General features: G+C 37.7%; 9 protein-coding genes, 2 long non-coding RNA genes and 1 pseudogene across 23 annotated transcripts; 4 read left to right on the forward strand and 8 right to left on the reverse strand.

Moving 5' to 3' along the window:
- Positions 1-4,440: 4,440 nt before the first annotated feature.
- LOC126629632 (probable carboxylesterase 15) lies at positions 4,441-5,649 on the reverse strand. Its single transcript, XM_050299717.1, has one exon. The coding sequence runs from the start codon at positions 5,567-5,569 to the stop codon at positions 4,568-4,570; it is 1,002 nt and encodes a 333-aa protein (XP_050155674.1). The 5' UTR covers positions 5,570-5,649; the 3' UTR covers positions 4,441-4,567.
- A 52,567-nt stretch (positions 5,650-58,216) lies between these two features.
- LOC126629633 (probable choline kinase 2) lies at positions 58,217-72,674 on the forward strand. The gene is made up of 9 exons (XM_050299718.1): positions 58,217-58,455; positions 59,166-59,582; positions 60,094-60,215; positions 60,359-60,554; positions 61,170-61,287; positions 61,375-61,422; positions 61,514-61,614; positions 61,976-62,099; positions 72,174-72,674. Exons 2-9 carry the CDS (start codon positions 59,229-59,231, stop codon positions 72,266-72,268), a joined length of 1,158 nt encoding a protein of 385 aa, XP_050155675.1. The 5' UTR covers positions 58,217-58,455; positions 59,166-59,228; the 3' UTR covers positions 72,269-72,674.
- Positions 67,845-70,038, reverse strand: LOC126629634 (uncharacterized). Its single transcript, XM_050299719.1, has 2 exons — positions 69,927-70,038; positions 67,845-69,012 (listed from the first exon to the last, which is right to left on the reverse strand). The coding sequence occupies exon 2, from the start codon at positions 68,610-68,612 to the stop codon at positions 67,938-67,940; it is 675 nt and encodes a 224-aa protein (XP_050155676.1). The 5' UTR covers positions 68,613-69,012; positions 69,927-70,038; the 3' UTR covers positions 67,845-67,937.
- A 931-nt stretch (positions 72,675-73,605) lies between the features above and the next one.
- LOC126629635 (protein MAINTENANCE OF PSII UNDER HIGH LIGHT 1-like) lies at positions 73,606-76,713 on the forward strand. Its single transcript, XM_050299720.1, has 3 exons — positions 73,606-73,864; positions 75,075-75,209; positions 76,172-76,713. The coding sequence occupies exons 1-3, from the start codon at positions 73,688-73,690 to the stop codon at positions 76,514-76,516; spliced, it is 657 nt and encodes a 218-aa protein (XP_050155677.1). The 5' UTR covers positions 73,606-73,687; the 3' UTR covers positions 76,517-76,713.
- Positions 76,714-79,921: 3,208 nt separating this feature from the next.
- LOC126629636 (monooxygenase 1-like) lies at positions 79,922-83,448 on the reverse strand. The gene is made up of 6 exons (XM_050299721.1): positions 83,280-83,448; positions 82,878-83,024; positions 82,687-82,737; positions 82,263-82,431; positions 80,784-81,012; positions 79,922-80,652 (listed from the first exon to the last, which is right to left on the reverse strand). Exons 1-6 carry the CDS (start codon positions 83,360-83,362, stop codon positions 80,132-80,134), a joined length of 1,200 nt encoding a protein of 399 aa, XP_050155678.1. The 5' UTR covers positions 83,363-83,448; the 3' UTR covers positions 79,922-80,131.
- Positions 83,449-84,380: 932 nt separating this feature from the next.
- On the forward strand, positions 84,381-85,617 carry LOC126629637 (uncharacterized). The gene is made up of 2 exons (XR_007625810.1): positions 84,381-85,314; positions 85,376-85,617. It is a non-coding gene; the product is annotated as an uncharacterized LOC126629637 (long non-coding RNA).
- Positions 85,618-87,862: 2,245 nt separating this feature from the next.
- Positions 87,863-89,019, reverse strand: LOC126629638 (protein MIZU-KUSSEI 1-like). Its single transcript, XM_050299722.1, has one exon. The coding sequence runs from the start codon at positions 88,959-88,961 to the stop codon at positions 88,215-88,217; it is 747 nt and encodes a 248-aa protein (XP_050155679.1). The 5' UTR covers positions 88,962-89,019; the 3' UTR covers positions 87,863-88,214.
- A 3,049-nt stretch (positions 89,020-92,068) lies between these two features.
- On the reverse strand, positions 92,069-96,971 carry LOC126629640 (protein LNK3-like). Its single transcript, XM_050299723.1, has 6 exons — positions 96,680-96,971; positions 95,275-95,650; positions 94,587-94,860; positions 93,219-93,308; positions 92,966-93,117; positions 92,069-92,772 (listed from the first exon to the last, which is right to left on the reverse strand). Exons 2-6 carry the CDS (start codon positions 95,637-95,639, stop codon positions 92,415-92,417), a joined length of 1,239 nt encoding a protein of 412 aa, XP_050155680.1. The 5' UTR covers positions 95,640-95,650; positions 96,680-96,971; the 3' UTR covers positions 92,069-92,414.
- Positions 96,972-97,787: 816 nt separating this feature from the next.
- Positions 97,788-99,781, forward strand: LOC126629652 (uncharacterized). The gene is made up of 3 exons (XM_050299754.1): positions 97,788-98,654; positions 99,117-99,353; positions 99,452-99,781. Exons 1-3 carry the CDS (start codon positions 98,559-98,561, stop codon positions 99,458-99,460), a joined length of 342 nt encoding a protein of 113 aa, XP_050155711.1. The 5' UTR covers positions 97,788-98,558; the 3' UTR covers positions 99,461-99,781.
- LOC126629641 (putative disease resistance RPP13-like protein 1) lies at positions 99,615-106,246 on the reverse strand. 13 transcript variants are annotated; one of them, XR_007625813.1, is made up of 8 exons: positions 102,231-102,247; positions 101,932-102,057; positions 101,683-101,825; positions 101,193-101,329; positions 100,918-101,055; positions 100,571-100,743; positions 100,356-100,490; positions 99,615-100,214 (listed from the first exon to the last, which is right to left on the reverse strand). XR_007625813.1 is itself a non-coding variant. In XM_050299728.1 (8 exons), exon 1 carries the CDS (start codon positions 106,161-106,163, stop codon positions 102,315-102,317), a length of 3,849 nt encoding a protein of 1,282 aa, XP_050155685.1. In that variant the 5' UTR covers positions 106,164-106,246; the 3' UTR covers positions 99,615-100,214; positions 100,356-100,490; positions 100,571-100,743; positions 100,918-101,055; positions 101,193-101,329; positions 101,683-101,801; positions 101,932-102,057; positions 102,296-102,314. The 13 variants fall into 13 exon arrangements, 9 of the variants coding, with proteins under 9 accessions (XP_050155685.1, XP_050155682.1, XP_050155686.1 ...); XR_007625812.1 differs by having other exon boundaries at positions 101,683-101,834; XR_007625814.1 differs by having other exon boundaries at positions 102,224-102,247.
- Positions 106,247-113,019: 6,773 nt separating this feature from the next.
- Positions 113,020-113,887, reverse strand: LOC126629655 (uncharacterized). The gene is made up of 2 exons (XR_007625819.1): positions 113,670-113,887; positions 113,020-113,299 (listed from the first exon to the last, which is right to left on the reverse strand). It is a non-coding gene; the product is annotated as an uncharacterized LOC126629655 (long non-coding RNA).
- Positions 113,888-114,280: 393 nt separating this feature from the next.
- On the reverse strand, positions 114,281-120,843 carry LOC126629019 (uncharacterized; annotated as a pseudogene).
- Between the last annotated feature and the right edge of the window lie 1,053 nt (positions 120,844-121,896).

Raw genomic sequence — 121,896 nt, forward strand, 5'->3', positions numbered from 1 at the left:
GACCTGTCTACGACCAATTAGATTCATATCATTAAAAAATGCACCTAGATATGTTGCTTTATACTTGAGCAGTTTATCTTCATCGAATTTTTCCAGTATCGGCCACATCTTTGACATTTGCTCCATATAGTATAGCACTGAGACACCACAATCAAGGCTGCATATCATCATTCTCATAAATTGTTAAGCTAATATATGAATATTTTTTTCCAAATACAAACTAATAGGAATGACAAAATAAGTTGTACTCACGAGCCTGGAGCTTGATGTGGCCAATTTTGGACAGGCACCATCGACCTATCAATGGCCAAGTCACATGCACTATCATTCTAGTCTTCTGTAATGGCCAAGTCTATGCGACTAAAAAAATTGGAATTCCAAAATGTTATTGTGAAGTCGGTTGTCGGTTACTTGATTTGGAGTAGCAACTAGTATTTTCTAAGGTCCCAATTCGCCTTAGCTTCCCAACAATACAACGAAGTTTATATGCCTCTGCGTGGCACCCACGTTTGGTTTCAAAATTCAACCTTTGTGATTTGACCAGAGTAAAACTTTATCACTCGTAGTTTCTATGAAAGTATGTTACTAATTTACAATAGTCAAACGAAACAAAAGTCTGGAGAAAAATGGCGTGGAGATCATGATTCACATCTTCATATAAAAACAAACAATCTTTCCTTTTGGTTTAGCATTCATTCCTTACCCATGATACATATATAGAAGGGCTGATTAGGTCCTCAATCTAACAAAAAATCTCTTAGTTTAGGTGCTACAAAATTAAGTAGGTATTCCAAGTTCACATGTTTAGGCTCCGTTTGATGATCATTCTTTATTAGTTTTGTTTTTCCTTACTAGAGAGGGAGAAATTAGATAGAATGATGCATGAATCAAGGATGTGGAGGGACCGTGGTAGAAGAGAGTGGAGGGAAATGGTCATGAAATAACATATACAAAAATAAAATGATGCATGAATCAGCTTTTAGTTTTTGATTTTCAAGTTGTGCATTTGTTCCATGTCCTTCCATATCCTTAATACTATCATTATTGATCTCTCATTATTCTTTATATTTCATCTTCGTTTAAAAATGTAAAACTAAAACTAAAAACGAAATGATTATCAATGAGCCCTTAAGTTTTTTATATGGAAGAGTTTGCCTATTGTCTTGTAATAAAACTTTCAAAGGAGTTACTTCATAGCCGTCAAAAGTCTTCAAGGGAGTGACTTGATAGCCATATATCAGTGAATGTTTCATTCTAGTAGTTTAAATAAAATTAGGAATCTCATTCTTTTAAAAAAGGGACCTACGTTGCATCAATCCAAACATTCGTTTAAGCAAATGATCTTAAAAAGGGTAATTAACTTGATAGTTCGACAGACGATAAACCACTAAAATTTGTAACTTAAAAGAGTTATGTGCACCCGACATTTTGTTTGTAGCATTACCCTTATATTTTTTATGGAAGACATCGGTCCACCATGCACGACCAGCACAAAGTAGCAGCAACCCACTACGGTGCTATGTTGAACGTCATACAACTCGTGCACCTGCAACCACTCGTCAACTCACTGAAAGGAAGTTTGAATGGTAAATTGGGCCATATATACAAAAATTCCCCACACACACACACACACACACACACACACACATAAATACCCTTCAACTTTTTTCTGGGTTATGAATCTCTTTGTCTGGTTGGTGATGAATTGTCAAATGCGTACTGAAAAAAGTTCAAGTAACCTATAGGTAAATTGGGCCATATATACAAAAATTCCATATATATATATATATATACACACACACATACACATATATACCGTTCAACTTTTTTCTGGGTCATGAATCTCTTTGTCTGGTTGGTGATGAATTGTCAAATGCGTACTGAAAAATGTTGAAGTAACCTATTCAGAAAGTTGAAATTAGCGCACGTTCCCCTCCTTTTCTTAAAGTGAGTTTGAAATCTACTCAATAAGAATGATATTTCGTCATTTGACTCATTATACAACGTGATAAATGGTTTACCCGAGCAATTGATGTACTTTTCAAGAAATGTAACATGATAATTGCAACACGCCTCGTATAATATGTTGACAAAAACATATTCATGTCACTTACGTACTATGATCTAGTTGAAATTTTCTTCACTTATAAGTTAAATGTCTTATATTCAAAATCTCGTGAATGATGAGTTAAGTACATATTTATTTTGCCACCTTTAAGTACAAATATATCGTTATGTTTTCATTAAAGGGGGTAAAGCCCATCTTCATAGCTTATATGCCATGAATCATATCCACAAGCTATCGAAAAAATGATGTGATATCCACACATCCTATTTTACTTCTCACACATCCTTCTAATTTTCAGCATTTGGATCAGATGAATTGAAGAAGATCAACGGACAGAAATTAACAAGGGGTGTGTGGGAAGTAATTTAGGGTGTGTGGATAGCACACCCCATCGAAAAATCCTCAGCCTTTAAGATACAGGAACAAAAGGCTGAGCACCAAGTCCAAAAGAAAATAAAGTACCAATCACAAATGCAAGGCAGAATTTGAGACAGATGACCAATTGAGGGAATTCTAAGAATTAGGTTAGTTTTTTATGGATTTGGAGCCCATCCGGATTCAAATTGTAGGTATCTTAGGAATCCTCACATTCTAACCGTTTATCGTATATTGTGCAACTAAAATCATTTAAAAATTTTATTTAAAATTAAACACAAATAGTACCTAACAAAAACTGACTTCACAATGTACGATGAAGGGCTAGGATTTGAGGATTCCTAGGATCCTCACAAAGAGGATTTGAAGAGAATCCTTATCCGTTTTTTAATAGAAAAAAAAAACGAAAAAGAATCCTCGCTATATACTTTTCCTAGGGATTCCATGATCTCACCTGTTCATCGTACATCGTGCGGTTAGAAATCATTTCAAAATTTAAAATTAAATATAAATATTACCTAACGAAAACTTACTGCATGATATACGATAAACGAGTGAGATCACGAAATTCTTAGGATCCATAGGAAAAGGATCCGGTGAGGATTCTTTTTCCAAAAAACCGGATCCTTTTCCCAAAAAAAACAGCTTGTTGTATCCATCTGTGTTAGGCATTTTGTCTAAAGGCGACATCCACACTTTCAAAGTTTCAACTTTCAAGGGGTCTGAGGTTTTAATTCATAGGGTCTTCACCAATTCCTATCAATAATAAAGAAAACGACGGTAAAGCCCTATTGTGCATAATAACACCAAATAAAGTAGGATGGAAGATTCAAGACGCCTACAATAATATCTTGTTGGGATTTTATGTTTATTTAAATTTATTAGAATTTTTGTTAAACAAAATATTTATTAGAATTAGTTTTATTAACTTTGGTTTCCTATTTTTATGGAGAAAATCTTTTCTTAAACTGCATTTACTATCAGTTCAAACGACGTTTTGAGATTTAGGCAATCGCCAATTATATAATTGAAGGAAGTTAAAATTTCACTATAAAAAAATTGTCAAATTTCACTATAAAAAAAATTGTCAATATGAAAAGTAGTCCAATTAACTTACTTATATAAGCTCATACAAGGTCTCACCATCCTACAATATAAGATTCATCTCAACACGCTCTATCACGTGTAGCGAATTTTCAACAAATCGAGTACATGGAGTGCGCGTAACCATTAGGCTCACACATAAGGCAAACTAGTCTAATACCATGAAGGAAGTCAAAGTTCCACTATAAAGTCAGTTGACAATATATATGAGGAAAAACTTACTTGTACTAAAGCCGCATGAGGATTTTTGGACCTCGGGAATTTTTTGACATTTGGGATTGGTTCAATAGAATAGCAGATTTAATGGTAGAACGAAGCACACACGACATGCCCTACCAGAAAATAGGGGTTACTCTACAAAACTTTGCCCGACGAACCGCATTTCGTCTAGAAAAGGTATTTTACTCGACGAATTATTTAGTTGGGACAAAGCTGGTCAACCATTTAAGTTTTACTCAAAACCTTTACAAGACCGAATAGCTAGAGTTGTAAGGCAAGGTTATATTCGTCCGGCAAGTTTTTGACGCCAAGAGAAATAAAATGGTGCTTAATACCTTAAAGTTTGCCCGACGAAATTTGTGTTCATCGGCTAGGTCTACACCCGATGTGCCTCTTCATCAGCCAAAACTTTCTTTGTAGGTGTCATTAAAGATATTTTTTATGACATTGAACATGCATGTCACCGCCTATGAGACTGAGGTTAGAGGAAGAAGATAAAGACCAACAATTGAAGATCCCCCATTCAAAAAACCAAGTTATATATATATATATATATATATATATATATAAATGATGAAATGAACCACCATATGGATGTGAATCATAACTTCAAGATATTAATAAAAATTTGCATAAATCATGTTAAATAAGGGTTGGTAACTGGGAAAAAAAAGTTAAAGATAAGAAGTTGCAATTTTTATTTTCATTACGAAAGTATATATATATAGTGGGTATGAAACAAACGGACCCATAAATGGCCACACATAGTAACGTTATTAGCAACTACAAAGTCGATATCTTTTAGTGCTTGTTGACAAAGTCTTTGATCCCAGAAATTAGAGCCTCAGTTTGCGCAGCCGTTTGAGGATCCATATCCACCGCAATCTTGTTAAGATAAAAGCTATGACTCATCCCTGGACTAATCAGAAGCTCCACATCCTTCTTAGCCTTCTTCATAGCGTCATAGTATTCCATCTCAGTGTCTATTATCATGTCCATCTCACCAATACATAGAAGAAACGGCGGCAGCTTCAGAGTATCCAAAGGCGGTGCTTCGGGGCCCATCGGACAAGTTATTGGATGGTCCTTGGTCGACCCCACTGGCAGTGCCAAGCTCAAAAACTTGTCCACCATGTCTAGGGTTAGCAAAGGTGACTCTGGCTGCTCCAACTCCGACCTACTCCTCACCGCTCGAACGAAGCCTGGGTGGATAGGAATCCCACCCGCTAGCCTTAACGGACTCAAATCCACCTTCCCTGCTCGAGCGGCAATTTCATGCACGAGATTTCCACCCGAGCTATCCCCTATGAGAAAGACACGGTTGAAGTCTGCGTGGCTGACTAGCCATTGCTCGTATGACTCGCCTTGTGCAACGGAACGAAGCCACAGCAACGCAGAGAAGCCGTCGATGATTGGAGCGGGGAGACGGTGCTCAGGCGCGAGACTTAAGTAGACTGAGATGCAAATGGCTTTGGCTGAGCGTGCAAGCTTGGTGTACATTTGGTAGTACATGTACCAATCCGCTTGGCTAATACAAAAGCCACCTCCATGGAGGTGAAGGATTATGGGGAGCTTCGAAGAATCCTCCGGGTTTGTCTCCGGTAGATAAATTCGTAGCCGGAGGTTTTCGTTAACGTAAACATCTCGGGTGGCAACTCCATCGATGAATTCATCATGAGGTGCGACCGGCTCAGTCATGAACTGGACCTGAGGCGGTCCAGTCCACGTCCGGTCAACTGAGCCATCAGCGAACAATCTCAGCCAACCGGACACCTCATCGACAAGAACCTTCTGGCAGACCATGGTTGATAGTGTGGCTTACGTAATAACCCTTAGTAGTACTATTAGGTAGTGTCTGAGTATGTGAATGTGTGGATAGGATACGAGACCTTGACACGACCCTTCATATATAGGAGTTGGAACTTGGAAGTGCGTGGAAACTGAGAAGGTTGTGAGAAACTGGGAGGAAGGTTCAACGCGGTTATGTTTTTCAAAGATGGAAAATTACGCAAATAAAAAATAGTACGTCATCACCAACTAGATTAGAATATAAATTGACATGATTGACACTACCTGTTCCTGAATATTGCATTTGTGTCATTAAATCGGATATATAGAGTTAGGGTTAATGGTAGGGATGACTTTTGGATTGTAGATTTACGAAACTTTGACTGAGTTTTAATCGTGTGATCTTCATGTTATACATAGCCATACTTGTGGTTAGTAATAAGGTTTAGCTAGTATAATAAATTAGGGTTTAGGCTTTAATTGTTACGACTCGCTCTTAGTTTTATTGTATTTTAATGTCTGAAATTGTAAAATGACAAAAATTCCAGGGCTGAGTGGAAATCTGATGTGGACATTTGAGCTCACTTTAGATTTTGTCCCCTTACTTGCCATATTCTTGTAATACTCGTCCATATTGTTAGGGGGTTACGGGAGTTACCATAGTTAAGGGTCTTCAATGACAATACATTAGTGTTTTCGCTGTTATGTTGTTATTAGCCTTTATAAGGATATAATGGGTTTTCCGTTTTATTGTAACCACTAGGAAGATATCTTATAGTTTGTGTATAAATATAGGTTGTAATATCTCAAATGATTATCATTGAATATACAGTTTTTACATGGTATCAAAGCCTGAAGCTTTTTTTCTGCAATGGCTTCAGGTAGTACGTCCTCTTCGACCATTTCCCCTATCTCTATTCCCAATATCTCTCATCTTATCTCTGTCAAACTTTCTGAAACCAACTTTCTTGTATGGGAAAGCCAAGTCAAACCTTTCTTGTTAGGCCAAAATCTTTGGCTTTTTGTTGATGGATCTTATGCATGTCCTCCCTCCCTCTACTTTGTCCTCTTCTTCAAGTGATGACAAATCTCCTACTCCTCCTCCACCTACACCCAATCCTGAATACACATCTTGGTTCCAAACTGATCAAAGCCTTATTAGTATTCTTCGTGCCATACTGTCTGAAGTCGTTCTTCCTCAAGTCATTGGGTTCTCCACCTCGAAAGATATATGGGATTGTCTCTAGCAAAATTTATCGCAGTAATCACTAGCCAATGTTGCCCAACTGAAATTTCGTTTCTTCTCTCTCACCAAAGGCTCCAAAACTATTTATGACTACGTTGCTCAGGCCAAAAGTTTGGCTGATGAACTCACTGATATCCAAGAACCTATGTCCAATTCTGACTTGGTTACTTATATACTTCGTGGTTTGGGACCTGATTACCAGATGCTTGTAACGGCTCTTCTGAATTTTCCACCACTTCTACCCTTTTCTGACCTCTGCACTAAACTGCTTGCTTTTGAGGGGCAACAAGCCTTTGCAGCCCAACTCAATTCTACAAACTCATATTCTGCCATGATCGCAACACGTCCACCGCGTAGCCAGCGCCCCTTTCATGCTCGTGATCCCTCTGGCCCAAGGCTACCCATCTGTCTCTTTAATAGGCCTCCATAGAACTTTTACCGTTAACAACAACTTGCCTTCAATGCTCAAGGTATTCTAGGTCCTCATCCACCTCATCAGCTGGTCCAATGTTGGCATTGCCACCAATTTGGACATGTTCAAGCTAAGTGTCCTCAATCTCGTCCCTTTGCTGGCATGCATATTGCTTCCTCTTCCGATCTTAACTGGTATTAGGACTCCAGTGCTACAAATCACATGACATGTGATGCTAAGTTGTTTCCCCCCGGTGCTTCGTCTGCACCAAGTGATAATGTTGTTATTGGTAATGGTGACACCCTCCCCATCACTCAATTTGGTAATGTTTTGTTTTCTTTTGGCACTTATGTTTTTCGTCTCTCTGATGTTCTTCGTGTTCCTTCTCTTCATAAAAATCTTTTATCAGTCGCTCAGTTTACACATGATATGCATGTCAATATTACTTTCTGTTTATACCATATTTAGGGCCTTGTATTTAGACCTCATATAAATACTCGAGGGACTTAAATGTAATTATGTAATAAAGGAAGGGGCAAATATGTAACTAGGGGAGGAGCCCTTATTCTATAAAAGGGCCTCTTCACCCTCACAAACCCTAAGCCTCTCCTATCTAGGGCAAAGCTTTCACACTCTCTCCCTCACTTCTCAGAGAAATACAATACAATCAGTGTGGACGTAGCTCAAACCTTGGGGTGAACCACGATAACTCTTGTGTTAATTACATTTCATGCAGATTCACTGTCAGATTTACGTTGTACCAAGACCTCCGGTTTTGTGCATCAACATTTGGCGCCGTCTGTGGGAATCGACACGAAAAGCTATGTCGGTTCTCTCTCATTTTTTCACCTCCGCCGTGGATCTGCAAAATTTGCAAAATCAACAGTGCAAAATCTGAAAAAACCCACAAACCTCTTTGCCGTTTTTCCAGAAAAAGCATTCACTAAGCTCCAAAACTCATCCCTTAAACACCATCACTCCTCTCTCTCTCTCTGCCTCTGAACTCACGCCTTTCCCCACAACCCACACATTTTCCACTTTTCAAAAAAACCTGCTCCGATTGACGAGGGTTTGACTGTGGCGGTTGACGAAAAGGAAAGCCAGAAGCGGATCAAGTAGGTTAAAGAATAAGATAGGTCTGGGTCAGATCGTAAAATTGGAGAAAGGATGAGGCTTTTTAGAAAACTGAAACTCGGAGCTCAGGTAGTGTTACTCTAAAAACCCACGCTAGCTATCGTTTCAGTGTTGCAACAACTCACTCTTGAGCTTGGTGTCGGGGAGATGCAGGCCATGGTGAAGAAGTATCAGCAGAGGTTCAGGAAGGTGAGGGATGAGATGGACAGCTAGGCCGTGCTTTAGTCTCGCTTGCTTTCATAGGTCGGGAACGCCTCCTCCATCATCCAGAGGTTGTAGTTTTCCAAGTTTTGATGGTTTTGAATCTTTTGGCCATATCATGCATGGCCCAGGCCCGAGGAGCTACACCCACAACCTCGCCGCCAACCGCCACTGTCATCCACCACGAAGCTGCTCTAGTCCACCTCAATACAAAAGGTTCGGCTTTACGGTTTCGACCCAGCCATAATCAAAGCCCTGGCGAACACCGACGTCGGAATCATCATCAAAACCCAAACTAAGATCGACACCGTCAAACTCTTCGACGCCAACCCAGACATCATCAAGGCCTTCGCCAACATCAACATCTCATTGACGATTACCGTCCCCAACGGAGAAATTCCGAGCCTAAAAAACCTACAAACCGGTCACCGTTGGATCACTGATCATGTCAAGCCGTTTTACCAGGCAAGCAAAATCAAATACATTACCTTGGGCAACGAGGTCTTCCACTAGGGGGACGACGCTCCCAAGTCGAGCCTAGTTCCTGCCATAGAGACTTTCCACAGCGCTTTGGTCCAAGAGGGGATCAAAGACGTCAAGGTCTCGACCCTTCACTCGCTGGGAATCATGTTGTCTTCTGACCCGCCCAGCACGGGCCGATTCAGACTGGAGAAACCCGGCCCGTCTGCTGAGAAGAACTGGGGGCTATTCAAACCGGACATGACTCCGGTGTACAATGCTGGAGTTATACGCGATCAACAGGTTCTTTCAAGGGATCAGATAGAGGAACCAAACGAGCAGCACCAGCAACGCGTGCACAAGAATCGTTGCCATCGATTTTTTCTAAGAACGCGTGTCGTTTATCCACGCTACGACATCCACAACCCCTGCTACGACATTGATGATCTGGAAATAATTGGCGCGCACTTTCCGCATGTTGAATCCCTGCGAGTTCGTGTCCAGCATGTAAATCACAACCTCGCATCCAAGAGGCGGTTCGGAGCGAGACATGTGTTCGGCGATGATCTTAACCGCCACCCTCCGCAGCAGGTCCTGTTGCATCACACTTAGTTGCTTCATGTAGTGCATCAATGGCAGTAAAGGCTGCGAGTACGTGTGGATCGAATCCAATGTGTTAGGGAGAGAAATGGCAGGTTAACTGCCGCCCCCCTTCAACAAGGCAATGAAAAAGCTCGGCGTGTTAGGGATTCAGACCTAAACATTGCTTTTGTGCCATCCAATGCGCAGAGAATAAAAAAAAATATATATATATATATATATAAAAAGAAAAGGCAGTGTGTCGATATCGAGATACAAAGACATATGCTCCACTCAATAGCTGCATTTCTCGATTCTGTGTGTGGGGTTACGCGGCACCACCCACTTGTGAAAGTTTAAAGCGGTTTCAATCAGGACCAGAATCACCTTCTTCAGCTGTCTCTGACGCACATCGTTATTACTTTATCAGTTTGGTGCACGATAAGATTCTCTCTTTTTCTTTATTATTTTTGCCTCACCATTATTACTTCCCTAGCCACCTTAGAAAATAAAAGCCATCTGCAATCTGAAGACTCCACTGATTTTATTAGCAAAAGCAGAAAGAGAAGAGACATTCCACGTGATTTCCTTGTCTGCCATCTGCAAAAGGGAAAAGAGAAAGTAAAAGCAGAAATCAAAAGAGAAAGCAAAAAGCAAGAAATAAACACCCCACCAGAATAATGTGATTTATTTTTTTCAACAGATGTATGATGTAATTTATTTTTCTTATCTCTCAGAGACATATGTATAAACCCCATCAGAGGGTAAAAAAAAAAAAATACGCAAAGCCCAAAATAAATGGGCTGGAATGTTATGTAGAGGGCGAAGGCCCATAAGCCCAAAATAGCACCAACCAGGTCATCAAAAGTACGCCCAGTACTCCACAATTATTCGGCAACTCGTCGCTATTACCACCAACCAGGTGACTAAAAGTACGCCCAGTACTCCAAAATTATTCGGCAACCCACCGTTATTACCACCAACCAAGTGATGAGATGTACAACCCGTACTCTAATTTGGCAACTAGCCATTCATGCCACCAACCAGGTGATCAAAAGTACGCCCAGTACTTCATATTATACATGAGCATTACTCATATCAATCATACATAAACATTCATGAACATGAGCATCACTCATGTCAACATTCATGAGCATCACTCATGTTAACATCCATGAGCATCACTCATGTTAACATCCATGAGCATCACTCATGTCAATCAAACATTCATGAGTATCACTCATGTCAATCAAACGTTCATGAGCATCACTCATGTCAATCAGCTTCAAAAGCTTCATTTACAAAAGCTCTAGCTTCAAAAGCTTCATTTACAAAGCTACAGCTTCAAAAGCTTCATTTACAAAAGCTCTAGCTTCAAAAGCTTCATTTACAGAGCTCCAACTTCAAAGTTTCACTTACAAAGCTTCAGTGCAAGGTATACAAATATCGCCTCCGAACAACCGTCACCTCGACCCATACATGAATTCAATTTGAAGTCTCCAGCCAACAGACTCTATTGACCAAAGACTTGGGGGACTACATTATGTACCATATATTGGGCCTCAACTGGGCCTCATGAAAAATACTTGGGGGACTTAGCCCATTATTTATGTATTAAGGAGCGAGCCCTTATTCTATAAAAGGGACTCCCTCACTTTCATTAGAGAGCACCCATTATTCATGTACTGAGGAGCGAGCCCTTATTTTATAAAAGGGACTCACCATCATTAGAGAGCAACGCCGCCAGCTGAGCAACCGCCTCGCTGCGAGCATCACTCCTAACCCATCACTTATGTATTGAGAAGCGAGCCTTTATTCTATAAAAGGGACTCCCTCACCACCATTAGAGAGCATCGCCGCCTACTAAGCAACCGCCTCGTCGCGAGCATCAACTCTAGCCCATCATTTATGTATTGAGGAACGAGCCCTTATTCTATAAAAGGGACTCCCTCACCATCATTAGAGAGCATCAACTCTAGCCCATCATTCATGTATTGAGGAGCGAGCCCTTATTCTATAAAAGGGACTCCCTCACCTTCAAATGCTGCAAGCCGAGCCAACCAAGGCAACATAAGCCACGAACCGAGCAGCCTCGCAGCGTGTGCTACTTCTAGTTGAGTGTCATTTCAGATTAAGCACTGCCTCATATCGAGCATCAGTTCAAGATAACATCTAGTTACTTCGGCCCACACATGAACTGAATTTCAAGTCTCCAGCCAAAAGACTCTCTTAACTGAAGACTTGGGGGACTACTATTTATACCATATTTAGGGCCTTGTATTTAGACCTCGTATAAATACTCGAGGGACTTAAATGTAATTATGTAATAAAGGAAGGGGCAAATATGTAATTAGGGGATGAGCCCTTATTTTATAAAAGGGCCTCCTCACCCTCACAAACCCTAAGCCTCTCCTATCTAGGGCAAAGCTTTCATACTCTCTCCCTCACTTCTCAGAGAAATACAATACAATTAGTGTGGACGTAGCTCAAACCTTGGGGTGAACCACGATAACTCTTGTGTTAATTACATTTCATGCAGATTCACTGTCGGATTTACGTTGTACCAAGACCTCCGGTTTTGTGCATCAACACTTTCTTTCCTTAGGGTTATCACATTCGTGACTTACAAATTGGCGTTCTTCTTTTTCAGGGACTATGTAAAGATGGCCTTTATCCCATTTTTCCTACACTCCTGACTGGGCCTAAGACAACTTTTTCTTCCGTTGCCGTGTCTTCGTCTCTTTGGCTTCATCGTCTTAGTCATCCTTCCAACAGAGTGCTTGATTTACTAGTTTCTAAGTCATTGTTAGGTTCTACTTCTCGTTTATTGCATTCAAATTGAAGCCATTGTGCCTTATCTAAATCAATAAAACTTTCATTTTCGCCTCATGAACACCGTTCCCTTGCACCATTTGATTTAATTCATTCAGATGTGTGGATGTCTCATGTTCTTTCCGTCTCTGGTTATCGCTATTATGTCTCAGATGTGTGGATGTCTCATGAATTTTTCTGCACGGCAATATATTTAATTAATAGACTTCCTACACTTGTTCTTTATGGGATCTCACCATACCAATCCTTATTTGGTCATTCCCCAGACTATAAAATGCTTCGAATTTTTGGATGCTTGTGTTATCCATATCTTGGAGATTATGTGTCTAATAAATTACAGCCTCATTCTCTCCAGTGTGTTTTTGTTGGTTACAGTGATAAACATCATGGGTGTCAGTGCTTACATCCACCTACTGGACGACTCTACATTTCATGGCATGTCATTTTTCATGAAGATCACTTTTATTATGTTGCTGCCCCTCAATCAATTTCCTCTCCACCGCTTGCCGTTGTTCCCGTAGGCTTCTTGCCTAATCCATCTTCTCAGTCACCTGCCCAGCAACATGTCACTCAGCCCATGCACTTGCAGCAAGACCCACCGACTCAATCAGCCATATGCATTGCATCATCCAGCTGTTCCTCTCATGTGGAGCCACCTGCATCAAGCTGTCCTCTTGCCAAGCCTTTTACAATAGACCCGACAACACCTGCAGTTAACCTGATAGCGCCCGCAGCTGTTCCGTGTGTCCCACATGTCCCTAATCACATTGTGCCGTCTGAACAACCATTTTCTACATCCCAAAACTCCATACTGCCATCCAATACCGTAGATTACTCTATAGACCATGATCCTTCAGTAGTTGCTCCACCATCTCACTGTCTCGTTTTCACTCATTCGAAGACTAGCATTTTTAAGCCTAATCCTAAATACCAGGCCAACTTCACTACTCGTTATCCCGTTCCTCATGCTTTTGCTGCCTTAGTGAACATGAATGTTGAACCCACTTGCTACACACAAGCATCTTGATCTCCCGAATGGAAACAGGCCATGCTCGAAGAATATAATGCACTTATTCGTTAGGGTACTTGATCCTTGGTCCCTACGGTTGGTTGCAAATAGGTCTTCAAAATTAAGCAGTGATCTGATGACACAATTGAAAGGTATAAGGCACGTCTCGTTGCCAAAGGGTTCAATCAATAGTCTGGTGTTGATTATTGTTTGCTCCCTAAATTCGCCATGGCCCTCGCGGGCATGCCAAGAATTTACTCTAACAGGAAATTAGCGGGTGCGAATGTGTCACTACTAGATGTCGCTAGTAGATGGGTTTTGAATGATTAAGGTTGCACCTCAGTTCAACTTTTGACCAAAAGATTGTGCCATTGAGTGGGAGTGGCTCAAATCAAGGTTCTTTCTTTGCCTCAGAGACAAGGACTTTACTTATATGGAGAAATGGAACAATATGTAAATGGCATGTTTGCTAGAAGTGTGAATGATAGAGGAATGTAAATGACTGGAAATGAGTTGTACATAAATGTTATTTATTCAAAGTACAAAGCATTCTAAGTATAAAGGGATACCAAACTAGAAATGAGTTGTGCATAAACTACAAATGAGATCGATATTACTATTGAGGAGCAGAGCTAATAAACAAGAAAAGTAAGGGATGCTTGGCTAAAGCCAAATGTCTACAAGGAGATTGATGAGATAATTTGAGTAAGTTGATTTGATTGGTTGTTTGAGTGTCCTTAATCCTTGTGCCTCTACTCCTTTATATAGAGATCTGAAATAGCCTCCTTGCTGAAAACCCTGAACCTGCTCGAATGCATTCTATTGCCAGCTTACATGTGAAATTATATTATAATAGGCAAGTTTGCATCTCCACCACATGTTTTCACTACATGTCTCCACCACTTGCAATAAACTAATAATTAAAATAAGCAAGATGTCCCATTTCACCATGTATCTTCTGCCAGAATGTCTACATGGTGTCTCACATCCACTTGAAATGAAAAAGCATGCATTTCTTTGATTAAACAAAGCTCTTGGCACACCTTCACCACCCAAACAAAAAGGAAAAGTATTATTTTGATGTCAAACTATTCCATTTACAGCCAAATATCTTTTCAAGTTCAATGTTTTGCCCTATCATCCTCTAAACGCCATATTTGCCATATTTAGCCCAAATGGCACATTTTAGGTGCAAACAATTATTTTGATACTTTCAGCCCTGTCGTCAAGCCTACAACGATCCGCACAGTTCTTTGCCTGGTTGTTTCTTTTCAATGGTCCATTCATCAGCTCGATGTCAAAAATGCATTCTTGCATGGCTCTCTCTCTAAAGAAGTTTACATGCAATAACCCCCGGATTTGTTGATCCAGATCGTCCTCACCATGTGTGCAAACTTCATAAGGCCATTTACGATCTCAAGCAAGTTCCACGGGCATGATTTCAACGTTTTCGTTCTTTCCTTGTACGGTTTGGTTTCTGTCAAAGTCGAGCTGACACCTTCATGTTTGTTTATTAGGATAATTCTCGTGTTTTGATTTTATTATTGTATGTGGATGATATTATTCTCACTGGCAATGATTCTTCTCATATTCACACCTTTATATGCACATTGGGAGCAAAATTTGACATCAAAGATTTGGAGCGTTTGCATATTTTCTTGGCATGGAGGTTAATTATCACACATATTATCAGTTGATCTCCTCAAATGCATCAATCTCTTGGACTGTAAACTTGTTTCCACACCCATGGCTTCGAAAGGTACATTTTCTAGTACTTATGGTACAAAACTTGTCGATCCTATACTTTATCGACACATTGTTAGGGCCCTCTAATACCTTACCATGACCCATCCTGATATCTCATATATGGTTCAACATGTCGCTTAATTTATAGGATCTCCCAGTGATGTTCATTTTAAATCTATTAAGCGAATATTACGTTATCTCAAAGGCACTCTTGGTTTTGGTCTTCCTATTCGTCGATCTCCTGATTGTTCCTTCTTAATTGCCTATTCCAATGCCGATTGGGCTAGATGTCCTTATATACGGTGGTCCACATCCAGCTACTGCATATTTTTGGGACCCAATCTTATCTCTTGGAGTGCCAAGAAACAACCAATAGTTTCTCGTTCCAGTGCAGAGCCGAATATCGAGCCTTTGCCTATGCATGCGCTAATATTATATGGATTCAAAATCTTTTAACTGAACTTCATTGTCCGCTCACTCGTCCCATGTTACTCAACTGTGACAACTTGTCTACCACATACTTAGTTGCTAATCCCGTGTTTCATGCTCGCACAAAACACATTGGGATTGATTATCATTTTGTCCATGAACAAGTTGTTTCTGGCAATCACAAGGTTCAATTTATTTCGTCCACGTTTCAACTTGCCGATGTTTTCACCAATGGATTATCAGTTGACCGGTTTTCACATCTTATTTCCAAACTTTTCACCTCTCCGGAGTCAAGTTTGCGGGGGAATGTTAGGGGGTTACGGGAGTTACCATAGTTAAGGGTCTTCAATGACAATACATTAGTGTTTTCGCTGTTATGTTGTTATTAGCCTTTATTAGGATATAATGGGTTTTCCGTTTTATTGTAACCACTAGGAAAATATCTTATAGTTTGTGTATAAATATAGGTTGTAATATCTCAAATGATTATCATTGAATATACAGTTTCTACATATATGAACGTATGAGCAAGCGGAATAGAATTTGGAGTTAAAACGAAGATTTGATGAAGCTTTGACGTTAATGGCATTTTAGTAATTTTATCACATTCTCGATACTAATGTTATTGTTTATTTTGTTGGTTTGTGTGCCACTGAGACCCACTCTTTCACTTCTTCATGTGTTCTCTCCCTCTCTTCCTCACTGTGTCTTCATTATCTCTTTTCACTCAGCGCGAGTTTTCCTTTGCTTTTGGCAACGGTAAGAGATCTAACCAACACCATTCGATTTATCTCGTTGAGCAAGTCAAGTTTTATATATTGCTTATGGTAATTAGCGGCGTTTTAAAAGATTGAAGAGAAGAAAATGCTTCATAGCTTCCAGTGAAAAAATTGAAGGACTGCGAAGGGATTCTGGCCAAACAACAAGGAATCAACCCTTGATACCTCAACTATTAGAGCAACTCCAGCATTGCAAAGGCCCCCTAGGGCTATTCACTATTGAATCCATCCAGTGAACAGTAACTGCCTTTTGCATCTCCACTCCTAAAACTGAATAGCCCTGGCAATAGGCAATAAAATATTAGTATTTTTTATTTTATAAAATAATACAAAATAATTTTATTTGTAATTTCGGATAAAGCACCGAGAGCATCACAATAATTCCCTACCATTTCTTCACATCATGAACTTGGAACTTGTATATTTAAAGAAATTTTTCTTAGTGACGGGTACACTTGCTGATTTGGAGTTCCACTTATCAATATCTGACACCTAGTTGACAACTTGACATCATTTTTATAATGACAAGAAATATTTATTTTAAGAATATAATTTAAATTAATTAAATAAAGAACACAGATTCCTCTCCATTCCATCGTGTCTTCTATTACTCCTCACCCGCACCCATTCCACCATTTTCCATCATTTGTTCATGGTTTTTTTTTTCTATCTCAGATAAAACTTGTGAATTTGATTTTTTTTTGTTGGGCTTTGATTTGGTTTTTTTGATTAATTGGTGGTGAATTTTGATAGGTTTTGATCAAATTTTGACTCCGTAACCTAAATTGGCACCAACCCATCACCGAAAATGGTCACCATCCCATCCCCATCACCAAAAATGGCATCAACCTAGCTATGAGTCTGGGGGCTGCCAAGCCTACCATCATCTCCTGAAAGCGTCCTCGTTGACATCAGATAATTTCTCGAGATTGTCATAATTGTAGTTTCAGGTGAGATTTCCTTGTTCCTTTGAATATTTGGGATTTTCTTTTTGGTGTTGTGATTCTGAGTGAAGATTTTGTGGTTAAATTTTGTTCTTTACGCTGTGCATGCTTTTTGTTTCGTTTTTCCAGAATCCGACGAGAAAATCCTACGAGCTCCGTGACCAAACCCACCAATCTCGACCACGGTTGTTACTCACAGTGGTAGAATCTTGTTTCTTTTCATTTTAGCATCATTTTGGTGCTTAAATTACAATTTTTAATGGAGTTTTAAGTTGAGATCGGAATCGGGATGAATCCCTACCAAATATTCTAATGTTCTCCCTCGAGGGGTTCGATGACCCATGTTTTAAATCGTGGCTGACGTCAGCCTTGCATCATCTCCACCTTGAGCTTTTGGGCCAACGATTCGTGTCAGGCCTGTCGCTCGGGCACCCTCCGGCGCTGAAGCCCACATAGGCTAGACTTGATCGCCCCAATGATTTGGTCATGTTCTGTCCACGGTCCATCAGGCTAAAAGCTCCGCTGGACTTGCTCTTAGGTTCGTCTCACTCTTAGGAATTTAGATCTAGTCTCAAATCAGACGTCAGACCAACGATGATGGCGCGGTGACCACTGGAAGAATCCCAACCAAAATTTTCACAATTCAACAAGGTGAACCAGCAATGAGACTAGTCTAAACCATGGTCAGATTCAGTTCAAACAATTGAAATAAAATATTCTAAAGATACATTCCTTCACTGAATATTCTTTGATGCAAATGGAATATTTCGTCTAGTGACCGTAATCTCAATGACAAAGGAATAGCTTAGCATCAACAACCACCATTGGTACCGACTTGTGTAGGCTCTCTAAGGAATGTAGCGGTGCATGATGGTGCATGGCGGCTTGTGAGCCTAGTTTTAAGTATTTTCAATCCTCCTTTTGAGCAAATAAAGCAATTTCAAGTGTCACATCCAGGCCTCGCCTCCGCCGTAGAACGATATCGTCTGTTTTGGGCCTCAACCACGCCCTCACGATTTTGTTTCTGGGAACTCACGTGAGCAAAACTTCCTAGTGGGTCACCTATCCTGAAAATGCTTTGGCCCAATCTAGCTTAACTTCGGAGTTCCTACGGAACCCAAAGCTAGTGAACTCCCAAAAGGCCTCGTGCTATATGGAGGTAGGCATGTACATATAAGGCACAGAGGATCCACTCCCTTGGGCAATGTGGGATCTAACAATCCACCCCCTTAAGGGCTCGATGTCCTCGTCGGCACATTTTCGTCCAGGGATTGGCTTTGATACCAAATTATCACATCTCGGGCCCACCTCCGCTGTAGCACGATATTGTCCACTTTGGGCCCCAACCACACCCTCACGATTTTGTTTATGGGAACTCACGCGGGCAGAACTTCCCAGTAGGTCACCCATCTTGGTAAAGCTCTGGCCCAATCTCGCTTAACTTCGAAGTTCCTAGGGAACCCAAATCCAATGAGCTCCCAAAGGGCCTCATGCTATATGGAGGTGAGCATGTATATATAAGGCACAGATGATCCACTCCCTTGGGCGATGTGGGATCTAACATCAAGTTTTTTCCATTGTATTTTCGCAAGCTTCCATATAAGAGTGACTTATCCAGAGTATTTCAGAGGCCAAGCAAGTTAAGGCAGCTACGATCCGATGACGTATCGGTGAGTGGACTTTGTTTTCACGCGTGTATATATATATATGTATGTATGTATGTATATATATGTGTGTATATATACATGTATATATGTTTTTATTACTTATAAATACAAGTATATTTGATGATGTTGAGATTTATGAAATTATGATAGCACAAGCATACATATTTTATCTGCTCATCATCCATACTTACACCAGTGTTTATAGTACTTGTTTGAACCAAGACTAGCTTCACGTGTATTTTCACATCGCACTATTACGCTTACATTGGATCTTTTTTGTAGGTGCTAGTATGCACTAGTTACTTTTGCATTTATGACTCGTATCTGACACATTTAGCACCAACTTTATGTGTATGTAGTACTAGAGCGTACATTATTACACCCATCATGTTCATGTAGCTACTTTCTACATGGACTTGTGTGTCTGCATGTTTTATGAGCATGTTGTGTTACATTTGTTGAGATATTTGTGATTTACTCCTATCCTTAGCGTAACTAGTTTTATACCCCTCACACTTTCTATTATGCGCCCCCCTAAGACTTAGTAGCTGAATTCTATAGTGAGCGAGGGATCATTGGTGGATTTGACGTCCACTTAATGTAGGAAATTTATTTCATGTTAGTTGTGTAATATCCATTCATATTCATACATTTACTACACTTTTGTCTATGTTCTAAAATTGCATGCATTTATAATAAGGGTTCTTCCTGCACTAGGCATTCTCACTCTTAGTTTAGTTTAGTTTTAATTTAATTGTACTTTTTACACGTCATTTGCATAATATGGCTTTGTCACCATCTAGATGTCGATAAACATGCCTCGATTTTGATGTCCATTTAAATATCTGAGTCGAATTGTGTCGTTAATGTGGAGACAAAAATAATCACAAAGCGACACATGGATTTTTGGGTAAAAAGGGACAAAATTACCCTCGAGGCACACCAGGATTCCTATGCTCGAGCAACGGGCAAGCATCCCTCAACCAAGTAAAAATTGCCTAAAATAGGTAACAATTTAAAACCTATTTCATCCATCCTCATCAAATCCTCTCCACAAGGTAACTCTCAAATCTTTCTCCTTTTATTATATTAATTAGCTAATCAATTAGGCAATTATTCTATTAATTGGCTAATTAATTAGTTAATTATTCAATTATTCCCAATTGAACACAAATCAAGAACCTAGCCCACAAAAAGAGCCAAGTGGCCCGTCCTTTCTCACCCAAGGAGGTTGGCCACACCCCTATAAATATTACCTCATTCTCTCCAAAACTCAATGCCAATTCTCTTGCTAAACTCTCTAAATTCTCCAAACACTTTTCCCTCAAAATTCTAACTTTGGCATCAGAGGTTCTTTGGCCAAACCCCCCCCATTTATCATGGGCGCGTGAGGCTCTTGGCCTTGAGCTAAGGTATTATTTGTTTTGTAGGTGCAATTTTGTCCAAGAGTAAGGAGGAAGAAATTTGCATCCACAGTTAATAAACACTAGATAAAAAGTAAAGGTTTGGCCTGAACACTTGAAAAAACTTGTTGAGTGGATTAAGGATTAAGCGTGTTTTTATTTGTATTGTACTTGTGTCTAAAACAATGCCATTTTGTGCTTCGGATTAATAAGGGTTAATAAAACTTTGTGAGTTTATACTATAGCCCTCCTCACACCCGGGTGCAAAAAGTCTTTCAATTGAAAGACTCGACTTCTTTACTAACATGTTTGAACTTGTGAGTTTATTCTTAGCCCTCCTCATGCGCCGGTGCAAAGAAGTCTTTCATTTGAAAAACTTGACTTCTTTACTAGCATGTTTCGGGAAAGCTATGAATTGGGAAGGGAAAGAAGGAAAGAGAACGATCAACTAGTTCTCCTGTTTGATTTGGTTCTTGATATTTTCAAATATTCGATTATAGATTTTAAGGAAAACTAATTGTTTGCACTCAAAATATACCCATTTTTACTTATTTGGGCAATTTGGGTAAAATATGGCATTTTGAGGATTAATGAGTAAGAAGACTAACTTGGAAGATATTTATCTATCAAGTGGATGGGTTTGACACTATAATATTGTTTTTCCCATTTGTTTTGGTGGTGGAGGTTTGCCAAGAGAGTTGTTTAATCAAAGATAAAGTGCATGCTTTTTCATGCAAGTGGATGGAAAGTCACCATGCATGCTTTCGGGTAAGAATATGTGAAAGAAGCCAACTTGCTTCTTTTAATTGTTAGTTTATTATAAGTGGGAAAACATGTGATGAAAGCATGTGGTGGAAATACAAGTTCCCCTTTCAATATTATTTCTCCATGCAAGTTGGCAAGTGAAATACAAGCTGCCCAAGCAATGGAATACAGACTGCCCAAGTTTCTTTCGGGCAGGTGCAATGTCTTCAGCAGGGGGTTTCCTCCAGACCTCTATATAAAGGAGCACAAGCACAAGGATTAGGGACACTCAAAACAAACACTCAAAACAACCAATCAAAACTCTACTCAAATTAGCTCATCAGCTTCCTTGTAGACATTTATTTTTAGCCAATCCTTTGGTTTTCTTGTTTATTAGCTCTACTACTCACTTGTAGTATCGATCTGATTTGTAGCTTTTATGTACTCATTTCCAGTCATATAAATTACAAGCAATCTGCAATATTAGTCACTTTCCTCTGTTATTTATATTTCCAAGCAACCTTGTCATTTACATATTGTTCTATCTCTCCATATAAGTAAAGGCATTATTTTTAAGGCAAACAAAGAACCTTAATTTGAGCAACTCCCACTCAAATGGCACAATCTCTTGATTTGAAGTCAAAAGGCGCAACCTCAATCATTCAAATCCCGTCTACTAGCGGCATCTAGTAGTGGCACGCCCGCACCCACCAATCTCGTATGTGAAGTAAATCCCCGCTTGCCCGCAAGGCCCCATGGCGGATTTAGGGAGCAAACACTAATGAAAATAGCTTAAAACTTTAAGTTTTAACCAAAAGGACAAAAAGTTATTGTAAGTGAATCGTATCAGGAGTGACTTTTTAGAGTAAAAATGTCATTAATGTTAAATGTGAACAATAACAGAAGTGTTTCGTTAAGACTCCCTAGATTTTAAGGTGTAACCTACACTTTTTCTCATTCCATTATGTATGAAGTAAACACATTAGAAGATAAGAATTCAAACAATAAAAAACTATCCATGTTTTAGTAAACGTAGGAAAACCAAAGATCGGGACTATTCCAATTTTCTCCATATAAGTAAACATGTCCTAGACCTTATCCTCTCACCTCCAACCCAAACCCTAGCTTTCTTGCTACAGCCAATGGCTTCTTGCTATGGCTTGGGGTTAGCAGCAGCCCTCTCCACCCCTTTTATCTTCCCCTTTCCTCTTCCCTTCCTCTCCATCTTCAATTTTACCCCACACCCACACTATTTTGCTCCTTCTCCTCCCTTGACCAGAGACCCCCGTTTTTTCCCAATGCCCTGTTGGAAAATAAAAATGAAAGTACTTTAGGATTTGATATAATTAGTGATTTTATATGATTTAATTAGGTTTGATATGATTTGATTTGGTCTAGGTTTCCTTGCCTTGTTGACAAAGGATTATTTTGATTTATTTCCTAGTATTGCTCCTTTGTAATCTTATAAATACCTCCTTATGGAGAAGAATAAGGAATTGAAGTAATATTTGAGAATTGTGAGATTGTAGAGAATTCTTATATTTGTCATAAACCCTTTATTTTCAACGTGGTATCAGAGTAGAGTTCGATTATTGGCTGAACTTTGTTGTGGGTGCATGAAGCTAATTTTCTTCATTCACACACAAGTCATGAACCTAAGGGTGAAGACTGTCTACGACTGATAGAAGAAGATAAATTTCCGCTACCATGAAGAAGAATAAAGGAAGAAAAGTCCATGGTTTCAATGCCTTGGAGGAAAGAGATTAGAAGAAGACAAAAAACGTTTTGTCAAGGTAGGATTAGGGATGGACAACGGTTATGATAATCGGGTAACCGCGGTTATTTACCCACAACCGTTTATGCTCATACCCACATAACCGTTTACCCGTTAGGTAATTACCTAAACAGTTATACCCATACCCATAACCGTTTATAAACAGTTAACCATACCTATAACCAAGGTATAAAATATCGATGATATCGGAAATATCGGTAGTCTAAAAACACGGAAATTTCGATGGAAATATCGGGATATTATTGATATCGATAAAAATTAAATAAAAACCATAGAAATTGTAAGAAAAAATTGAAATTTTTTATTGAAACTGTGCAGGATGTTTATTTAGTCAATTATCTATTAGTTTATCACATAAAATTGGAAGGAAATGCATTGCATGATAGATATAACTGATTTAAGTTGATCATATAGCGAGCTGGCAAACATGGTGAGTGTAAAAAATATGTAGTAATTAATGAAAGAAGTTTAAACACACCATAATCATTTATATATAATGAATTAGTACAATATTTTACATTGCATAGTAAGATACATGAGTGACTTAGCAAGGTCTAAAATATCGATGATATCAAAAATATCAGTAGTCCAAAAAAATATCGGTAGTCCAAAAACACAGAAATTTCGATGGAAATATCAGGATATTATGGATATTTTAGACCATGCCTATAACCGCATACTCATTTAACCGTAACCGTTTAATACCCGTTTACCCATTTACCCTTTTTAACCCGCTTATCTTTTTTTTTTTTTACCATTACCCTTTTTTCACCCGTCTACATGTTTTTTTTAACAACTTGAAAATTTTAAAAAAAAATTGTCATATTATTTTTAAATAATTAAACACCGTTATAGGTATATTCATCATACATTTCCGTATTTTAATTTTTTAAGTCCTTATACCATTTCAATAATTGAAATAATAGTTTACGAACGATATTTTTAATTGAAATAGAATGAAAAAGCAAGAAATTTAGTTTTAAAGAACAAAATTGGAATATAGGATATATAAATTATAGTAACAATGCTAACAAAAGTGAGGGATTAGCTTAAATGGCAAGTCGCAACATGTTTGAGGAACATGTCGTGGATTGAATTAAGTGAGTGGGGCTGAGGGGAATTGTTATTTATTTTCCTAATCTTTTGGGAAAACTTTTACTACTAATCCATGTTACCAATGAAGGTAATATAATATTTGTTAAGTATTTTTTGTTACGAAAACTGTTTAGACGACAATATTCTTGAGTTATTTACCCTATAATGTAAAGTATTAACATAATATATATATATATAAACGGTTACCCGTTATAACCGTTTATAACCGTGGTTAATACTCATAACCACCCATTTAAATTTCACGAGTAAATGGTTATACCCATAACCGTTTATTTATATCTAAACAGTTACCTATAACCGTAATCGTGAAATTTAAATGGGTGGGTAACTGCCGTTACCCATATTTGCAGGTATTTTGCCCATCCCTAGGTAGGATACGTTTCCTATCATGAAGGCTTTTGGGTTTTGTTTTCTTTTATATTTTTTTAAATTTAGTTTGTTATTTAGTTTGAAGAAGAGAAAAAATGAGGATGAAAAACAAAGATGAGAAAAAATATATTAACAGAGGGAGAGAGAGAGATTTGGTGGTTAGGGCTTTTGAAAAGAGGCGTTAGTTTCAATTGGGCTTTCGAAAAGAGGTGTTAGTTCCAGAGATTTATTTATCGGGCATTTGAAAAAAGACGTTAGTTTCAATTAGGTTTACGAAAAGATTAGCGTTAGTTCCAGTTGGGCTTTCGGAAAGAGGCGTTAGTTCTGAGGATTATGATTTCTTCGCCGGACTTTCGAAAAGAGGCGTTTTTTCTAGTTGGGCTTTCAAAAAGATTGGCGCTAGTTCCAATTAGGTATTAGAAAAAAGGCATTAGTTCTGACGGATTGCGATTTGCTGAGCTTTCAAAAAGATTGGTGTTATCAATGAAGATTTCCTTTTTGGCAAACTCATGATTTCACACCATGAGTTTGAAAGGGGGGGGGAGGCGTTGGAAAATAAAAAGGGAAATATTTTAGGATTTGATTTTAAGGGATACTTTGGATGCGGTCCTTAGTCTCTAAAATTCTTTAATTAAAACCTTAATGGTATTCAAAGTTTGATCAAATTTCCTTGACTTTGTACACCTCATTATATTACTATTAATATTTATATTTTTATAGTTTTGACATTAATTGTTTGATATTTTATGAGATTTATAATCCTATAAATTTAAAATCCCTCATTATAAAACTATTAGAAATGGCTACAATAAAAAAATTCAAACATTTTAATTGAATAAATGGATAAAAACTATGTAACAATAAGAAATAATAAATGGCAAAAGAATGTATCCATAGTGTTAAAAAAATTGGTACATTTCACATATAACAAAGTGGTACATTAATAAAGAAGAATGGGTATATTATAAATAAATTAGGGTACAAATAAAAGATTAAAAAAATTATGAATACAAATGAAATTTTAAAAAATATGGGCACAAAAAGAAATTAATATATGGGTATAAATTAAAACTAAAAATAAAATACTAAAAATTAAAAAAAAAAAAAGGGTTGCAAATTAAAAGTGGGTACAAACTAAAAAGGGCAAAAGACTGTTTACTACCCTCATGTTTCGTGGTTTTCAACATTTAGTACATCAATTTTTTTTTGTCTCAGAGTCATACCTAAAGTGTAAATTTTGGGACAATTTCATACATCCGTTAGTCAAACTGTTAAGTCTCCCGTTAAATGATGACATGGCACACACATGGACAATGACTGGGCGCCACGTGTCATTACAAATATTTAAAAAATTAATTAAATAATTTAAAATTTAAAATTTAAAATTAAAAAAAAAAAAAACAAACCAGCCATTTTCCCCCTCTCCCCCCGCGCCCCCAACCCAGAGGAAGAAGAAAGAGAAAAAAAAAATTTGTCTGCCAACCCAGAAGAGGAAGAAGAAGGAAGAAGAAGAAGGAGAAGAAGAAGAAGAATAAGAAGGATAAGAAGAAGAAGAAGAAGAAGAAGAAGAAAGAAAAAAAAAAAGAATCTGCAACACCAGAAGAAGAAGAATGAGGAGAAAAAAAAAAAACCGTCTGCCAACCCAGAAGAAGAAGAAGAAAAGGAAGAAGAAGAAGGAGGAAGAAGAAGAAGAAGAAGAAAAAAAAAAAACCTGAATCGGCAAAGATTAATTCTTCCCCCCCCCCCCCGCGACCCACTTGTTCCAACGCCTCCACAACTGCTTGGGCTTTGTTCATGGGTTCTAAAGGAGTCTAATGGTGGTGGTGGTTGACGAGATTTACATAAAAAATGGCGGATCGCCGTCCCACCACCTTCGCCACACCCCTCACAGTTTCTTCCATTTTCACCACCAAATCTCTCCAAATTTGGGATGTAATAGGTAGAGGGAATGTCATGAAGTTGATTCTAGGTGGTTAAGTAGTGCAATTTGCCGGAAAAATGGGTGAAAATTTGTCGGAAAAAAAGAATGATGCGGGTCAGGTCGCGGGTCAAAGAGAGACCCGGCCGTTCCCCTCCTTCTCCCCTCCCTCCTTTCTCTCATTTCCTCCTCCCTCATTCGCCACCTCATTTCTCTCTCCTCCTCCCCTTGGCCGAAACTCTCCAATTTCTCTCCTGAAACTCTCTTCTTCCTTTCTTCCTTCTTCTTCCTCCTTCTTTTTCTGGGTTGCAAACGACTTTTCTTTTTTTTTCTTTTTTCTCTCCTTCTTCTTCCTCTGGGTTGGGGGCGCGAGGGAGAAGGGGAAAATGGATTGTTAATTTTTTTTTAATTTTAATTATTTATTTAATTTTTAAATATTTTTAATGACACATGGCGCCTAGTCATTGTCCACATGGACGCCACGTCATCACTTAACGGGAGAACTAACAGTTTGACTAACGGATGTATGAGACTGTCCCAAAATTAACACTTTAGGTATGACTCTGGGATGCAAAAAAAATTGATGTACTAAATGTTGAAAACCATGAAACTTGAAGGTAGTAAACAGTCTTTTGCCCAACTAAATATATAAATTTATGATACAAAGTTTATGACATACCCCGTCCCGAAGGAGGGCATGCTGGCCGTCACGTGAGAGTGACGTAACCATTTGCACAGTACGGAAGCTTTAAGATACAATTTATAAGTTAATACACCCGAAGGTGAGTCCTAATTTTGTCCAATCTGTCAGAACACCGTCAAATTCCTCGTAGTCACCACACCTTTGTGATTCCTGAACCTGGAGGGGCGCAAAACCAAAATTGAGTGGGTCAGTAAAACAATTCTTTTCCAAATCCAAACATTTCTCAAAACGTTGTAACCCCTCTCCGTAAAACCTGTATACTTTCCCAGAAATATAAAATATAAATATACATATATATATTCTCAATACTTCAATTCATTAACTCAACATTTTCATCATAATTATGCCATGCCACATCATCTCAACATTTCTCATATTAATTATGCCATGCCACATCATCTCAACAGTAATAAGGTATGAATGCATCAACATAAATCATATCAGGTGCAATAAAGTAATCAACCGGAGGCCCTCTATTAGCCCGGTTGAACCTAGAGCTCAAAATCTATCACTCTCACACTCTGCCGGAGTCACTCCGCGTGACCTATACGGCCTTCTGCACATAAGTTACGCTCTAGTGCTTCTCATAAATCATCTGTGCACATAATCTAAGGTCACCCACCAGTCGGAATCTCACTAACACTCTCGCGACTGGCCTGTCGTACCCACTCCGCGTGGACTGTACGACTAGCATCTACTTGGATCCAAGGCGAGCGTGCGATGCGGTGAATACTATAAGCACTAAACTATGGTGCAGGATTTGAGCTCAATATACATCAACATCATCATAACAGAAATAACTACTCACGTGTGCGTCCACCGCACCATTTCATACATATGCATCATAAATCAATTCTTACCTGTGCGTCCACCGCACCAATTCATACATATGCATCATAAATCAATTCTTACATGTGCGTCCACCGCACCAATTCATACATATGCATCATATATTAATTCATGCATGGCATTTCAACTCACATTTCTATATACTTTTCATATCAATTCTATGCATGGTATTTCACTTCCCGTTTTTCCACATAACTCATATGCATTTCATTTTAAACATATTTTCATTTCAATTCAATTTCTGGGAAACGTCAAGTTTATATATATACGGAAAACAAAATTGCCCACTCACCTGGAGTTCGTCCAACAACTCCCTAGCACCACACATCAAGGCGTCACGACGATCGCCGCCTAGAATAGTAATCAAATCCAACCTCAGAATTCATATCGATAGAATATATAACTTATATAAAATACGTCACTACGTAGTTCGATCCGGAAGATCTGCCACTCAGATTTTAAATCCATAACTTCCAGAGGTCCACAATATATCTCTAGGACAACATCCTAAAATTTCATCACCATCCAACGGTCAGATCTCCGTCAATTAACAAAACTAAGTGACTGTTTACATTCTATTTTATGAACTTACAACTCAAATTCCGGAAGATCCGTAAATCGGATTCCCAATCCGTAAGTTCCTATAATCCTCAAATATTACGTATTACAACGTATCAAAGTTTGGTGACGATCCAACGGTCGGATCATCAATTCACATTTTCACCTAATGCGAAAATTATAAAACGTTATTTGAACACCTAACCAACAATCCTTAATAACTTTCTCATACGGTGCTCAATTTGGGTATATGAATATACCAAATGATCTACTCGACGCCACGAACGTCGACATATTTTTAGATTATTTTTTTGATGTTCCACGCGCCCCCACGCGCCAGGACAAGCACGGGGACACGCGCCCCCACGCGCATCATCCCCAACCTTGGTTCGCCGGACTGGTTTTTCCGGCGACCGGAAAACTGGAGAATTTTCAAATGCTTCGTTCTCCTTCGTTTCTCAACCATTTTCTTTGTATAATATATCAAATTGAAGCCCTCAACATGTAGAATCATAATATACTACTTTAAAGCTCTAAAAACTACGAAATCTTACCGGAAAAATTCCACAAGAACCGGCCAACTTTGAACGTGGTGATCCCGACGTCCAAAACTTCCAAACAACATACTCTGAGCTTCCTTGGGACTTCCTAAAGCTCACTGTGAGCTTAGTTTGGCCTAAAACACAACCAATTCAAAGCTCATGAACAGTACACTTTCACGGGGAGTTTAGAATCTAGGTTTTCCGAAGTAAAACTTACCTGAAATTGGTGTCTACGTGATCGTGGAGGTTCCAGGAGTTCTATGGTGGTCTTAACTCCGTCGTTGGTAGAAGTTTAGGGTGGTTTTGGAGCTTGTCCGTGTGAGTTCGAAGGAGAGGGAGAGAGAACTGAGAGTTTCGTGAGGGAGGAGAGAGAGAGTGAGACAATGTTACGGGTTATGGGGAGGGTTTTGAGGTGTGGGGATCCCACGTGTCCAACCCAATCCCAATTTCATAAATTCCCACATAAAAATCCAAACTTAAGCCTAGTTTAAGTTCCTAAAACCAAATAACTTAGGAACTTTAAGTAAAACCAATTGTTAAATTTTCGCCCCTTAGTCCCATTTAAGGGCATTTTCGTCTTTTCACGTCCTCGAAATTAAAATTCCGGGACGGGCTGTGACAGTTTAGCCATAAAACATAAATATATCATATGTAATTTTTCTATCGTTAATTAATTATACAATATCAGATGATGGTAAACACATGGGCACAAATACAACTAAAACTTTAAAAAATATGGGCACAACAAGAAATTAATATATGGGTACAAATTAAAACTGAAAAGAAAATTGGTACAAATTAAAAATGGGTACAAATTAAAAATAAAAATATATGATAAAAAATTTAGCCATAAATATAAATATACTAATTGTAACATTTTTAACACTAAATGAATATTTTTAGGTAAAAATATTTTATTATTGAAATAATTAATGATGTTATTAATACCCGAAGACCTTGATCAAAAATTGAAAAAGAATAAGGTTTTAATCAATGGAGTAGCAAAAGGAGGGATGGGAACCTAATTTATCCTTGATTTAATTAGTGATTTTATATGATTTAATTAGGTTTGATATGATTTAATTTGGTCTTGGTTTCCTTGCCTTTGTGCCCACTCATCAATTTCTCATATTCCACGGGTCATTTTACCCATTCCAATATTCCTCCACATTCCAGGCCTTTTTTCGCCCGAATCATCATCCGCAGGCCTTGTCCGCCCAATTCAACATTTCTCAATAGCACAGGTATAATACGACTTTTCCATCTACTTTTTACAATTGCATGATCCTTTTAACGTTCAAAATTTTCATAACACATAACATTAATTTGAGACTTCAATTAAACGCTCATCTTTAAAGCTATAACATGAAATACAATATTTTAAAATTTTCCTTCTCCCATTCAATCATACGAACACAACCATTTCACAATCATCCATATCCATGATTTAAATGAAAGGCATTCTAACTACTATTTGAAGTAATAATGATGCATATGAATTTCACTTCACATTTTCTAAGATTAAATAAAAACTAACCGAACCACTTATTCAACATACAATCAACATTCATCGACAGAAACTCTGCTTCCAAATAAATTAACACAATACATGAGCTCAACACATCGATACCAACCAAAAGCAATGTCACATAAGTAACACAAGGCTTCAACCCAACAAGATCCAACGCTTAACTAGCATCCCGTCAGAGTTACAAATGACATTACCTAAAAAATCGTTCCTACACTACGGTAAAGGTACAAGGACCTAATACCTAAGCTCTGATACCATTAAAAGTTGTCACGCCCTGATCACGACATACTTCCAGGATCGACACATGACGTCACCAAATACCCGTAACTCAACATATCCCGCCTCCGGAATAAGTACAAAGTATAATTCAAGATCCAGATGCATAATAATTTTTCGTACACTTTATGGTTGCATCTAACCTCTTTGTTAGACGGCCTACGTACTCTCAATAAGGATGAAGTCATTCGTAGTTCAACTTCACTATAACTCGACATATAACACAGTCTGTTGAAACCCAAAATGCATAACATTTCTCAATCAAACATTTGGACTTGACAAGCATGAATTATTCAATTCAAACTACATAACAACCCACATGACAATCAAGGTTTCTATTTCATCCATCATATAAATCATTATGTTTCAACATAAAATCGCTATTCATATCATGTAATATATCAAAGAATCAACACAGCACAATAGTATCCTCTAATCGAATTGATCAATGACCTAATCATATTAATAACAATCATATTCAACATCCTTCCACAATCATCTTAAGTAACCCATTCCATGATATCAAGGAGGCACGATATTAACATTTAATTATGTTAATTAGTTAATCAGATCACACCTCAATGCACAAAATTAATAAAGGACTTCTACATAATTCCCTACTTGGATTTCAAGTAATAACTTGATAATTCTAATTTATATTCACAAGATCTATTGTGGGTAAATCTCATTCACTCGAATCCAGGGAACAAGTCTAACTTATGGAAATGAGCAAGAGTAGGGATTCCGGACCACTCAACGTAATCCAAATTAGGATACGATTCCAGACCATCACTCAACGGAATCCGAGTGGATACGATTTTGGACCATCACTCAACGGAATCACGGAGTACAATGCATAACAACCACTAAATGAAACCCAAGCTGGATACGATTTCGGACCATCACTCAACGGAATCGCAGAGTATAAGGGATTCCAGACCATCTCTCAATCAAATCCGAGTGGATACGATTCCGGACCATCACTCAAAGGAATCCAAACCAGGATACGATTCCGGACCATCACTCAACGGAATCGCGAAGTATAAGGGATTCCGAACCATCACCCAACGGAATCTAAACTAAATTATGATCGCCTATCAAAATGTGCCAAGTACAACTAATCATCATCATCTCTAAAATGCGTATGGTCCCCCATCACGGATATACCAAGCAGAACCATAAGCATAATTTCATCATGCAGGCAGTGATCACCTATCGCAGATATACCAAGCATGATCACCCCTAAATACATATGGTTCCCCATCACGGATATACCAAGCAGAACCATATGCATAATCTAATAACATAGGCAGTGATCACCCATCGTGGATATACCAAGCATGATCACCCCTAACAATCCCCCATTGCGGATATACCAAGCAAGACTGTATTTTGTAGCTCTAGGTAGTGATCACCCATCGCAGATATACCAAGCATGATCACTCCTAGAATGCGTATGGTCCCCCATTGCGGATATACCAAGCAGGACCATCCATGTACCAATGCTATATGGTGCAATCAAACCAACACACAACCAACCTCCTACCTCCACACTTATGATTTACAACATGAGCACATACACCATCCATTTCTGTATTTCCCATCTAGATTCCAAAGCATTGTTTCAAATTATTACTACAAGCATCCACCACCTCGATCAACTCTTATTCTCAAGTATATGCAATTACTAAATGCATCACTTTCGACTCTAGTCTTAATTAGATTACTTGGGACTACTAATAACACTATGAGATCCAAGTACTATTTTGGTTAACTTGCATTAGCATGATCAAAATAAATGTAACATTTGAATGAAACACTTATAGAAAATAAGTGAAGATGTTATTTACAAATATAGATGTGTCTGTATATATAAGCCTTGGCAATTGGTGCATATATATTTCCAGGGATATAAGCAAGTTCCTTTGAATATGCATACATAGACATATGTATACGGTAAAAAAGAAAATCATTTCATCCCTTCATTATTTTATACATACATATGAGGATTCGTTCTACTTCAGACATATGCAAAAAGGTCTGATAATGTTAAACCAATGAGATGGAATTAATATGTTCATCAATGGTTATTCACTGTCATTCATATAAAAGCCATGGCTATTCACTATCATCACAAAGACAAAATATGGACCACGTCTGACTAAATGTATACAAATAACTCTAGCAACATTGTACTAAATATAAAGAGAAACAATTTCACATTATGAGACAATATAAATGTCGATTCCCCATCATCAACATTACATTAATGCATTCACTAACTTTAAAGCAACAATTGCAACATGAAAAATGGGTAATTTTCAAATAAGACTATACATACATAGTGTCAACCATCATCATGGTTTTCTACTAGCCTGGGATGTTAGGTAACAGCTGAGAAAAGGCACACCAAAGCAGCAGAGTTATAGGTGTTCATCAAACAAAACCAAAGAGACTATCTCCCAATAGTAAGAGCCACATATAGTATAATGTAATGATCATCATATTTTCAACATTAACTAAATAAGCTCAAATTTACATGGTAGCTAAAGCTCAACAAGGGAAACACTTTTCACAACTAAGCCAACAAAAAATTCTAACCGGAAACCGTCCAAATTCACCGGAGAAAACCGGATTTCTAGAGTTCTACACACCCAACTCTAAAATGAATACGAAAGCATGAACCAAGCATACCAACTTGAAGATTATGAAAAGTAGATGAAGTTTCATACCTCATTCGAAGAAATGGTTGCCGGAATCACCGGAAAAATGATAAAACCACCGGAAAAGTCGTGGGTTTTGTGGCTTTGAACTGCAAATATGGAAAATAAAATGGGAAATCTATCACTACGGAGTTGTAGGGCTCGTCAAGAGCTTTCCATGGACACCAAAATCACCCAAAACGGAGCTCGGACGGAGTAGATACAAGCGGGTCAAGTTTGTGGGTTAACCGGTCCAATTCACCCCCAATATGGGTTAGAATCAGACCCTCTCCCTTTCTCCCATCTTTTTATTTTTATTTTTTTTTTCAGAAACCTTCCCCTTTTTAAACTAGCTTAACCTTTAACCCACATGTGGGAATTAAATAATTCCCACAATCTATAGTTCACAACTTCAAACATCCGTAACTATACCGTTATAACTCGAACTCGCAAACGGCTTTCACCTATGCGTTCGTGGGTTCGAACCCTAGTTAAAACTTCGAAAAGTCAACGAAAGATAAAGATTGATTACGAAAATTCAAACCCGATAACTATTCGATTTAATTCCCAAAATTTATGGAATTCAAATTAAGTAATAAAAATGACGTAAACGTGAAATACGAACTTAAATTACGAGATACATACTGAATAGTGAAATTCTGGGGACGGGATTTCACAATCCTCACCATGGAGACTTGCTGGTTGATGGTTCCATTCTCGAATTAGTTAATTTTTTTTATTTATTTTGTGTTGTTTTGTGTTGTTTTGTGTTGCATATCAGGCTGTGATATATCACTTTGGCGAGTCGTTTGTGGCCTTGTTCTTGCAATGGCTTTTGTGGCGCCGGTGCTAGATTTATTACGTATGCCGTAATTCTAGCGGATCTACACTAGTAGCTTATGGTTCTTATGTATTGTGGTAGCCATGTAGGGGTTTTCCTTATTAGCAAATTTATGGGGATTTATCTCCCGATCAAAATATTTGGTCACTACAGAATTATACCCATCTGACACCTCGATTTAACTTTGATCGTACGTGTTTGTTCTGATCAACAAAATTATATCCCTTCTGTCATAAAATAAAATAAAATAAGCAGGCCATCATGGCATTTTAACCACTAATTTACTTTTCTCTGTCCTCTAATTCTTCAGCAGCGTTTTGCGGCGCATTTGTGCATATGAATTTTTCTCGTCAGTTACCCAATCTTTAGAATTTTCGCGGGCCTTTTTAATGTTTCTGCCAATTGGAACGCATGCGGTAAGTTTATTTTTGAGGAGTGAACATTTCCTTGCTTTACATTGGATATGCATGTCTACTAATTCTAAGATCATGATGGGAAGTTTATTACTCCCTGGATGCTTTCAAGGTTTGAATCTATGTATCATTTCTTCTATGGGTATCTAACGTATATTATTCATCCTTTGCTTTAGTCTCTACCTCGATTTTCTTGGATTAAGCTTAACACACTAATGGTTTGTCTTAAACAATCATAGTTGTGATGCTTGTGAGGAAGTTTTCAAAATAAGCGTATATGTATGAGTGTTTTTTTTTTTATACCACAATATATTTACACTAAAGGCAGTGGCGGAGGCAGTTAAGGACTACAGTAGTCCTAGGCCTACTCTCACTTAAAAAATAAGATTAGTCTACTACACCTATTTCTATTGCTTTGCAGCCCTTCTCAACAACTAAAACAAATTCATTCATTATCTATTTTTCATCTCATAGATACCATCCCAAAAATAAGTATATATTTTAAATGGTCATTTATCACAAAGAGTAGTGCTATCTGCATACATTTTTTTACCTTTAACACATTTTTGTTAATTTATGTCATTCAATATTCAATTCATTCAATCAGACGATCGCAAATTGAGAGGGTGTATGGAAAGCAAAAAGAGGTGTGTGGATAGCACAACCCTCTCACAAATCAATAACATTAAATTAAAACCCATCATTCACTTTTAATTAAAATAAAATCGTCTTTCACTTATGCACGGGGAGAGTTTTTACCTTTTCTTATTGAATTTCATATATTTAGCCATTCTAAATCCCAAATTTATTGAATAAAGAACAAAAAGGTTTGTAATACTCTATTATTCACTATAAAACATTTGTTTCTATTCTATCCCACCTCTTACTTGAGTTTTAGGGTTTGCAAAGATTTTCGTACTTCTCTCTATTCAGTTTAATAATTATTTAAATACTATAGATGACATTATGCAACTGTTTAATTGCAATTCGTCAAGAATAATTTTGATTACTATGGATAGATAAAATTATCTATGCATATGTTAATTTTGACTACTTAATTATTTGGATAAATATTATGATGTTTTGCATTAATAATTTTATAACCACTATTTGTTTTTCTTCTTCTATACTTGTTTGAGGCCCCTCCTCACAAGAAATCTTGGCTCCGCCATTGACTAAAGGGATATGAGATAAATTGATTTTGAACTTGTTATCATCGAGAATCGAATCTAAGACTACTTACTAGTGAAAATGAATATCTCTAAACTATCGTGCTAAGTGATAATATAATTGACAATAAGCTTAAATTCATTGACTAAAAATCATGTCACCAATCCATGAAAAATCTATCTAACACAATGGATTTTTATTCCTACAATATATACAAGAGTGATCTTGAGTAGGATCAAAACGACAATAGGTAAATTACCATTGTTGTTTCTAGGGCTGGCAATTCCTGACACGACCCGATAATCCGACACGACATGACACGAAATTAACAGGTGTTTAGGTCGACACGATAATGAATCGAGTCGTTATCGGGTAACCCAATAAGCACCTGTTAAGATAGCAGGTTGATTCGGGTATACACGTGGGTAACACGATACATGATAAGTAAAATATTAATTTTATAATTTTATAACCCTAAAAAAAATACTATAATAATTATATATATTAATTTAACAATTTTATACCCCTAAAAACTATAATATATATATATATGTATATTAAATTAACTATAATAATTATAATAATTATATATACTATAATAATTATACCCCCAAAATATTAACTATAATAATTATATATATATATATATTAAATTTTATAAAAACTATAATAATTATTAATTAATATGCATCCATTGATTCCATAATTCCATTCCATTCCTGTTGCGCCCTTTGAAGAAAAAGGGAAGGAAAATGAAAATTATAAGAAAAGCTGAAAAGGAAACAAAAAAGAGAGGGAAAGATGGGTAGGCCGCCCTTTGAAGAAAAAGAAGGGAGGCAAAAATGAAAATTATAAGAAAAGCTAAAAAGGAAACAAAAAAGAGAGGGAAAAATGAAAATTAATAAAAGTGGTGAGAAATTTTATTTTTTTAAAGTTATTAACTTTTTATCATACATCCCACTATTTTTATAATGACACGTGATGTACTACTCCGTGTACTGGTCGATTATACGTGCAAAATAAATAGATTTAAATCTACTTAATAAATAAATATATATATACACACACCATTGAACTTGATGGGATACGAATTATATGAAACTAATTTCAACGATCGAACCGTCAAACTTGTTTGTATATGCTTCGAGATCATATCAGCAAAAAATCGTAAAAAACAAACATTTAGAGATCAAGTAACCGAACAAAACTTTTCGATGGTTATAAAACCAAAAATCACAATTTAACAGTTATTTTAACTCCGATTTTGATTATTTTTTTATAGCTACACTCCTTAATTTTATATGAATACAATGAATGAATTCGATCGTCAATTTAAAATATTTACACTAGTGAATACCACAAAATCTTATGTTATACTTTTTGAAAATATAAATAAACTCTAAGTGTTAGTGAATCTACCGTTTTGATGAGATATGCATCATACAAAACTAATTTCAATGATCTAACCGTCAAACTTGTTTGTATATACTTCGAGATCATATACGCCAAAAATTGCAAAAAACAAACATTCAGAGATCAAGTAACGAGACAAAACCTTTCAACGGTTATAAACGAAAAATCACGATTTAACGGTTATTTTAAGTCCGATTTTGATGATTTTTTACAGCTACACTCTTTGATTCTATATGAATACAATGAATGAATTCGATCTTCAATTTAAAATATTTACACTAGTGGATACCACAAAATCTTATGTTATACTTAAGAAAGTATGAATAAACTCTCAAGTATTAGTGAATCTATTGTTTTGATGGGATACTCATTCTACGAAACTAGTTTCAATGATCCAACCGTCAAACATGTTTGTATATACTTCGAGATCGCATACACCAAAAATTACAAAAAACAAACATTCAGAGTTCAAGTAACAGGACAAAACTTTTCGACAGTTATAACAAGAAAAATCACGATTTAACAGTTATTTTAACTCCAATTTTGATGATTTTTTGCAGCTACACTCCTTGACCCTATATGAATACAATGAATGAATTCGATCTTCAATTTAAAATAGTGTAACACTAGTGGATACCACGAAATCTTATGTTATACTTAATGAAAGTACGAATAAACTCTTAAGTGGTAGTGAATCTATTGTTTTGATGAGATACACACATTCTATGAAACTAGTTTCAACGATCCAACCGTCAAACATGTTTGTATATACTTCGAGATCGCATACACCAAAAATTACAAAAAACAAACATTCAGAAATCAAGTAACGGGACAAAACTTTTCGATGGTTATAAAACGAAAAATCACGATTTAACGGTTATTTTAACTCCGATTTTGATGATTTTTTACAGCTACACTCCTTGACCCTATATGAATACAAAGAATGAATTCGATCTTCAATTTAAAATATTTACACTAGTGGATATCACAAAATCTTATGTTATACTTAATAAAAGTATGAATAAACTACAATAATTATATATATTAATTGCATATCCTTGCACATTTAATATTTGTAATAGATTAGTAGTGTATGTATTATTTTTTTATTACGCTCTTATTTTCGAGTGTAGATGTAGTACTTAAACGACAAATGTGTTTTAATGTTTTGAAGTAATATTTATGTGGCAATGTGTGGTATGTGCAAATTTAAGAAAAAAAATATTTTTCTTAACGGGTCGGGTCACTGTGATACGACACGACCCATTAAGATAACAGGTGTTACACGAAAACAATACGAATATGACAGACACGACTCGTTTGCCAGGCCAAGTTGTTTCCATTTGACTACAGAATAATTTTATTCTCATAGACCCTACTCGTAACTTTCCTCTGGTGGAGACCTAAATTTTCTGAATGCAGCCAAGGTTGCCGCCCAACTTTTCTACATTCCAACTGCTTGGAAAATCATCCGAATTTGAAAAGAAGTTGAGAAGATTGACTAACATCTATGTTTCTTAATCAACTCCCAAAACCATAGCTTTTGTGAGGTGTGTATATATATATTTATAGAATGATTGTGTGTTGAAAATTTTGAGTAGAAATCTTCATTTTACATTGTTCCATATTAGTCACTACTAAAAGGTTTCCTCACTTTATAAGGTTTTGTCTCTATTAAAAAGTGATCGAAGTGTTGGACATTGGAGAGTAACATTGGGCTCAAACCTTGGGTTTTGGACTTTGGGATGTGCTAATTAATTGATAATTAATATATTAAAAGATGGGCTCGGGCTCTAATAATTAAATTCTTTAATTAATTAATTTTTAATTTCAGATTTAATTAATTAATTAATTTTTATATTAACACTCATATTTTCAGATGAAGTCTGAAGTGATGAAAAAATGCCAGAGAGCAAAGCACCCGTATGAGAAGATGTCTTCCAATAGACGCACCGTTCTCATACTTGTTGCGAACAAGCATAAACCTATTATATATACACTCATCTGCATGACATTTATAACACAGAAAAATCAAATTCATCTTCTACAATCTCAAACCTTCTTACTGAGAAAACCATAAAGAAATTCACCAGAAGTCTAGTTTTCCGGTGCTAGAATCTTGACTTTAATCGTTAAATCCTGGTGAAGTAGACGTCTGTAAAACTACAAGCACAAAGTATGGATGAAATTTCTATTTCAAGGACATTGTGGTACGCAAGCCTCGATCTTCAGTTTATCTGTTTAATATTATTTCGTTTTGTTTATACTCTGTTAAATTATTCATTCTTATTTATTATTTGTTAACATATAAAAATTTATCAATAATTGTTGATATTTATCCAACACCGTGGACCACGAGACCCACCAAAACGGAGACATGTTGTATATGCTGACAAAAGATATAAGAAAATGAAATCACTGTGATATCTAGTCCCACCCATTGACGAATGATAAGTGCAAAGACTTAAAGATGCCTTTCAACTTTAAAAAGAAAATATCTCTACGGGCCAATTTGAAGAAGGCAAGTGGTTAGCCGTGTAAAGCTTGGCTTAACGGCAGCAGACAAAGTTGACGTCCGCATGACATTAGTTACAGTCTCGTTTTTTTGTGCCTGTAGTACACGTGCATCTTGGGTGAGTGGGGCGACAATTTTACTGTCGTGGGCTTTACTGTTGCAACTCCAAAAGAAAGCCCAACAACTGGCCCACGTGGCACGATGAGAGCACGATGAGAGCTATTAGATTTCCAACTGCTTGATGATCAAGATCGTTACATTTTAAAAAAGTATTTGAAAATTTTATTGTTGTACCACATGGCAAGTGTTGGAGCATCGGATTCAATAACTAAAAAACATATGGTCATGATTAATTCAATCGTTAAAAATGAAAAAAAATTACAGGAAAAGAAAAAAAAAACCAAAAGTGAAAAATTAATTTTTTATTTCATAAATATCCAACCATCTTCTCGTTCACCTTTTATTTTTAATTAATTAGGTTTGTTGTAATGTATGCTTTGGTTGGTATTTGAAATTAAATTATCGAAGTTAAAAATAATAAAAAAATCAAAGTTCACAATTAAACACACTTACAAGTCATAAAAAATAAAAAAAAATATTTTTGTGAATAGTAATTGTCTTTGCCCTTGGCCAACTGTTGAAGTTGCACAAAGACAATCACTTTTCAAAGGGCAATTCCAAAGCCCTTGCCCTTGCATTGCCCTGGCCCTCCGCCAACAGGTGATATAGTTTGGCGTCTTACTTTCAAGTAGGGTTGTGTTGGTTTACTTTATATCTTAGCTCACCTACCTTATTTTCATTTTATTTTTTCATTTCTCTTAGAATCAATAAATAACAAACATAAAATTTTAGTGGTCGTCTTATAACTATTTCGTTTTTAATTTTTACTGTTTTTTTTGTCCAAAAACTATTTATATTTGGCTAAATAGCCAAAATGGTCCATGAGATTTGCATAACCCATCACTTTGGTCCCTAACATTTAAAATCAGTAAAAGTGGTCCATGAGATTGTCCACCATCCATCATTTTGGTTATTTCATTAAAAACTCCGTTAAGTATCCCGGAACTCTTGCCGGAAGTTTGGGCAATTTTCAAAGCTTCGTAACTCAATCGTTTCTTAACCAAATTTGACCCATAATATATCAAAATGAAGATAAGAAAGTGTAGAATAATATTATATCTATTTGGAAGCCCAATGGCTGTCGGAGATGGCTGAAAAATAGCCTCAAAGTTGACTGGTCCGAGGGAAAACTGGAAAATTCGCCGGAAATTGAGTAAACTTTAAACGTTCATAACTTCTTCAATACTCAACAAAATCAAGTGATTGAAAAAATGAAAATCATACTTCTCGACGAGACGAAGAGAATGGTACCTTTTTAGATGGCTAACTAGCCGTGATTTGGTCTGAAAACAGCTCGAAAGTGGCTGTCTTGGTCTCGAGTTAGCCACTTTCGAGCCGTTTTCTGGCCAAACCACAGTGATTTATCAGTCTAAAAATGTACCATTCTCTTCGTCTCGTCGAGAATTATGATTTTAGTTTTTCAATCACTTGATTTTGTTGAGTATTGAAGAAGTTATGAACGTTTAAAGTTTACCTAGTTTCCAGCGAGTTTTCTAGTTTTCCCTTGGACCAATCAACTTTGAGGCTATTTTCCGGCTATCTCCGGTAGCCATTGGGCTTTCAAATAGATATAATATTATTCTACACTTTCCTATCTTCATTTTGATATATTATGGATCGAATTTGGTTAAAAAACGATTAAGTTTCGAAGCTTTGAAAATTGCCCAAACTTCCACCCAAGAGCTTCGAGACACTTAACAAAGTTTTTGACGGAAGAACCAAAATGATGGATGGTGGATAATTTCAGGGACCACTTTTATCGATTTGAAATGTTAGGAACCAAAGTGATGAGTTATGCAAATCTCAGGGACCATTTTGGCTATTTAGCCTTTATATTTCAACCAAAAAGTGAGAACAATTGCAGTTTTAATTTAATTATGAATGTAATGGTAGAAATCCTAGTAGATTGCATTTAGGAGTATTTTCCAGACCTTTTGTATTACTTATAAGGTAAGCAAACCCATTATGTTTACTATAAATAAAGGCACAAGTTATGAAAAATATTATCACAAAATCTCCTCACTCACTCTTCTCTCTCTCCCCTACCTTACCCTCATCTCCCCTCACTAAAATAAGTATACAACAAGTTATCATTAACCTCATGACTTTGAGCTACACAGTTGGAGAAGGATCTTCTAAAATCAAGTTCAAAGACCTCCTAAATTTCACCAAAACCTTTTAAAACATGATTTTAATTTTTGTCAAATCCTACTCGTGTAAGTCGCGGCTTGAAGCCGTGTGAGCTGTGTTGCCAAAACCACTATCCCAAGATCAAAATGACAATGTTTCACTGTGTCGTCATTGTCTTTCAATCCCCGCATCCTCAACGACCTTCAGTGACCCCTGCACACTTCTCCAACGACTTGCAATCATCCTCCAACCTCGAGAAGGTATTTCCTGGTGGAAACAGGAGATTCCAGGAGAATTATTGTTTTACCCCTTAATAGCTAAACTATAAGAGAAAATTATAACAATGGTACCTTAACTTTAATCCAATTGGAGCAATAGCCCTTCAATTAAAAATTCATGTGTTTGTACCATACTTGACCAATCCCGAAACTACTGAGCACCGGTCAACGTTATACCGTCAAGGACCCAAAAGAGTTTCCCTCCAGCCCGGAGGCCAATCACAGTGCGACACGTGTTGACATCAGAAGCAAATCACAGTGCGACACATGTCAACATCAGAAGCTAATCACAACACGACACGTGTCAATGTCAGAACAAAGCTAGAAACTCTTCTATAAAAGGAGATCATTCTCCCACAATATTTCTAAATGTCATTTGTACTAAATCATTCACTTGTACTCACTAAAGGAGAACTTGAACCTAAGTACATGTGTAAACCCTTCACAATTAATGAGAACTTCTCTACTCCGTGGACGCAGCCAATCTGGTGAACCACGTACATCTTGTGTTTGCTTCCCTGTCTCTATCCATTTACATACTTATCCACACTAATGACCAGAGTAATCTAGCGAAGGTCACAAGCTTGACACTTTCTGTGTTACCAAAGTCCACACTGATTTTGTGCATCAACATTTGGCGCTATCTGTGGGAACGACACTTATTCCCACTCTCTTCAGCTTTGTTAAGCTGGTTTCCACCATTCATACACTCTCTTTTGACCAGGCATCCATTTCCAACATGGGGAGCAAAAGAAGCCACATCACACAGAATGACACCCCTCTTGCACCTGGTTTAAAGCAACGAAAGAAGGAACAAAAGACGTTTGCTCTTCAGGCTAAAATCGATGAGCAAAAGGCTCAGAACAACAAGATATCGATGAAGAATGAGATCCTCCAAGAGCAGTATGAGAAGGTCTTCGAAATGCTCCACGAGGCTAGATATACTAAAACACACGAGCTCATCACCCCTGTGGAAGTCAACCATTAACTGGGTGCCCCCCAACACGGAGGGTTATTCGCCTTCGACATAGGTATTCATGTTGATGAGCGAGCTACTCATCGAAATGGCGACCAACATGAGACTTCTTTTAACCCAGCTGCTTTGACCCGAAACAGGAGGAGTGGAGGAAGACACCTCCTTACAGAAGGAGTAGAGGGATCGAAAGTCATCTTTCATGACTGTTGAGACTTCTTAAAGCAACGTCGAGACAATCCCATCCAGGTAAGCTTGAAGATCAATGACCCAAGGGTCTCTGAAAGACTCGGTCCCCTCCCATGTCTCAGGCCGGTTACCAATTTAGGGAAGGGGCAATAAGTCCTAGAGAAACACGAAGGTATAAGGGACTCAGAGATGTTCCGATAGACATACCTTGGAAGTCAGTACGGCGAGTCCAGGGAAAAATCACATGCTCTTGATCAAACCTTCATACTTTCAAGAGGAGATGGAGATTTATGAAAGAAAGCTCCAGTGGTACATGACTCCACTCAGGACCCTCTTGTCTTACAACTCCTTAAGGGAGTAAACAAGTTGAAGGCCGAATGACAAGCTGAGATACCTGATTGGAACCAACCTAGGTTTGCCCCTCTTACAAGGAGGATCCTCGACACCACGCACCAAGCAAAGACAAAGCAGAAGCTTGGCTTGCAACTCTATACTGGAAAAGAGGACCCGATTAAGCACCTTAACTTCTTTAAGTCCACCATGGCATACCGAATGCACACCGATGAAGAGTGATGTCTTCTCTTCCCCTTCACCCTCTCTGGCGGAGCTCTAAACTGGTATTGCCATCTTCCACCTGAGACAGTAGACTCATTTGAGGAATTGAGGAAACTGTTTGTTTCTCAACACATTTTCCAGACTGATCGCTTGCACTCTGCGGATGACTTGTACATTATTCGCCATAAGCCAGACGAGTCATTACATATGTATGTTGGCCACTTTAGCTATGAGTATTCCCGTTGTGTCGAGACAGATGACAAGACTACCCTCAAAGCCTTCACAGCAGGCTTACGTGACTGTTTCTTTAAGTACATGATCGATGCCAACACTTGGAAGACTTACTCTGAGGTGATGGTGCATACTTATAACCATGCCTCCGCTGAGGCAAGGACATACTAAGAGAAACCGCCAACAACCATTCCCTATCAACAAGTGGGGAGTGGAAGCCAGACCCACCCAAATGAGAAGACCTCAACCTTCCAAACGGCAGCAGTGCCTTCCCCTGCCTTAATTAATACTTTGCCAAGTTAACAGACATATCAATCTCAGGGCAAAAAGAAAAAATTTCATCCTCACCAGTTTCATTTTAGTGAAATGAGTAAGGGACACTATCGCGATAACCAAGGGTATCGCCACGATAATGCCCATCCCCAGGCAGTCAACATAATGGGCCATGCTTGTGTCAGGACAGGCCCTACCCTGAGGTATGAGACATACACACCTTTGAACGCCACATGCGTGGCCATTTACCCCAGCATAGCACACCTGATACCGAAGTCAATGCCAAGGCAGTAGGGTTACAAGCCCACGAAGAACACGGGCACGTTTTTCTGCCACCACGAGCGGAACGGCCATGACGGCGATAAGTGTATCACCCTTCGTGATCATATTGAAGCTTTGGCATGTGAAGGAAAAAATGATCAATTCCTCATTCACCCTCTACGAGGTAACCGTAATCAACGCCAGGTAAATGTGATATATTCCATAAGTGGTGGCACACCCATATCTAAATCTTCCAACAGGGCCATGAAAAATAGTGAATAAGCTTTAAGGTCTGGCTACCAAATGTTTCACATGGAAGACATCAGGGGAGGCAAGTATCAAAAGCCTAACTGGGATCCAATATGTTTCTACCCTGAGGAAGAAAGAGGTATCATCTACCCACATAACGACCCACTGATCGTGAAAGCTCACATAGCCAACTTTGAAGTATGATGAATCCTGGTAGACACGGGGGCTTCAGTCAATATCATGTTTGCTGAAGCTTTCAGGGCACTTAATGTAGCTGAACACTTGCTCGAACCCTTGATTTCTCCTCTGATAAGTTTCTCCAGTGATATCGTGCAACCTTTGGGGAGCATACACTTACCTTTCACCATTGGTATAGGCCCTTACACAGCTACCATTACCACTAACTTCCTGGTGGTTGATTGCCCAACGGCATACAATGCCATCTTCGGACACACATGCATCAATAATCTCAAGGTCATGGTATCAACACATATGTTGTTGATGAAATTTCCAACCCCCTATGGCAATGGTTACATCAGAGGAGATCAACTTAGTGCACGATCATGTTACAACACTTCGGTCAAGCAACAGCACCTGCCTGTGCCTAAGGAAACCCTTTCTATACATGACTAAGTCATAAAGACCAGCCCAAATGAAGCCAACTTGGATCTTCACGGTGGCAATAGTCAACCCGACGATCGTCAAGATGACTCTTTCACCCAACAAGTACAACCCGCTGAAGAGTTGGAGAAGATCTCTATCTCAAAAGATTATCCGGATCGCATGGTGAAGATTGGCACCACCCATTCGGTTGGCATTGATCTCTTTTTTGCAAGAGAACACTAAGGTCTTTGCCTGGTCATACGAAGACATGCCAGACATTTCTCCCGATATCATCTGTCATCGCTTAAGTATTGACCCTAGGACCAAGCAAATGAGATAGAAGCGAAGATCTTATGACACTGAACAGTACAAGGCAATGAAGGCAGAAGTTGAAAAACTCAAAGGCATAGGCTTCATCCGCGAAGTCAATTATCCAAGGTGGGTAACTTTCCTCTTCCTCTCATAGACAGACTTATATATTTCTTCTTCCTTATTAAGAAAAATCCGACCAAGGAAAGTCTCCTGCTCCAAAAGGTCTTGTGGAGAATGTGTGTTGATTACACCGACCTAAACAAAGGATGCCTGAAGGATAGCTTTCCTTTTCCTCTCATAGACAGACTTATAGATTCTACGGTAGGGTGTGAACTCTTGAGCTTCATGGATGCTTACTCAAGATACAACCAAATCCTCATGAACCCTCAAGACCAAGAACACACAACCTTCACTATTGACAGGGGACTATATTGCTATAAGGTCATGCCCTTCGGCCTAAAGAATGCAGGAGCGACTTATCAGAGACTGGTCAATTCAATGTTCGCCAAACAGATTGGGAAGAGCATGAAAGTTTACGTTGATGATATGCTAGTCAAGAGCAAACATGTTGACCAACACATCACTAACCTATCTGAAACTTTCACCATTTTGAAGAGGTATCGAATGAGGTTGAACCCCAACAAATGTGCTTTCAGCGTAGGCTCTGGCAAATTCTTAGGCTTCATGATAAGCCAACAAGGCATTGAGGCTAATCCCGAGAAGATCAAAGCAATCCTTGACATGAAGGAACCAGTAACTTCAAAAGACATCCAAAACCTTACTGGCAAGGTGGCAGCCTTAACTAGGTTCATCTCTAAGGCCACAGATAGATGTGCTCATTTCTTCAAAGCACTTAAGGGAGGTAAGAAGTACATTATATGGACTAATGAATGTGACAAGACATTCAAGAACCTCAAAGACTACATGAGTAAAGCCCCTCTGCTCTCCAAACCTGAGGTTGGTGACACTCTCATTATCTATCTGTCGGTATCGGCTTCAGCAGTAAGTTTCGTTCTCATTCAAAATGATGGTAATGTCGAACGACCTATCTACTACGCTAGCAAGACCTTATAAGATGCGGAGACACGATACTCCAACATTGAGAAATTGGCTTTAGCATTGGTCATGTTTGCTCGAAAACTTCGCCCTTACTTCCAAGCACACTCTATCATTGTGCTTGCCAATCATCTTCTTTGACAAATACTCCAAAGTCCTGACATTTTCGGGTGAATGATCAAATGGGCGATATCATTGGGTGAGTTTGACATATCTTACCAACCAAAACCAGCTGAGAAGGGCCAAACAGTGGCATACTTTATCGCCGACTTCGCACATCCTGTTGACATTGTTTCTACTTCCTAAAGAAGTGGTTTCATTACCCTCAGAAGCTCAGAAAATATAACCAATAGCCCCAGCATGGAGTCTATATGTTGATGGCTCGTCCAACCAACAGGGTTGTGGAGCAGGACTAGTCCTTACGACCCTTGACAAAGTGGCAATGAAGTATGCTCTTTATTTCAAATTCAAAGCGTCGAACAATGAGGCTAAATATGAAGCCTTCCTAGTAGGCTTACGTTTGGCCAAACACCTTGGGGTTAAACAAATTAATATCTTCAGTGACTCCCAATTGGTGGTTAACCAGGTCACCAACAACTTTGACGTTAAGGATAACTCCATGGCAACATATCTGGCACAAACACAATTGTTGCTCAAGCACTTCCACTATCAGATCACCCAAATTCCTCGAGCGACAAATAGTCATGCAGATGCTTTGGCTCGACTTACCTTAGTGGTGGAAGACAAGATTGGGAGAAAAATTCAGGTCGAATTGTTGGCAGCACCAAGCACCATGGCTACGGAAGTGTGCAACTTACAACAGGAGAATAGTTGGATTACCCCAATTTATAGATTCTTTGCTCATGTCACCTTTCTAAATGACAAAGTCCAAGTTAAGCAGATTCGATACAAGACTACCCGTTACTTGATCATTAATGACAAACTCTACCCGTTACTTGGATTACCCCGATTTATGATGCCTTACGCCCGCAGAGGCAGAAACTGTCCTTCGGGAAATACATGAAGGAGTCTGCAGAGATCATGTTGGATCTCGATCCCTAGCACACAAGGTTTTTCACCAAGGATATTACTGGCCAACACTCCACCAAGATGCCATCATAATATCCCGCTCATGTGATAAGTGTTAACGCTGCGTAACTATTCCTCACTCCCCTACCGAGCCACTCACTCCTATGATCAGCCCTTGGCCCTTCGCCCAATGAGGACTTGATTTGAACGGCTCAATGCCTGCAGGGAAGGGCAAGGTTCGCTATGCAATTGTTGCAGTTGACTACTTCACAAAGTGGGCCGAAGTATAATCCTTTGCAACCATTACTGAGGCAAAAATAGAAGACTTCGTATGCAAGAACATCCTTTGCAGATTCGGCATTCCCAATGCGATAATCACTGACAACGGGTGACAGTTCGACAACAATAAGTTCATGATGTTCTACTTTAAGTTCAACATCAACTTATGTTTTGCCTCCTCAGCTCATCCCGAGTCTAATGGACAAGTTGAAGCCATCAACAAAATAATCAAGCGAACTTTGAAAACCAGCTTGGACAAGGCTAAAGGTTGTTGGCCAGAATTTGTACCCCATGTTCTTTGGTTATACCGCACTTCGTATCGGACATCAACAGGAGAAATCTCATTCTCACTTACCTTTGGTACAGAGGCAGTTGTCCTAGTTGAGCTTGAGCAAGCAACATTCCGAGTCCAGAACTACGTGCAAAGCAAAAATGACAAACAACTTACCCTCAACTTAGATCTAGTCGAGGAACACAGAAACCAGGCTCACTTGAGGAATGTCGCCTATAAGCAGCGCATCTCCAACTACTATGACTCAAGGGTCAAACCGCGTTCTTTCAAAGTGAGGGACTGGGTATTGAAGAAAAGATTACTCTGGGACAGAGTCCCAAGTGAAGGAATACTTAGTCTAAACTGGGATGGACCGTTTGAAGTTGTTGGCATCAATCATCCTAGCTCCTACAAGCTTATAAGCTTCGATGGCAAGACCTTTGGTCATCCATGGAACGCTGATCACTTGAAGTACTATTACAAGTAAACTCACATTGTATAAGTGTTAAGTTTCAGCCGTTCGGCATCCTATGTAACGAAGACTATTTGGCATGAATTCAATAAAGAGGTGATTTAGACAACTCAGTCCTAATCCCCTTACATTTCTAGCAATGAAACACTCAGGTTCAAAGCTTCAACATGAATGCTTCCAACATGAAACAAAGTCTAAGTATATGTCAACATGACTATATAAATAAACAAACAGCTTCACAGTATATTCATTCAATCATACATTCCAACACATTCATACATAAGCCAACTGTGCTTCGAAAGGGTTCAACATACTTTGTGTCATTCAACACTTGCTACAATGTGCCTCGACACCTTGCCCTTATTCTCACCAACCAGGTGATGAAATGTGAAGAAGGAACTCATCTTCATGCCACCAACCAGGTGATGAAATGTACAACCCGTACTCTCATTCATGCCACCAACCATGCCACCAACCAGGTGATAAAATGTACAACCCGTACTCTAATATCATTTGGCAACTTGCCACTCATGCCACGAACCAGGTGAAGAAGGAACTCATCTTCATGCCATCAACCAGGTGATGAAATGTACAACTCGTACTCTCTTTCATGCCACCAACCAAGTAATGAAATGTACAACCCGTACTTTAATATCATTTGGCAACTTTCCGTTCATGCCACCAACCAAGTGAAGAAGGAACTCATTCTCAAGCCACCAAGCGGGTGATGAAAGGTGATGAAGGAACTTACCTTCGTACCACCAACCAAGTGATGAAAGCAACTTACCATTCATTCCACCTACCAGAAGACGAGTGGTACAACTTGTACATGTGAACTCCTAGCATTCACAAATAATAAAAAACCCTCAAGCTTGACAACTCAACTAGGAGAGCACTTATGCCCAACAAGAGTTATAGTCACCAACAAAGTCTTATTGCAAGCCAACAACAACTTCAGTGCATGGCATACGAAGATCAAGCTATTCAGCCCTCTTGCATCTACTTCAGACATTTCTCCACTGTAACAATGCAAACACTACAACTCGTAGAAAGCTTCACATACTGTTTTGATTAAGACAGTGTAAAGCAAAACCAATTTATGGTGCCTACAAGAGCTTCATCAATGGAGGGCAACCACAATTCTCAAAAGCTTCACACACTCTTGATCAATACAATGTGAAACAAAACCAATTTATGGTGCCAACAAGAGCTTCATCAAAGGAGTTCAACCACAATTCTCAAAAGCTTCACACACTCTTGATCAAGACAGTGTGAATCAAAACCAATTTATGGTGCCAACAAGAGCTTCATCAATGGAGGGCAACCACAATTCTCAAAAGCTTCACACACTGTTAATCAAGACAGTGTGAAGCAAAACCAATTTATGGTGCCAACAAGAGCTTCATCGATGGAGGGCAACCACAATTCTCAAAAGCTTCATACACTCTTGATCAAGACAATGTGAAGCAAAACCAATTTATGATGCCAACAAGAGCTTCATCAAATGAGTTCAACCATAATTCTCAAAAGCTTCACACACTCTTGATTAAGACAATGTGAAGCAAAACCAATTTCTGGTGCTAACAAGAGCTTTATCAATGTAGGGCAACCACAATTCTCAAAAGCTTCACACACTCTTAATCAAGACAGTGTGAAGCAAAACCAATGTATGGTGCTAACAAGAGCTTCATCAATGTGGGGAACCACAATTCTCAAAAACTTCACACACTTTTGATCAAGACAGTGTGAAGCAAAACCAATTTATGGCGCCAACAAGAGCTTCATCAAAGGAGTTCAACCACAATTCTCAAAAGCTTCACACACTCTTGATCAAGATAGTGTGAAGCAAAACCAATTTATGGTGCCAACAAGAGCTTCATCAAAGGAGTTCAACCACAATTCTCAAAAGCTTCACACACTCTTAATCAAGCCAATGTGAAGCAAAACCAATTTATGGTGCCAACAAAAGCTTCATCAATGAAGGGCAACTACAACTCGTAGAAAGCTTCACACACTCTTGATCAAGACTGTTCGAAGCAAATTCAATTTATATGGTTCATCCAAACCTTCGACTATTATAAGGTGTGGCTTGCATCACAATCTCTTGCTCAACAGTGCGGAAGCAAAATTTGTATATGTTGTCTTTCCCACATTTTCAAAATTCTAATTTTCCAAAAAAAAAAAAGGAAATTGGGAAATTCAACAAATTTTTAGTTTTTCCAAGAAAAAAAAAGAAATTGGGAAATTCAACAAAAGCTTCACACTATCTTGATCAAGATAGTGTGAAGCAAAATCAATTCATGGTACCTAACAAAACTTCACCACAAAAGCTTCACCAACAAAAGCTTCATCAATGGAGGACAAATACAAATTCTCAAAAGCTTTACACTATCTTGATCAAGATAGTGTGAAGCAAAATCAATTCATGGTACCCAACAAAAGCTTCAACTCGAAAGCTTCACTTACAAAAACTTCAACACAAAAGCTTCACCTACAAAGCTTCAACTCCAAAGCTTCACCTACAAAGCTTCAACACAAAAGCTTTACCCACAAAAACTTCACCTACAAAAGCTTCACACACTCTTGATCAAGATAGTGTGAAGCAAAATCAATTCATGGTACCCAACAAAGCTTCAACCTCAAAGCTTCACCCACAAAGCTTCAACATCAAAGCTTCACCTACAAAGCTTAATATATATATATATATATTTTTTTTTTTCGGAAATTCGAAAATTCGAAAGAAAAAAAATCGAAAAAAAAAATTGCCTAGGCTTCCTCTTATTTGGGCCTAACAACTTTCATAACAAATATATATGAAAGAGGAGTTTTGGGCTACCACTTAGAAAGGAAATGCCTCATTCGTCAACTCCCTCGACCGAAGACTTGGGGGACTCTTACCATATGCTACTGCACCTTGATACTCGGAAGTCTCGCGACCACTCAGTGACTTGGATTTTTCAAGTCTCAAACCGAGAAGTTTTCCTCACTTGGAAAATTAAGGGAGCACTACCTCAACATACATGCTTCACTCACAAAGCTTCAACAAAAGAAAAATTCAAAGAACTTAGTGAAGAAGGCTTTGGTGTATTTAACACAATATGTTGAAATGAAGCAAAGCTTATTTATTGATATCTTCGATAAGTTACAAATATGTACATATACATGAATGAAAATAAACAAACAAGAAGGAGCCTTCACAAAGGTTGCTTAGGAGAAGTCTCAGCAGTCGGCAGAACCCCAGAAAGAGTAGGCACCAGAGGGTGATCATTCGGAGCCTCAGTATTGGGTAGAACCCCATAATGATGAGGCACTGAAGGATGATCATTTGGAGCTTCATTACGCGGTATAGCCCTGGAAGACGAAGGCAATAAATGCCTTTGGAACAAACCCACAAACCTCTGATGATCAAGCAAAATCTGACCATCAGATTCCTACAGCTGGTCAAGCTTCCTCTTCATGTTTGTAACATAGTCATGTGCGAGCCTGTGCAACTGTTTATTCTCATGCTTGAGCCCTCTAATCTCCTGTTTAAGACTTATCACTTCAGCCGCCAATGATTCAACTTGGCGGGTTCAAGCAAATAGGTGTTGGGCCATATTAGACACAGAACATGCACACTGAACATTGAAAGCTAAAGAATCCTTAACAGCCAACTCATCAGATCGTTTGGAAAGTAATCTGTTATCTTTGGGAGTGAGAAGGCTCTTAGCAACCACCGTAGCGGTCATATCATTCTTCATCACAGAGTCCCCAACGGTAAGAAGACCAGTAGGGGATAAGAAGGATGGGCGCCATATGTTGTCTTGAGGAGACATAGCTGCCTTTTCACCAAAGTTCAAGTCAAAACGACGGTCGGATGGGCCAGACATTTTCAGAAATGATAAAGGAGAAATGAGGTCCAATAAATTTCTGAAGTACAAAAATAAGGGGAAAATTCCTACAAGCAATAACTTTCTGAATGTACTTCTTGCACACAATTGGTGCCCTTATAAAAGAAAGGGCAACAAGGCCGTTTGTTCAAAAATCGAAAAGGCACCACTCTTCGGATTTCGAAGAGGCACCACTCTCCACACATAACATCAGCTCTTCGGGTACCATAGATAACTTTGCTAAAGATCTCTGACAAAGTTTAGACACATAAATTTTGAAGGTCTAGCTACCCTACTATTACCCACAAGGGAAAAAGAACAACATCATTGCTTGATAACTGAAAAGTCCCTATGTGTGTCAACCTCCGTGCTCCGTGACAAGATAGATTGGCAAAAATGCCCAACCTTTACTCACATTCGAGAAAACACTCCCAACAAGATTGCTTACTCAAAAATCGAAAAGGCACCGCTCTCCGAATCTCGAGAGCCAGACTCCTAACAGGATTACTTGCTCAAAAATTGAAGAGGCACCGCCTTCCGAATCTCGAGAGCTAGACTCCTAACAGGATTACTTGCTTAAAAATTGAAGAGGCACCGCCTTCCGAATCTCGAGAGCTAGACTCCTAACAGGATTACTTGCTTAAAAATTGAAGAGGCACCGCCCTCCGAATCTCGAGAGCCAGACTTCTAACAGGATCACTTTCTAAAAAATCGAAGAAACACCGTTCTCCGAATCTCAAGAGCCAGACTCCCAACAGGATTGTTTTCTCAAAAATTGAAGAGGCACCGTTCTCCGAATCTCAAGAGCCAGATCTCTAAAAGGATTGCTTGTTTGAAAACCGAAGAGGCACCGCTCTCCGAACTTTGAGAGCCATATTTCCTTAGATAAAGCTTGCCTGCAATCTGTCACCTCTTTCGGCAAATCTCCTAGCTCGGCGACTTGGGGGACTCCTACTACATGGTTTGTATAGCGCTTGACCAAGCCTGAAACTACAAGTAAGCTTCAAGTGAAATTGATACATTACCTTGTGCATCTCCACCGATTAAAGATACCATCCTTGGATGGAGGAAGAGTACTTCCAGAGACGATACCACATCTACTTATGAGACAGATAAAGCAAGTGAAGACGATACCACACTTCGGTACTTAGAAGTTTCATGATTACTCAGCGGCTTGGATCTTGCAAGTCCCTAACCGAGAAGCTTCCCTCACTCAGGAACTTAGGGGAGTACTGTTTGTACCATACTTGACCAATCCCGAAACTACTGAGCACCGGTCAACATTATACCGTCAAGGACACAGAAGAGTTTCCCTCCAACCAGGAGGCCAATCACAGTGCGACACATGTCAACATCAGAACCCAATCACAGCGCGACACGTGTCAACATCAGAAGCCAATCACAACACGACACGTGTCAATGTCAGAACAAAGCTAGAAACTCTTCTATAAAAGGAGATCATTCTCCCACAATATTTCTTAATGCCATTTGTACTCACTAAAGGAGAGCTTGAACCTATGTACTTGTGTAAACCCTTCACAATTAATGAGAACTCCTCTACTCTGTGGACGTAGCCAATCTGGGTGAACCACATACATCTTGTGCTTGCTTCCCTATCTCTATCCATTTACATACTTATCCACATTAGTGACCAGAGCAATCTAACGAAGGTCACAAACTTGACACTTTCTGTTGTACTAAAGTCTACACTGATTTTGTGCATCAACATCATGAATAGTGGTATTTACCTTCTTACAATGTGTAGCTATGGTTCAATAGGATTAAAGTTGAGAGATTATTGCTACAATTTTCTTAAACTATAATGTGTCTAATATCTAATTAGGAGGGCAAAAATTAGTCTTTTGAATGTTTCACATTTTTGTCATTTCTCTTTATAATAAAATATTTTTCTATTTTTTGATTTATTTTGTTGAATCTATTTTTTAATTAAAAATAACAAATGATGCGGGTTTGTTTTGAATTTAATAATTAGACCCTAACTCTATTAAAAAAAATAATTAGACCCTAACTAATCAGTTTTAAATTAATATTTGACTTGTAGTTAAAGAAAGGGCAAAATTTGGTATTACGAATCAGTTTTAAATTAATATTAGACCCTAACTAATCACTTATGCCCTCTCCTTTTCTATATGGAGTACAGAGATGAGATAACCTTTGACTAAAATGCTACATGGCACCGGGAAGATGCCTCAAATTTTGAAGCCCTGATTAGACATTGCATTGTAGTTTATGTTCTACAGTTACACGGATACAGACTTTGTATTGCGGTTTCTATTTTATTAGACTTGACTAATTTGACTATAATAAAAATAAAAAAAACCTATGATCGTAGTCTGAATTTACAAATACCAATAACTACAATCCAGCGTTTGAAACTTGTACTTACCTCGTAAAAAAATATAAAAAATGTGAGAAATGAAAGATGCCATTGTTGTAGAGCCAAAAAATACTCAAGAGACGACACGCGGATTTTTAGATGAAGATGAAAAAATTACCCTCGAGACACACCAGGTTTCTTACACGCGAACAACGGAGAATCATCAATCAACCGAGTCAAGAGTGTCCAAAATAGGTAACAAGTTCAAATTTATCTCATTCATCTTTACTCTATATCCTCTACAAGGAAATCATTCCATAACCTTCAAAACCTTCCATATAAATTAAATTAATTAGGCTAATTAATGGATTAATTCCTAATTAATCCATTAAACACCAAATTAATCACCATTAAACCCCAAAAAACATCCAAGGGCCGGCCACTCTCTCTTCCAAAGAGGGCCGACCATGCTCTATAAATAGGACTCCATTTTCTTCGAAGACTAGGTCCACACTCCTGTAAAACTCTAAAAACTCTCTAAACATTTTTTTTTCTCTAAATTCTAACTTTGGCATCAGAGATTCTTCGGTCATAGCCCCCATCAATTCATCGTGGGTCCGTGAGGCTTTTGGCCTTAACCAAATGTGTTAATTGTTTTGTAGGTGCACTTTTGTCCAAGATCAAGAATGAAGAAATTTTCACCCACAATTATGGTGACAGAGTTTGTAATTTTGTATGCTTTGAGTGATTAGTGTACACACTACTTGATTGACCTTTTATAATTAGCATAAATATTGTAACATTTTATTGATTAAAAGAGAGAGGAAACATGATTTAAATATAACTTTTTTTTAGTGCAACAATACATTTTACATTAAAGGAATGAGGAATTCGGTTAAGCCACACAATAGGCAATCTAATTTGGTATTGAATTCGTTATCCATAAGATTTGAACCTAAGACCTCTCAATTACAAGTGAAGAAGAATATCACCAGACCGTAGATTTTTTTTGAACAAACGATATTATCTATGCTAAGGGGGACTGGTGGGCTTACCCTCACAATGGGCTAGCAATAATGTAGTTCAAACTCACATTTGATGAAAATCGAACATAAGACCTCTCACTTACAAGTGAAAATGAATACCACTAAACTGTAGTTTTAAGAGCACTAATGTTGTAGTATTTTTATTTTTTTTTCGAAAACATTAATGTTGTAGTATTACTGTATTAGTATTGTTGGTATCTATCTATCTATATCTATATTATTAAGAGAACCTTCCTTGTCAACTTTTTCTCTTTTTTTTTTCTATTTTGCCCTCACTTTTGATACACACTATTGACAAAAATGAGGCAAAATAATAATTTTGTACCTTTTGACAAAATGACAACTATATCCTTTTTTTTCCTATTTTACCCTTTTTTTTAGAAAATGACAATCATATGCTTATTTTTTCCAATTTTACCCTCACTTTGGATACACAATATTTACATAAGGAGGAAAAAATAGGAAAAAAAGGGGGAAAAAGTTGACAAGGAGGCTTCTCTTAATAACATTTTTGATACACAATATTTACATAAGGAGGACAAAATAAGGAAAAAAAAGGAAAAAAGTTGACAAGGAGACTCCTCTTAATAATAGTATAGAAAAAAAAATTGCACTTATTAAGAGAAATTATTCACACACACAAAGTGTGTGCTCTCTGCTAATATTATTAATATGAGCCATGTTTAAAAATAATTCTATTTTTAAATATTCAAAATTTAAATACTACCAAACGTTAAGATGCACGAAAATAGGATATTTTAATTTGTAAATTGGTTGAAATTTTCATAGGTGAAGCCAATCAAACCTATTTTCAGACCGAAAATCTTTCGATCCCATGCAGTCAATGCTAATGGGTGTGCTTAAGAGTTGGTGGCAACCGAATACCTCTAATAAAAAAGAATAAAACGGGTGTTAATAACAATTTGGGAATCTTAATACAACACTTCGGGTACTGTTCATTTTTAACGAAAATGACATTTTTACCTTGAAAAGTCACTCATAGTACTATTCACTTACACCTTTATTTTGTCATTTTCATTAAAACTAAAGTTTTTGAGAACTTTTCTTTAGTTTTCCTTAAAAATTAAAGTAGAACTAGACTGAATCAAATAGCACATGAATTTTTGTACCCGAATCAAAATACTCCAAAGCAACACCAAGAGATGAGGGAATAAAAGTGTATCAAACTCGTCAACCAGATTTAAATATGAGACATCTCACTTATCAGTGAAAAATATGAGAACATAATATTAAGTGATAATTTCACATAAAACATAGGGCTAACTAAATTTCAAAAATGGGTCACAAGGTTTCAATTTTCTCACATTACCCCCCTAAAATTTTAATATTGTATTAATTTACTCATTTTGTCTAATAAATTATTTAAATATTCATTAAATTGATGACATAGTTAGCAAGAAACCCGTAATCACATTTCAGCGAGTAATACTATTTATACCATGTTTTTATACCAAATTTCTATATCATCTTAGGTGTCATCTGATGTGGACAGCACATCATTTGAAAAATTTGCAAAACCTAAAGAAATAAATGAGAAAGACTCCTCGTATACTATAAACATCATTGAATTGACTAGTTTTTCTTATTTATTAGTTTATTAAATAATGAACCAAATTTAAAAATCTCATTAATTTAAATGATATGACTGTTCACATCAAATACTACCTAAGATGGTATAAAAATATAGTACAAAAACAATAGCATTACTTCTATGTCGGCAGTTGGTCATCCACACGTGGGCACTCGGGTCGAACACGCATTTTCATCGATTATTCCCAAAGAAATGCTCTTTACCCAAAACCTTTCCTTGCTGACAGCCAACGGCCCAAATTCCTCTGCCAACTCACCCGTGCTCGAATCCCAAAATATTACCAACAAAACCACCACCCTCCACTCCCGCTTCAATTCCACCGCCATTGCCTTCCTCCCCGAAACCGCACGACGACGCGGCTCTCCTGCCCTTATCACCCACATTCCGAGCCCTCTTCTCGTGCTGTTCCTCTCCTCCGCCTTCCTTCCGGTCCGGCGGTCCGGTTCTCCTTCCTTTCCAGGTATTATTATCGTTCTATCGTCACCAATAGTTTGCATGCAACCAAAATAACAAATTGTCGTTTTATTTTATTTTGATTTTAATTTGGTTCTGGAGAATCGGGGTCGGATTCCCTTTCGCGCCAATTCCTGCGATTGTGCTGTGTTTGGCAACCGGGAATTGGTGACTGGATTGCTTAGAAATGAATGAGAAAGTTGCATCTTGCATGCTGCATGTGAATATGGGATTATTTTCTGTTTGTTTTGTTTGAGGAAATGGAATTTTCCCCTTCAACTATATTGGCAAGTTTCAGAATTGTGAGTATTATTGCATGTTACAGATCCTTAATCCTTAGCCAAGATAGAATTTTGGAAAACTTTCAATGTGGTAGATGGTTTCTTGCTTCTTGAAATATCTGGGGCGGCTTCCAAATTCCAAGCATTTTACTTTTTGTAATGTTTACTTATGGAATTGAATGTCTTAGAATCGTAAGTGATGGACACAAATTGTTGTGTAATTTGATGTCAAAATCGATTTTTGTCTGTTAGGTTTAGACCGCAATGGTGTGCTAATTATGCCCCTTTTTTACTTGCCTGCTTACCGTCTTGCTGATTACCGCAATGGGGTTCGGAATTTCGTGATCATTAGCAATCTTACAGTTATTGGTTAAATTTGTTGGCCTTAGTCATGTTAAATTCCTTGCTTATTCTTCTTGGAACATTTCCACACCAGGATATTAGGTTGCTTGGGTAATATTCATCGTTGTGGTGTGGAAGCGCAGCATAATCGTTTATTATGGGCGCCATGGAAAATGCCATAGTCAACAGAGAAGATCGTATTCCAGCAGAAGCTAGGGAGATTCTACAATCATTGGCTTCCCAGTGGGATGACGTGGTGGATTCAAAGGCACTGCAGGTGATCCCTCTCAAGGGTGCAATGACAAATGAGGTTTTTGAAATAAAGTGGCCATCAAGGACAGGGGAACTTTCACATAAAGTTGTGGTTAGGATTTATGGTGAGGGTGTCGAGGTGTTCTTTGACAGGGATAATGAGATCCGAACATTTGAACACATGTCAAAGAATGGTCAGGGACCTCGTTTGCTTGGGCGTTTTCCAAATGGCCGAATTGAAGCGTTCATCCACGCACGGGTACTTTCATTTTTACTTATCTTGCTGTCGTTCGCTAGCAATCTCATAATTCGCATTTAAAACAATATATAAAGGAAGTTGCTTTGGATGGTTCCTTACTGGTGCATTTCTTGAGAACACAAAATATTCTTCCACCATTTCTGCTTGGGGTTAGGAGTATATTATATGCACCATGTTCTTCTTTCTATTAATGCTCAGTTTATTTCTGGTGCATGAGAATGTCATGCTAAATTGTCATGTCGAGTGTTTTATGACTACCTTCTCTAGCTCAATATCAACTTTAGTAAATAATAATAATTTTCTTCAGCAAGCGATTAATTCCACTTTGCATTTTACAATTCCTTTTAGTGGTGGTTATGTATGAGAAAGATGAACGCATCTATTTCATATCTTGGGTTACATGGATAAATTGCATAAAGAAGTCAATTAAAGAGTTCTGTAGCTCCTTAAACTATGGAAGCACTTTTTTGTTCCTTTCCTGATTTTATCTCTTTCACTTGTAAATTTTCAGACACTCTCAGCATGTGATCTACGTGATCCAGATACATCTGCTCTTATAGCTTCGAAATTGAAGGAGTTCCATGAACTTGATATGCCTGGTCCAAAGGTTGTCACCCTCTGGGATAGATTGCGGTACATTTCTTTGTTTCTGCTGGACTATTCTCTGAAAGATTGAGATTATACCATGTGTCTAAATTAAGTGAGAATAAATTGTCGCATGAATTAATGTTCCGACTGTTGTTATAGCTTCAATCATTTCTTTGTAAATGTTCCAGAAATTGGCTCAGTACGGCCAAGAGATTGTGTACCCCAGAAGAAGCTAATTCCTTTCAGCTGGATTCTATTGAAAACGAAATCCCGTTACTGGAGAGGGAGCTCTCAGGGCCTCATCAACGTATGGGTTTTTGCCACAATGATTTACAGTATGGTAACATAATGCTTGAGGAAAAGAGTAAATCAATAACCATAATTGTAAGTTTCTCATTCTGCTTTTAATTTCAATTTTTTGATTTTCTCATCTGAATTTTGGAGTCAAAATCTTATTTTCATTTGATCTTTTAGTTTTTACTTTAGTAAATAGTTAAGATGTTTTCATTACTATGCAACAACGAAATACCTAGTTATAAGAGTGTATTTTGCTTAGATGATTTCTAATTGTAGTATGGCAGATGCCATTGGTAGAAAGGATGAAAAGTATTTCAAATAGCTTGTATCTGTGAATTTCACCATATAATTCCAACTGCTAACAATACCCAGAAAAAATTAAAAAAAGATTAGGATTGAGATTATCATTAATCATATGGAGATAGTATATCAGTTTTTATATGGATGTATATAGGTTTAAAGTTTAAACGTCATCCTATATGATGTTTCGTTGGAAGGATTATTGACTAGAAGAGTATGAATTTGATTGTGCGAAGAAAGTTCTGTTCTTTTCTTTCTTTTTTTCTTTTCATTTCTTGGGAAGCTAATTCAGCACCATGTTTATTGGTATATCCAATTATGGCATCGACAATGTGCGATGGGGGCATGAACAAGAGTGGGAAGATTCTTTTGTTCTGATATTATATTTAACTTTCCTGCCAGGATTATGAGTATGCAAGTTATAATGCTGTACAATTTGACATAGCAAATCATTTCTGTGAGATGGCAGCTGACTATCACACTGATACACCTCATATTTTGGACTACAGCAAATATCCTGGTTTGTCATCTGTTCTGGCACATGCTTTTGTGTTTATCTTGTATTATTTCCTTCTGTGCCATTCTATATCTTGACCTGTCACAACAGGTTTGGAGGAGTGTCGGCGGTTTGTTTGTTTGTACCTGAGTTCTTCAGGTAATATTATTTATTAGATTATGTTGTAACCTCTCTCAAGAAATTGGAAGGATTTATTTGATATTCTCTGAATTGTGGGATTTGTATGCAGGCAATCAACCTACTCACAGCGAAGTGGAGCAGCTGGTTCAAGATGTTGAGAACTATACTCTTGCAAGCCATCTTTTTTGGGGCTTATGGGGAATAATATCGGTACTCATCGTTTCAACATAGTTTCATGGATAGAACCTTATTATCATAGAAACCTATTGCCACTGTGACTTCCAGAATGACAGCTAACCCCTTAGGTTCTTAATATGTTTTTCTTTATTTTCTTTAAATGCCTTGTTTCTCTGATTTTTTAATTTTATTGGTAATCTAGTTTCTTTTTCATATCTTAGCATGCCGGCTCCTGTTGAGACTTGCCATATTGATGGTTTATCCTATAAGCTATCATGTCAATGTCAGGCCGTTGTTCTAATTTTTAACGGTGATCAAGGTTACATAATGGGTTGCAATGCCTTCATGTGGCTGCATTTAATTTTGTCTCTGCATTTGGTTTTTCATTTTTCAGGAACATGTGAATGAAATTGACTTTGACTACATGGAATACGCAAGGCAGAGGTTTCAACAGTACTGGACAAGCAGGCCTAAGCTGCTGGGTTCCGTTGGATCTCCTCCAGATATTGTAACTGATGGTAACTGTGCTGTTTAGCTCTCATGTTTAATTCACATTTCTATAGTCCTTTTGATTGCACTGCATTACAGTCCAGCAAGTGTATTTTGTTATCTGATAATGACTTTATAGGAAGAACAAAAAAACCCCAAGTTATTTTCTGTTTTTACTTGTCTCCTTGGATGCCTCATCTTTTGACTGATCCTATACCGTTTTAGTTATGTGATGAGCAGTCGGTGATGTATGCTTTTCAATGGAAATTTTGTGCCTTGACTTTCTCAGTTGATTCATCTAAAGGTGGCATAAGCCTGATATTGTGATCTTCAAAGCTCGGGTAGATGGGAGTAATCATGGTACTTTAGGCTGAGTTTGGGTTGGGTGAACCGTGAACATAAAAGGTAACTTGATACGGATGAAGTTTTAACGAGTGACCATTTTGGGAGTCCTAGTACTGAAGTCGTGATCACCAATCAGGTTCATTTTCCCATAGCTATGAGACATCACTTGTAGTTTGCTATTTATCCCAAGCTAAATTATAGCTACAGTTCTTGACCGTGAATGGGAGTAGAGGTATCTGTCTAATGGAGGAGCTCTTGCTTCTTTCTGTTTAATTTCCATACTGCGGGATCATAAAGATGAGTCTCCTACATCTAGAGAGACTGGAGCAGTCACTCTGAGTGGTAAATGTATAAAGGGGGCTGTAAGTTTTGGAGAACAGTGCCTGAAAACCTTAGGCAATGGTAGAAAACTGACCCGTTTGAACAGTTATACAAAACTTCTTGTGTCTATCCTGTGGAACGAGTCTCTTAACCGTGATCCTGCCTATGTTGAAGACTCATATTTCTTCTTTTTATTCTGGAATTTGTGAGTGGAGTACTGATTGATTGGTAATTGTGACAAAGGATAGTCATGAAAGTAATCTCTTGGAATGGTAGCATCGAGTTTCAAATTTCCATTTAGACCAAACCCAACTCCAGGCTAAAAGCCAAATTTTAGGTTTACTCAACCTAAGCCAAATTTGCAGGTTAAAAGCTAAAAGTCAAATTCCCTCTAAAAATTAGTCCAAATGCGAGTGGACTCTCCGGAAACAAGCCCAGCCGCAGCCCACCCACTCGCCCCCATTGCCCCACGTGGCATCAAGCCTTCAGCGCTTGACATAGGGGGGGTCCATTGTCACAACAGCTGTTGACCACTTGCAGGAGCCCAATAGCTTTAATTTGCACTGGACGACTGATATATTTGGACCGTTGGATAACCAACGGTCCAGATTTAAATTTTGTTTTATAAAAAAATGTAATTTTAAAATACGTTGAATCCAACGGTTGAGATCGGATATAATCAAATCTAACGGTAAAAAAAAGATCTGACGGTTGAAATTTAAATCCAACTGCTAAAATAATTAACAAAAATTATTTAACTCAAAATTCACCCAAAAACTCTATAAATACCTATGTATTTGTTCAAACATCCACACAAAACTCACTTTTCTCATGTGTGTCATGTGTTTTACATGTGTTCTATGTGTGCTTTATCTCTACCATGTGTTTTGTATGTCCTTCACATGTGTTTTGTATGTGCTTCACATGTGTTATGTGTTTCATGTATTTTATGTTTATACATCTCTATCATGATTTTCATATTCTTTTATAGTGTTTTATGAGTTTTATGTATCGATTTAGTGATTTTTCAATATTTATCGGAATTTAAATATTTTTATATTAAAATGTTCATAAAATTAATTTACGATAGTCTACATAATTTTTTTCTTAATTTAAGAAAAAAAATAGTCTAAGTTCATTATTTAATAATCTAGGGCTAAAATTTTAAACAAGAATGGTTAGAGTAGAAAATCTGTTTCTGAGCTAAAAAGTTTAGCTTTTATCCCAAGGGTTGGAGATGATCTTTAAGGAGCTAATAGTTTAAATCGTTGACTATATTCGGGGCATGTCTTTATTATGTAATCGGAGGTCAAGAGGTAGCTGATGAAAGTTGGTGGATATTTTGGTGTGGGTATCAATAGTTTTTTGTCTTCAGTCTCGTTGCTGTTTTAGCTCTTTTATTTTTCTTGTGCAATTTCATGTTGTATTTCTTGCTTCTGCGTCCCATTCTTTGGTTTATGCAACATCTTCAGGTCATGAAGTTGCTCCATACATATCCTTAATATTTCATATTTGACAGTTTTCCCACATTATGTAATGCATATACAAATAAGTAAATGAAAAAGTTTCAGTTAAATACGAGATGCATGGAGTGCTGCTTGACAGCACAAGTGACGCTGTGGAGACCCTCTTGTTCTTTGTTTTGTTTTTTTGTTTGGTTGGTGTGAATATGGTTAACTCCGCCTATGTATCTTACATTGCCGGTCCCAAGCCCGGATAAAGGAGGAGGGGGAGGGCGTCAAGTAGTCGACAGCCGGCACTCCATGATCACGTCGAATCCTTATGAAAATGAATCCAGAACAAAATCGCGCTAAAGCTAGGGCGTCACCCGTAAGTGGCGCGCTGTGTGGCCCGAGCACAGTGATAAATGAGCAAGGGTCGCTGTATCTCCATCGGCACCCGGATGCAGTGTTAAATGAGCAAGGGGGCCATAGAAACTTCTTTTCGAACGACTCCACTCAAAGTTGTTTGGGAGCATATGCTCCTATCAACTTTACACGGGACACACAAAAGAAGTACTTTGATCCTATTAGACGGGGGAGGGTGAAGAAGCTAGGACATAAGGGTAGAGTTCAAGAGAGCAAAATGCGTTTAGGAACGTGGAATATAGGAACCTTAACGGGAAAATCTATGGAAGTAGTGGAAGTTATGGTGAGGAGAAGGATAAATATTATGTGCCTACAAGAAACTAAGTGGGTTGGTAGTAAGGCAAAGGATCTAGAAAACTCAGGGTTTAAACTTTGGTATTCGGGCACAAATAGAACGAGAAACGGTGTTGGCATCATCGTGGACAAGACCTTGACACAAGATGTTGTAGATGTCAAGAGGGTAGGAGATAGAATCATGGCAATCAAGATTGTAATAGGACAAGAACTTATCAATGTGATTAGTGCGTACGCACCTCAAGTAGGGTTGGATACGAGTTCGAAGGAGAAATTTTGGGAAGACCTTGGAGACTTGGTGCAAGGAATTGCTCAGACGGAGAAGTTATTTATAGGAGGAGATTTAAATGGACACGTGGGCAGGGAGACAGGCAACTATGGAGGTTTCCATGGTGGCCATGGTTTTGGGGAGAGAAACGAGGATGGGGAAGCTATCTTGGATTTTGCAATGGCATATGATCTTTTCTTAGCCAATACCTTCTTTAAGAAGAGAGAAGAACATGTGATCACCTACAAGAGTGGGTCGTCAAAAACACAAATAGATTTTCTCCTAATGAGGAAAGGGGATCGTATAACTTGTAAGGATTGCAAAGTTATACCAGGAGAGAGCGTGGCTAATCAACATCGCTTGTTGGTGATGGATGTACATATCAAAAGAGTGAGACAAAAGAACAAGACTTGGAAGTGCCCAAGGACTAGATGGTGGAATCTAAAAGAAGAAAAACAAGCCATTTTCAAAGAGAAAGTAATCACCCAGTGTGTGTGGGATAGAGAGAGGGAAGCTAGCCAAATGTGGGATTCCATGGCTAGTTGTATTCGAAAAGTAGCAAAAGAGGTATTAGGAGAGTCCAAAGGCTTTGCCCCACACCAAAAGGAATCTTGGTGGTGGAATGAGGAGGTACAAACAAAGGTGAAGGCTAAGAAGGAATGTTGTAAAGCCTTATACAAGGATATGACCGATGAAAATGGTGAAAGGTATAGAAAAGCGAAGCAAGAAGCGAAGAGAGCTGTGAGAGAAGCTAAGTTAGCGGCTTATGACGATATGTATAAGCGACTAGATACCAAAGAAGGAGAGTTGGATATCTATAAATTAGCTAGAGCAAGGGAAAAGAAGACAAATGACCTAAACCAAGTGATGTGCATCAAAGATGAGGATGGAAAGGTTCTTGCTACAGAGAACGCGGTTAAAGACAGATGGAAAGGTTATTTTCATAATCTTTTCAATGAAGGGCATGAAAGGAGTGCTTCTTTAGGGGAGTTGAGTAACTCAGAAGAGTGTAGAAACTACTCTTTTTATCGTCGAATCCGGAAGGAAGAAGTGGTTGTAGCTTTGAAGAAGATGAAGCATAGAAAAGCAGTAGGCCCAGACGATATACCAATCAAAGTGTGGAAAGTTTTGGGAGAGACAGGTATAACATGGCTCACTGACCTTTTTAATAGGATTTTGAAAACGAAGAAGATGCCAAATGAGTGGCGAACGAGCACTTTGGTGCCTATCTACAAGAATAAGGGCGACGTACAAAATTGCATGAACTATAGGGGTATTAAGCTAATGAGTCATACAATGAAGCTCTGGGAGAGAGTCATTGAGCATAGATTGAGGCAAGAGACACGGGTTTCGGACAACCAATTCGGGTTCATGCCAGGGCGCTCAACCATGGAGGCAATCTATCTCTTACGAAGATTGATGGAAAGATATAGAGATGGGAAAAAGGATTTACACATGGTCTTTATAGATTTGGAAAAAGCGTATGATAGGGTCCCAAAAGACATTCTTTGGAGGATTTTAGAGAAGAAAGGAGTACGAGTAGCATATATCCAAGCTATAAAGGATATGTATGAAGGAGCAAAGACTGCCGTAAGAACTCATGAAGGACAAACCGAAAGCTTTCCCATAACTGTAGGATTACATCAAGGCTCATCTTTAAGTCCTTACCTTTTTGCGTTGGTAATGGATGAGTTAACAGGACATATTCAAGATGATATTCCTTGGTGTATGCTTTTCGCAGACGATATAGTGTTGATAGATGAAATTCAGGAAGGGGTAAATGCAAAGCTTAACCTTTGGAGAGAAGTGTTGGAATCTAAAGGTCTTCGCCTAAGCCGATCAAAGACAGAATATATGGAGTGCAAGTTCAGTGCAAATGGAGGCCAAAACGAGTTAGGGGTGAGGATCGGAGATCAAGAAATACCAAAGAGCGACTGTTTTCGTTACCTAGGATCTATCTTGCAAAAGAACGGAGAATTAGATGGAGATCTCAACCATAGAATACAAGCTGGATGGATGAAGTGGAAGAGTGCATCCGGCGTGTTGTGTGACCGCCGTATGCCACTGAAGCTCAAGGGAAAATTTTATAGGACGGCAATAAGGCCAGCGATGCTGTATGGCACAGAATGTTGGGCGGTGAAGCATCAACACATACACAAAATGGGTGTAGCGGAGATGAGGATGCTTCGTTGGATGTGTGGGCACACGAGAAAGGATAAGATTAAGAATGAGGATATCCGGGGTAAAGTAGGAGTAGCCGAAATTGAAGGCAAGATGAGAGAAAATCGGTTACGGTGGTTTGGACATGTGCAACGAAGGCCTACTGACGCTCCGATTAGAAGATGCGACTATGGGACAGAGGTTCAGGGCCGAAGGGGTAGATGAAGACCTAGGAAAACTTTGGAAGAGACTCTAAGAAAAGACTTAGAGTACTTGGATCTAACGAAGGACATGACACAGGACCGAGCACAATGGCGTTCTAAGATTCATATAGCCGATCCCACTCAGTAACTTGGATTTTCCAAGTCTCCAACCGAGAAGTTTTCCTCACTCGGGAAATTAAGGGAACACTACCCCAACCTACATGCTCCACTCAGAAAGCTTCAACATACAAGCTTCAACAAAAGAAAATTCAAAGAACTTAGCGAAGAAGGTTTTGGTGTATTTAACACAATACGTTGAAATGAAGGAAAACTTATTTATTGATATCTCCGATAAGCTACAAATATGTACATATACATGAGTCAAAATAAACAAACAAGAGGGAGCCTTCACAAGGGTTGCTTAGGAGAAGTCTCAGCAGTCGGTAGAGCCCCAGAAAGAGAAGGCACCGGAGGGGGATCATTCGGAGCCTCAGTACTGGACAGAACCCTAGAAGGAGGAGGCATCAGAGGTTGATCATTTGGAGCTTCATTACGCGGTACAGCCCCAGAAGACGAAGGCAATAAATGCCTTTGGAACAAACCCACAAATCTCTGATGATCAAGTAAAACCTGACCATCAGTTTCCTTCATCTGGTCAAGCTTCCTCTTCATGTTTATAGCATAGTCATGTGCGAGCCGGTGCAACTGTTTATTCTCATGCTTGAGCCCTCTAATCTCCTGTTTGAGACTCATCACCTCAGCCGCCAATGATTCAACTTGGCGGGTTCGAGCAAATAGGCGTTGGGCCATATTAGACACAGAACATGCACACTGAACACTGAGAGCCAGCGAATCCTTAACAGCTAACTCATCAGACCGTTTGGAAAGTAGTCTGTTATCTTTGGGAGTGAGAAGGTTCCTGGCCACCATCGCAGCAGTCATATCATTCTTCATCACGGAATCCCCAACGGTAAGAGGACCAGTAGGGGAGACGAAGGATGGGCGCCATATGTTGTCTGGAGAAGGCGGGGCTGCCTCTTCAACAAGGTTCAAGTCAAAACGACGGTCGGAGGGGCCAGACATTTTCAAAGGTGTTGAAGAGAGAAGAGGTTGGACAAATCAAGATCTTAGAAGTGCGAGAATGGAGCTTCTACTGGTGGAGATTCAAGTGTGCTTTGGAACTTAATGCCAGCCCCTATAAAAATCTGCACTCGACGGAGCTTCAGAAATCGAAGAGGCGCCTGCTCAGAAATCGAAGAGGCGTTTGCTTTCTCAAAAGTTGGGCTGCTTAGAGACCACGAGGGTTGATCTCAGAAATCGAAGAGGCGTTTGCTTTCTCAAAAGTTAGGCTGCTCAAAGACCACGAAGGCCGATCTCAGAAATCGAAGAGGCGCTCGCTTTCTCAAAAGCTGGGCTCCTCAGAGACCACGAGGGCCGATCTCAGAAATCGAAGAGGCACCTACTTTTCCAGCCTTGTCAGCACCTGTCACACGCACACTCAGCTTTGCGGAAATTATGGGCATTTTGTCGAAGACTTCTGAGGAAGTAGAAAACACATGAATCTTACTGTTCAATCACCCACTTCCCACACGCAACAATAGCTCATGGGTACCACAGATAACTTTGCCAAAGTTCTCTGCCAAAATTGAGCACGTAAAGCTTGCAGCTCCCACTACATCGCTCTGACCAAGAAAGGTAAAAGAATAGCAAAGAAACAGCACTAACAAAGTTTAGACCCATAAATTTTGAAGGTCTAGCTACCATATTATTACCCACAAGGGTAAAGGAACAGTACCACTGCTGGATAATTGGAAAGTCCCTGTGTGTCAACCTCTGTGCTTCGTGGCAAGGTAGACTAGCAAACATGCCCAACCTTTACTCACACTCGAGAAAACACTCCCAATAAGATTGCTTGCTCCAAAATCGAAGAGGCACCGTCCTCCGAATCTCGAGAGCCAGACTCCCAACATGACTACTTTCTCAAAAATCGAAGAGAGGGTAAAGGAACAGTACCATTACTGGATAATTGGAAAATCCCTGTGTGTCAACCTCTGTGCTTCGTGGCAAGGTAGACTAGCAAACATGCCCAACCTTTACTCACATTCGAGAAAACACTCCCAACAAGATTGCTTGCTCCAAAATCGAAGAGGCACCGTCCTCCGAATCTCAAGAGCCAGACTCCCAACATGATTACTTTCTCAAAAATCGAAGTGACACTGCTCCCCGAATCTCGAGAGCCAGACCCCCAGCATGATTGCTTTCTTAAAAATCGAAGATGCATCGTTCTCCGAATCAATCGAAGAGACGCTTGCTTTCTCAAAAGCTGGGCTGCTCAGAGACCACGAGGGCCGATCTCAGAAATCGAAGAGGCACCTACTTTTCTAGCCTTGTCAGCACCTGTCACACGCACACTCAGCTTTGCGGAAATTATGGGCATTCTGTCGAAGACTTCTCGAGAGCCAGATACCACAGACCACTTTTTCAAAGTGCTCTGACAGAGTTAAAACATGTGAAGCTGACAGCTCCCACTACCGTGCAATGACCAAGCAGGGTAAAGGAATAGCATTACTACTTGTTAGGGAGACTCCTATATATGTCGACCTCCATCCCCAACGGACAGGCAGACCTGCAAAAATGCGCAACCCTTCCTCATATCTGAGAGGGCACTCCCAACGAAGCCTTTCGAAATATTCAGCTTTCTTTCCCCCCGATAATACCTCTGCAAAGAAGCTATACTAGAGCAAGAATATCTCATATCATCAGGGTTAAAAGCAAGAGTATCCCATATCATGCTTTTTCCCTGTCTTTTCCTTTGGCCTTGTTTTTACCTGCAAGACAAGAAGAAAGAGAGCAATCAGTCAGCACTTGGAATCAAGCTTCCAGCCAGGAACTGACTGCCTGGAACCCCTTACCTGATTACTTACCTGGCATTGCTCTCGAGTACTCATCTTCAACATCTTATGTTTCCAGGGAAGATACCGCATCTGCTTGAGGAACAGATAGGGCAAGTACGAAGGATACAAGGAAGCATGTGGAGACAAGCGTAACAGCACACGTGCCGATACATCCATTACTCTGTCAAAAGCAAAAGTATCCCATATCAGCAGGGTCGAACGTACTCTAGATTTGATGGACTTGTTTTGACCCTCAAATTCTTCAGTCGGCTCTGGAGGAAACCAGAAAACCCTCCAGCTCAGTTCAAGAATAAGCCTGTGGAAAGTTACTTCTTCAAAAGCAAAAGTATCCCATATCATCTCTTCTCATTTTTCTTCTCTTTATCCTTCATGCTGCTGCAAGATGGGGAGAAGGTGAACAATCAGCCGGAGCTCTGATTGCTTACCTTGTCTGTCACCTCTTTCAGCAGATCCCTTAGCTCGGCGACTTGGGGGACTCCTACTACATGGTTTGTATTGCGCTTGACCAAGCCTGAAACTACAAGTAAGCTTCAAGTGAAATTGATACATTACCTTGTGCATCTCCACCAGTTAAAGATACCACCCCTGGATGGAGGAAGAGTACTTCCAGAGAAGATGCCACATCTACCTATGAGACAGATAAGGCAAGTCAAGACGATACCACACTCCGATACTTAGAAGTTTCGTGATTACGAGATCATCCTCTCACAATATTTCCTAATGTCATTTGTACTAAATCATTCACTTGTACTCACTAAATGAGAGCTTGAACCTATGTACTTGTGTAAACCCTTCACAATTAATGAGAACTCTTCTATTCCGTGGACGTAGCCAATCTGGGTGAACCACGTACATCTTGTGTTTGCTTTCCTATCTCTATTCATTTATATACTTATCCACACTAATGACCGGAGCAATCTAGCGAAGATCACAAAAAGCGACCGTTTTCGCTACCTAGGATCTATCTTGCAAGAGAACGGAGAATTAGATGGAGATCTCAACCATAGAAGACGAGCTGGATGGATGAAGTGTAAGAGTGCATCCGGCGTGTTATGTGACCGTCGTAGGCCACTGAAGCTCAAGGGAAAATTTTATAGGATGACAATAAGGCCAACGATGTTGTATGGCACAGAATGTTGGACGGTGAAGCATCAACACGTACACAAAATGGGTGTAGCGGAGATGAGGATGCTTCGTGGGATGTGTGGGCACACGAGAAAGGATAAGATTGGGCATGAGGATATCCGAGGTAAAGTAGGAGTAGCCGAAATTGAAGGAAAGATGAGAGAAAATCGGTTCCGGTGATTTGGACATGGGCAAAGAAGGCCGACTGACGCTCCGGTTCAAAGATGTGACTACGGGACAGAGGTTCAGGGCCGAAGGGGTAGAGGAAGACCTAGGAAAACTTTGGAAGAGACTCTAAGAAAAGACTTAGAGTACTTGGATCTAACGGAGGACATGACACAAAACCGAGCGCAATGGCGTTCTAGGATTCATATAGCCGACCCCACTTAGTGGGAAAAGGCTTTGTTGTTGTTGTTGTTGTTGTTGTGGTGTGAATATGGTTCTCAATGAATTTCATTTCGTGTATTGTCCAAATACATTTCTATCCGCTTGTATTGTAAGTGTGTAGGCTTTTTTTACATGTTTCATCTACCCGGTGATTTTCTTTTTCTGTTGTCCGTTCTTCAGGCTTTTCTTTTATGTGAAAGTGAGTTTTGGTTTGCAGGCGAGCAAAAGGGAACTGAAAAAACATTAGCTAAGCGGCCAAGTATGTTGAAGAAGCTTAAGAAATATTTCAGCTTCACAAAGACGAAAACTTAGGTTTAGAGATTTTCGCGACTAAGGGTGACATCAGTTTCAGACCGGGGGAGGGCGTGGGGTGTGAATTCGTGAGCGGATTGCATAATGGGATGAAGTGTGCGTACGGTGTAACATGAGACTGGTGTGGCGACTGCAGAAAGTGGGATTTGAGGTTGTAAACAATCGATCATGTCTTCATGTGATCGATCTATGAAGACATTATCGATCTGTCATAAACGTCCTCTCGTATATTGGCATTCGCAGACGTGTGGATGCAACTTTTGGAGCCTCTGCAGTTCGAGTGGCCCTTTATTAACAAGCGCGTAGACGTTAATATCGTTGAGAGTGCCGTCTTCTTCGATGGAATGCAGTGTTTGATTATGTACTGTTGGTTTCTATTACATATAATATACGTATTTCTTTTCTATTTTTCTGCCTTCTGTCTTTATTTTTTTGATAAATTTTCTCTGATTTCTTGGTGACAAAACAAATCAAATTTTCTCAAAACTCAGTAACTTACGAATTTGGCGACGGTACATGCATTTACTTACATTCACTATATAACGGCTGCGGTATATGCCTTCAAAAACGTATTGCTTGAAAGATTGTCTATCTACATCAGATGTTGGAAGAATTCAGAGTCAAAGATTATATTCTAACACTACCACTTTTGAGTGGTATGAAGTAAAACGGGTTGACCTGAAATCTGAATAAAACTTAGGCGATTATAATTCACACTACAACAAAGAGCTCACATCGCTAAACCCAAAATCATAAACCCTAAACGATTTTCTCTCCAACAAATTGGAAGTCCAAATTAATTTAAATTTTCACGAAACATTTCATCTATTTATGACCTTTTTTCAAGTGCCATTGCAAATTACTCTTCAGAATTCTATTTTTATTGATCAAATTAGGGGCACAATGCAACTTGAATTTGGATGAACACAATTGAATTTCAATTTAATGTTCAAAAGAAAGCATAATTTTTTTATTATAAGATGGAATAAACTGCAAATATTTCATTTCAAATCACCAAAGGTAAAGTCAAGAAAAAATTACAAGTATATTTTTAATACTTAATTTTATATGACAAACAATCAAAATTCTTTAAATGACTATGGATAAAAGTAAATACCCTAAATCAATTACATATTATTAAAAAAATTCCTAATTTTGTCATTCCGAGATTAAATTTTGGCGTATACGATTTTAAGATCACTGAAACTTATAATTGTAATTATAGTATTTCCTTTTTTTTTTTAAAACAAAAAAGACAAAAAAAGATGAGTTGCCACGTAGCCATCTCAAAATCCACCAAACCTCCAACACAACGCAAAGGACACCCAATCCGCAAGTACAAAAATATCCTCTCTCCCTCTCCACCATAATCTCTGATTTCTGCTGAGTCTATCGAGTGTTATTCTGCTTCTGCAAACAATGGCAACCGCAGCACAAGCTGTGATTGCAGCAGCAAACACATTCACATGTACATTTCCTACACAAAGGAGCTTCTTCTTCTCCAGAAAACTTCAAAAAGTTAACCATCTCACACTAGTTAGAGCTTCCACTGAAGATGCTGACTGTAATGTGGAAGAATGTGCTCCTGACAAGGAGGTAACCCTCTCTCTCTCTCTCTCTCTCTCTCTCTCTATATATATATATATATATATATATGTACATATATCTGTCTGTATCACGTATGTAATTATGTATGTATGTATATAAACTCTACCTTAGGTGTTTGGTGTAAGATTGTTAATGGGTTTGATCTTAAAGTTGGATATGCTTATTTTTGTGACTTAAAATTAAGTGTTTAATTAATTGGCAAGCAAAAGTCTTGAATTTAACCCATCAATGTTGGAGCTTTTTGCAGTGATGGGCTATTTGGTAATACCAGATTACTGGATTGGATACCTGAGTAAAGAGAGACCCTAATTTAGGATTAAGTTTAACTATAATTAGTTAGTGATTTTCCCCTGTAATTCTTTCACTTCTAGTTATGTTTTCTGTAGTAATTGGGGAGACTTGTTGCTGCCTTAGACGCTAATTTAGGATTAGGTTTTACTATATCTAGTTGGACTTCAATCACATTGCAAAACAATATGTTTGAATTCTGAAAGACAAACAAATGAAGATTTTTGCTTGGTCTTTGTATTCTTTTCATGGACTTGTCTACCGCGTATCCTCATGGCATCTAGGCAGTTTGAAGAGTGAATTCCTGAAGGGAAGAAACGACTCAACTGCTCTTTGATTGAATCTGGATTTGAAGCACTTTTAGTTGTTTTTGTAGCATAATTGGAACCTTAATGAGCAAGTATTCCTTGTTAAAATCCTGTTATGATTCACCTCACCCGTGCCTTGATGCTATTGGTATACTGTCTAAGTCTCCCTTTGCATCGTTCATTGTACTGGAAGAAAGTTTGTAAATCTCTGCCACCAGCGGAAGCCCATACACAGCAAGAAATTGTTGCAATGTGTCTGGAAAATTTTTGCCTGTATCTGTGGATGGGAAAATATTACCAACTATCTGTTCAGAAATCAAAACATATTGGAGTAAAACTCTCAGAACCACAAATGTTGAAACTATTCTTGAGGTACCATTGTTCCAAGCTGTGGTGTCCTCATCCTTCTTCCTCACACGAGTCTGTCTTTCTCATGAAAAACAAATCTGACTGGGAACGAAAACCTGACAATTAAAGAGCGGTTGGTTTCTAGGGTCAATCAATGTTTATCGGTAACACTAAGTATACCTAGCTGCATTCTACTTGACAAAAAAGGATAATTAAACAAATATATTTTGATATTTTTATCGTGATGTGAATAGGTTGGAAAAGTGAGCGTGGAATGGTTGGCTGGTGAGAAGACAAAAATTTCTGGGACGTTTCCACCCCGCAATCGGGGTTGGACTGGATACGTTGAGAAGGACACTGCTGGACAGACAAACATATATTCTGTGGAGGTTAGAATTATTGCGTTCTTTTTCCTTTTTGTTTTTTCTTTGATAAATCGGTGTTTATTTCTTATCTGAATACCGAAAAAACATTGAATGTACTGGACAGAACGATTATAACTGACAATCACTGGCGGAGGCACCATGAGACTAGGGATGGCCGAGGCCTATCCTGACTTTTATGCATTTGGAAAGTATGCATCTTTCATTTGCTTGAAGCCTTGCTTTTCAAATTCCAAACATAACCCCATCGGTCCATTTCACAATTGAATTTAATATTTTATCTATCTCCCTAATACAAATTAATAGCATTTAAAATCAAAGCAACAATTCACCTTTCTTTGAAGAGTAATAGTTCAGTTTTAGTCATAAAAATTAAGAAACAATCATCTTTTACAATGCAGCCAGACTTCAAAACTTTCCCCTTTCTTTTTGAAATCTCATACATTTTATCATCCAAATCCGAAATGTCGTCAACAAATAAGTCTCATATTTCTTTAATTCTCTATTGTTTCCTCTCTATTCTACACTTACATGAGAGTTAAGATCGTTCGTAAAATTTTTGTGAATGAAATATTATCGATGCATATATATTATGGAATTTTAATTACCTTTGATGCATGTTTTTTAAGAACCTTTGTAAGAGGCCCATCCTCACAAAAAATTCTGGCTCCGCCACTGCTGACAATTATGAAAGGAAAAAAAAAAAAAAAAAAACTCTATGAAGTTATCCAGAGCTTCAGTTGAGCGATGATACATGATAGCGTGCACAATTCAGAGGGCAAGGCAAAGTGTACAAAGTTCATTAACCATACCCTCCAAAGAGATGTTTAAAACCTACTAATGAATATTGTGGCTATCTGTTCAGAGGGTTTGGTTGTTTTTTCTCTTTTCCTCTCTTATTTGCTCGAGACTTGAGTATATTTCACGTTATAGTGTGTCAACTTTCGTAACTTGTCTACGTTCTCCAGCCTGCAGTTTACGTAGCAGAAAGCGTAATAAGCTCTGGAACTGCAGGGTCTTCTGCCGATGGAGCTGAGAACACAGCAGCAATCACAGCTGGGGTTGCCCTCATTGCTGTTGCTGCAGCTTCATCAATACTCCTCCAAGTAGGTAAGAACTCACCTCCGGTGGTGCAGAAGGTAGAGTACTCTGGGCCATCACTTAGTTACTATATCAGCAAGTTCAAACCAGAGACAACCGAAGCCTCGGCGCCAAGTGTGGTTGAATCTTCCCAGCCGGAACCCTCCCAGATTCAGGTTGAATCAGAGGTTCAGCTGGAGCCTTCAGAGAGTGATGTCAGCAATATCTCTTAGGCAATGAAACTGCTCTAATTTTCTGATATGTAAAATTTACTAAATTTTTTTCTCTATCATCATCAATGTATCTGAGTAATTGTTACTATGTATGTCGTGATACATCTTTGAACAAAAAAGTGTAAATCACAATACACAAGTTGGAGGGAATGTGATTTTGGAAGAATATGACAGATTTTGTATGTCATTTTAGAATAGCTAAATGTGTTTTCAAGTAACCCAAAGCACTTCTAATGACAATGATTGTCAGGAAATGTAAAAAGAAAAAAAAAAAAAAAAAAAAAAACATTCACGGAACACAGAAAGCATGGAAGTGTTTTTTAGAAGCACATGCTTCTTCAGGAAGCATTTCAAGCACTTCTCTCAAGAAGCATTTCAAGCGTTTTTCTCAGGAATCACTTCAAGTTCTCCCTCTCACTAGTTGCCATCTCCTCCTAGCCCATGTAATGGTTGTCCGATTGTTACTCTCGGCAGGAACTAAATTCATGCTCTCATAAATTTTGGTCATGGCGTGCATCTTACTCTGAAGAGACATTTCGTGGTAGTCTGATTCGTTCTGTTGAAATTTCTGGGTTGTGCAGCACGAAGGCGGGAAGGTCTTTAAAACCCTCCAGTGGTTAGTCCACAGTTTGGACAAAGAGAAGGTTACTTTGGGAGTCATTGTTGCTGAGGATGAAAGTAGGACATCACGTCACTTGAGGCATTGTGCGTCCGAGCAGAACATAGCAGTGACGGAAAGTTATTAATTATTACTTTTACAAGTACATTGGCTCACATGCTATTTTTCCTATAAAATTAAAAATTGAGCCTACATCTTTTTTTCAGAATTTAGTTGGATCATAAAAGCTTGCATTAGATAAGCTCCTTCTGTTTCCAGATAAAGGTCGTCCCGCTTTACCAACAATTTAGATCTGAGAGATCCCAGTTTCTGCAACAGCATAGGTAGTAGATGTGCTGTATGTATTTGTAATTTTGTAGGATACATAGTATGGCGATTCCTGAGCTTGCGACCACACGTAGGTAAGTTTGGCGACCGTAGGCAGTAGATGTGTCCATGTATTTGTAATTTATTAACATGTAAGAAGGACAAATATCCTCTCTTCTTATTTCAATTGGTTTATCACCTTATTTTTCATCAAAAATTTTATTTCAAGGAAACAAAATTCTACAGATAAATCACCTAATCCTTACAATATTCTCTCTTGTATCACCAATCTCCATATCTTGACCTTTATATATCTTCTTGTTTGTGCTTTGGCTTGCCAAGTGATGAGACTCTATATAAAGAAATTACAAACTAAACGATTTTCTGTTTCTCAATATGTACCATGGGCTATTTAAAGAAAAACTCTAAAACGAAAATGAAAAGAAAAAAGGCCTACCATACATGCATAAGACCTAAAATACATGCAAAATAAGGAATACACGTGGAAGTTTCTATTTCCATGTAAACTTAGTAACACTGGGCATATCAACTTGTTAAACTAAATTTATAAAATATGTGACGTGTCATCAATAAAAAATATGCATGTTAATCAACAGTTAAGTAATAATATAATCATCAATAATCAATCATATAATTAAGAAAGTCAAGCGAATATTTTTTTTAATACATTGTTTTGAGTCACTAGCTTCTACACATATCGTTGTCTAACTTGTTAGGTAGCCCTACTTTAGTATGAGCTGCCCATATTAATCCCTGGGACATTTTTCTTTTCTTTATCAGTTGTTCAACCTTCAAAGTGCCTACCTTAGGCACATAGTGTACGATTTATAAGGGATTAATTAATTAGTCAAAAATTAATAAATTGCAGCAGAAAGCTCAAGGGCCGGCCAGCATTCTTTCCATGTGATTCACCAAATTCGGCTTAGTTTATGAGCCACAAAAAAGTTGCATGTTTCAGCTTGAAATATATATATAAATATATATATATATATATATATATATATTTATATACGTATGTGTGTGTATATGTTGTACCATACTTGATTAATTTCGAAACTATCAAGCATTGATCAAATTCATACATTTAACAATCTAATGAGAGGTTCATTCTGAGGTACTTCTCCCAAAATACAAGAGTTTTCCTCCAATCAAAAAGTAAATCACAGCATGACATGTGTCAAAGTCACAATAAAGCATCTAAAATCCCAGATCGATCGCAGACCTAAGCTGAAGATCCTTCTCAACTATAAAAGAAGATTAATTTCCTACAATTAAGAATTCTTAATATCATTATTGTACTTAAATTCGTTATTAGAACTCAACAATATTCTAAAAATCAGCCTAGAGGCCCGGTTAGGCGCTAGACAATGGTCACATTCATTTATTAAATATCGTGCGATTATTGTTCGTCAGGTACTGTTTATATTTAATTTTAATAAAAAATTTATAATAATTTATGATTGTGCAATATACGATAAACAAATGTAATTAAATTTTTTTTGAATTCTTACAAAAAAATCAAAAGAGGATCCTCATTCTCATAAACCAACTAACTCAGCTACATTAAGAATGGTGTCCCACCTCCCTCCCTTCTATGCGTCTCTTTCCCTCCTTCCCTCCCTTTTTTATTTAATTTCTTCAAATTGTTAATTTAAAAGCTTTCTTTTTTTTCATTCAAAATAATTAAATGATTTCTAACCCACATGTCGCACTTCTTTATCTCTCTTTAAATTTAGTATAAATTCATATAACATTTTAAAATTATTTTGTAAAGTATTAAAATGTATAATTATATAGTAAATATATTTAAATTTGTCTAGTCATATATATTTATGTCTACGCGCCGCCTAACTACCTAAATGCTAGTCGGATCCTTATTCAGTAGCCCGACTAGCGACTAACGTCTTTTAAAACTATGAAACCCACTAATGATGATTATGCTTGAACCTATATATTATATATGTAAGCCCTTCACTATTAATGAGAACTCCTCTACCCCGTAGATGTAGCCAAACTTAAGGTAAACCACGTATATCTTATGTTTACTTCCTTATCTCTATCTTTTTACATATTATCATCACTAGGTGACCCAGAGCAACCGAGCGAAGGTCACAAACTCAACATTTTACGTTGTTCAAAAGTCTCATTGATTTTGTACATCAACCATACTAATGATATGAAATTGGGTATAATTTCAATCTCATTCTTGTTCCCAAGTTGATAAAGGAACATGATTTTTTAAAACCAATGCTTTTCAAGTTTAATGTTATTCCTAATTATGACATCAAATTGTTTGTTTCTTTATATGTCTATTGACATGAACTTAAATCTTCCTTGCATTTAGGTAGTAGATGTACTGTATGTATTTGTAATTTTGTATGATACATAGTATGGCGATTCCTAAGCTTGCCACCGCATGTAGGTAAATTTTGCAACCGTAGGCAGTAGATGTGTCCATGTATTTGTAATTTATTGTGTCCATGTATTTGTAATTTATTAACATGTAAGAAGGACAAATATTCCCTATTTTTATCTCAATTAGTTTATTATCTCAATTAGTTTATTATCTCCTTATTTTCCATCAAATAGAAATTTTATTTCCAGGAAACAAAATTCTACAGATATCACCTAGTCCTTAAACTTGACGCAGACCCATATCTTCATCGATCTTAGAGACTGCCACAGTCGTAGCGGGTATGGCCGTGTGACTCGCTAAACAGGACTGCCAGAAGGACAATGCATATGAGCTTAACAAACTGTGATGAAGTATGAAACATTTTCCCAATCAGGTATGTCTGCAAAGACAATCGCAGAACTCGAGTCTTTCGCTCTTTCACATACTGATCCAACGCTTCCTCTACCATCAGTTTAGTTCCTCTTCCTCTTAGATCAACGCGAGTTTTCTGAGCTAGGCACCGAGCAAGCACAACTGCATCTTCTAGTGCGGCTGAGCCACCTTGTGCAAGGAAAGGTCCCATGGTATGCATGGCATCTCCCGCCAGTGACACAGTCCCCGCGCGAGAGGGTATTCGTAGTATGTCCCATGGTGCATGGTATCTCACGTACTCTGTGAGATGTATAGAGTCTAGCTCGCAATTCTTAAACATCTCTATGATGCTTGTAGGGAAGCCCTCCACCGATTTCACTCCCAACTCCCGAATTAGTTTCTGGTCCTTAGAAGCTGCCGAATCTGTTCATAAAAAGGTAAGTCCGCATTTTAATAATATTATACGAATATGTACATAGTGCTTGTGATAATATTATACATTTATGTTATAGTTCTAACGAAATAAACGATAGAAACGACATAGTTTTACGTACCTTGAGAAGAATGTTTTCGAGTCATGAACCAATACACCAGGCTTTCGGTCATGGGGAGTCGTCCCACCTGAGTATCATCTTTTCTCGTTAAAGTGAACTCACTACCGAATTCATGACCATCTGGATATCTTGTGAAGCCTCTTATGACACATATTCTGAAAATATTAGAAGCCTTCATCCCCATCACATTTGATACGATTGAGTTCACTCCGTCGCATCCAATCACAACCTGCTTCCACATTAGTATACATGCATAACCCAAAACACAAAATGCAAGTCATATTGATTAGTTTGCAGGCTAGCAAGCTATGACAGACTTTTCCCTGCATCGCTGCTATGGTAAGATCTCCTCTTTGAAAGAAAAAAAAAATTAAAATCGAAAGAAATCTGCATTTGATCTTATCTCAAGTTGGAAACATACACTTTGTTAAAAGTACAACACCAGCCCAAATAATAAAGACTGGCCCATGATGAAGAAACAAAGGAGAAAGCATGCATATGCTAGAATCTTTTAGCATGAGTGTGTCGGTGGGAACAAGCTAGAATTGTCTAGCAATTATAACAAATGTGTGGTCATAAGAAAACGTCCATGTCGGTAGGCTGGTTCTAGAATAACAAGATTAGTATTATGTATAGCCCATGTCGGTGGGGCAATAGGATAATCGGCAAGGCCACCTATAAATATGGGTGTGGTGTAACCAACCAACCAATCAAGAAATCAAGTAGTAGTAGTAGGCAACCAAGTGAGAGTGAGAAGCAAAAATAGTCTTGTAGGAGTGTGAGTAGTGTGAGTGATCTAGAGTGTTTCTAGAAAGTGAGTGAGTGTTATTGCTTCTAAAGTTGTGTTCTTGTGAGTGTTGTAATATTTTGTGTGTGTAATACAAGTAATTTGTTTACTTGTGTTGTCTCTCCAACACTTGTGTTAGAGTTGTGTATTCTAAGTTTTCTTTCCAACACACTTTTTTTTGCCAACTTATGTAAACAGATATAAAATACGTTGTTTATGAGTTAGAATTGACATTAGAGGTCGCACTTGGTGCGATGGCAAGTGCCTTCGTCCATGAGCGGTAGATCTCGGGTTTGAGATTTGGGAGCAGCCTCTCCATAAAATAGGGGTAAGGTTAGTCGACATTCATCTCTCCCAGACCCTGCGTAAAGCGGGAGGTTTGTGCACTGGGTCCGACCTTTATGAGTTAGAATTGACATTACTTGGCATGAATTCGTAAATCATGCAAGACCGGTTAACACAGACAATAAACAGATTGACTCGGTGTCAGACAACTATACAAGACCAATTAACACAGACAGTGAACAGGTTGACTTGGTGTCAGACATGACTAACCTAATCTCTTACAAGAGTAGTGTTATTAATTAGTATTATAGGAACAAAATAACCCCTTACTTAATATTTATATAGATAAAAAACAAACAACACATGAAGTTGTACTGGAGAAGTCAGAACAATTAAGCATTACTTACCTTGGGGTTCAAAATTGTTCCATCTTGAAGTTGAAGAACTGGAGAAGAAGTTCCGGGATTCAACTTAACAGAATGCACTTCGCACCCGAAACGTACAGTGTTTGGAGGCAAGTTATCAGCCAAAACACTAACGAGATCAGTCCTCTTCAAAACTCTCAGTTCTTCTTTCCTGTAAATTATTTATTCACCTTATTACTTTTTATTAAGAATCTAAACGACACCTCATCAACGTTTCACATAATAGGAAACATTAAGGTAAAAGTAGACATCATAATTAAAGATAGAAGTCTAATCAAGTTGTTAGTCCAGTGGTATTAATTTCTCATCTCAATGTTCAAAGATATCTCAAATTTGAATCTTTATTTCCGCGTGTATAGATAAGAAAGGTCCAAACCTAAAGGGAGATGAAAGTTTGAGAACTCACCCTACATCCATATTTTCAATTTCACCACTACCGAGTGAAATAAGTTGTCCGCTGAAGATAAATAAAAATATTAATTAGACCATACGTAAGAAATCTGATAATTTATGGAAAATTAGAGAGAGAGAGAGAGAGAGAGAGAGAGAGAGAGAGAGAGAGAGAGAGAGAGTGAGAGGAGATAGAGAGATTCGTACGAGAGTATAGGAAAAGAAGTTTGTCTAAGGAGTGAGGCAACACCAAGCTGATCAAGTGCACGCCAGCCGTTTAGATGCACGATAATAGCTACCCCGGTTGCTGGCAATCTGTTTGATCTTTCCAGGACCACGCTTCTAATGCCTTTCCTGCATGCCAAAATTAACTACAACTATATATCATCCTAAAGTTCGAAGCATTGATGGGATTTATGACTTTCTGTCACAAAATCTGAATGGTCTAGGACCCGTACATAGCCTAAAAGAACTTGCAGAGAAAGGACTTATGATATGTTCCAGAACTAAATGAACGTACGTATGAGTTCTGGAAAAATATTGACATCTATCACTAAACAAAGGAAGTATTTAGAAAGAACAGAAATTAGGCTGGTGTAAGAGTAAAACCTGTGAAGAGCAAGAGCAGTGGCAAGGCCGCAAATCCCACCACCCACAATTACAATACTCTCTCTTGTATCACCAATCTCCATATCTTGACCTCTCTATGTCTTCTTTTTTGTCCCTTGGCTTGCCAAGCGATGAGGCTCTATAAAGAAATGACAACAAACTAAACTATATTCTGTTTCTCAATATATACCATGGCCGCTATTTAAAGAAAAACTCTAAAAACAAGATAAATAAAATTAAAAAAAACCCTCACAACTACGTGCCTAAAATACATGCAAAACAAGGAATACAAGTGGAAGTTTCTAACTCTATACAAATCTAGAGTAATGCTAGGTCGACCAACTTTTTAGATCAAATTTGTAAATCATGTGATGTGTCACTAGTAAAAAATAAGCGTATTAATCTATATTTAATAATTCAATTATCAATAATTACTTCATATATTTTACAAAATTTAATCTGAATATTTGTCTCCTTAACATTACCCACAAACTTACTAGATAACGAAAAGCTCAAGCAAATACTTAATATATTGAATTACTAGCATCTAAACATCTAGTCGCCGAACTTGATAACTAGCCCTACTTTAGTATGACCCATATTGATCCCTAGGACAGTTTTTTATTGGTTGTTCAAATTTCAAAGTGACTACCTTAGGCACATAGTTTACGATTCAGAGGGAATAAATGTGCAACAGAAAACGCAAGGGCGGGCAAGCATTCTTTGCATGTGGTTCACCAAATTCGGCTTAGTTTATAAGCCTCATAAAGCTTGCATGTTTCAGTTTGAAATAACTATATATATATATGGGCCAGCATTCTTTGCATGTGGTTCAACAAATTCGGCTTAGTTTATAAGCCTCATAAAGGTTGCATGTTTCAGTTTGAAATAACTATATATATATATATATTATACTGATTGTATAGAATTGGGTATAAGTTCAATCTCATTCTTGTTCCCAAGTTGGTAAAGAAACATGATACCAATACTTTTCAAGTTTAATGTTATTCCTAATTATGACTTCAAACTTGTTGTGAATAATATGTGGATGGCCCATATAAATAGTTTTTTACTATTTATGCACAGTATTTTCACTATTTATTTGTGGAAAATTTGTAAAATGAATAGTGTTTTCTCTTTGTTTATAAAATGATTGAAAGGTGAAGAAGAGGAGGGACCCATGGGAGAGATAGGAAGGAAGAAAGGAAGAGAGAAAAAAAGAGGAAGAGAGAAAAAGAAATGAAGAGGAGAGGAGATAATAGAGAGAGTTATCTTTGTACTCATATTATTCCAAATTATAATGAAAGCACCACTGCTGCCCCGATGACGTACTCTAGTCACACTGACTGTAGAGGAACCTCGTAAATTTTGTTTCTTGTTTATTTATTCTACTGCACACACCGTCTATTTTACAACACGTTATCAGCACGAAAAACTCTCATGTCAGTGGAAGGCACAACGCCATAAATCCGATGAAGCATTACCTACCTTCCACCTCTACTAGCCAAAAATCTCACAGAATAAAAGAGATGTCCATTTTCTGTATCTCCCACCTCGCCAGAAGCACCCCACTGAATTCTGGTGAGAATTAAAATTTACAACGACCTGAAGTTGTCACGAGATAAGAAAACTCGTACTTGACAACTGGTTTCTAGAGATCCAGAAGAATCTCGTTAGACTTGGAAACCCAGAACGCGTCGTTCTTGACGGATCTCGAGGACTCACAGTAATTCTAGCCTTGAGTTTTACACTGCTCGCCCTGGCGCCCATGGCCACCATCTTTTGATGGCGTTGTAGTCCTCTGAAATAAAGCTTGGCGTTTCAGACCCTATAATTCTCTCTTTGTCTGAATTAAGCTTGAAAATCCTCAGAGCTCCCTGTTACCTACAAGAAGTTGAGAGATAATTAAGTATGATGGTTTCTGCTCAGGGCAAAGAAAAGCCAGCGCCATAAAGCTCCAGAAGAGCTCCTTTGATGCGTTGGAATTGTGCACAGAAAAGAATAAAAAAGGAAATGGGGCCAAAGATTTGGAAAGGTGCGTTGGAATTGTGCACAGAAAAGAATAAAAAGGGAAATGGGGCCAAAGATTTGGAAAGGTGCGTTGCACCATGTAAAATGAAAGAAAAAGGCAAAGTTTTTTGGAATGGTATAGAATGTGAATGAATAATAATAATAATAATAATAAAAGAGGGTCAAGGTTTTTGGATGGTGTTATACCATCTGAAAAGAAAGAAGAAAATATATATTTATTTATGTGAATGGTGTTGGCTTAAAACACTTTCATAAGTTTTATTTATTTAAAACAATTTATTTACAGTGGGTAGAATTATTACCCTTTGCTTTAAAGCTTTGATATTTATGTGTATGGTGTTGGTTTAAAGCCCATGTCACAAGTTCTATTTACTTTAAAGCAATTTATTTATCATGGACGGTTTTTCCACCTACTGCTTTAAGTTTTGATTTATGTGAATGGTGCTGAATTAAAGCCTTTGTCACAAGCTTTATTTACTTAAATGCAATTTATTTACTATGGCTGGAATTACCGCCTATTGCTTTAATTTATTTATTGTACTTACCTTTTGTTATGATAAATATATATATGGCCTAAAGTTCCTTGATCATATCAGAACCTGAAGTTTCTTGATCCTCATCACATAAAATGATTGGACCCGAAGTTCCATCATGCAAAAAGATCAAGCATGAAGTCCCTAGATCCTCAAGATCAGACATGAAGTTTCTTGATAAGTACCTTAAGTTTGAAGTGCCGCAATGTCTCAACTTAATTGTAATAAAAGTCATAAGAGTCTCAGTCTACAGACTATTAAATAAGGACCATAAGTTCCTTATGTCCATACTCAAAATGGTTTAGCAGAAGCATTTATTAAGCAGATGAAATAATTACCCGCGCTCTGCTCATGAAAACGAAATTGCAAGTTTTCTACATGTGGACATGCCATTGTACATAATTCACTATTAAGTTTGGTTGAGACCAGTTACCAATCATCGATATTTCTTAGTACAACTCGTGTTTAGGCACCAGCCAAACATTACACATTTACGAGTTTTTGGTTGTGTTATCTATGTGCCTAGGTATGAATGATTTTCTAGACCTTTTCTTTGTATGAATGATTTGACTCCATCAATTAATATTTGATTTAATTAGTGATTTGACTCCATCAATTAATATTTGATTTAATTAAATGAAAATCAAATAATTCATTTCCGCCAAGTGTTGACACGTATCCTTCTTGATGACTTGTCTGATTTTGATGAGTCACATTCATCTGTACGATTTGTAAGACACATGGCGCATGCCACGTATGCCCTGTCATGTTGAAACGTTCATGTGTTGGTGAACATTTATTTTACCAAATTTTCGATGTTTACACATGCCCCCACTTTAAGGCGCGCCTTATGCATGTACTTGTCACGTATAGAATATGTGTTTTGAAGTCTCTCGCAGGAACCAGATCGCCTCCGGATCCATATATACTGAGCCTGCTGAGCAGGCGATCCAGGTCATTGAAATTTGATCCAACGACTACAAACAGAGGGGCCCATGAAAATGCAATGGAAGAAACAGACCAACATTTCAAGTTTACAGAAAGAAAAATGATACATTTTCAACTTTACAAGTCTAAACTGGACTATTGAATAGTTGTTGGATCAAATTTCAACGACTCGAATCTCCTGCTCAGCAAGCTCAGTTTTATTGGATCAGGAAGGGATCTGGTTCCTCTCTCGCATAGTGTGTAAAAGATGTGACAAAGGAGTAATGGAGTCAGTGACTAACAAGTTACTTGTCAAGTGGAAAGGATGGTGTGGACTGGTGAGAGTGAGAGGAGGAAAAGACAGAAAAAAAATAGGAAAGAGAGAGAAGAGGAAATGACGAGTGTGAAGAGTGAAAGATTGATGAAGATGTAAGTGTTGTGAATAATATGTGGATGGTCCACATGAATAGTTTGTTACTATTTATGCACAGTATTTTCACTATTCATTTGTGGAAAATTTGCAAAGTGAATAGTGCTTTCTCTTTGTTTATAAAATGAATGAGAGGTGAAGAAGAGGAGGGACTCCCGGGAGAGATAGGAAGGAAGAAAGGCAGAGAGAAAAAGAGAGGAAGAGAGAAAAAGAGAGGAAGAGAAGAGGAGATAATAGAGAGAGTTATCTTTGTACTCCTATTATTCCAAATTATAATGAAAGCACCACTACTGCCTCGAGGACGTACTCCAGTCACACTGACTGTAAAGGAACCTCGTAAAATTTGTGTCTTATTTATTTATTCCACTGCACACAACGTCTATTTTACAACAAACAGTACATTGTGTGTTGGATTTGGCTTGGTTTTAGGACTTAGGCTTGTTTGTGTGATTTTATTACCTTTTCATTACATTCAAGTTTTTGGTGAAGAAAAAATTTTGGTGGAGCTCTTTTTATTAAGGAAATTTTAACGAAAAGCGTATGGTATTGTTCATTCTAACGAAAAATCACATTTTTACACTAAAAAGTCAATTCTGATACTATTCACTTTACCATTTATTTTATCTTTATCGTTAAAACTCAAAATTTTCAAACATTTTTCATTAATTTTCCTTTTTATTAAAGCTCAAAACAAAAGTTGCATGTCTTTTTATCTCTTGAACAAACAAAAGAACATTACAACTTAAAGCCAGAATGCACAACTAAATTTAAAAGAACGGGCCAAATTGCAGGATGTGAAGGACAGTCACAATTCCAACATTGCCTCCATTGAAAACCAATTAGGAGGCATACTTTCCCCAAATCCCTTTCAACGCCATTGCCACCTTGACACTTCGTGCCTTGCATGTTGTATGTACCCTTTTCTTTTCTTGGTACATTGCTAATTGAGGACCCTTTTTTATCTTTCCCAAGCAACATTAATTAACATTTTTTTTTCCTCAGATTTCACTTGAATTAGACCCTGACGAAGAACACACTGAGCTCAGGGCCATTGTTTCCATCCGGATTCATCATATAATATGTCTCCGAATCCCTAGACCCAACAACACGTTCGAACTGTGCTCGCATGTACATTAAGTCACCATCTGGCAACTCAGTTTCATTCGGTATCACCCCAGCACCCATGGACACTGCATGCAACACTTGCATCACACTCAAGCCATCCCCCGTCGGTTCTCTTCTAACTCCGTACCCTGATTTCTTCCCATTGCAATACAACACCCATATCGGCTCATCAACGATCTTCGTCTTCTCACCCGGTTTCTTTTCGCACTCCAGGGCTATTCTAACAAGCCCCGTTCCCATATCTTGGAGAAGCTTTCCTGTGGGTATCCCAAGCTCAAGGACAAGCATGGGAAGACATCTAGGGCTTTCCTGGATAACGAGGTTAACTCTAGCTTTACGGCACCCAAATAGGGTTCCAGTCATCCGTGTCCCTCCGTGGAGGTGTCCGTCTCCAATACGGTTTCCGTGGAGCGAAACGGGGATCTTGCATGAAGGAGATATGATTGGAAACGACCGGAAAACAGCACGAAAGCGCCGGAAGAGTTTTTTAGGTCTTGATGGGCCTTTTTTGGTGGATGGTTGGAGGGAGATATGTGGAGGTGTATTCACCGTTGGTGTAGTTGGTTTGGGGTTTTGGGACCATGGCGACGACACTGGTAGCCGTGGCGGTGGTGGTTGTGCTTCCACCGCTGCCATAAGAAAAATTGGTGGTAGGTAGGTTGCTGAATTGCTCGGGACGGCAATGCTTGAGTGATGATTTGGTGAGAGCTTGGGTTGTGGTAAAGAATGAGTTAGGATGTGTAAGAAGAGGAATTTAAGTATGTAATTTTGTGGTGTGCACGTTGCGATTATTGATGAATAGTTTAATGGGGGAACTAAGGTATCGAATGTTTTTTTCCTTGTTTATAGTGACTCTGGTTAGGCTTTTAGTTTGGTGGTTTAGCTAAAGATAGATATATTAACAAAGCCGTACGTGGCAATAAGCTTTTTAGTTTTTATTTCTTTATTTTATTTGCGTCAACATGTTTCTAGATATTTTCGAAGCTACTTATTAACTCCAGTTGAGGAAACAAATTTAGTGTGTCCGGTAACGAGAATACGGATGATACATTACGTGTTTTTATGTAAGTGGTGAAATTTTTTATTTTTTAAGTTATTTACTTTTTCCCATCATTTATATAGTAACATGTAGTGTACCATCCCGTGCCGATCATACTGAAAAATCTCTCACGGTGTACGGAGTGTTACTTCACATGAAAAAAAAATGATATACTACTTCGTGTTTCGAACAAACTGAAAAATCTCCTCCAATTGAGGCTTTATTGTTGCCTTGCACACGAGAAGAAATATGTACGATAAGTAGTGCACTCTTAATTTTCTGACATTAGTGCTTATCTACTAATCAACTTGATAAGTATTCTTAATTTGGAAAGAAAAAAAAAGAACATTGGTCATCATCCCTTCAAATGAATTTTGATACAAATTGTAACACAAATAAGCCATATTAGCAATGCTTTTTTTCCCCACATAATTTGTAAAACGTAAAATATCTCCTTTTAATTCTTATTTCTTTTTAATTTTAAGTTGTCACATAATTTTTGAAGGTTAATCTAATCAGCCGTCCGGTACTTCAGTTGACTTTTGTTCTTGCCAGTTGACTATGAATATTATATTTTACTTAGTTTTCGTTTCTCATTTTACTAACCATTTTAGTAATGTTTGGTTCAATAAACATATTGTCTTTCCTCAATTCCAGATACTGAATATACTTTCGTTTAAATTGTTAAAAAGTTATCCACAAGATCGATAATATCAGAAGTAATATAAAACTCTCCATAAACTATAAAAAAAATTTGACAAAAAACATATATAAATTCTATTAAAGGAAAAAAAAAAAAAACTAGAATGTTGACGTGTAATTAGTCCATTCCTAACTTACACTAATATTGTCTTAACTTAACCACTTATTGTTAGGTGTTGGATTTTATTATAAAAAATCTCAGTATTTAAGTAGTGAAGCCATACACTTATATATTATATTTTATTTTTTCAATTCCCCGATATTGGACTTATATTCAACAGCCACTACCCAAAAGAAGTTTGGTAACCTTTATTTTCTAGTAAGTACAGTTAACCACATATATTCAGAGCGACCCGTTACAAAAGGAGCCAAGGCTTTTCAAGATATGACAAAATAATATACAGTTAAGTTCATCAAACCCAACACCTATTGATATGTTGTTAGGTTAGAGCAATATTGATACTTTTATGACAGACCATGCTGGCTCTAAAAAGTTTATCAATTGCAATTTGATTAAGTCGAGTTTTTTTCTCATTGTCATTACTATAGTATCAAGTTATCTACTATATGAGAACATAAGGCATACGAGGAACTTGAGCAAAATAATTTAGGGTAGTGTTATCTACAACTATTTTTACTTCTTATACATTTCGCTTAATTTTCAGTCATCGAATCGAAGAAACTAAAGAAGACAATGATAAAAAAAAATTAATAAGAATGTATGAAAAATAAAAATAAGTGCGTAAATAGCATTATCCATAATTTATTTACTTTCACCATTTTCATTAAAACTCCATGAAAGAAGTGATCAAAGGGGAAGAAAATGTCTATATAATTGACTTTAGAATAATTTGAGAGCATGTCGAGGAGCATGAAGTCAATGTTGACAACATTGAATCTTTGATCGTTTACTTCCTCATATCCAAGTCCTACAGTAGTTTGCACTAAAATGCAGCCCCTCACAAGTTTGTCTTTATTTTATCTTAGTTTTATATATTTTATTTTATAATGTTTAAGTTCTTTATTCAGTTGAAAGTTGTTAAATTAAACATTCATATTTATATTTGTAGAGAAGGGAGAGGCACTCATACGAGTCCCTCATAACAAGCATTTAAATTTTAAAGAATTGTTTTTATAAATTAAGATAAATTACATGATCATCTTTACCAAAGTGTCAGTAATAATTTTTTTTAAGTAAATAAGAACTTGTTTAGAAGTACTTTTAAAATGGTCAAAAACGTTTGATGACAATGTTCTTGGAACAAATCCTTAGTAGAAGTGCAAGCAATCCAGTCCTGCAATAAGCGCAATTATGTAATAGTTTCAAATGAACCCTAAGTAATCAAGATAGCAGCTTTACTTGCTCGAGTAAATCAAGATAGTAAGCCTGGATAAACAAATCTAGATTAAAAGGAAGCTCCCACAGCACATTTGCCGTAAATCTGGTCCTCAAGTGAGACCAATCACACAATGCACAACTCAATACCCCGAAGTGGCACAAAAGAGAAGAAAATAAGGTGGCGTAAACACCAAGGCAAGGAGTTGCCAAGCCGCACATCTGTAAAATTAACAACAAAACGTGTTGAGTCAAATTGGAGACGGGACATCGTACCAGGGCCGAACCAATACCGGTACAAAAAACCCGCCGGAATCTAGAGAATGTGGCAACGAAAAAGGACACTGGTGTGGTGGAGAACTGACCAGAGGTTGTGGTTAAGCTGAACCCAAACGCCCAAATTAGGCCATAAAGTCCCCAAATCGAAGGATTAAAGCAAGCACACAGCCTTGTGCAAGCTCCATCAACATGACATCGATCTCCAACGAGAATCGGGGTAGGTTGCTCCACCAATTTCGAACAAGAATTGGGGCCGTTGCAGGTGGCGCGAACAAAGGGCGGGGGAGGACAGAGCGAGGAGGTCGAGTTGTTACAACCCAACCACAAAAAACACCTCTTGCAAACCTTATAGACTATAAGTTATAGTGATACCAATCCCAGACTGTATAGACTACAAATGTACCTCGCAATAAAAAATAATCCAAACAAGTTACAAGTTACAGCGCACACTTGAGGATGCATGTAAAGTCTTCCGAATACAACACACTACAGCGAAATTAGCACGAGCCTTCTGTAGGAAAGCGTAATTCCGTGTCTATGATGAGTTACTGAATTAAATTCACTCATTCACGTGTCGATCAAAACTGAGTAGAACAGAGAGACATCAAACCTTTGAACATTGCACACTAATTAGACGGGATTATATGTACCAAGCGAAGTAACAACCGCTCTCAAAGCAGTTGGAGCTAAGTTCTTTGACTACTGCCATGTACGCCTTTCTTTGAATAGCCTTTTAGAACCCAGTTGTAGACTCGAACTCCCTCATTGGAGCTTTTCGCTTCCCATGGGCATTACATGACGGTAAACTGCTGTGCATTTGATCATCTGTCACCACATCCATGTCTCCTTCACCTAGTGTTGGAACTTCAGCATCTTGTGGTAAAAGCGAGTGAATATGTGAATGAGAGATTTGAGGCCGGTAAGTGTTGTCAGTTTGTTGCTCAGTCGCTCCAAAGACTTCTTGTTTGGAGTCCAATGATGCTCCTCCAGAAAGGTCTTGTGCATTAAAGTCCATCTCATTAAACATGAGGTTTGCAACGGCTCTGTCAATGGTGTTCGTCTCTGATTCCATCCTTTTCTTGCTCCCTGGCCTGAATATGAAATTTATTTTTCGATCAATAAGGGCCTGAGAGACAATAACCATGACAAGGACATGGCAAAAACATTAACAAACTAAACTATAATTTGACCATCACGATTCTGCAATGCCAGTTTGCTAACCTGAAATGGACAAATTATATTCTAACGAGACAGAAGTAATGCAGTAAGTATTACAAAATATACCTGACTGTTTCATCCTGGGCTGTCCATGATGAAGCGTTTTCATTTTCCATTGCTTCATCTCCATCTTGGCTCTGTGTAGCGTGATTTTCTTTTGAGTTATTGGCAAGTCGGTACAAGGAATCTCGAAAGCAAATTCGGGTCTTCTCATTCAACTGATCATTAAAAAACAGGGTAAGATTTCATAACAAAAGATGAATGTGATGGATGTGCTTTACAACATGCGCATTATTCGGCTTGTAAAATTTAAGTTTACCTGTTTCATCACCATTTCTAGTTCATGTAATACAGACTCTTCAACTGATGACTCCTCACCACCAAGTCCAATCATGCTGGTTTCTGCTGTCTGTAACATAAACAAAACTACATTAATAAGATACTGCTGGTCAAGAAAACAATTACTACAGAAATATACAAATGCTAGTACAAAAAATCAACTGCAATAGCAGATGTTAGCAACCTTCAATGAGGGATTCTCTTTCATTTTCATGCAAATAAAAACAGACAATGAGAGAGCACAGATGCAGAAATCTAACTATATGGAGAACATACGTCTGTCAGCAAAAATAAGTGTTTTTTTTTTTTTTAACATAGTGAAACTTTTCTTCAAAATAAAAGAAAGACGAGGAAAAATGTAAGGCCCATTAGTTAAATACTTTATCATAATCCTTTTATCTCTTTTCATGTAGACGGGGAGGGAAAAAAAGATGAGTGAGGAGAGATTAGAGAAGGGAAGGAGAGAGTATGGAAGTACACAACAGAGCTCTAGAAGGCTTAAAACTACAAACAATTTGTATTTGTTTTAGTTTTAAAAAGCATTTCTCTTTTTAATTACATAAGAAAATATAAGAATAAGATGTTATTCGATGGAATGTACAGCAATTACTCTAACTGTTTTGTAGTTAGGTGTAGAATAACAAATAATATCATTCAAAGTAAACCTTCTTATTTTCCTTGAGTGTTGAAACCAAGGAAAATAAGAAGGTTAATGTTAAAAATTTAGAGCTAGGATGATTCACAGTTACCAATAAAAACACTAGCAGATATAAAATCCCAAAAACAGCAACCTCAGGTGGTATTAAATAAAAATAGATATTACATAAAAGCACTTGGGACATTGCCATAAAATTGTGTCAAAGCACATAATGCATAAACAATGATATGGTATAGATGATAATGTGACTTGTCTTACAGAGTAACTACAAGGCCACAACACAGATCAGATTGAGGACATCAAACTTTTCAAGTTATCATATGATTCATATCCTAGTTAATGAATTTTTTCCCGAAGATGAAGTTCTCGGGATAAATTATTAAACAAAGTCTGCATCCACGTAGCCAGATTTTTTTTTTGACTTTTAATGAAATCGGGATTTTATGTTTCTAAAACTACATACATACCATCTTACACTCTGGAAACTACAAAGAATTATGCACTTCCTGTTAACTTAAAAAGCATAGCAGATTTTCAGTAAAACCAAGTTCTACGCAATACGCAAGTAATAGCCACTTAGACACTTCAACATATAGATATATGAATATTGTTAGTAACCCAAGCATTTTTTGAAGACAGCTGTCCCCAGGATCCAAACAAGGCAAGCTAATGGTTCAACTAAAATCTTACCTTTAATGGAAGACAATCTTTGTGCTCCGAGTTGCATTGAATAAACTGTGAAGTAGTGACATCCCCTTTATCTGAACCCACAGTTGGTGACAAGGCATGAGTTTGAAGATACATTGAATTTCCTGCACTGTGCACACTGCTCGAGATACTTGGTGATTCCAAACTCATGCTTGTCGAGATACTATCAGCAGGTAACATGCCATTGGAATCAGAACAAAAATAGAATGATTTGTGTGCATTTTCTGATCCAGGAAGATCATCAAGTAAGGAACTCCTGCATTAAGGGAAAATCAGATGTTAAAAAACAAGCACAAATCAGATGACATTTTGATTGAATTTAAAGCACATAAAATTTGGGCATATTGGAAACAATGGATACTGAATGACTCTAGTGCATCACCAATAATGAAACTTTATCTTCTAAAATAGTCAAAGAAAAGTAGGATCTTCCAAGAATGGTGTTATAAGTTTGGATTTTATGCTTTTAAATTATTCAGTATCATGCAGCCGATGCCATCTTTCGTACTGGAACCAGCCCCAAGATAAAATAGTGCAGATATGACATGAAAATACAATGGAGCAATTCAATTTCCACTGGATTTCCTATTGATGCCACAATTGATTATGACAAATTAAGGCAGTTAAGAAACTACATCAAGTATCTTAATCCCAGAGGTTACGCTTGTACAAGAAAATGTCATCCATCTGGTCGAGTCCTGCTAGGTCTTCAAGTTGATTACAGGCCCGATTGTATGAAAGACTGGTCTGCTGAAGAGAGGCCTCGGACAATCCTTCACATGCACTTGAACTGCTCGACAGATCTTTTTCATTAACAGAAGTTTCCATCATGGCTTCACCAGACAAACTGTTACCACTGAAGTTGAGCTCTCTATTGAATTGTGGATACATTGAAAAGCATTTATTAGTCGACTGAAAACATTCAGATGGACTTATTCCCCATCTTGACCAACTGTCTGGTGATGGAAGCCTATCCGATTGTCCATCATTTGGAACAACAAAATCATCAACGCCAGTTCCGTAATACAAATCCATGAGACTTAATCCTGAAATGGATAATAGATATGTTATAACAAGCATAAATGAATAATCATCACAACATGTAATTCTATTTTTCAGATTTTGTGAACTTATTTGTGTTAGGACGAGTCAACAAAAAACCAGAAGCAAAATGGGGGGAAGAAATCCTATATCCCCTTCATGTCGGTTCTCCAGTATAATCATACACTTCCAAGTCTTATACAATTAGATAACAAAGCAATAAATCATTTACAAAATTTCATCTATTCTTTAAACCACTATATCCTCAGTGTTCTTGTAATCAAACAGAGATCTAGATGTCTTGTTTGATTACTAGGATTGGATTGGATTAGATCGGACAGGATAATCATAATATTCAAGGTGTGCTTGAAGGTAAGACGAATGATTTTTCATTTTGAAGAGATTATAAGGGATTACACATGAAGGAAGCTTATTCTTTTTAATCCTACCATTTTGTAGGGACTAGAAGTGATAACTTTCATTAATGAGTGATCCATATTATGCCTTCAACTCGGATAAAATCTCTTAATTTCTTCCTTCAACATACCTCGAATATAATGAGTAATCCAATACAATCCAATCCTAGACACCAAACAAGCCCCTAGAGGTAAAGGAAAAGTATTTCAAGAAGCATACTTCAAAAAGTTTAGTCAACTAAGCTTCTTCTACATGAAAAGTATGACCAAATTAACAAGAGCTCAAATCTAGTTCCAGATCTGCTTAAAACAATAAAGGTAAACCATTTAACTTCACAATTTCTTTGATTTCCAATACTGACTGCATCCAATATATTATATAATATTCCCTTAAAATTTGAAAATTCATTTCTTTCGTACACTTTCACAGCATCAGAACCATCCAGAACTCATCAAATCAAGTAAAACTCAAAAGTCAAGCCACTGTATCAACCATCATCAGACAATAACATAACAGCAGTGAATAGCAAGATCAATCCAAAACATCCAACAGTAAAATCCCAAAAAAAACCAAGACTTTTCACAACTGATACAAATCAAAGAGCTAAGAAAACATACCTTTGGATTGATTATTTGGGAATTTGAACAGGACCCAGTTTCTAATTCAGAGATTTAAGTCAGCCCAGATGAAGAAATTCGATATATCAGACTGAAAATTGAGATGGGTTTCCGTGGGCTTTGGAGTGTTTGAGTGTTTTCAGCTGGAAAACAAATGAGGCGGCCGTGGTTTTTTGGTGGCCAGGCTTTTTCTGGATTTTAATTTAGACTAAAAATAGACAACTTGGAGGTAGATAACAAGATTACAGATGGAAGAGAGAGAGAGAGAGAGGGAAGGAGAGAGGAGAGAGAGAGGAAGGAGAAGAGCTGGTTGCTGCGATTTCTTGTGGCTGAGAATAATAGGGCCGAGATTAGTGGCTGCGAGGGCTCCATCTAAAACTGCATTCTCATTGGCCCACGTGTCCGAATCTGGTCCCCATTGTGAGGAAATCAGATTTATTACTTGGTGTAGGATTGCGCTTGGGATGCCCGAGACGAGAGCTGCATCTGATATTTTATTTCCGGAATTACCCCTGTGGTGTTTAATTACCGACGTCTCGGGGAAGCAAGAGGCAAGCGCGGTACGTGGGCCGAATGGCCATTTCACACGTCGTGAGCTGTGAATGCCTTCACGTTCGATGGTCCCGCATAGATTTCCACGCGCACACGTGGCTTTATATGCTTGGGCTTGAATGACACGTAGTGTCTAGGGGAAATCGAGGGCAGCAAACAAAAAAAAATGTTGTGGCTTGGTTTGCTTGTGGGGAAACAGGGATAAGATACAGTCGGATGCAGAGTATCAGAAGATGAGGGCCACACGATTCCTGGTACCCACGATCGCTCTAATAAAATGAAGCAGGTAAAATGTTTCGATAACGCTTGTCACGGTGGGCGAAAAGTTTATGCCAATAATATAAATAATAAACTCTTAGTGGAACAAAAGATCCCAATGAACGTCATGAATGGGAGATTTTCATGTGTAACTGAAATACGGAACAATATAGCACATGTTATCATAAATTTTAAAAGGTGCTTACAAAAAAAATCTTTTCTTCAATTGGATAAGAACATGTGCCACTTTATGTTCCGGCATACAGAAAAGATTCCCTATCTTTTCTTCAATTGCATTCAGACTCTTCAGTGTTGTTTACATCTTTCACATTTTTTCTCCTAATTGTGGTCCGTATTGACGAAGTGCCTGTAGCTTCTATAAATCTTGAATGCTTAATCACACTTTCGAATTGGAAGATGAAGGTTCTTAATCATGGTTCAATATTGTCTTCCTCATCGCAATCCATCCCTCTCATCGTCAAAGGAGTTTGTCTTTTCTGTTTGAATGTTTAAGCTGAGACCTTGTTTCGTGATTAAGTTAATATTGTGTTAATCCTGTTAAGTACGGAGATTTTAGTTTTTCATGCTCGGCCTTCTACATCCATGTTAATACACCATGTACTTTTGCGCATTAGCCACAAGAATCGGCAGTCCCCAACAGATGGATCCCTTAATACTTTGTTATACCATTAAATTTTAGAGTTTCCTAAGCGTATTCCTGACCAAGTAAATAATGAGGCACATGCATGTTGGAATGTCTGTAGATTTAATGTTTGTATTGGACTATGGAGCATTGCTTATGCTAGAGTGAAAACAATCTCTGCTTCAGGCGTTATTGTTAGGCCATGCCTTTGAGGTATCAACATGACGATAGAGTAAATTGTGCCTGGTGATTTGATATTATGTTTTGTTTTGTTGAGCAGTTGTTGACGGGCATATAAAATGACCACAGGATGAAGACATACAATCCAATGTTCTTGAAATAGTTGGGTCGAACATCCAGTCCACATACATTACTTGCCCAGCAGACCCATCAGCTACACTGAGTATAAAACTTTCATTCCTGGTTATGATTATAAAGAATCTGAACAAATATTTCACATTTGAGATTCAAATTCTGGATGACAAGAATGTCAGGCGATGTTTTCGAGCTTCCAACTTTCAAGTGTGTAAGTTTGCCCATGTTTATTGATGTTTATCAACTGCGTTATGGGTTGATCTTAATGTTCTCTGTTTTCTCCTTTTCTTTTCCATTTGGTATTTCAGGGAATATTCTGGTACGCCATAATGCTTCTTATGTTTTTCTCAAAGATATCTATATTTCGCAAACAAGTCTAGGCGTTTATGGTTGTCTTTTAAGATTCATTTGGGATTAACTCATATCGTTGTTTTCTGAACATCTGTCGCTGTTGCAAACAAGTTTAAGCGTTTATGCTTCTTATGTTTTAGTGAACATCTATCTTTGTTCTTTATTATAGAATGGCTATTACTTTGACTGCCGAAGAATTCTGATTTGAATTTATAATGCAGTGACTGAAAATGCTGCACATTGGAGTAGTCGTGCTGCTCTAGAAATGTCAAAGCGATAAAAGATACAAGAGGTTATGCATTTATTTTTGTTTTGTAGGCTGTAACTCGAGTGAAGCCATATATCTGCACCATGCCCTTGAGTATGGATGATGGCTGGAATCAAATCCAGTTTAATCTAGCTGATTTTACAAGGAGAGCCTATGGAACAAACTATGTGGAGACATTGCGAGTTCAGGTTCATGCAAATTGCCGCCTGAGGAGGATATATTTCTCTGACGGCTTGTACTCTGAAGAGGAACTTCCTCCTGAGTTTAAGTTGTACCTCCCAATGCAGGTAATTTGGATCGATCCAGTCTTCTAATGCCTGCAATTATGCTTCTGCACCTTGTCGTTTGATGTCCACTCATTGCTTATAATGTTTGTGCTGCACAGAAAGCATGATATGATTCAACAAAGGAGGGATCAAACGTATTGGAGCTGGATTTTGAGACTTTTTCACCTTCTGCACACTCCCTCTTAAATTTGGGCTTTGAGGCGATTAAGCAAGAACAATATAACAGAAGGGAGAACCATTCAATTTTTCAGAAATAAATAGTGATGATGAAAAGAAAATATGTGAATAACAGTTCATCTGCAATATTCATCTAAAGATGTATTACTACATTACAATTGTCAACTGTTTGTGTTCTTGAGAAGAACAAATGCTTTCATTTTCGGACCATGAAATGGACCATCTACAACAGATATTACAGAATTTTTCTACACATTTGTGTAACAAATGCTTCCTGAGTGTTTGTATTTGATGGGAAAGTAGCACCAGTGCAGGCGTAATGATCCACCAAGCAGATATGCAAGTAGCAGTATTGGGGAAGAAGCTTTGAACAATAACAACAATGTCATCAGATTTGAGAGACGCATCCAAGTTCATATCTTTGCTTCCACCAAGAGACTTCTCCTTCCCTCGTTTTCTTGGTGAACCAACACCACTTTCCTAACAAAACTCGAGGGCATAAACCCGCTTAAACATCACTAAAACCTTGTTTGAAGCCATACATTTTTCCAGTGAACCATATCCTTGCTTTCGACATCCATCTCCCCTTCGTTTCTGCGGCTCATAACATCCCCAGTGATAGAGCATAACGCTGCAATCTCTCAGTTCCTCTGGATCAATTCCAGAGAATAAGATGCTCATAGGCTGTGAAAATAGGCACAATTTCAGATAAAACTAAAAGTGCAGGATCTTTTTCTTTTAGGACAATATGTGAACATTCCAACAAAAATTCATGGAAGGTTTGTTTGTTGACAGTTAATGTAGTGAAAGACGATGGAGCTTTACCTTCAGATTGATACGTCCTCCCACTTTATTTCCACATCAAATCGTGAAAATCTTGTTTCTTCTCATCCGTTTCGAGAAGATGGCAACACAAGTGCTTTCCTTTTTCATACCCCAGCTCAACATATACGAATACTCCTAAATTCAAAAATGGTGAAATTATAACCAATTGATTGATCTTATAAAACAACCATGAGGAAACATCATTCCAGGGTTACCTATCCAATTGAAGGAGAATCATATTCATGCCGCACTGCAGGAGAACCATTCATGAATAATTTAATTGATGGACATTTAAATCATTGGCCTTAGAAGATCCAATCTTTTCAGTTTCACAGTTTGATGCCTGCATCAGCAAAGCTGACCAACACAGCAGTGACATAACTTTGCCCTGAAAGCATAGTTGAATTTCACCGTTAACATTTAACCAATATATAAGCCTAAATGATCAAGCGATTTCTTCTTCCCTCGTTTTCTTGGTGAACCAACACTGGTTTCCTACTAAAAAAAAAATGGAGGGCATAAACCCGCTTAAACGTCACTAAAACCTTGTTTGAAGCCATACGTTTTTGTGGCGAACCATCCTTGCTTTCGACATCCATCTCCCTTGTTTCTTCGGCTCATAACATCCCCAATGGCAGAGCAAAATGCTGTAATCTCTCGGTTCCTTTGGATCACTTCCAGAGAATAAGATGCTCATAGGCTGTGACAATAGGCAAAATTTCAGATAAAAATAAAAGTGCGGGTTCTTTTTCTTTAAGGAGAGTATGCGGACATTGCAACAAATATTCATGGAAGGTTTGTGGACAATTAATGTAGTGATAGAAGACAGAGCTTTACCTTCAGATCGATGCGTTCTCCCACTTCATTTCCACATTAAGTTGTGAAAATCCTGTTTCTTCTCATATCCGTTTCGATAGGATGCCAACACAAGTGCTTTCCTTTTTCATAGCCCAGCTCAACATATCTGAATGCTCCTAAATTCAATTATGATGAAATTATAAACGATTGATTGATCTTTAGTAACCAAGCAAATGGATCTTAAAATGAAACCTAATTCGTTCAGCTTCTTAAATAATTCCAACCAATAAATAGATTGAGTTAGCATCAACATATACGTGGGCTTTTTCTTTATATTAATGAATATAATCAAAGTCTCTCTGACTATCTCCGTCTCTCTTTATCACAATTAGAAAGGGAAAAAAGTATGTTATGAACTTTTCAGAAACAATTCTGAAGAAACAAAAGTGAAATGGATCTCAATGTTATCTGCAATGTTCAACATATGAAATATCGTTCCTGTGAAATGTGTAGTGTAGCAACTACCCACCTGCTCTAGTAACGCAATGTACTGACTTCCAACAAGAGCAAGCATGCAGGCAGTGCTCCAAAGAAATCTGGCCTTCATTTTTTTTTCGTGGTCATCGTCGCCCGTTCTCACTGCAACAGCTGTGTATGTACAAAAGAACATATCTGCACCCACTTAAAGATGGCAGCAACATGAAGAGAAGATGAGAAGGCATGCTGGTTGTATTGAAAATAAAGCAGTATATGAGTAAAACAACATTCCAAGGGTTACCTATCCAATTGAAGGAGAATCATATTCATGCCACACTGCAGGAGAACCATTCATGGAGAATTAATTGATGGATGTTAAAATCATTGGCCTTAGATAATCCAATCTTTACAATTCCAAGTTTGCTATCTGGATTAGCAAGGCCAACAAACACATTAGTGACACAATTTTGCCTTGAAAGCATAGTTGAATTTCACTGTTAACATTTGAGTAATACATAAGCCTAAATGATTAAAGATAGATTCTACAGATAGATGTAACATATTTACAAAAGCCTTTGGAATAATGCCTTCACATTTTACTTGAGATGAAACTATTACAGAATCTGAATCTTGGCTATGGAATGAAAATGGTGCCATGTACGTACCTCACTTTGACTTGAGATCTCAAATGATGACTTGATCATCCATCTCGATGCAAGGAATGTGAGCTATCTTGCTCCACTCTTGTCCCGTCTTCTTCTGACACCGCTTCTCCAGGGAAGGACAATCCGTGATGCTCAGAAAAGAGAGCGATGCCGGCAAACCATCTTTTGGCAGGACCTTGAGACTAACACAGTGGAAAATTTTGAGCACTTGAAGAGAAGTGAGGTGTTGAAGCCCCTTTCCCTCCAAAGATTTCAGACTTTTCATGTCCCAGATTTCGAGCATGTGAAGAGTGGTAGGGAGCAGCTGTTCCTTGAGCAACGTCTCCAACACATCCTCGCTTCTCCAGATCAAAAATGTTCGAAGGGAGACAATTCGTTGCAAACCCCAGTACTCCACTGAATGCTTCAGTTCCTCACAATCATAGATTTGAAATGATTGTAGGTTGGGAGGCAAACCCCCTTCTGCAAATGACTTAACATTTGGAAGTTCGCCTATCCATAAATCTCGAAGGCCGGTGAGGGTGTGTATTCGGTCGGGCAATAACTTCAAATTCTCATTCCCCGAGACTGATAAAAAAGCCAGGTTGGGAGTGGGCAATCCCCCGTGGGGAAAAGAGACCAGATTTGGACAGGAATAGATAGAGAGATAGTTGAGATGAGTGAGATTTTCGTCGTCAGCCCCTTCTCCAACGGAAAGGGATTCAAGATTTTTACTGCCCCAGATATCAAGAGTTGAAAGTTTGGGGAAAACGCCCAGCGGGAAGGACCTCAGTGAATCACAGCTCTCCCACAATTCCAAATCTCGAAGGGATGCCAATTTGGCCATCATCTCATGAGATAGGAATTCTAATCTCCTGCAATTTTCTATTTTAAGATATGTCAACGAAGTGAGTAGACCATTTCGAGGGAACGATAAGAGTGATGCGCAGTTAACGAGACACAATCTTTGAAGACAATTGTTGAAGTGCGGCCGCAAGCATTCTCTGCGACTAAAAAATTGAATCTCAAGTTTGGAAAGAGAGGAAAACGACTCCGTCTCCAGTAACGACGACAGACCAGGGCATCTAACTATCTGCAGTTCTTCAAGAGACTGTATCAAGGACTCCGTGTTAACGATGAGAGACCACGGTATCCATCTCGTTCTGGTAGCCCTTTCATGTAGAACCTCGCAGTCGGACACGGAAAGTTTTCTCAAGCAAGGAAGATGATCGGGCAAGTTTCCCCTCAGCTTCGGACATTTCTCTAAAGTCAGCTCCTCAAGACGGGGAAAGTCTAGAGATTGACCTCCACCTGGACAAGGTAGCCATTCCTCCCACTCCGGCATCTCTTTGAACTCTAGCTTCTTGAGAGATGGAAATGGCTGAATTGAAGAAGCTCCATTACCCCTGTAGAACTCAACACCAATACTCATGACAGATTTCATTCTTTCTATATAGAACTCTTTGAGAGCGGGTAACCGTCCAACTGGTGGCAACCACAAACAAGTACTACAATCAGAGAGACGCATGACTTGTATGTTGGAGAAGGAAAAGTCTCCCAACCAATCTGGAAAGCTAGTTCCACCATAAAATCTGATTGTCAGCTTCACCAGGTTCACGGAAGGTTGTAGGCTTTCAAGTACATGTCTCTCTGTTATGGAATCATTTGCATCCTCACGACCCCATGCCAACTCTACTTCGTTCAGATCTTTCTTATCCTTCAAATTGGCCCCCAAGGCATCTATAGGATTGACAACATTTTGCAGATTCAAGATAGAGAATTTTCCTCGAAGGTGCGACAATTGCCCCAGTTCTCCAATGCCACCTGACCCAGTAGATTTCCCCAACACAAAAGCAGTCAATGTTCTCAAACTTTTTAGTCTACCCATTTGCACCGGCATCTCTTTTACACAAGTTCCACCAATATCAAGATGACGCAAATTTATCAATTTTCTCATGTCTGCAGGTAATTCAGCAAGTGAGGAACAACCGAACAACAATAGAGTTTGCAAATTGTAGAGAGTACACACCGTATCTGGTAACCTTATAATTGCAGTGTAAGACAGATCAATGTAGCGTAAGTGCAAGTGTTTACCAATGCTATCAGGTATTTGAGTGATATTTTTATATCTTGACAGTGACAACACCCTTAAACATTTTAGTGCTGGTAACAAGTCCTCTAGAACCTTTATGCTTACATAGGTCACATTCCACTCCTCGTATGGTCTTAAAGACATGGGAAATAGGGTGCGCAAACACTTAATTTCCTCCAATGGCTTAAACTTTGCAGCAGTATCAAATCCTGCTCTCATATATGACAAATGTCGAACTCGCTTAGGAACTTCATGTGGCTGTCCCTCATCCAACCTAAAACAAAATTCTCCAGACACAGACACAGCCAAGTCGTTAATGAGATCATGCATTGTGAAACTTGATTTCCCAATTAATGATCTTTGAAGTAGAGATCGTGACAATAGTTCATCAAAGTATCTCTTGCCGACCTCTTCCAATCCTTTACCACTCTCAGCTTGTGGAATTAGACCAAGTGCCATCCAAAGTTGAATTATATTTTCCTTTTCAAATTCATAATCCTTTGGGAAAATTGAGAAATAAGCAAAGCATTGTTTCAAATAAGTAGGGAGATAATGGTAACTCAATCTTAATGATGGAAGAACACCTTTATCATGCAATATCTCCCAAAGATTGTTGTTCAATATGTGACTCCATTCCTCGTAACCCACATTACAACCTAAGAGACCCCCAAGTGCTTTTGCAGCTAAAGGAAGACCATTGCACTTGTGTGCAATTTCCTTACCAATTTCTTCCAAGTCTGGATGCGCACTAGGATTTTCATTTCTAAATGCATGTTTTGCAAGTAACAACCAACAATCTTCATCCGACAAATGTTTCAAGTAGTGAATAGGCACGGTGTGCACTAGGGATGCAACACTTTTGTTTCTCGTTGTTACAATGACCTTACTTCCCCTCGCCCCATAAGTAAAAGAAGCCCGTACAAGATCCCAATCACTATAGTTGTCATTCCAAAGGTCGTCCAACACAAATAGGAACTTTTTCCCGCTCACTTGTTCCCTTAGTTCAACTTGAAGCAAGCCATCTTGAAGACTGCAAGGTTTTGAGCTAATTGATTCAATAAGGGTTTTAGTTACCCTCATAGCATCAAAATCTTCGGAAACACATGCCCAAGCAGTAACATCAAAATGCTCTTTTATTTTTTCATCGTTGTAAAGGACCTGAGCAAGGGTTGTCTTACCAACCCCGCCCATTCCCACTATGGGGATTACTGATACGTGGTTGCTACTCGCATAATCAGATAGCAACATTGTTTTCAACTTGTCTTTATCTCCATCCCTACCATAAGGACAAAATTCATGCTCAACCAAGAATGTTGTGGGAGTTCTTTGAGAAATTTTCCCCTTAACACCTCCTATAAGACCAAAGAGATTAATTTGTTTTGCGAGGTGTTCTAACCTTTGGAATAACTCTTGTATCCTACCATTCATGCCTTGATAAAAAGGATTAAGAGAGGTAGATAGGAAGTTCCACACCTGGGTTTTCTTAGTTTGATATTCAGCTTCCACCTTGGAGCTCAAAGCTTCAGCATCAATCTCATTGAGTAGATCCTCCGCATCAAAGACGGCATGTTTGAGCTCGTTGAGCCAGCTTCCCACAACAGGGTTGACCATCTGCTTCTCCTCTGCATCATTGAGCACTGCATGAAGGGTTAACAACGTCAACTTCAACTTCTCCATGAGCGAACAATCAAGCTTTTTCCCCCGAAACAGATCCAAGAACTCGCCGGAACCAATCTTATCGCACATCACGTGGATGGAAGCATAGAGAGAAGCCTCTACAATCAAGGCTCCTGCCATTTCACCTCTCTGTCTCTGTTTTTCTTTTTTCTTCGAAAAATTGTTAGAGGTGAGGAAGAATAAGAGACTTATAGGATTTATTGTTTTGGAAAGAGACGACTTGATAAATAAAAGGCATTATCACAACTTATGGGTGGTGAGCAATCCCATTAAAATAGAACTTAATATATACATATTAAAAAAAAAACAAATTGATGCAAAATCTCCCAACGACTAATACTATTTCAATTCATGCATGAAACAGACACATTTGTCCTTTCATGCTACTTGGTTATAAGCAAACATCATGCATTTATTAATACTATTCCAAGTCATGCATGAAACCTACACATTTGTCCGTTCATGCCACTTGGTTATAAGCAAACATCATGCACAAGTTGTTTACTAATTAGCATTACTACTATTAGCCTGTATCATGACCGTTTTCTTTCTGTTATTCATAAGCCCAAGACATTGTAAGAAATAATGTTGATTATTCAAAACGAATCAACAACTAGTTGCACAGGGTCATAGTCAGTGATACTCCCAACTTGATAAAGAAAGGAAAAAAAAGGAAGTCGACTTCCAAACTAAAATAAAATGTATATAAATATAGAAAATTGTTATTAGCACTCCAAAAATCTCATTTGGCACTCCAAACTTTCTATAATTAGAAAGAAAATTACACTTGTGTGAATGTAGAATAAGATTTTTTGAGCACTAATAACAGTTCCCTAAATATGTCTTAACAAATATTGTACATGGCATTGACTTAGACTTTCGCAAATAGACTTATAATTTTTGGTATCTAATAAATATCTAGATTGATAATAGATATTTATGAATTTAATCATTAAAATGCATAAGCTCAATTATACATTCAAGTTAGATCAATTCCCAAAGTTTTGGTCAACAATAAAACTGTTTACCTATGAGTTCACTTATAAAACGTGCAAAGGCGATATACTTTTTAACCACAGTTCTATGTATTGTGAATATTTGTCCGCAACTTTTGTGGCATATAGAGGCTAAAAGATACTACGATATTAAATCCATATATGGTCGAAATATTTATCAGTTTAATCATTAAAATGCATAAACTCAATTACACATCCAGGTTAGATCAATTCCCGAAGTTTGGCTCCACAATAAAAACTGCTTAGCTATGAGTTCGCCTATAAAACATACAAAGGCAATATACTTTTTAGCCACAGTTCAATGTAATGTGAATTGTTGTTTGCAATTTTTGTATCTAATAAATATCCACGGTTAAAAATATTCATTAATCTACCAAAAGTTATCATGGACGTACCTATTTTTCTACCACATATAGGAATATAGAGGCTAGAAGATTCTCATTTAATTGAAACATACCAAACTCATTAAACGCTCTAACTAGAAGCTCATACCGATTATTAAGCTAATTAGTGCTCTAGAAATTTAGAGATGTCAAATGATGAAGAAAAGGAAAAGGAAGAGGTTTGGATGACTACGGATGAGTAGATAGGGGTGCAAAATGACAATCATGGGAGATGGAAGGATTTTTTTAAAGAGAGAGAGAAGGGGATTTGCTCCATGGAGATGATGGATTGGTTAGCATTTTATTTTTTATTTTTAAGTAGATTGAGTTAGGTGTAAAAAGAAGTTTGATTGAGTTGAGTTTTGATAAGTAAGGGCGGTTTCAAAAATAATGTTGGGTGTAAATAAATAATGATAGATAAATCAAATACAATGTGGATACAAAAAGTAAGATGTGTGTTGAGATACAAAATATGGGTTCAAATAAAATTTCCCAAACTCTCTCACGGTCAAGTTAGTGAATGATTTTGGACTTAAGCAGTGGACAAGAGAATTCAAGTGTTTAGATTGTGTTATCAGAGATGAACCCTATATGGGTGTATTTATATAGAGAGACATTTTTAGGATTGAAAATATCTAGGAATAGATCTTGCATTGTGATTACTTGCCACACTCGCTAGTCCCTAGATTGTTGGAAATTCAAGACTTAAAGATCTAATGGTGTCCATATCTGGATCAAAGCATGGTTATCTAGCGGAGTTGTAAAGACTCCGATTGGTGCCCTGGAATCGGATAATGGTGGCATCACTATCCATCTGATACAACTCCGTCCGCAACTGATGAATCCATAACCGGACTTCTGAAGTAACTGTATTCAGATCAGCTTCGTTCTAAAAAATCATCGTCCACAATTATCTCTAACCATTCATTTGAAAGGCAATCTGATGCCCTTGATGATGGATTGTTATCCAAAGGCCATTTATTTTGCTCGACTGCGTTCACATCATTTGTTAAGCTGTCAGCCATTAAAGCTTCTGACCCAATGTAGCTTTTCGACAAAGACCCAGAATTTCCAAATGAGCTCTGAATATTTCAATTCTGGAGCTTTAGTGTTCTGGGCTTCTTCTGCAACGGGGTCTTGCAAAGAAACATGGTGTATTTGCATAGAGGTTCGTGACTGAAATTGCAGTGAAGGAAAACTGAGTCTGTGGGTGTTAATTGCAGAGCTTCTAAGTTGGAAATTAGTCGGGGAAAAAGAAGGGGAGAGCGGGAGGGAGTTTGGGGGTTGTGGAAGAGAGAAGAGGGTGGAGCACATGTGGTAAGCCATTTCCCTCTCTGAAATTGGGTTGACTCACTTTTACCTTTATATTCATAATGTATAGATCGGAGTGTTCGTCAACTCGGGCCACAACCAACTAGACGACCAACTGGACCGGAGTTGCTTGCAGCAGAATCGGTGGGACTCGACGAGTTGTTTCTCTTGATCTTTCCGAATTCAGACTCACTGGCTCTATAAGCCACCATGTTGGTGGCTTGAAAATTCGATGATGATGATGAGCGGTGGAGACGGAGGACTAGAAACTTCGATGATGATGAGTATATTTAGAGATAGGGATTTTACTTGGAAAAGGGAAGGGCAGAGAACAAAGAATCATGAACTCTAGTATAAATGGTATTATAGTATTTTTATGTGAAATTTTTGTAAACCCCCTCTCAAAAACTCGACCTCTGATGTCCATCGGACGTCAGACGACGGCGGGGCATGGCTGCACCTTTTACGGCCTTCCGAGGGCTTTCTAACGGTTTTGGCTTTTTTTCTTTCATTTTTGGATTTCGTCGCAGGTATAAACTTTCATCTCTTGTCGATATCTTGCTACCTGTGAAGTTTGGTTTTTGTCAAAAAACTGAGTTTCCGCTCACTGGAAACCATCGCGCATGGCGGCACATGTAGTGGTGTGTGGGCAACTCTAGTGACATGGACTTTGGACAGATGTTCTTGATGCCCCAAAGCCTATATCCAAGGGCCGTTTGTTGAGATTCGATGCGATAATTAATTATTCAATATTTGAATTAATTGTATCGTCGTTCAATTTTCACAATTGACATTGTTGGATCGTCGTGCAATTTTACGAGTATGCTATTTATTGATTGTCGATCCTTTGTTAACTTGTGGAATGGAAATCCAACGTTTGGATCTTTCATACTGAAGAATCTAGTGTAGAATTTCACCCTGAAACTCAAAACTCAAAACTCGCTTCATATTGCCTTGTTTCCCTAAATTTATTAAACATCCATTAAATTTGCTTATGTGGCTTTAAATTCTATGAAATCAATGGAATTTTATATTTTTGTTGGATTAATATTTTGGTTTGTCGTTACTGTTTGATTTGATTAATAATTTGGCCCCATTTTCATAAAATTAGTTTTGTTTTACATATACATTTTTTTAATTCACATCAGCATATATGACAGTTTTTTAACGAAATTGGCAAAAACAAAGCAATCTGGAGCAAATTTTGAGTTTCACGGACTAGGTGGAATCTACTATATAAATCATAGAACGCCATTATGCTCAATTTTACATCAAGTTTTTTTTTAACTCCAAGTACTCCATATATTTTCTTAAAGTATCCATAAGAATTAATATACTAAATTAACTAAAAACTGACCACTATAGTAATATTATTATCCTAAGATAGCTAGTAAATTTATTTATTCACTTAAATTATAATTCGGTTGATGCACGCTATATAAAATTAGGAGCTTTAATGAAAATGGCTTGAGTGAAGTTTAATTTAATCAAAAACCATCATATATTATTATTTAACCAAAAATACATTATATTTAATCATAAGGACACAACTAATCTATATGAGATCCCACAAACATTAAAACTACATGGGCTGAATTAAAAGCCCAAAACAGAATATTTTTCAGCCCTTGCCCCTAACAGAAACCCCATTTCGTCAGCCGATCCCGTTAAAAAAATTATACAACATTGCAAGCGAACAACAAAAAGCAAAGAGTAAATTGTAGCTATGGTCCATTAACTTTAACTCAATTGAAGCAATGGTCCCTCAACTAAAAATCCATTAACTTTGGTCCCTCAACTTATCAAAACGTGCAGCTATGGTCCCTAAACTAAAAATCCATTACCATTGGTCCCTGAACTTTAATTCAAGTGGAGAAATTGTCCTTTAACTTTAACCCAATTGTAGCAATGGTCCTTCCAATATAACTCGTTTTGACAAATTTTTTGACATAGTTGACGAAAAGAACCATAATTATACACTTTGATGAGTTGAGAGACCCTAATTATATAAATGGTCATTCCAACATAGCTTATTTTGACAAAATTTTGACAAAATTGATGAAAAGGACTATAGCTACATATTTTGATAAGTTGAGGGACCAATAGTAATGGATTTTTAGTTGAGAGACCATTGCTCCAATTTGATTAAAGTTGAGGGACCATTTGTACAATTTACTCAAAAGCAAATATTTCAGTTAATTAAATCCCACCCCGCTTTAAACACCTCACTCGCCATCGCGGTCTCCCACCTTGCTCGATTTGCCGTGATTTGGCGAGAGAAACAATCCCCTGAATCTCACAGTCGATCTCGTCTGCTTGTTCCAGGTTCGATCAGATCTTTGTCTCTTTGCTACAGACTTTATTATTTATTTAATTAAATCCCGTGTCATTCTATTTGTTAGATGGTAGTTTCCTAAAAGTTTTTGAAAATTTTATGGTTTTTTTTGTTTGTTCATTTATGGATGAATTGATGGACTGGGTTGTGGTTTATATTTATATTTGTGATTAGATATGGATTTCTTTATGAACTGCATATGGGTTTATTCTGTTGATTTGAGCTCCGAAGGACTGAAAATCCCAGAAAGATTCATGAGACACATGGAAGGCAGAACATCGGGGTTAGTTTCGTTGTTCGACCTTAGCGGCAGTGCGTGGAGTGTTGAATTGATTCAATAGAATGTTGGTTTGTTCTTGCATCATGGGTGGTCGGCATTTGTGAGAGACCATTACGCATTTGTGAGAGACCTTTATGTGGAATGCAGGGACTTCTTGATTTTTAGATACGATGGTGATTTGCGTTTTCATTGTGCTAATTTTTTAATCAAAGTGCGCGTGAGAAAAGGCTGCATTTCGTTTTGGATACAACCAAAGCCTCTAGCGACTTTGAAAAATATATGTATATGGAACGAAAAAGGGGAAGGGATGAGAAATGGCTTTGTTCAATTCCAGTCAGAATGCATTGATGAGGCCTGGTGCGGATGTTGTTTTATTTAAGGTAAAGGCATCGATCCAAAATATGTGTGGAAAAAGAGATGGATTCAATGTTAACAGTAGAACTTGTTTGCAGATGCCATCAACACATGAAGTAGCTCCATCGTTTAGTCCTCTAAGTTCTATTCCGCTTGTTACTCGTCCAGCCTTTCTCTTTGATTGTACTCAAACGGATTGCCCTAGGGGTTTTTCTTTTTAATATAGTTTTTTATTTTCTATCCAAAATAAAAAATAAAAAAACAGCCTAAATTTTTATGAAAATGAACACTAACTATCATTATTTCTTAAAGTGGGCACTGACTATTTCTTAAACTGAACACTGGTACTATCGCTATTTCATAACTGAACACTAGTACTATCATTATTTCTTAAACAGAACACGAACTATTTCTAGAATTGAACATTGACTATTTCTTAAACTGAACACTGGTACTATCATTATTTTGTAAACTGACCACTAACTATTTCTAGAACTAAACACGATACTATCACTATTTCTTAAAGTGAGCACTTATTATTTCTTAAATTGAACACTGCTACTATCACTATTTTGTAAATTGAACACTGGTACTATCATGATTTCTTAAACAGAACACAAACTATTTTTAAAATTGAACATTGAGTATTTCTTAAACTGAACACTGGTGCTATCACTATTTCGTAAATTGACCACTAACTATTTCTAGAACTAAACACGATACTATCACTATTTCGTAGACTGGCCATTAACTTTTCTAGAACTAAACACGATACTATTACTATTTCTTAAAGTGAGCACTAACTATTTCTTAAACTGAACATAGACTATTTCTTAAACTGAACACTGGTACTATCACTATTTCGTAAACTAACCACTAACTATTTCTAGAACTAAACACAATAATATCACTATTTCTTAAAGTAAGCACTGACTATTTCTTAAACTGAATACTGGTACTATCACTATTTCGTAAACTGAACACTGATTGTTTCTAAAACCAAACACGGGTACTATCACTATTTCTTAAACTGAACACCAACTACTTAAATTGAACAGAGTGCAAAGTGAGCATCTTTTGTAATTGGTTGGGTCCCCATCCCTTCTCCCTCACCATCCTATTATAGGAAATGATTGTAAAGTGCAAAGTGACATATAAATAATTATGATTCAATTTTAGAGGAGCTACAAAGCCACACCAAACAACTTTTCTTACAACAAAATAGTATGACTGCTAACTCAAATTTTATTACCTAAACTCAGCAACATCCTGCAAGTTCAGGAAAACCAAAAGTATATTGAAAGATAAAAATCTTCATATGCAAATAAATCAAGTGAATAATCATTAATCACAAATGCTGAGAAATGAAAATATATATACCCACAACATGATTTCTAGCTTTCTCTAATTTATCAAGAGCAGCATTTCTTGGCTTTCCATGCTCATCTTGGCTCTCAGTGCCGTCTTGGCTTTTCCTTTTCAGTATCCCGTTCCTCGTCCTTAGAAGATTCTTCTGAGTCCTCAGCAACTTGCATGTCGACAAGGCTTTTCGCTACCATCTGAGCAACCACAGCTGCCTACATCCAAAAACTGCCACTTCACAAACTAAACCACAAAATGCAGCAAACCTACACTCTTCTATTTGGACTAAAAACATAAATCTTTGCATAGTTTATAATTAAACTGCCACAAGCAAACAAAAACATATACATGCATGTAATCAGATTTCGGCACCAAACTCTTAATAGCTTAAACCTACTTTGAGATTCGCAATCTAAAACAGTTAATTAACTCTGCAATTATCAAACACCACCAAAAATTACATCCACTAATCAACATTTCCCAAACTTATAAACTCTAATTCCCAAAATACACCAAATCAAGTTGCATATTCAAATACATTTATCAAACGTTGGAGATTTGAGAAGACGGACGAAAAGCCCCAACCTCCCTATCCTTCGCTTCTTTCCGAAGCGAGATCTGCATATATTGTTCACATGCATCAGGCTTTCAATTGCATTTTCCAGAGTTGTTGGGGTTGTCGATATGTGTGTTGCAATTGTGATGAAATTAACGAAAGGCTCTAAATCTATAAACCTTCTCTCTCTCTCTCTCTCTCTCCATCTGAAGCAAAACGAACCAACGGACAAGACTTAACGTCAACGGTAAAATCGAAAGCTCGATATATTATATTTTTTGGGCTAGTCTTATTGGGCTGACTTGATATTGGATTTTGTACTAACCATTAAATAAAGTTCTTACATGATTTTTGGTTAAAATTCAAAGTATTGAAAGCCTTTTCATTAATTTTCCTTAAGTTATTTTGATTCACTTTCAGAAATAGTGTTGGTTATTTTGTTGTGGTTTTAGATATAACTAGTAAAAATGCCCGCGCGTTGCTGCGGGAGTTGAATGCACGAATCTTAAGTACACGGATTAGACACATGCAACTTGAAAAAAAAAAATTAACAAAATCATGAACAAATAAAAAGGATAGATGAGTGAAAGGTGAAAAAGTAGGTTGTTTTTGTTTTGGCAGCTTATCTTTCAAGCATATATGTTCAAAGCAACAAAGATGTAGTGTGCTTGTTTCCATAAGTTAGAGAAGGAAGATGCAGTCCACATATTTTGCCTCTACAGTTTTGGTGACAAAATACATGCTCTGCAATCTAGGCACTTGTTTAAGTAGTTACAAAAAAGAAACTCAAATGTTCAAAGGAATAAAGATGCAGCATGCCTATTTCCATTAGTTACAAAAGGAAGATGCAGTCCACACATATTTTGCCCCTATAGTTAGGGTGACAAAATACATACCCTGCAGCCTAGGCACCTGTTTAAGCAGTTACAAAAAACCCAAAAAAATGTTATGTTGTTGTTTCCACAACTAAGTTTTCAGCTGCACATGTTTTAAAGGCAAAAAACTGTAGAGCAACTTTGTAGCAATTCATAACGAAGACTGTAGTAATTCATTTTTTTGGTGGGCGAACATCTTCAGTACTATAAGAAAAAACACGAATCATAGTTTAGTAAACATTGATATAACAGATGTTATGCAGGTGTGCATGTGAAAAATAAATTGTAATTTACCTATCCTTGGTTTTTTTGGCTTGAGACTTTGTTTTGAGTGCAGCTATCGGTTCTTTATCGGCAGGCTCAATCTTAGGGACAACCAGTTTGTGGAATTTTCTGGCAATTCTAGCAGAATTGGTTGTCTCTGTTTGCCCGGTGCGAGTTTTTTTGCTGTGAATGAAGGTACAATTTATAAGGTCAGAGAGAATTGTGATAGGTATGCAAAAAAATGTTAAAGACTGGAGCAAAAAGATTGGCTAACGGTTTTTTATCAACAGCATAACACATATGTACACCCAAAATAAGCAAGCATATTTATGAAGATTTATACATAAGATGATAACTGAGAGGAAAACTTAACTTGTCTGGTTTGTCTGCTTGATCAATGAACAATGCCCTCTTTGAAGTTTTGGGAGATGCAACCGATTGGGGATGGCGATCTGATTGCAGGGAAGGCATCACTGGGGCGGGAGTCGCTTCACTTATAATTTGTTTTCCTGTAGTGGCAGGAGACGTTTGCGGGTCAATTGAGGCAGTCGCTGGGTTCAAGGGCAGCTGATCTTGAAGCAATCCATAAATGATAAAGTCCGTCTTCCGAAAATCACTGTTTTGATTGCCAAAAGATAGCAAAAATCTTTTTGTCTCTCCCACCAATTTTTTTAGAGGCGGTGGCACGATAAAGGGATCGTCATATCCATCTTCTATTACCATAGTGTGGCAAGAAACATGAAGTATCTTTTCAGCATGCCTTCCTAACATGAGGAAGTTGTGTTGATTTGTGCTATCTTCCACTATAATATTGATTTTGAACCTAAGGAAGAGTTGGATATTTTCATGTTAGGCAGTTATCACTACCATTCTTGAAGTAAAATAGCACAGGAACCATATGTTTGCGTATTAGAAAAGTAGCCACAATGAGCACATCATTGCAGTTAAGATGCAACTTTCTCATTCATTTATCAATAATCTAATACCTTTCTGACTAATTACCCTATCTAACCAATTAGTTGTGATCCAAATACAAAGACGTTTTGTTTACAAAAACAACTTTGAACGAAAGTCCATGAGCATTCCAAAACTGTGGTCAACAAAAGACACTTCCATTCATATGTATATTAGAGGCAAAAAAAGCCAGCTTTTTAACACATGGATACCAATCTCTTTATTAAGTGCAAAGACATGTAAAGGAAGCTTTGTCATGCATTAAATCTTCTTGTTGTGAAAAAGATGATAACCATAAAAACATCATCAATCATAAATTTTATAATTGCAAGAAATTTAAAAATGACTAAGCAGCTTAATACAACAGTTATATGTAAAAGAGGTGTAAAAGAGATTACCATGGTTCAGGTAACCTGTTTAATAAACCATGTTCATTGCATTGAAATGATCCGGAAGTTTTTTTGACAGCTTTATGGCAGAATGGGCACGACTTGTACCACCAACCTCTAGTCAAATCAAATCCAACGACAGTCGCTTTGCATGCAAAACTTGCATTCTGTTATGGAATCACACAATTTTAAATAATGAAATACATTTACTCATCGTCTTGTAAACATGAAATATAAATGAATAAAGTAGAAAGCAAGAGATAGCCAAGAAAGAAGTGCTAAAATTTATTATTAAAAAGATGTGATTTTTCTTAATAAGTAGGTGATGAGAGACTAACTTTGTGTAAAGCAGGATCAAGTAGAAGGAGCTCATCAATTGTTTTGGACTCAAAATTAGGACCAACAGCACGGTCTGCATACATTACAGCTGAGGTGCGCAAGATTTGAACAGGTGATCTCAGATCCTTAAACCTGTGTCATGTATGTTTAGGTTGAAAAAGACAAATTGAAGAAATATAAACAACAAAGTTATTAAAGGAAGGTTGTCAATTTACTTTTGTTTGTATTGGGTGAGCTGCGGAATCTCTGGATTGAAAATATAAACAGTTGATCCAGTGCTTCCAAGAACAGGGTTTCCTATATATAAAACATAAGAATGAACAATTGAAGGTTTAAGCAGCTAAATAAAGGATGTTGAGGTACAACCTTGGTATTCTTTGACTTTGAGGCTTGTTACAGCAACGAAGATAGGTGGTGGAAGGGATTTTATTCCACTGTCCTCAAAAGTTGTTGCAGCTTCTCCCCATAAGGTGATCCTAATCGTTTCGCCCCTGTAAGTTTAAAAAATGTGATGTTTTATGTCATAAATATGACGTTTTATGTGCGTAATTTGAACTTAACGCATAGGAATGACCTGATATCTTGCAAGTTAAGATTCTTCTTCTTCGCAATTCTTGACTTTTGGACAGTCACGTCTTCAATCGGCTGCACAGCCGTTAAATAACCAAACACATCTGCGAACAATATTTAGCGGTGAAAATTATTGCACACCAAAGGCAATGAATAAATTATAATGATGATTTTAGATGTTAGTGCAACACGCAAAACCAAATTTGTTACCTGTAAGCTCAACATCGTTGTTGATTCTCTTATGAAGTTGATCAAGGTCAATCAAATTGAACCATTGCTTTGGGATCTCCTGGTTTGTTTTGTCAATTGGAACGAATGTGTTCTCCTATTTAATTCAAGCGCTGCAGGATGAGGGACAACTTTGCTCGATGTCCTGTTGTGAACAACACGAACTTTAGTGATCTCGTATGCATCGCCGACTCTCAGAAGGTCCAAAAAAAATTGAATGTCTCGAGCATTCACAGTTGCGTGAACTGCATCCCCCTGTTAGAAGGAGAAAATTAAAATAATATAGATTATTAAATGTGCAGGAGAACATTTAACACATGCGGTTTAAGAAGCTAAAAAACAGTGAGGATAACATAATTCTTGCCACAGAGGCAGCATTTAAGATAAAATACACCATAACAGTAAAGATTACTTTATGAATCGAAATGATAGCAATTGAAGCAAACTTATAAATAAAGTTTGAATTATAGTTTTGTGGGTAAAAAAAAGAAACAAAACAAATTAAGAAAAAGAAGAATTGATGGACTCTACTTAGTTTTGTTTACATATGTAAAAAAAATTGTTTGAGCAGAATTAAATATAATCTCTATAGTGAAATGCAAAGAGAGCAAAAGTGTCAACAACAGAGTCTAAAATTTGTTTTTCTAAGAACAAAATTTATTGTATCACATGGCATTATATGGAGAAGATGGAATTTTGATTTCTTTTGGATTTGCATGAATGTAGTGGCCCGGTTTAAAAATTGATATCAAGGCCCATGATTGAATCCAATAGAACAATTAACCACACAAACATTAATCATGTGGAAGTGATGTATAATTCGGCAACAAATTGCATAGAGCAATTAGTTCCCAAACTTTAGAGAATGTTTGACCACAAAATTTGTTGTACCAAGAACACAGCATGCACACTTGGATACATAAAAAACGTAAGCATCTTACGATAACGAAAAAGATGAAAAATTCTCACCTGTTTATCAACAAACACATAATAAGACTCTGTGGCTGAGGATCATCTTCGATGGTTTTTGTGATCCACATCCTGCAAACCCTGATTTGGAGCTTGTTTGCTGGCTAGTATGGTCTTAGAGAATGAAGCGACATTATCTCCATGAATCTAGATAGAAAAAAATTGAGAAGCAAATTAAATTGAAAACTTAATAAGCTGATTTATCAAAGTAACGGCGGAGTCATGTTTAGAAAAATAAACAAAATGACAATAAAAATGCAAATTTATATCTTCATGTAAATGTTTTAGAACATCTTTATGACCTATGTTTTTTGTATAACCGTAAGGCATGTCGGAATCATGAGTAATATATGGGGAAGATAATTTTTTTCAACTTTTCTTTAGTTAATCCGTCCCTTTTTTTTTAATTATAAATGGTTTTCAGTTTTACATATTTTCTTACATATGCTTCAGTCCTTGAAAGGTGGCTTCTTGCTTGTTTAATACTAAAAAACAAAATTACACAAAACACATTGAATCTAAACCTTGACTGTGTCTTTAATGGACATCTAACTACCAAATTGAGCTAAGAGGATGCAAAAAATGGCGATCTTATTCTTACCCATGGAAGTTCTCCCACTACTTTTCTTACCTATCAATTCAGTTATGTTCACAACTCTAAGTTCAGTTGCTACAGTACCCCTGCTCCTCCGATTATAAAAATAACCTTATAAACAATATTAAGCAACTCTATTTAAGAATCTAAAAATAGCCCAAACTAACTACACATACAGGACATACACTCAAACATGGAGACATGCAACACAAAATCTGTAATTAGATACCAATCACAAAATGGCAAAACAAAATTCCTAATCTAACTATCCCTGTACTAACAGCCCATCCAAGCAAATACAATTGTAATGGGGTTTAGAACAAATATACCAATCATCGAATTCGAATGGTGTTTGGAACAAATACAACAACCATTCAATTGGAACGGGTTTGGTACAAATACATGCTCAATTATCTCAAGCTTTCATAAATAGAGACATACAGACATATGCACAAAATAGAAAGAAGCCAAGTTCCATTCTAAGCTCAAACGACCAAATGGATGCTTAGTTATCTCAACCTTGACATAAACGGTCAGATACATATATGGAAACTAAATAGAAAGAAACTTAGTTCCAACATAAGCTCAAACGACAAAAATTGAATTATATATTTAAATTCCAAACATGAAAGCTTCACAAATATAAATAAAAAAAGGTAGATAGCTTATTAGCTTTGAATAAAAGCGATGGCGTATAATTGTATACCTCAAAACGGTATAGAACCAACTTCTTCCTCCAACGATCCAAATTTATGAAATCTGCAAACAAAGTAAATCCGTTAGCAACTCAGATACTTTCAAATTTAAAGACCAAATCTAATGAAATTTTAGCCAAATGACCAAAAAGACACACCAAAAAAAAAAAATTTACAAATATTTTGAATCCAATAGAACTAATTTGGTTCAACGAAGAATACCAAAGGTTAAGGCCTAAGTGAAATGTTGAGTAAACTGCAAGAGGCCTCGGCCAACGCTATAATGAACTGGAAATTGATAGGAAGATTAACTTTTATTATGTTTCTTTCCTCATGTAAAGGAAACAGGATCACTAAGTCAAGCTCTTTATCTTCTTCCACTACTCTTAACGTCTTCAAATAAGCAGGAGAATAGTAGCAAATGGATATGAGTTAACATGGTAAGCATGTCAGCAACTTTCATTCATGTTAGTATAAGTCTTACAGAGCTATAATAATTCAGTCATGAGGTTCGAATCATTAGCATTTCAATTATAAGGAATCATAATTTCAATTTTAAGATAGTATTAACTGTTTAGAAAATTAGAAGCAGCTGATGGCATAGCATAGCGGCTTCAAGTATGCTAAAGTTGGACATAATCTCGGCAAAGAAATATTGCTTAGTAGAAATAAATAGAGTAGATAATTTCTCTGTGCTGAATTCCCAAGTGCTATTAAACCCTCAATGATCAGAAGAGAGCAAATGGTGAAAAAGAAACTGAATAACAAAAAACAATGATGCATTTGAACACATAGAGAAGAAACTTGTTCCAAAATTATACTACCTAGCAACAGAGGAGCAAAACAATAAATAAAACAGGCTTCTAACACCCTTATCACACAAATACAGAAGCAACAAAACATGGAGAAACAACCTAGCAACAGAGGGATATTCAAAGGATGTAGAGCAGAAAAGGAACCTCAATTTGACTTGCTGAGAAGGAAACAGCAGCAAAGCATGAAGAAAACATAAATGAGAACAGTACAACACCCTAAGTTTAAAAGACACAAACCTGACTCTAACAATGTACGAAACAGTTCACTGAACAGACCTATGTTCCTAACACCTAACTAAGCAGGCTATAAACATCCATTGCAATTTTATTGAAACAAAAAAAATGTCAATCACAGTTTTAACAAAGCAAATGGAAACAAACAATGATCAACAGTGTTTTACCTGTTGAATCAGAGTAGAAAACTGAAAACCCTCTCCTCTCCCATACTTTCCTCAGACCTCCTCTGCTCACCAACCGCGTGGGGTAACCCGTTAAGCCCAAAAAACGCATAGCATGCTCTCTGCCCTCTTTCTGGCGCTGAGATCCCCACTCCTCCCTCTCCCTCTCTCTCTCGCTCTGTCTCTCTCTGTCTCTTTCTATCGTAGGCATGGTCTCCCATCCCCGAAAAGCACACTAAATGACAGGAAACGTAAACCCACCCCAATCCGTCTCAAATAAACAGGACAAAATTGCCCTTCTAACCCAACCCCAATATGTTGAGCCGAAATAGGAGTAGAGGAAGGAGCCGGTTTTCAAAGAAGTCAATCTTCAATGTTAAGGAGGTCAACATCAGATCTGCTATTGTTCTTCTTCTGATTTTTGTGGGTGACATTGCTTTCTCTAGTATTGTTTGTTTTATTTGTATTTTTTTAGTTATATTTAATTTATATTCATATTGGGAGGTATTTTTAAGGTTTAATAGAATAGATGAGTGGATAAGGTTTCTCAACTTTTAAATTGTTTTGTTATCAACGTGCAGCACTCGTGCTCACAAAGTCCTAAACTAATCTTATTAAATGAAGTAGTTGGCAGACCACTTACAAAATAATGGACTCAAGGAATAAAAAAAGAAACTGGTCCATTTCCCATTGTCCTAACCCGTCTCCCCCTAATTGTAGGAGAATTAAAATTTATTTGCTTGTGCTTTGCTGACAGCAGATTTGCTGTCCCTAAAAGTATGTCTCAATTGTGTCTCCTTGTTAATATATTTGACACATATCTTTTAACTTAACTTAAAAGTTAATTTTGTTTTGGTTTTGGTGTAGTACAGCACTGCAAGTTCAAGTTTGTTTTAAAAAACTGCTGAGAATTTTTTCCATGATATTTTATATTTCCCCTTCGTTGTTTGTAGTAATGCTTAATTTTGTCATAACTCCACCCTGAACCTAAAACGCAATGTGGTTCCATGAGACAAAGCATGTAATAGCATCAGAAACTTACCAGTTAACCATATAATAATCTAATGCGATCCTAAGATGATGTAGTCATGGACAAAGCATGTAATAGTATCAGAAACTTACCAGTTGCTTCTAAGTTTTGGTCTCCCATTGTATAGGAAGATAA

This window comes from Malus sylvestris, chromosome 7, assembly GCF_916048215.2.
Source record: "Malus sylvestris chromosome 7, drMalSylv7.2, whole genome shotgun sequence".
NCBI classification, from domain to species: domain Eukaryota; kingdom Viridiplantae; phylum Streptophyta; class Magnoliopsida; order Rosales; family Rosaceae; genus Malus; species Malus sylvestris.

Bases quoted from the DNA above. Each gene is read 5' to 3' on its own strand.
- LOC126629634 (XM_050299719.1), bottom strand. From the start codon at position 68,612: ATGTCTGGCCCCTCCGACCGTCGTTTTGACTTGAACCTTGTTGAAGAG.
- LOC126629635 (XM_050299720.1), top strand. From the start codon at position 73,688: ATGGCAACCGCAGCACAAGCTGTGATTGCAGCAGCAAACACATTCACA. The intron at 73,865-75,074 runs GTAACCCTCTCT...TGATGTGAATAG, and splicing joins AATGTGCTCCTGACAAGGAG to GTTGGAAAAGTGAGCGTGGA. The intron at 75,210-76,171 runs GTTAGAATTATT...TACGTTCTCCAG, and splicing joins CAAACATATATTCTGTGGAG to CCTGCAGTTTACGTAGCAGA.
- LOC126629641 (XM_050299732.1), bottom strand. From the start codon at position 106,163: ATGGCAGGAGCCTTGATTGTAGAGGCTTCTCTCTATGCTTCCATCCAC.
- LOC126629636 (XM_050299721.1), bottom strand. From the start codon at position 83,362: ATGGAGATTGGTGATACAAGAGAGAGTATTGTAATTGTGGGTGGTGGG. The intron at 82,432-82,686 runs GTGAGTTCTCAA...AATAATTTACAG, and splicing joins ATTGAAAATATGGATGTAGG to GAAAGAAGAACTGAGAGTTT. The intron at 80,653-80,783 runs GTACGTAAAACT...TTTTATGAACAG, and splicing joins TCGAAAACATTCTTCTCAAG to ATTCGGCAGCTTCTAAGGAC.
- LOC126629633 (XM_050299718.1), top strand. From the start codon at position 59,229: ATGGGCGCCATGGAAAATGCCATAGTCAACAGAGAAGATCGTATTCCA. The intron at 60,216-60,358 runs GTACATTTCTTT...TAAATGTTCCAG, and splicing joins ACCCTCTGGGATAGATTGCG to AAATTGGCTCAGTACGGCCA. The intron at 61,288-61,374 runs GTTTGTCATCTG...CTGTCACAACAG, and splicing joins GGACTACAGCAAATATCCTG to GTTTGGAGGAGTGTCGGCGG.
- LOC126629638 (XM_050299722.1), bottom strand. From the start codon at position 88,961: ATGGCAGCGGTGGAAGCACAACCACCACCGCCACGGCTACCAGTGTCG.
- LOC126629640 (XM_050299723.1), bottom strand. From the start codon at position 95,639: ATGGATTTGTATTACGGAACTGGCGTTGATGATTTTGTTGTTCCAAAT. The intron at 93,118-93,218 runs GTAAACTTAAAT...TTTAATGATCAG, and splicing joins TAGAAATGGTGATGAAACAG to TTGAATGAGAAGACCCGAAT. The intron at 92,773-92,965 runs GTATATTTTGTA...TTTCATATTCAG, and splicing joins GCCCAGGATGAAACAGTCAG to GCCAGGGAGCAAGAAAAGGA.
- LOC126629632 (XM_050299717.1), bottom strand. From the start codon at position 5,569: ATGGTCTGCCAGAAGGTTCTTGTCGATGAGGTGTCCGGTTGGCTGAGA.
- LOC126629652 (XM_050299754.1), top strand. From the start codon at position 98,559: ATGATTATAAAGAATCTGAACAAATATTTCACATTTGAGATTCAAATT. The intron at 98,655-99,116 runs GTGTGTAAGTTT...TTTGTTTTGTAG, and splicing joins TTCGAGCTTCCAACTTTCAA to GCTGTAACTCGAGTGAAGCC.